The 144,179-nt window shown below is 43.5% G+C and overlaps 2 protein-coding genes and 1 pseudogene across 2 annotated transcripts; 2 read left to right on the top strand and 1 right to left on the bottom strand.

Annotated features, from left to right (window-relative positions):
• The first annotated feature begins 37,277 nt into the window (after positions 1–37,277).
• lamb3 (laminin subunit beta 3) lies at positions 37,278–91,921 on the top strand. Its single transcript, XM_068057590.1, has 22 exons — positions 37,278–37,316; positions 38,918–38,978; positions 42,399–42,562; positions 55,299–55,437; positions 59,372–59,445; positions 60,737–60,922; positions 61,213–61,276; positions 62,230–62,429; positions 63,796–63,916; positions 64,601–64,789; positions 65,731–65,927; positions 66,848–66,956; positions 69,345–69,714; positions 70,757–70,926; positions 71,815–72,023; positions 72,955–73,143; positions 73,442–73,586; positions 73,949–74,156; positions 74,652–74,793; positions 82,657–82,833; positions 85,454–85,604; positions 91,439–91,921. The coding sequence occupies exons 1-22, from the start codon at positions 37,278–37,280 to the stop codon at positions 91,576–91,578; spliced, it is 3,444 nt and encodes a 1,147-aa protein (XP_067913691.1). The 3' UTR covers positions 91,579–91,921.
• On the top strand, positions 75,740–75,851 carry LOC137384136 (U2 spliceosomal RNA; annotated as a pseudogene).
• Positions 91,922–95,115: 3,194 nt separating the features above from the next.
• LOC137384103 (calcium/calmodulin-dependent protein kinase type 1D-like) lies at positions 95,116–142,585 on the bottom strand. The gene is made up of 12 exons (XM_068057710.1): positions 142,500–142,585; positions 133,192–133,323; positions 132,986–133,060; positions 128,131–128,269; positions 121,077–121,200; positions 113,747–113,822; positions 112,328–112,440; positions 108,815–108,893; positions 104,993–105,080; positions 100,186–100,649; positions 98,007–98,137; positions 95,116–95,287 (listed from the first exon to the last, which is right to left on the bottom strand). Exons 1-11 carry the CDS (start codon positions 142,583–142,585, stop codon positions 98,047–98,049), a joined length of 1,467 nt encoding a protein of 488 aa, XP_067913811.1. The 3' UTR covers positions 95,116–95,287; positions 98,007–98,046.
• Between the last annotated feature and the right edge of the window lie 1,594 nt (positions 142,586–144,179).

Here is a 144,179-nt window from a genome sequence, read left to right as displayed (position 1 = left end):
CCTATATGCTTGTACTTTTTAGCAGAGGTCACATTATCAGTCAGGAACCTAAACTCTGCTCAGCCCTCACATCCCCTTCTTCCACACTTGGCTTGGATATATTGAGATAAGCCTATAACCCCAATGTCACCTTAGCTAAAATTGGCTAACTCTGCAGAATCTGAAGTCTCCAAATTGGGACCATTCTGACTACATGGCTCAGTATCATACAGTGTGTTGACTCAATTAGCCAGGAAACCCATTTTGCTATGCTACTTTACTTTGTAACTACAGATACATTTCTCCAATTTTTAGCCTGTTGCAATTTTGCTTAGAATTCAGGCAATTGAAAAACAAGATTGTAAACAATAAAGTTACAATTTTATTGACGTTTATAAGCATGTGCCCCAGAACGATATGCGCCTAGACTCAGAAAAGAGTAAATTACTGATATTTTCTTTCAAATCATGAAAATATTACATTTTGTAAATAAGATTACAGTTCCGCTATACAGCTGGAATCTATATTGATTGTTCTTGTTCTTCTGCAAGCTACCTCTGTGAAAATGAACCAGTGCAGCCAAGAAGGGGGAGTGGAAGGAAGGAAAGAAAGCAACTACATATGTACAGGGTATCATGTATCAACAAAGAGTAGTGGCAGTAAGAGGGGGAGGGGCTGGTGAATTGTGCAAAGACTTCTCAGAAAAAGCATTTTGAACCAATTCACCTATCGAAAATTAGGGTTAGATTCAACCAGCTTCAAGGACACAAACCCCCTCCCCCAACACACATACTCAACTCAGACAAACCTTTAGTTCTGCAGTCAGGTTATTATAAAAATTAGAGTTACCAACCCTGCCAGAATGGGGTGTGGATCTCCCAAGCACCAGATGACCTTCGCGTTTTAAATTTCCTGCAGCAGGGGGAGTCAAGGAGGCTCGAGAGTGAAGAGGACGAATGGCGGTAGAGTAGAGAGAAAGATTGGAGAATGGAAGACGGCAGAGACTGGGGATGGAGGTCAGGGAGAAAGGGTGACTAGGGAATGGGGAGAGGGAGAATGGGGGAGGGAGGGAGACTCGTGAATGAGGGTGGGAGAGTGGGAGAGTGAGAGATGGAAATAGGGTTAGGGATGAGGAAAAAGAGTGGGGATGGGGATTTGAGGGGGAGAGGGAGAATTGAAGTATGGGGAGAGAGGGAGACTGGGGAATGGAGGTCAAGGGAGAGAGAGGTACTGGGTGTCGGGGGGGTTGGGATTTGGGCAGTGTTGGGGGGTGGTGTATAAGGGGTCTAGGTTATACATGGTGATCAGCATTTTCTGCAGAGCGTGGAGCAGACGCAGCAACAACGTAGTGCGCAGGAGCAGCATCATGACAGGAGCATCCAGTAAATGGGTGAGTGAAACCTGAAGACTTTACTGTGGGTAAATATGGACAGATTGATTCCACTGGTGAACAAATGGGGACCAAAGGGGATGAAGGCCGACGATGCCAACTGAAAGAACCAAAAAGGAAGAGAGAAGGGAGGTTCTTGAACTGAGGGCTATTACACCATGAGATGCTTCAGAAGTGGCTATTGAGGTAGAGTCTAGAATATCATTTAAAAGGGACACGATAAATTTTTGAAGAGGAATATAAATGGATATGAGGAATGAAGTTATAGGAGAGAGAGCCAACATCAATGCCGCGGACTGAATGTCCTCCTTCTGTGCTTCAATTTCTATTATTCTATGAATGCTCTCCTTTATTGAGACCGAGCCCAGGGAGTGGTTGAGAAATGTTGGTGCTGAGTTCAGGATGATGTTTCCTGTATGAAGTGCCCTAGACATTGAGCTTTCTGCCCTTTGTGTGATCTCAATTTTGTTCAATGCTGGATGGTTTTTGATGTATGAAGTTCAAGTTTCAGTTCAGAGTTTTCACCTTTGCAAAGAACCGGGATCCAAACCAGAGTCCAAGGAGATGGGAAGAGACACAGGGCCTATTAAAAGTGGCATGGTCTGGGAGCCTGACTGCATATTTTGCTTTGCAGGGTGATTCTGACTGTAGTTTCAGGGTGATTGTCAGTGGGTTATAGGATTACTACTAGTTGCAGGTAAGATAACAGGGCAATACAGCTGTTACTACACAGTTACATATAGATTTTCAGTGGGTTATAGTATTACTGTTATCTAAGAGGAAATCTGAGAGTTACCAATTTTATTATTAGTTATTTGTGCAATTTCAGCTGATTACTAGTAGTTATTGGTGGAATCAGCTTCCACATCTGGTTTCCCTTCTATGAATCTCACCCCCACCTCCCTACCTTTGGTTTTCCTTCTTCCTGTCCTCAGTTTCCCTTCTTTGCCTGCCTTCTGGTTCGTGGAATTTATTGAACAACTGCTAGTGTGAAATAGCTTTTGCAGATGTCACATGATCATATGTCATGTGATTGGATGTTATGTGGTCACGCATCATATGGTTGGATGTTAGGTGATTGGCTGCCACTTGACCATGTAGTCAGATGTCACATGGTCAGAGGTCACATGGTCAAACCTCCAGGAATGCCGCCAACCAGAGTTGACAACCCTAAGCCCAAGCGAAGAGTGCAACTGACAATTAGATCAAAAAGTAGGGATCTGGACCTTGTAGCAGGCTTAAACCAAAGCTTACATAAAATATAGCCTGGATTATGCAGTCAATGGTGAAGGACTCATGCTCATCGTTTATTACACTTACAAATAGCATACAGATAGATAAACTTCTTGCGGGCTTTTGAGCAGCAATGCAAAAATTGAATTTTCAGAGCCAAAGAGGTTGTTTGGCAGTAATTAAGACTTATCATGCCATTAAAAATTCACTTAAACCTGAATGCACCTGCCCTAATTTTTAGTGGGTAACTAGTGAGTAAGTACAGTGATTTCATGCCCCTACATGGATTTCAATGCTTGAGTCTGTTGGCGAGGTATCGGTGGAGCGCAGGTTGTGGAGGAACAGGGCAAACTGGACAGCAACTTCTGCATTTCTGTGTTTAACTGCACATGTGTGGACTCTGAAAGTTGTTGCCTGATTTACTCCCTAATAAAGATGAGTGCTGTACAGCTCACCGTTCTTCTTAATGCAAAATCCTGGCAAATAATTCGGTAAACATATCTCATTGCCAGCACCTGAAACACTTTAAATTCATAGTTTGGAGAATATCAAAATTGAAAGAATAGCCTGAAATAATTGCCAGCACATCTTCTGTAAATTGTATTTATTAGATAAAGATCCATTAAAAAACTTGCTTTTAAACACAAAATGGAGATGTTTCTGTAATTGAATTGTAATGGTACAAATTATATTACCGAAACCCGATAAATCGCATTGTGGCCAACTTATTTTATTTTCATGTGTGTTTCACTGAAATCCAGGAAATGAGACTTCGCACCTAATCTCTGCATCATTGTTTACAGCAGTGAAATGTTATTCAGCGTGGCCAAGCTTGGTAAGTGTAAGCAAACCCATTCACCCCAGTTCCTGGACAGAATCCAATCTTTGAATCTCACTTGCTGTCCTCCACTTCTTGACACCTAGAATCACCAGATAACTCATGCTTCAGGAGGATCTGCTAATTGGCGGCTGCTGAGGAGGAACAAGTTAAACTTTCTGGTGGCAAAATTCGGCTCCGTAACGCTGCTGGAGCTGGCGCAACAGAAGCCAGAACCACACGCTAATGTAGGTGTGCTGTTTCTGCGCTGGAAACATGCAGGGTGGGTAGGTTGTGACATTTTACAGTCTCTAAGGGTGATTTGATGCACGGTCTGCAAATTTGGAATGGGCAGGTCCAGTTAACGCCCTCTCATAATCACTCTGAGCTGAAATTTAATGCAGAGAAGTGCAAAGTGATCCACTTCGATATGAAGAATGTGGAGAGACAATATAAAATAAAGGGTACAATTCTAAAAGGGGGTGGCGGAGCAGAGGGACCCGGATGTATACGTATATAAAACATTCAAGGTGGCAGGACAGGTTGAGAGTGCAATTAATAAAGCATACAGAATCCTAGGCTTTATTAATAGGGGCATCAAGTACAAAAACAAGGAAGTTATGTTAAACGTGTATAAAAGACTGGTTCAGCCTCAACTGGAGAATTGTGTCCAGTTCTGGGTGCCACACTTTAGGAAAGATGTGAATTCATTATTCACCACAACCATTAACACACTCTTTGCCTTTGTCCCAGGACAGCTTTGTTATTTAATCTCTCCTGCCCTCTGCCCTATCACACACCTTCCCCTTTGTTCTCTCCCCCACTCCCCTCCCCTTCACTTGCTTAAAACCTAATTCTTTCCTAACCTTTGCTAGTTCTGATGAAAGGTCACATACCTGAAACGTTAACTTTGCTTCTCTCTCAGTGGATGTTGCCAGACCTGCTGAGTATTTCCAGTACTTTTGTATTCAGGGAACACTTCTCCTACCTCCACCTCAGCCAGGAGCAATATCTGCGGTGCCCATGATTCAGCAAGGAAGTGGTCAATGAACTCTGTCAAATTCTTCAACAGGACCTACAGCCATACAGCAGGATGAGGACATTGGTGCCAGGGGGCTTCGAGGTCACCGTCGCTTTCCGCTTCTATATAAGCAGATCTTTCCAAGCTGGAGCATGCGGCATAGCCAACATTTCCCAGCTTGCCATCCATGTTTGCATCAGGGAGGTGACAGAGACCCTGTACAACAGGAGAGGGGACCTCCTAGTCTTCACTCTAACCAGCAAGAAGCAGAAGGAGATGGTATGTGGCTTTGCCAAGGTAATGGGATTCCCAATGGTTCAGAGAACCATCGACTGCAGAAGGCTCTGCAGGTGCCATATTTCGATAGACATGAACTATCACTCCATCAACATGCAGCTGATGTGTGATCATGCACAGAACATCATGTCGGTGAGTGCCCGTTATCCTGGAAGCAGTCACCACGCCTTCATCCTGAGGCAGTCAGTCCACCGTCTTTGGGCCACCACGACAAACCAAAGGATGGCTGCTTGGAGACAAGGGATACCCTTTATACACTTGGCTCATGCCTCTCCTCTGTCACTTGACCACACAAAGACAACATGCCTATAGTAAAAGCCGTGCAGCCACAAGGAACATCGTGAAGCAAACTGTTGGCATCCTGAAGCAACGGATTGCTGCCTGGAACACTCGGGGGTGGGGGGGGAGCCCACCAGTACTCACCAGAGTGGGTGTTCAAATTCGTGGTGGTCAGCTGTGAACTCCACAACCTCACTATCATGGGGGCACAGCCCTTGCCAGTCAGCAGTCAGAGGCCACCTTGGGAGGAGGAGAATGAAGAGGAGGCAGGAAGGAGGCATCCAGATCCCTTCCTTCTGGAAGGGCTGTCCATGAGCGGCTACTGAGAATCTGAATCCGGAAGACCTCATCCCACCATCACCATTGCTCTACAATTCTCCACCTTTCAATCCAACTACTAGGTACCATCACAGGTCCTGAAACAAAAGCCACCAACACAAAACCTTTCCATAACAACTTAAGCCAACAACACATCCAATAATGCGTACAAAACTGAACTATTCAACCTTATGCACCCCTATGTGCCTGTCTTGGTCAAGATAGAAAAATAAAGACTTGCATTTATATAGTACCCTTCACAACCGCAGGACATCCCAAAGTGCTTTAAGACCAATGAAGTACTTTTGAAGGGTAGTCACTGTTGAAATATAGGAGCACAGCAGCCAATTTACACACAGCACAGACCCTCAAACAGCAATTAGATAAAAGACCTGATCATCTCTTTTTTAGGTAGTGATTGAGGAATAAATATTGGCCTGGACACAAGAGAGAACACCTTGCTCTTCTGTGAATAGTGCCACGGGATCTTTTACAACCACCTGAGCAGGCAAATGGGGCTTCAGTTGAATATTTCATTGGTAAGACAGCACCTCCAACAGTGTAGCACTCCCTCAGTACTGCACTAGAATGTCAGCCTAGATTTATTGCAAAATACATTCAGCTAACAAAGCTTTAAAAATAAATAAATATAATGAATTTCAGCAAACAAAAGCTGCACTTTCTATAAAATATCAAAACATCTTGCCTTGTTGAATTGGTAAAACCTATTCTGGTTCTTTTTCATATCTGAACCAAATGGTGCTCAGCAATCACAACATAAAAGGAAATTAGGAAATTGAAATCAGCTACATAGTTTTATTGTCGTAATGTATTGTGAGTAACACTAGGGACAAGATACTACTGAATGTAAATATAACCCTCAGAGCAATAAAAGTAAATAATTTCATAAAATAATCTCAGAGTTTGTAGAAAGTTAGAACTTTCCTTAAATGAGGGATCAGCATCCTGAGATTGATTGGTTTTAATTCCATACTCTTATATGGCAGGGATCTAACTTAATCTAATATTGTTGCTATAATTTGCCTGATCCATTTAAAATAGCATTATGGCTTTTAAGTAAAAATGCAATAAAATAGGTTAAGGTTCACACTTTGTAGGAAGTGGAATTTGTTCCCCATCTCCACTGCTTCATTTCCAGTAGTAAATTTCCATTCTGTGCATTGACGTAAATAAACTCATTCACCCTCAGAAGGCAGGATGGAGAAGCTGGCAAACTGCCTCTGGCTTACTTCTTGTGATTAAATTTAAACAACAAGTAAGGGATCCCAAACCATACTGCAACAAAATCAGTTCCTTACGGAATTTGTCAGAAAATTGGAGGAAATTTTAACCTAACAAAGTGAGTGGGTTTGGGAGCGGGCGGCTGGTTAAAAGGGATGAAATTGACAACACATCAGTAAGCCAGCAACAATCCACCAACTTCTGTTTATAACAACAGCGTGTTCGACTCCATATGAGGAAACTCCTCAGGAGAGGCGAGTTGCCAATTTAAATATGTTAAATTAGCAGCTGTTTTAACAGGACTTTTTGAATTTAACTCAGTGCACGGGTTTTCCGGGCTTCCTGGAACTTGTCAGTGAAAGCAAGGCTAGAGGACAGCGAGAACTGAGGGGGCTGAACAAATGGCAGGCAAAAAAATCCGAAACGTACTCAGACCTCACACCTGTTTCCTTTCCTAAGTAAAAGGCTGAGGTTGTGCTCTCAGTGCTTTGGAAGTGATTTCCATTACTTTAGAGGCCATTTCTACTACCTTGGAGTTTAGTGTATCTGATCCACACTTTCCATCTGTCAAGTATCAGTTTAGCACGGGTGCTGCTTATGCAACTTTATCTTAGTCCTCAGATGAGGATAAAGATAAGCAGCAACAACAGGACTAGCAGGAGCAGCAGCTGCCTTCTCCTCACTGATCTGCCACTCCACAGGGCAGAGGAGATGAGCTCAGACGTGCAGCTTGCAGGAAGCGATACCTCCAACACAGGGTTTATAGGCAGAGAATCAGCTTCCTGGACATGTCCGAGCATCTGTGCTTCAGGAGGCTCAGGGTATTGTGTCAATTGGTTGCTGACATTTGCAGCCTCCTAGAAGAAGACCTGCTGCCAAGTGGACCAGGTGGGCACATATTGCCAGTGGCTGTCAATGTCACCAACAGCCTTAATTTCTTTGTCTCTGGCCCCTTCTAGGGATCAGCAGGAGACATTTGCAGCATCTCACAATCTGCTGCCCACAATGCATCCCACAGGTGGCAGATGCCATGTTTGCCAGGGCCAGGAATTAAGTGCATTTTGTGACCAATGAGGCCAGTCAGAACTAGCGGGCACTCGGTTGTGCGGCTCTGTCTGACTCCCCACAGGTCCAGAGAGTCATCGACTGCACACATGTGGCAATCACGATGCCCCCAGATCACCCCAGAATCTTCATCAACCACAAGGGTTTTCACTCCATCAATGTGCAGCTCATGTGCAACAACAAAAAGATCATCATGCAATTTGTGCAAGATTCCCAGGGAGCTGCCATGATGCTTTCGTCCTGTGCCAGTCAACCCTCCTGAACTCTTCATAGCTCAAAGTAGATTTAGCATCCGGCTCCTTGGAAAGAAGGGTCACTGAAGACTGAGCCTATGACCCCCATTAGGGGCCCAGGTAGCGATGTCCAGGAGAGATACAATCAACACCACCTGACCATAAGAGCTGTCATCGAGCAAGCAATCGGAATGCTGCTGTTGAGCTCTAGATGCCTGGCTAGATCTGTATGGAGGATGATTGTCATGTGCAGCAATGAAGACTGGAGCTCCAGGAGGAAGATGGTGCTGAACTCACTGCTTCTTCAGAAAAGGAGCAACATGAGGAACAGGAGGACGAGAAAGAACCTGATGTGGTGAGGGCACCAGTAGCAGCTGTCCGAGATGGCCTAATTTTGGCATGGTTCAGTTAGAATGAAGCAGTGCATCATCTGGCAGCCAAATTCTGAACCCACTTGGCCTCCCATCCCCCAACACACGCAGTTGCACAATCAGTAAAGCTTCCCTGTCACAGACACCCATTGTTCATTTTTAACACTTCTATTACCATTCATCACAATGAAAAGGCCACTTGCCAGGCAGAAGCAAAAATTGGGAAAAACGGCAATACGGTGCAAACAAATCATTTTAATCTGACAGAAAAATTAAACAGAAATTTAACAATCTAGCATTGTGTTAAACCATGTGTTTACCACTGTTCAACTACAAATCATCCTTTTTCTACAACTCTTACGTGATGCAACCCCTGTGGCTTCAGCAGAGCTGGAGGCAGGCTGCACATGTCCTTACTCTGACTGCTCAGATACCCTTGGCCGACATCCTCTGCGTTTTGGAGCCTGCGAGGACCCTGTTAAAGACCGTCCCACCTGCAGCAGTGCTGGGGCAGACTTCACCATTGGGACAAGAGGCAGCATGTGGGGCACTGACTGAGGGGTGGACAACAGGTGAGAAGTGAAAGTGCTTTGGACGGAGTCCCCACTTGCATGTCCACTTTCTCCATTTTCCCTCTCATGGTCCTCCCGCACTTCCTGCTAGCAATGAGCTGGAGAGCATTTTGGTGTACATCAGTGAGGCACTGAAGGACCAAGGCTAGGTTTTCATCAATCTGGTTTAAGGTGGCAGTCAGAGTGTGTAAATCATTGGTCAGGGCCAGCATGGACTTGTTTGACTGCTGCGTCTGATGCTTATTGCACGAGGCCACTTTTTCCAGTAATATGGGTATCATCTCAAAGGCCTACAACATCATGACACTCATGCTAAAGAGGACTCCTCCAGTCTCTCTCCAAGAGTGCTCACTGCAGCTGGGATGGTTCACAACACCTCACACATTTTTGCTGCTGCTCCAGAATTATCCTCTTCCTCAACTTCCGCTGAGGTTCAGCATCTGCAAACAGCTGGGCAGAGTTTGGATTGTCCTATGCCCTCGAATGGGGTCGCTCCCTCCATGACCCTGTCTCCAACTTGTGATATGTGAGACACCATGTGACAACCGAACTACCTGCCATGTCGGTCCCACTGAGGTGTGTTTATTTGAGCTGGTGGACGGTCTGCATGAGTCCTGTGATGTTGCGTCCTGAGTGAGTGACCTCCTTTGAGGAGTCTTTGTCATCCTATTGTACTACATCCTACAGGTGGGAAATGAAAGATGTGATTTAGAACTATCAAACAAAGACGGTGTTACGGTAACATTGTGCACATGATTGGCTGAATTTAATGAACCCTTTGTGGGTCCCAGCAGCAGACCCGAAGTGGGCATCATTGTCGCTCGTCACGTAAATGGCCAGCCCACCGCAATCACATGGCGGGAGGTCAATTATAATAATGGAGGTGCGGGGCCTGGCCAATCACGCGACAGGGGCAGGCTTTGAGGCACCCAATTTGTCGTCAGATGACTCCAGAGCAGATCGAAGGGGAGCTCAGCAGTGGGGTAACCCCCTGAACATGGGTCTAGTGTTCAAGAGGGTCAATGATGTCTTTCATTCTGCCAAGGTGAGTGTTCCATATCTCTCTCCTTTTTAGGGAATGCTACGCAGGAGCAAGTGGGATATAAGGAGGGAGGCACCACAAATGCGCTAGCAGAGGGGGTTAAGCATCACATCATCTTGACAGATGCATGGATGCATCTTGGCCACAGGCCACCTCCTTTCACAGCTCACCCCCATTAACTCCCCTGAGAGCAGTCGGGAACATGAGCTATATGTGATACCCGAGTAGGGGCTGAGGGGCTGCCACGAGCAGAACTCTCATATTGATCTTTCTGCAAAGTGTGACTATCCCCCTCTTTCCACTCACAGGCCAAGGGGGCCCATAACTCCAGGCAGACCTTACAGACTGGCAGAGGAATTCCTGGCATCCGGCCTCTCTCGACATCTGAGGAAGAGGCACTGGAATTAGTGGGAACCCAGGGCAGCTGCGTAATAGCGAATGGTGAGACTGGAGTCTCTGCGCAAGAAAGTGAGGATTGCCTTCAAACGACATACAGCACATTTCTGGAGATGCACATCATGTATGGTTGGCATGACGAAATCTGCACAGCCTAACATACACATGTTTGTGTTCTCTCATGTGGGTCGGTGTCAGAAGGGGGACAGCAGTCAACCTCTGAGGAGAAGCAGCAGTCAGACGATGCACCATCACATAACTCTCCTGCACCTTCCACCAACACAGATATTTTCACCTCGGTATCTCCAACAGATGGGTTTCTGCTCAACTTTAGAATCAGGGTCACAAGCTGGTGCGAGCACTACACATGCCCCCGCGCAGCTGGCTGAGACTGTGACAGCCAAGGCCTCTGACAGTTGGAGCACTGTGGGTGGCCAGGCCCATGCTGAGCCCCAGGGTGATGATTAGCCTCTAGTGTCGACAGTACAGGGCATTCTGGAATTGCAGAGAGAGGTAAGACAACATCTGGCGGAGATGTCAGAGGCAATTCTTAGCCATAAGCAGATGATGGAAGAGTCCATCCATGTCATGAGTGCTACCATGTCTCTGGCGCGCGAGCGCATGGCTTCGTCCATTGAGAGGTTGGTGTTCTCATGGAAAGCCAGAGCCTACAGATGCATGCAGATCTGCACACCATTGCCTTGGCCATGAGCTCAACACAGTAGTGGCAAGGCAAGAGAAGAACAAGGCCCCTGGAGTCTTCTACAGCTCCTCAATCTTCTCTGGTTAGCCGGAAGGTTCAAGTGAGCCGTCAAAGAGAGGAGGAGAGTCTGAGCTCCACAGTAGGGGACTCCCCTCAGAATGGTCTGAGTGTGCACAGCGGCTCCTCAGTCCCTCTGCCAGTGACGCCAGTTCCAATAGCCGGGATGCCTTAGGAGAGTCCTGCACTTATGCACGAAATCCTCATGCAGCCAGGGCCCTCCAGGCCTCAGGCAGCCAGATGATGCCCATCAAAGTCATTATAGGCTGAGGGGTAGCCTGCCTGTAGTCCAGCGGCTAGCGCAGGGGTCACACTACGTAGAAGCACTTGGAAATGTATAAAAGAAAACACCTAGCCACGCTTGGGGTTTCACAGGTGTTTGACATTTGCCATTTGTTCTATCTTATAATGGTTTTTCGTTATTGAAGTTAACTTTCATGGTGGAAAATTTTATTCTTCCATGCCTTAATTGTGAGATGCTGACTTCACTCTTACCCCACATTGCGCTGCCAGTGTAGGCACAGCCCTCCTTTGGTAAGTGTCTCCCATGGGCCACAGCGTGTGGTTAAACTGGGCACTATGCACAGAACCCAAATTGAAAGGAGACAACAGACTGAATGCATTGAGGTGAGTCTTTATTGATTTCACTCTGAGAGGTCATTATGGTGGCTGGAAGCAGGTAAGTATGAGACTATCTCTTGCCTCCTAGGCCCTTCGCTCAATTTGCCTGACCTCTGGTGCAAAGGCAAGTGGCAAGTGTTCTACCTCTTCTCTGCTGCAGTGTGAGGGTTCCTCACAGGCATGAATAACCATGTCTTCAACGGGCAGCCCTAGTCCCCGAGAATCCCCCGAGCGGGGGTCTGAAAAGCTGCAGTACCCGTTACTGTCGAAATATGTAGATGTCATGGCTGCTTCCTGGGAACCGGGCACATACCTGAAGGAAACTTGATCGCAGACCAACTGAACGTTGTTGGAATGGAAGCCCTTCCTGTTGATGAAGGCAGCTGGCTGGTCTGTTGGAGCTTCAATGGCCACATGCATGTAATCTATCACACCTTGCACCCGGAGGAATCTAGCGATAACCCTGAGTCCGATGGCCATCTAGGCTCGACTGTCAGGGCCGGTCCAGTAGCATACATAGTCCCCGGCCCTCTTGAACAGGCCATTGGTCACCTCCTTGATGAAGTGGTGGGCTGCTGCCTGGGAGACACTGTACATGTCCCCAGTGGATCGTGGAATAATTCAGACATGTAAAGGTTAAGTGACATGGTGATCATAAGAACATAGATATGTTCTGTACACAAAAAGCAGGACAAGTCCAACCCGGCCAATTACCGCCCCATCAGTCTACTCTCAATCATCAGGAAAGTGATGGAAGGTGTAAGCGACAATGCTATCAAGTGGCACATGCTTAGCAGTAACCTGCTCACTGATGCTCAGTTTGGGTTCCGCCAGGGCCGCTCAGCTCATGACCTCATTATAGCCTTGGTCCAATCATGGACAAAACAGCTGAACTCAAGAGGTGAGGTGAGAGTGACTGCCCTTGACATCAAGGCAGCATTTGACCGAGTATGGCATCAAGGAGCCCTAGAAAAACTGGAGTCAATCGGAATTGGGGAAAACTCTCCGCTGGTTGGAGTCGTACCTGGCGCAAAGGAAGATGGTTGTGGTTGTTGAAGGTCAATCATCTCAGCGCCAGGACATCACTGCAGGAGTTCCTCAGGGTAGTGTCCTAGTCCAAACCATGTTCAACTGCTGCATCAATGACCTTTCCTCCATCATAAGGTCAGAAGTGGGGATGTTTGCTGATGATTGCACAATGTTCAGCTCCATTCGTGACTCCTCAGATACTGAAGCAGTCACTGTAGAAATGCAGTAAGACCGGAACAATATCCAGGCTTGGGCTGATAAGTGGCAAGTACCATTCACACTACACAAGTGCCAGGCAATGACTATCTCAAACAAGAGAGAATCTAACCATCCCCCCTTGACATTCAGTGGCATTAAGATCACTGAATCCCCTACTATCAACATCATGGGGGTTACCTTTGACCAGAAACTGCACTGGAGTAGCCATATAAATACCTTGGCTACAAGAGCAGGTCAGAGGCTAGGAATCCTGAGGCGAGTAACTCACGTCCTGACTTCCGAAAGCCTGTCCACCATCTACAAGGCACAAGTCAGGAGTGTAATGGAATACTCACCACTTGCCTGGATGGGTGCTGCTCCAACAACACTCAAGAAGCTCGACACCATCCAGGACCAAGCAGCCCACTTGATTGGCACCCCATTCACAAACATTGACTCCCTCCACCACCGACGCACAGTGGCAGCAGTGTGTACCATCTTCTGCGAAGGTTGTTGATTCTCAAAGTTCTCCAGTCACATTTGGTGGGGTCTGGAACTCTGACTCTTACACAGACAAAGTAGGTTGATTATTATGATTGCCCAGACCAATCTTGTTAATTGAATCAGTGAGCACTTCCATTGACTCTCTATTCAACGGTCTCTCAGACTGCAAATGTGCAGCCATGTTTCAGCTGTCCAACTCTGTGGTCTTTTTTTAAACAAGTTCTGTGCAATGTCCAGCAAAAGGGCTCAAGTAGTGTTCCATCTATGAAATTAATATGTTTCCATTTGGCAGGTGTGGTTTCCATCACACTTTCTAAAACACTGGTTCGGCCTCTACTGGAGTATTTTGTCAAATTTTGGGCACCATACTTTAGGAAGGATGTGAAGGCTTTAGAAAGAGTGCAGGAACTATTTACGAGAATAGTTCCAGGGTTGAGAGACTTCACTTATGAGGATAGATTGGTGAAGCTGGGGTTGATCTCTTTAGAGAGGAGCAGATTGAGAGGAGATTTGATAGAGTCTTCAAAATCATGAGGGGTCTGGACAGAGTAGATAGGGAGAAACTGTTCCCATGGCAGAAGGGTCGAGAACCAGAGGACACAGGAACGACATCTTATATTTTTATAGTACCTTTAACATAATAAATCACCCAAAGGCACTTCACAGGAGCATTATAAAACAAAATATGACATCGAGCCATATAAGGAGGTATTAGGTCAGATGACCAAAAGCTTGGTCAAAGAGGTAGGTTTTAAGGAGTGTCTTATAGCGAGAAAGTGAGGTACAGCAGTGGAGAGGTGTTGGGAGGGAATTCCAGAGCCTAGGCTGAGGCAACTGAAGAGGCAGCCACCCATGGTGGAGCGATTAATATCAGGGTTGCACAATAGGCCAGAATTAGAGAAGTGCAGATATCTCAGAGGGTTTTGCGGCTGGAGGAAATTACAAAGATAGGGAGGGTGTGAGGCCATGGAGGGATTTGAAATCAAGGATGAGAATTTTAAAATCAAGACGTTGCTTGGCCGGGAGCTAATGTAGGTCAGCGTGCACAGGAGTGATACCGGAATGGGACTTGGTGTAAGTTAAGATATAGACAGCAGAGTTTTGGATGACTTCAAGTTTACAGAGAGTAGAATGAGGGAGACCAGCCAGGAGTGCTTTAGAATAGCAAAGTCTAATGCTAACGAAGACATGAATGAGGATTTCAGCAGCAGATGAGCTGAGGTGGGGCGAAGTCGGGCAATGTCACGGAGGTGGAAATAGGCAGTCTTAGTGATGGTGCAAATATATAGTCAGAAGCTCCTCTCCAGGTCAAATATGACAACAAATTGCAAACAGACGAGCTTAATCTTAGACTGTTGCCAGGGAGAGAGATGCAGTCAGTGGCTAAGGAACAGAGTTTGGAGCAGGGACCGAAAGTGATGGTTTCAGTCTTCCCAACATTTTATTGGAGGAAATTTCTGCTCATCCAGTACTGGATGTCAGATAAGCAGTCTGACAGTTTAGCAACAATGGAGGAATCGAGAGAGGTGGTGGTGAGGTAGAGCTGGGTGTCATCAGTGTACGTGTGAAAGCCAATGCTATGCTCCCAGCTGATGTCACCTCGGGGCAACATGCAGATAAGAAATAGGAGGGGACGAAGGATAGATCCTTGGGGGACACCAGAGGTATGGGAGGTATGGTGTGGGAGCAGGAAGAGAAGCCATTGTCGGTGATTCTCTGTCTCTGATTAGATAGATAAGAATGGAACCAGGTGAGAGCAGTCCCACCCAGCTGGATGACAGTGGACAGGCGTTGGAGGTGAGGTCAACCATGTCAAAAGCATCAGACAGGTGAAGAAGGACGAGGAGGGAAAGTTTACCTTTGTCACAGTCACATAGGATGTCATTTGTGACTTTGATAAGAGCTGTTTCAGAACTGTGGCAGAGTGAATTCTCATTTAAGATGATTGACAAAAGAGCCAGAGATGACATGAGGAACAACATTTTGATGCAGTAAGTGGTTAGGATCTGGAACGTACTGCCTGAGAGTGTGGTGGAGGCAGATTCAACTGTGGCTTTCAAAAGGGAATTGGATAGTTACCTGAAGAGAAAAATTTGCAGGGCTACGGGGAAAAGGCAGGGGAGTGAGACTAGCTGAGTAGCTCTTACAGAGAGCCGGCACGGACACGAAGGGCTGAATGGCCTCCTTCTGTGCTGTAACCATTCTATGATTCTATGACTGCAGCAGCACAGAAACATTTGGAACATTCACTTCTTTCTCCTTATAACCTCGAAGTCAGTTCCTAAAAGACACTGAGGTATATTTTCGTCTTTCCTGCCCAGATGCGAATTATGGCATGGACAATGGGCAGAAAGGACTGCATGACATATACTGAACCTGCTAGACTTTCCTTCCATTCATTTCAATGGCAGGAAGTTCCGGGGAGCTGAGTTCCATTATGCAAACCTCCCTGCCAGTTTTACCTTACTGCGTTCAGCCCAGGCAATATTTAATGTCCAAATGGTAAAAATGAAAATCTATCCGATTAATTCCATTCTAGCCAAAATAATTTGCTAATTGCCACAACATTAATATTTCTGCTGGGATTCTAATCCACATATCCACAACATCATGGGGAAATAGCTTCCAGTTTGTAATTTTGATTGGGGCTTATTGACTTTCGATCAAATAGATACTGACTCTGTGTGAATACTTTGTGAATTATAACCTTTTGCCGACTTACTCTGCCCCATAAGTAAATGTTTACTATTTACCTAGTTTGCCCTGCATGTAACGTGTTACTGACACATGTGCAACTTCTAAGTAAATTATTACCATTAACTTAATTTACAAGAGAATCAGAGTGGCAGCGGTGCCATGGAACCTGATGCTGGGATTGCCGGGCCTGATCTTCCTGGTGGCGGGGAAGCTCCGTGGCGGCCCCTCTGCCGCTCTGCGAGGATACACTGCTTTCCATATACTAATTAGATCTTTGCACTAATTTAAATGTAACCCACAGTGATCGTATCTTCAGTTCCCGATCTTCAGCGCGACGTGTGGCACTCACACACCTTCACTTTCCCGTCCAGGGAGAGTTGGCACCACCGAGGTGGGGAAGGGGTCAACTCTGCAGTATTTGTGTAGGAAGGTGGGTGGGGAAGGGGTCAACTCTGCATTTTGTTGAACTGTCTGCAGGGCTGGCAGCCTTTTAAAAATAGCGCCAGCACCTGTTCCCACATCAGGTGATGCCCCCAGCACATGATTTTGTGAGAGGGGGGAGTGGGCAGCTGCGGGCAGCAAAAGCCAACCCATGGTTCTCTATAACGTGAACGTAATAAGACTACTAAAACAGTCTGTCCTCACAATTTTCACTTTTGACATATACTGAATCCCTTGGTTTTATATAGATTAAGTGAGATAGTCAATTCCTGTAAACCCAGTGATCCTGAACCATTAGCAAAAGTGTTTACAGTTTGTGAATTGCTTGAGACTGGCGCAACTAGAACTTACAATACTTGCCCAGGGAAATTACTGACTTGGTGTTCAGTTACTGGTTGAGTTTTAGTGTCAGCAGAGCACTTAGCTGTTCTCAGTTGGGACAAGAGGCAGGGCATTATTATTGGCCTCAATGCAAACGGACTAAAAGAAGGAAAAGCTGCCTGTTTCCCACTACCAATTGTTGTTTAATAACTCCTGCTGGAAAGTGTGCATGTGTGGCTGATGTTGACAGGATCAGGCCTAACTGGGCTGCTCTATGCTGTTGACTGCTGAAACTCTCTAAGATGGACATCTTGATTGATTGCTAGGTTGGCTGCAAATGCCAACGAAGTGTGTTTTTCATATATTTTCAGGATGTGGGTGACGCAAGCAAAATTGCATTTATTGACTATTCCTAATTTCCCTGACAAGGTAGTTGTGAACCTTCCTCTTGAACTGCTGCAATTTTTCTGGTGATCTACTAGTATGGAATTCCAGGTTATTGACCCAGCGATAATGAAGGAATGGTGATATATGTTCAAATCAGGATGGCATGTGATTTGGAGGGGAACTTAGAGGTGATGATATTCCCATAATAGTGATACTCTTGTTGTTCTCAGTGGTAGAGATGGTAGGGGAGTATTCCTTCAGTAGGTGTCTTTCGACAGTTGTCCAATTTTGATTTGGGGGATTTCACATCCAAATGACACCACACACATTGCAACAATTTAATACCAAAACCATTTGCAAGACTTTCCAGTCTTCAAAGCTAAGCCCTTTTATTGAGCCTTGTGGCACTTCCCTGTGCTGTCTCTCGAGCCTGAATGTCACTCTTTGTCTTTGCAACTGGAGCTGAATCCGATACTCAATTTGGAGTCTGACCTGGGCATCATACAGGGATTTCTTCAGACTTCTATTCTACTGTTCTGTTCATGAATTTAAGTATTCTATTGGCTTTGTTGATTGCTTCTTTGCTTGGTTGTATATGTTGAGTGTCCAGTCTACTACTTCTCCGGGTCTAGGCATTGCTGGCATTTATTACCCTACCTTAACTGCCCTGAGAAGGTGGTAGTGGACTTTCTTCTTGAACCACTGTTATGGTTTGATACAATTGACTGGCTAGCTAGGCCACTTCAATGGGGAGTTAAGAGTCAACCATATTGGTGAGTGACTGGAGTCACACATAGGCCAGGCCATGTAAGGACGGCAGTGAACCAGTTGGCTTTTATGACAATCCAACAGTTTCATGGTCACTTTACTGATACCAGCTTTTCAAAAACTGAATTCAAATTTTCAAACTCACCAGGGTGGTGTTAGAACTCAGATAGCCAGGTGTTGAATGATAGAACTGGAGCCTTGCCTTTATACACTTACAAGTTTTATTTACAGAGACACATATTATGTATCATGTACCCACAACCAACAACCACACTTTTTGCCTGATCCTATATATATATGAGCAAAGGTGAGTCCCCAGTTAATGCCCACAACCTGAATACAATTAGCCCCTGATTGATATATAATTAACAGATGGGAGTTGAACTTGCATTTCCTAGATTACTAGCACAGGCCTTTGGATTACTAGTCCAGTTATAAAACCCCATACACTACTGCATGCCTAAATCATCCTAAGTTATTTCAATACCAAGTGTGGAGTGCAAATCTTGCTTATTTTTCCATGCCATTTGCAGTATTTTAATCTTGTCTGCATTAAGTTTCATCTGGTAATGCTCTGACCACTGATGTATTTGATCCAATATGTTCTATAATTTATGAGCTGCCTCCTCTGAATCCATAGACCTAGTTTGGTGCCATCTGCAAAATTAGACAATTTGCATTGATTTAGACTGTATTAGAATTAGCTTATAAAATCATTCTCGTAGCACGTCCAGAAGGATGGCTTTTATGGTCAACAAGTTTATTTGAGAAATTATTTGTATCTGCGAGACACAAGTGAAGATCCCCTTTCCCTCACTGCCACGTTGCAAAACTTACAGTTTCAGGACAGGGTCACTCAAAATAGGATACATAAACTGATGAAAGACAAGGCCCTGAACCTCTAGAAGTCAATTTAGTAAGCTTTATCTGTTTTCAACATTCAACTAAAATTAGCTTCAAACTTTGGCCTTCAATGGATGAGTTGCCAAGATAAATAGTCAACAATTTTCTCTAAAATTTTAGTAAACATTGTTGATCATCAGAATGAATATGTCACTGCTAAGGAATGGAAATTGTTAATACTTTTTTCCATCAGCCTCAGTGTCAAGTATTCGACCACGGTTGGAAAATCGGGCATTGTGTGGACCCAAGTTGCCAATATGTATTCCTGCAGACTGAGGCTTTGGCTGGAGCACAAGTCAGAGAATTACCCCGAATGTGTGTTTACTCAAACAAGGTACTTCCTATTCTGATCAAGTCCCAGTTCTGGCCCACACGCTCCCAGATAGAATGTCCGTGTTCTTAGTTGATGGTCTTAAAAGGAGAAACAACAACTTTTGTTTTAATACTAGCCAGTTTAGAAAAAATAAAGTTGGGGCAAGCTGTAGCTACCAACCCCGTCAGTGGGTGACGGATAGCGAGAACAACCTCCAGATATGGAGGCTAGCTGCAAAATAAGCAAGGCATCTCCTGACAAATAGGCAGTCATGGACTACAATGGCAGATTGTTTAGAGAGGTGGAGGTAGAGGGTAGTGCCTCTACATCATTCAAAACACCCATATACCTACCTTACAGCACCCTTTGACATAGCAAACAAGAACCTCCATTCAATACAGCCTACCACAACAAAATCCTTCAATGGTGGATTGGCTGATGACTGTGAAGGTGTATGAAAAGTTGCAGCAGGACCTTGTCCTCAATTATACAGGCTCGCCTGATAATTGAAACCAGACAAAACAGTGTGGGGCCTGCTGTGCAATAGGCCTCCCGCTCTAAAAGTCACCACGCACAGGACCCCGCCCCTCCACCCCACTTTTGAAAAAAAATCATTTGCTTATTTTGATATATGAGGATAAACGAAGCAACAGATAACACAATTTTGTAACTTGTAGTGAGGCTGGCCTCAGCTGTCAAAACCACTATAGCAATAGTTATGTTTAAATGTCTTGTTTCAGTATTAAATCTCATCTTCACTCTTATGCAGGAAGATTGAAGGATCTCCAATAATCGATGGTAAAGGATTTACAAGTTACAGCACGTGTCTCACTCTGTTTACAACACCAGAACAGTCTTATCTTTGTCAATCAGATGCCATTCTAACTTTATCCTTTGATGCTTAATCACTCTGAGCCTTCACCCTTCACCTAGTTTTCTCAATTGAAAACTATTTTGAATCATACTGGCTGCACATAAGCAACTCTTAAGCAACTTAAAGCAGTACTAACAGTTGCCAAACTCACTTTCAGTAAGTGATCAGCAAATACTATTTTTCCCTGTTTCTATTTTTTTGTGATGTGGAGAACTTACATTCCAGGAAAACAAATGATATTTTCCTTCTGTACATTGTAACTTGCTTGGAACCCTTACATGCTTCTCACATTTTTACAATTTATTCTTTAGTTTTTAATTGATCAACTTCAAAGTTAGCATCTTGTCATATTTGTAAACAGATGGTGCTCATTAATAAGTTGTATAATATCAAACTTGATCCCTAAAATAAGGAAGAGCTCACAGTTTGTGAATCAGCTGCAAGCTTATTTCATTTTTAACAATATTAGGGATAATTTTCCAACTGTGCTTGGAAACACATATCAGAAGGACTGGGTCACAATTTAAAGTCATTTAAGGCAAGATCTGGATTAGATGTTAACAACAACAACAATTTATATTTATATAGTGCCTTTAACATAATAAAATGTCCCAAGGCACTACACCAGAGCATTATAAAACAAAATATGACACCAAGCCACAAAGAGTGTTTAAAGGAGGAAAGCAAGGTAGAAAGACAGAGAGGTGAAGGGAGGGAATTCCAGAGTTTAGGGCCTAAACAACTGAAGGTGGGGCCATCAATGTTAGTTTAAGTGATAAAACTCGGGGATGCTCAAGAGGCCAGAATCAGATGAGCACAGATATCTCGGACAGTTGTGGGGCTGGAGGATATTACAGAGAAAGGGAAGGGTGAGGCCATGGAGGGATTTAAAAACAACATTGAGACTTTTAAAATCCAGACACTGCTTGACCAGGAGCCAATGTAGGTCAGCGAGCACAGGGGTGATAGGTGAACAGGATTTGGTGTGAGTTAAGACATGGGCAGCAAAGTTTTGGATGACCTCACGTTTATGGAGGGTAGTATGTGGGAGACCAGCCAGGAGTGCATTGGAATAGTCTAGAGGTAACAAAGGCATGAATGAGGGTTTCAGCAGCAGATGAGCTGAGATGGGCGAAGTCGGGTGATGTTACGGAGGTGGAAATAGGCAGTCTTAGTAATGGTGCAAATATGAGGTCGGAAGCTCATCTCTGGGTCAAATATGACACAAAGGTTGCAAACAGATTTGTTTAGTCTCGGGCTATTGCCAGGATGGTGTCAGTGGCTAGGGAATGGAGTTTGGAGCAGGGACGAAAACAATGGCTTCTGTCTTCCCAATATTTAATTGGAGGAAATTGCTGTTCATCAGTACTGGATGTCGGATAAGAAGTCTGATAGTTTAGCAACAGTGGAGGAGTCGAGTGAGGTGGTGGTGAGGTAGAGCTGGGTGTCATCAACGTACATGTGAAAACTATTGCCGTTCTTTCAGATGATGTCTAGAGGTGGTTGTTTTCCCAGAGAACAGTGGACCTTTGGAATAGGTTGTTGTCTCAGGCAGTGGACACGATTTGCTGATGTCCTTCAAATGGGAGCTGGACCCTTTTCTGGCTGGGGAGGAGATCACCTCTTTCAAAAGACAGGTACAGCAGGGAATTCAGGGCCAGAGTGATCTCCTGGACTAGTTTCAGTTGCCTAGATGAATTGGAGAGGAATTTCCCAGATTTTGTTCTGTCCAGATTGTTGTGGGTTTTTATCTGTTTCTTTGCCTCTCCCAGGAGATCACATGGTTTTGGGTGGGGTACGGAGTGTATACATTGTGATATTCAAGGTATCATTATTGTGTAGGGCAGGATGGATGAATCAAAGGGTCTCTATCAGTCTGTCATTGTTTTTAAATTTGTAAATGAAGGCCCGCAGTGCACATGACATTCCATTGTGCAAACACTTACTTTGGGAATCAAGTATATTATACGCAACAATGAGTACTACACAAAGGATAGCAGGTCAGAAAATCATTCCCATTATTTTGAAATGTCTTGAATTACCAAGAAATAGAAAGACTTTGACTGTTATTAGCTGGCCAATTGTTTGGTCAGTTAGGTCAGAGAAGAGAGCTCAACCTAGCAAAGGAATGCTTTCCCATCAAAAGCCCAGCGCTGGTCAGAACTAGAAGGCTGACCAGAAGAAAAACGCTGGCTAATGTGGAACAGTGTAGCACAGTTTATTATGTTTCTTATTTACATGGAGGGAGGTGAAGTTAAGCAAAGTGAGTAAGATTCAATTACAACTGTTAATCTGTATGTTCACTTAGTGTCTGCAAAATAAAACAGCTTTATATCATTGGTACCTGGCCTGGTCTCATTCAAGTGTTTTTCAGTCAGTTTACCGAAGTATTGGGAAGTGCACATGAGAAAATCTGTGAAAGGCACTAAGACAGAAATTAGATTTTGAGCAATTCATGCCCATTGAGAGGCCCGAGGATCGATGGAAATTTGTTCTCGGACTCATTAATTTGCTCAGGGTGAGCTACCAGCATTGATTACACCTCCAGGGCGTCTCGCCCGAGGGAAGAGTTCACTTTAGGGCCTTAGGAGGGGTTTGTAGCAGGCTGTGGGGTTGATGGGGGTGTGGGTGCAGGGGGGATTGCAACACCTGTGGAGTTAGCTGAACACTCCTGTGCCCCCGGCTCCACAGGAAGGTTTCTTTTAGAAAAAAATTTTGAAACTTACCTTCTGATGCCGGTCATGGGGGCTGCTGGAGCATCCTAAGTGGAGCAGGCCCTGAGTCTGTCTTGCTTATTACTGACTAAATTCGCTAATGGCTCCTTCAACAGGCGTTAGGTCTGTAATTGCCATATTTAGTTGAATATAAAAATAATACTTATACTTTGGGGGAAAACGGGGTGATGTGGAAGAGCAGGGGAATTTGAGGGTTCAGGTTCATGTGACATTCAAAGCAGTGGGAATAAGTCCATTAAAAAAGTTAATAGAATATTGGGTTTTATGGCAAGAGGTATAGAACATAAAAGTTGAGGTGAAATGGTGTAAATGTTTAAGACCACACTGTAGTTTTGGGCACCATACTATCAGAAAAATGTTGAGATGATAGTGAGTGTACAGTGCATATTCACCCGGATGCTGCCTGGTATGAAGAAATATAAATATGAAGAAAGACTTGAAAAATTGGAGATTAAGGAGTGATTTAATCGAGGTCTTTAAAGTTATGTAGGGATGAGATAGGTTGGATAGATACAGATTGTTTCCAGTACAAAAGTAAAATACTGAGGATGTTGGGAATCGGAAATTAGAAACAGAAAATGCTGACAATACTCAATAGGTCAGGCAGCATCTGAGACAGAAACACAGTTAACATTTTAGGTGGATGACCTTTTACCAGAACTGGAAAAAGTTAAGGATGTAACAGGTTTTAAGCAAGTACAGAGGCAGGGCAAAGGGGAAGGATAGGGAATAACAACCGGGAAGGTCTGTGATAGAGTGGAAGGCAGGAGAGATTAAATGACAAAAGGAATGAATGGAGACTGTTTCCTGTAGTCGAGGGGTCTAGAACACAGAGGCATAGTTATAAAAATAAATGTTAGAGGTTTAGGAGAAAGAGCAGAAGAAACTTTCTTATACAGAGGACTGTGAGGCTCTGGAATGTACTCCCAGAGCTAGTGATTAGAGACAGTAGGGATGAAATTGGACTATGCCTGCATGCGAAACAGGCTTGCAGCGAATAGGAGTCGATTTTTCACCGCGTCAGTTTTACTTTCCATTGACTTGGAAAATTTTGCCAAGATTTTTAATTTCAAACCAAGCAAAAGCAACAGTGAGACGAGGAAACTAGGCTTGTCTCTTTGTCAAAGACCTTCACAAGAGGACCTGGATTAAGCAGCTGATGATTAGCAAGCCCGATATGTAATATTGGACATCCACATCTAGCACTTCAAGGTGGCTGGTATATCTCAAGCCAACCAATGCAGATCCTTCCACTGTGCTGTGGAAAATCAGAGATTTGAGATGACAACCACTGAGAGGTGTTACTTAGAGTCTCCCTCATAAGATAACTATCTCCCAGGTGGCATGAAATCTGACTGGCAATGACTACCACATGTAATGTGTCAGATGCTGCTCCAGACTCTCCGCTTCCCCTGTTCGGTGCAGTATCTTTATTAAAGGGATATCACAGAGTAGATTTTCCACCTGCTGTGAACAGTAAAATTACTGTATTTGCCAGACCATAAGATGCACCAGACCACAAGATGCACCAGGACTTTAAAAGGAAATATTTAGGAAAAAATATTTCAGTGCATATCAGTATTTAATATTTACATTTACCAAGGCGGAACAAAAACAGCAGTGCAGCACAATAAAACAACACTGCAGCACAATAAAACAACACTGCAGCATGCAGTGTGTTTGCTCTTTTCTATTTTCTATTTTCACTAGCTCTTCCTCTTGCTTCTTCCATTCCTGTATCATTTTCTCGGTTGGTGGAGGACCAAAATGGCTTTCAACGGCTCCATTTCCATACCCTTTGGCATTACTTGCCACTTCCAGTTTGAATCCTACTGTATAAGCAAGCCTTTTTTGTTTTGTACCCATTGGGTTTGCACCAGATTTTACAAAAAAAACGCAACGATCTTATTGCTGTGCTTAACTCCGGAACATGTGCTAATGATCTATGTGACTGGGGGTAAACTTCAGACCATAAGGCACGTGGCAAATTTAGGTGATTTTTTTTCCCAGAGAAAAAGTGCATCTTATGTTCCGCCACACGGACTTGCTGTTGCAGATTTAGATATTAACAGTTGCTGCAATCGTCCATCTATATTTAATCCAAAGAGAAGTGCACTGTTCAGTTTGTATTGAAACCCCATTGTTCGTTATTTTACATCTTGCAGGATTTTGTACAGTCCTTGGCAGCCTGAGGTGGCATCATATTTTGGTGTCATGCCCTTAAATATCAAAATAGCTGTAGAGCAGTAGTGCAATAGGCCCTTCATTTCAGCAGATAGCAGTTGTGCAAGATTCACATGAAGACTGAAGTAAATCTCAATGGTAGCTGCATATCTAATTTTTCAGAGATGTTAATTGAAAATATTAATTGCAGTAAGGAAGTTATTGGTACCATTGCTATTCATCAAAGTAATATTATTACCAGTACCCAGTCTGACTGTTAATTTGTTTTGAAAGGACTAAAGTCAGATTGACTTTAGAATTGGTTATGATTTTTATTAACAATGCAGAATAGACTTAGTTGTGAAGCAGATTTGCTACACTTGTGCAAAATGCCGCCCTACTAACGCAGTTGCTACATAGATAGTGGCCCAAATCTTGCTGGAGTGTGACATCTTGTGGCACATGCCGTTAATTAAACTTTTCCCTGCACCCTTCAGCTTGAAAGAACCTTTGACCTGCAAGCTGCTGGAAGTGTGAGCTGATAACAGAGCAACAGGACATCTGCGGCCTTAGTGAATGACAGGACCAACTGTTCATCTCTTTAACCAATGAGATATAACAACTGAGAAAGAAACAGAGGAACAATAGAGAAGGAGGGTGAATTAGAATCAAATCAAAGAAAAATAAGAAAACAATTTAAAAGTTCAGTTTTTTTAAATCTCTAAGAAGGAGTTACTACTTGCAGGAATGAGACACAACAGTTTACATTGTTCCCTTTCTGGGCTGGAGAGATTGATTGGCATTATAGTAACAATTATCAATTGTACCTTCGCTGTTAAGTACCAGCTCTAACTTTCTGCAGTGAGTTTAATTTGATTTTAATGTTCAAGTCTAGCAAGTTCTTAAAAATAACAGGGAGGCTAAGGGCAAAATGCTGTTTGTGTGAGACAAACGGCAGAGCGACATAAATCAACCAGGAAGTTACAGCGATTTGCAAATCATGCCGTTTCTCCACTGCGCTTGAACCTGCTGAGTGATTTGCTCATTAATAATGGCATGCGTCATGGACTAGCCTTTATTTTTCCAGCAAGATTTGGGTCATTAATACAAACAATCATTTTTCTACTGCACAGTGGGGAGATATTCCCCCTCCTTCAATTGTTGGAGCACCAGTGAGTGACTACTGCATGAATAAACACGCATAAAAGCCTCAGACGTATTTACCTTACAATATGTTGTGACCCTACTGGTCAGCGCTACAAATCTTAGAGTGGATAGGTGAATCACTGGAGCGGTTACGTGAATGATATCTGAGCGGATTCTCTCTGGGGGTGGAGGGGTGTTTGGGGGGGGCAGTGGTGGGGAGGTTGTAGAGGGGGAGGGGTTGGATTGGAAGCCAAAGGAAATACAATAAATTGTTGGGGAGTTTATTAGGTGTGCAGTCACTGTTTTTGGGTGAACTTCTTGTCAATAGCAGTCCAACCTTAATCTATGCGCAACATCTGAAATGTTTGAATTTTTTTATATGCTCCGATAACCTGAACAATTAGAGCTTTGGGTGGGGTGGGGGTGGTGGTTGGAAATGGCTTTGTTATCCCTGCAATGTCACTGCTTTTAAAAAAGGGCATTAAAACCAGCTCCGATTCTGTTCTCACCCAACATCTGCATATTCACTTTGCTGTGATGGTCACTGGATAATGATCAATACCAAGACATTCAATGATTTCCCTCCTCCCTAGCCCTGGAGTACTGATCAGGGATCAAACCTGAAATCTTCCTAGTCTGTACGGCTCAGTAGCCTATCCAGCGATTCACTTACCCACTAAGCCATTAAACAACTCCATGAGATTTTTTCGATGAATATACAAAAAATGACAGACAGGAAACGACCTATTAGTCCCACACATATATGATGCCTCCCCTTCCCACCCGGAAGCCGTGTAATCTCCTGGGAGAGGTGAAAAAACAGATAAAAATCTGGACCAATTGGGGCAAAAGATTCTTGAAAATCCCTCACCAACCCTCTGAGGCATTCGAACTAGGAGACCAAACAGGCCCTGATTACTATTATGTAATACCTATCCCTAGTACGAGGTGGTCACCACCCCAGCCTGAAACAGGTCCATCTCTCGCTTGAAAGAATTCAGCAAATCGCGTTCACTGCACGAGCCAGCAGCATGTTCCTGTATTCTTTGTGAAAAGAACCACATCCTAACATCTTATCTAGTTCTACCTTTCCATAACTTGGGATTGTGACCCCTGGTCCTGTGTAATCTATGTCACTTGCTACTAACTGTCTACACAAACACAGTCTCATCCCTTCATCATTGTATAAACCCAGTTCACCTCTAAATCCACATTTTTCCGGAGTGTAGAGATTCAGCTCTTTGAGCCTATTTGTGTAATTAAGATGCTTTAAACTGGGAATTATGTTTAATTCTTTGGTTTTCATACATTATCATTAAAGTCTCTTCTTCAGATGACAAGTAATTTTCACGGCAATTCCAGTTTACCAAAATGCTCTGTAATGAGGTTCATTGTCATCCAGAATTTAATATTCAAACTGTGATCTAATTCCATTGGCCTGTGCTTGTGGGGATTCTGTTTTGCCGAGACATGTATTGTAGACTGACTGCTGCAAGAATGCTTTGGTAATGCCTGTTTCATAGGGGAATGGCTGACGAGAACACCTCATTGCAGGTTTAATACGCTAGTTGAGTCAGCAGAGAAAACAGCTGATTTTTAAAAAAAATACAGTCAAGCTTCAGTATTTGTTGTGCTTTTCACATGGGATGCAAGAGATATTGGGGAAGAAGGTGGGATGGTTTATGCCTGTTTTGGAGGGCCCTTAGAGCACTAAAATGGTGTCCACGGTGCATGTGCACACTTCTGGGGCAAATTGCACGGGCCACCCTATTGGTCAGGGTGTTAGCATGTGCGCAGTGAACAGCTGCCAAAAGTATGCAGAGCAGGCAGATCATAGGAATATAGGAAATAGGAACAGAAGTAGGCTATCTGGTCCCTCAATCCTGCTCTGCCATTCAACTAGATCATGGCTGATCTTCTACCTCAATGCCATTTTCCTATAAAATTCTAATAGGATTAGACAGGCTAGATGCAGGAAGGATGTTCCCAATGGCTGGGAAGTCCAGAACCAGGGGTCACAGTCTCAGGATACGGGGTATGCCATTTAGAATCGAGATGAGGAGAAATTTCTTCACTCAGAGGGTGGTGAACCTGTGGAATTCTCTACCGCAGAAGGCAGTGGAGGCCAAATCATCAAATATATTCAGGAAGGAGATAGATATATTTAATAAAGCCAAAGGGATCAAGGGATATGGGGAAAAAGCAGGAACAGGGTACTGAATTAGACGATCAGCCATGATCTTTTTTGAATGGCGGAGCAGGCCCAAAGGGCCAAATGGCCTACTCCTGCTCTTATTTTCTATGTTTCTATGTTTCCCACACTATCCCCATATACCTTGATATCCTTAGTCTAAAATCTATCAATCTCTGTCTTGAACATACACAATGACTGAGCCTCCACAACCCTCTGGGGTAGAGAATTCTAAAGATTCACCACCCTCTGAGTGAAGAAATTTCTCATCTCAGTCCAAAATGGCCTACCCTTTATTCTGAGTCGGTGTCCTCTGGTTCTAACCTCCAGCCAGGGGAATCACCCTTCTTGTATCAAACCTGTTGAGCCCTGTAATAATTTTGTATGCTTCAATGAGATCACCTCTCATTATTCTAAACTCTGGAGAATACAGTAACATAAAAGCAAAATACTGCAGATGCTGGAAATCTGAAATTAAAACAAGAAATGCTGGAAATACTCAGCAGGTCTGGCAGCATCTGTGGAGAGAGAAGCAGATTTAACCTTTCAGGTCAGTGACCTTTCATCAGGACTGGCAAATGTTAGAAATGTAATAGGTTTTGAGCAAATAAAATGGGGGTGGGGCAAGAGATAACAAAAGGCAAGGTGTTGATGGGACAGAGGGTCACAGAGAATAACTGACCAGAAGATCATGGAGCAAACGGTATGTTAATGGTGTGGTGAAAGACAAAGCGTTAGTGCAGAGAGGGTGTTAATTGGCAGAAAAATGAACAGGCCTGGCCCAAAGCACAAACATGAAAAAAAGCAGCGGGTGGGCACACGGTAAAAAAAAATGAACGATGAGACTAACTAAAACAAAATAAACAAATAAAAAATAAGAAATAATAAAAAAGTAAAAATATTAAAAATAAAAAGGGGGGCCCACTATGCTCTGAAATTATTGAACTCAATGTTCAGTCCGGCAGGCTGTAGTGTGCCTAATCGGTAAATGAGATGCTGTTCCTCGAGCTTACGTGATGTTCACTGGAACACTGCAGCAAGCCCAGAACAGATATGTGGGCATGAGAGCAGGGGGGTGTGTGGAAATGGCAAGCAACCAGAAGCTCGCAGTCATGCTTTCGGACTGAGTGGAGATGTTCCGCAAAGCTGTCACCCAATCTGCATTTGGTCTCCCCAATGTAGAGGAGACTACATTGTGAGCAGTGGATACAGTATACTAAATTGAAAGAAGTACAAGTAAATCGCTGCTTGACTTGAAAGGAGTGTTTGGGGCCTTGGATAGTGAGGAGAGAGGAGGTAAAAGGGCAGGTATTACATCTCCCACATGGGAAGGTGACGTGGGAAGGGGACGAGGTTTTCGGGTAATGGAGGAGTGGACCAGGGTGTCGCGGAGGCTACAATCCCTTCGGAAGGCTGACAGGGGAAAGGAGGGGAAGATGCGTTTGGTAGTGGCATCATGCTGGATATGGCGGAAATGGCGGAGGATGATCTTTTGGATGTGGAGGCTGGTGGGGTGGAAAGTGAGAACAAGGGGAACCCTGTCGTCTATCTGGGAGGGAGGGGAAGGGGTGATGGTAGAGGTGCGGGAAATGGGCCGGACACGGTTGAGGACCCTGTCAACCACAGTGGGGGAAATCCTCGGTTGAAGAAAAAGGAAGACATATCAGAAGCACTGTTGCGGAAGGTTGTCCTAGAGAATACAGGCCCAGTTTCCTCAGTCTCTCCTCATAGGCAATCCCGCCATCCCAGGAATCAGTCTGGTGAATCCTCAACACTGATTTGATGCCAAGAGAGCCATTTTGGAGCTTATGCTCCAGCTGACGCCTTCTCTTCACCCCGCACAGCTGAGCATTCAGCAGCAGGAAGGATCACTCATCAGATCCATTTATTGGGATCATCAACAACTTACAGGTTAGTTTCTGATTGATTTCTTCTGGCTGTTACTTCAATTTTACAAGAGTTAGGTGCTTTCCATAGTTGTTTCAAATTGCAAAAGTCTACAGGAAGTGATCTGGCAGGTGCTGAAGGAGTTTTTGCTGTCTTCAAGGCTTCTGTACAAACCAGTTTCTCTCAGACATGGGTGCACTAGTAGGCATTCTCTTTCAAAAGCAGTGTGACTTTGAGAATGAACAGAGGGCACGCAGAGCAGGACAAGCTACAGGGAGAGGGAGGAAGTGGAAGGGGTGAAGGGCTCTCAGCTGCAAGTTATATCCGCCCAGGGTTTTCTATTCTGCTAACTGAACCTCAGCAAGGAACAATATGTAAGACACCTCCGCTTCACTAAAGATGTCCTCACTGAAATCTGCCTCCTGCTGCAGCCACAACTGTAACTTCAGAGCAGAGCAAGCACTGCATTGACAATGGTTGTGAAGGTGACTGTGGCAATAAACTTTTATGCATCTGGCTCCTTCCAGGCTGGAGCTCGAGATATTTGCAACATGTCGCAGTTTACCATCCACTGTGGCAGAAGGGAGGTCACTGAGGCTCTCTACTTATTGACCACATCTCATTCTCTCATGCCAGAGAGAAGTAGGTGGAGCTAACACAGGGTTTCTCTAAGTTGGCAGACATCCCCATGGTGCAGGGTGCCATTGACTAAATGCACATCACTTTGGAAGTGACAGGGATTTCACTTCCTTCAAGGTCTGGCTGGTGTGCGGTCATAGGCAGAAAATCTTGAAGATCAATATCTGGGATCCTGGCATCAGTCATGATGCCGTCCTTCTGTGCCAGTCCGCAGTGTCATCCACATTTGAGCCAGCATGGAAAACCAAAGGTCGGCTACTGGGTGACAAGGGCTATCTGCTGACAGCATAGGTGATGACTCTAGTGTGCAATCCCCGCATATGTGCACAGCAAACATATAATGAAAGCCATGTTGCCACACAAAATGTGTTAGAGTAGGCCATTGTGTGCTGAAACAATGCTTTATCTGCCTGGCAGGTACTGGAGGAGCCCTACAGTAGTCTGCAAAGAGGGTGTCAAGGGTTCTGGTGGTCTGCTGCATTCTGCACAAACTCACCATCATGTGGGCACAGGAGCAGGATCATGAGAAAGAGGAGGAGGTGGAAGAGGATGAGAGGAGGTAACCTTTCTGCCCAGGCTTTACGTGAAGAGCACATCCGAGTGCGATAACTGCAACTCCAATTCCCCATTCACCAACAGTCCCACAATCCTTACCTTCCCTCTGCCACTGACCATCACATCGTCCGCTTGGCCCCCAATGCAAAAATAAAAACCACTAAAAAATAAACATTCCAAGCCAAATTTAGAAATGAAATCCTGCCATATTGCATGCAAAAGTCAACTAAACATCCCTGCGCATTCCCTCAATGCTTATGTTCTGTGTGCCTTTGCCTGTCCTAATGCTCCTAAGTGTAAGCCTTTCATTGGAAGAGACTGCAGATGGCCTTTGAGGGCAATCTCGAGCAGCTTTGGCCTGAAAGGTTGGTCTGCGGAATGCACCATCACGGCATGGACAGCAGCTGCCAGGGCTGGCTGGCTGACTGGCAACAGCAAGGCACAGGTGGAATGGGAGGGGTGGGGGGTGAGTGTTGTATTTGCAAGAGAGGATAGATTCCTGGTTTGGCCGTAACAGGGCTTAACTTTTAAGACACAGTGTTTTTGGCTTACTACCTCAGTGAGCCCTTGGTCACTGCTGTCTAATTGTAATTCAAAATGAACCGATCAGATAGGTTTTCTCAGGTTTAACCAAGAAAGATGAAAGTTTATTAGCCTTATCTCTGTACCTCAGTTAAAATTATTAAAATACGCAACGTAACCATGCTAGCATGCATATGAGATAAACACACACACGAATAGATACAGAGGGGGAGGAAGAATTAAGGCGGGGGGGTGGGGGGTAGAAGTAGGGTTGGCAATAAATGGAATTCAGTTACTGTCTTTTATCTTTGATGTAAAGTCCTTGGTTGAAGTTGCGTTCATAGAATTCTCGTTGGGGCCCAATGCACACTTTCAGACTTATTTCTCTGATACCAGAAGGCCGAGGAGAAGTTTCAATTGTCTTGTTGGCGGGCACCCGTAAAGTTCTTTAGCCTTGAGGCTTATGCTGCCACTGTGGCTTTCCTGGGACTTTGCTGGAGAGAGAGAGACAGAGAGAGAGAGAGTGCTTTCTTCTTTGAGTTCAGTTGCAGTCTCTTACCTTTCTCTGAGGCACAATTCAGTCTCCAGTCTGGCCAGCAGGTAAGTCATGTGACCATCTCTTTGTTTGAGACAGCATCTTCTGGGAGAGTTGTTGATTCTCAAAGTTCTCCAGTTACACTTGGTGGGGTGTGGAGTTCTGGCTCTTACACAGACAAAGAACATTGATTATTATGATTGCCCAGATCAATCTTGTTAATTGAATCAGTGAGCACTCACATTGTCTCTCTATTCAACTGTCTTACAGAATGCAAATGTGCAATCATGTTTTCAGATGTTCAACTCTGTGGTCTTTTTTTTAAACAGGTTATGTGCAATGTCCAGTAAAAAAGATTCAAGTAGTGTCCCATATAACAAAATTAATATGTTTCCATTTGGCAGGTGTGGTTTCCGTCACAGTGTTTTGTCATTATCAGTCTCTTCTTTTTCTTTCACTTCATGCTCCTGCCCCCTTGCACGGCTAGGTTGCAGTTCTTGGGTATCTTAAAGGAAAAAGGCACAAGAATAGGGTTTTGATGAAGGGAGGTGAGGAAAGCAAGAGGTGAAGGCTTACGTCATCTTCAGCTTGTAAATCCAAAGAGATTGTGGGATGAGGGGGTGGTGGGATGTGAGAAGCTGGGTTAGATACGAGGTTACTGTCATCTTCAATGGTTTCAAACTTTCCATTGGCCATTGCCTGAGTCTTAGCCACTCTAATGATGGCCAGCACTGTCTCCTCCATCGGGGCAAGGACATGTATCTGTGCCCTTCCCCCATTGGTTAGGTGCTGCTGTCTGTGATTGTACACCACCTTGTCCTAAAATAGAGAGGAAAGTGTGTCTGTGAGTGTGGTGCAATCTGTAATCTATCTTTGTAATCTGCTCCAACCCCACAACCTTCCATGATATCTGTACTCCTCTAATTCTGGCCTCTTGAGCATCTCGACTTTAATTGCTCCACCATCGGTGGCCACACTTTCAGTTGCGACGGGGGCCTGCTGTCGACTCAGAGGAGGAGGAGGATCAGCTGTCAAAGGATGCACCATTACATCATTCTTCTGCACATTCCACCAGCACAGATAATTTCACGTCAGTGGGTATGCATTCGGGCTTAGAGTCAGGGTCAGGAGCTGGTGAGAGCACCATACATGCGCCCGAGCAGCTGATGAAGGCTGTGACAGCCGAGGCCTCTGACAATTGGAGGACTGTGTGTGGCCAGGCCCATTCTGAGCCTCAGCCTGATGACGAGCCTCTGGTGTCGACAGCACAGGATATGCTGGAGTTGCAGAGAGAGGTAAGACAACATCTGACGGAACTGCCAGAGGCTATACGCAGCCATGAGCGGATGATGGAGGAGTCCATCCATGCCAATAGTGCTGTCATGTCTCAGACATGTGAGCGCATGGCGTCCTCCATCAAGAGTTTGGTGATCCTCCTGGAGAGCCAGATCCCACAGATATGCACAGACTGGCACACCATCGCCTTGGTCATGAGCTCAGCTCAGCAGTGGCAAAGTGACAGAAGGATAAGGCCCCTGGAGTCTTCTCTAGCTCCTCAAACTTCTCTGGTCAGCAGGGAAGTTCAAGTGAGGTGTTAAAGGGAGGAGGAGAGGCTGACTCCACATATGGGGGCTCCCCTCAGGGCGTCTGAGTGTGGACAGCGGCTCCTCAGCCCCTCCACCAGTGAGCCCAGCTCCAGCAGCTACGATGACTGAGGAGGCTCCTGCAACTGTGTAGGAACCCCTCAGCCAGCCAGGACCCTCCAGGCCTCAGGCACCCAAAGAAAATTCGCCAAAGTCAATCCAGGCCAAGGGGCAGCCTGCTCAATAGCCTGCCTCCATCTCAACTGCCAGTGCAGTGGTCACACCGCATAGAAGCACACAAAAGCCTATACAGAAGTGCACCTAGATGCACCTGGAGCTTCATGGATCTATTAATTTTGGCCTTTGTATTGTTTACTGCAACTGGTGTCATAAATAGAGTTCACATTCATTGTTGTAAAATGCTCATTCTTTCATGCCTGAATTGTGAGATGCTGCCTTCAATGGGCTGCTAGTGTAGGGACAGGCCATGCTTGGCAAGCATCTCAGATGTGCCACAGCTTATTGTGAATCGGGGCCATAGGCACGGAATCGAGATAGAAAGGAGGCGACAGGCAGAATACGGTGAGGTGAGTCTTTAGTGAGTTCACCTTGAGAGGCCATTATGGTGGCAGGAAGCGGGTATGTATGATATTGTCTCTTGCCTCCCTTGCATGTTACTCAATGGCCCTGTTCTCCGGTGCAAGGGAATCAATATCCAGTGCTGCCTGCTCAGCAGCCTCCTCCACATCCTCCTCGTTGGCTCAGGGCTGGTGATCAATCATGTCCTCTTCATGCAAGGCCTGTCCCTCTGCAGTGCTAGATTGTGTAGAGCACAGCAGACCACCACAATACATGAGACCCTCACTGCAGCATACTGCAGGGCTCCACCAGATCAATCCAGGCACCGGAATCTCATCTTCAGCAGCCCAATGGCTAGCTCAGGTGGAGTCATGGCAGATGTTTTACCCCTCCTCTGCTGCAGAGCAATGGTTTGTCACAGGCGTCTGTAGCCATATCTTCAATGGGTAGCCTTGTCCCCAAGAATCCATCCCTGAAGGCGAGTGGGGGTGTCTGAAAAGCTGTGGCACCTGGGACTGTCGAAGTATGTAGGCGTCGTGGCTGCTTTCCGGGAAGCGGGCACACATCTGAAGGAAATGCTTTCAGTGGTCACAGGCCAGTTGTACGTTGATGAAATGGAAGCCCTTCCTGTTGATGAAGGCTGCTGGCTGCTCTGTGGGAGCTTTGATGGCCACATGAATGTAGTTGATGATACCTTTCACCTAGGGGAATCCAGTGATGGCTGCGAAGCTGATGGCCCTCTCCATCTGACTGTCAGTGTCGGTCCAGTAATGCACATAGTCGCCGGCTCTCTTGAGCAGGGCATTGGTCACCTCCTTGAAGCAGCAGTGGGCCGCTGTCTAGGAGACCCCAAATATGGATCCCTGGAAAGAGCCAGATGAGTAGAAGTTGAGTGCTACGGTGATCTTCAGGGTCACGGGCATTTGGTGTCCACCGAAGCCCATGGGTCGTAATTCGTCCTGCAGCATGGTGCATAAGTCGGAGACGGCTTTCCTGGAGAGTCGCAGACTTCGCTGACACTGCTGTTTGGGCATTTGGAGGTAGCTGAGTCAAGTCCTGTACGCTGTCTGGCATGGGAATGCCCTTCTTGGTGTAGCTGGCTGCTGCCAATCTCGTCTTGGAGCTTTGCAAGAGCAGCTACATCCTGGTCCTCCCTCCCTCTGAGCCCCTGCTGTGCAACATGGGGGTCCACAAAGAACGGATATATGAGACCCGTGCCACCTGATCAGTATCTCTCCAGTGCCCACCCTTGCAGAGAGCCCAGCATCTGATACTATGCCCGCCAAACCCTTGCACCCAAGATATAGGCCACCGGACCCTTGCACCCTAGATAAAGTTCACCCAACCCTTGCACCTGATACTGTGCCCACTGTACCCTTGCACCCAAGATATAACCCACCCGACCTCGCACCCTATAATGGGCCCACTCGTGCAGAGTGCACAGCACTTCAGGCTGACAATAGACTCCACTCCACGCCTCTTCCTTTATCCACTGCCCTCCATGGTTCCTTCCCGCTGCGTCACTGAGGTCTTACCTTGGTGTCGCCACCTTTAAATGGCAGGAGATCAGAAGGCACGTGACCTCATGCGCCATTGACTAAATTTAAAACCCCGCTTTAAAATTGCGATCACTTCAATGCAAATGTATTACAACTAGCTCTTCAGCAATTTCAATTCCAGAGCCGCTGCACTGCGCGGGGCAGCATGCCACCTTGCAGCTTTCCCGCCGCTGACAAAATCCAGAACCGACATCTTGGCATTGGGTTTCCGGGCGAGTGCATCTGTCACTACTTTTCACCCGCCCCACACCTCCACCCCTACTCCTGCTGGCCAAACAAAATTCAGCCTGACAAACATGATAATGAACAAGCAAGTTTGCTTGCTGCCAACATCGTAAGGAATGGGCGTGGGTTAATCGTGCATTGCAATCCCTGTGCCTGATTTTGGGGGCTATCCAATTTCTCTTCCAGTGATTGAAGGAAATGCAATTTCAATATGTCAGAATAGATTAGATAGGTGGCTAAATGAAAGGGATATGGGCACAGAGTGGGTTCATGGGATTAGGTGTACTGATAAACACTAGCATGGATAAGCTGAGCTGAACACACCCTATCCATATTGCGATTTCAATGTAATTTTCTCCCTCTGTACTCAGTCTAAGACAAATACTTTGCTAACATGTATATAATTGATAGTATTTCAAAGACATAGGTTGTGTATTCCCCCAATTTCTTTTCTCCAATGCCCAGTTTCCATTTACTGGATTTATCCAGTTGCAAACTGATATGTTGTGATACATGGCCTGCCCTTTTAAAAGCCAGAGTATCAGATGACTGAATATACTCAATTGTTGCCTCAGGTCTTTGCAGTAACTTCCCTCAGACAAGTTGTAACACCTGTAAAATTGTCTCATTGGGGTGTAGTAGCAGGGTGGTGGTTTGTTTTTTTATGAGCAAGGAGTTATTCAACATGAACCCATCCGGGCAGATTGTCTAGACAGGCTGTTCAGAAGGCTCTCGGTGAATCATGTTCACAGATGTCGTCAACAACAAATCTTAAACATACTGAAATGGGTTCAATAGAAATCAAAACATGGATCACCATGATTTTCCTTAAAAAATAATGAAATGTTTTTTTTTAAATGTTAATGATAAGGGATCTCTTTCTGAATATGAACACATATGAAAATATTGATCGTAAACTTAATGAGGTAAATTTGGCATGATGCCTGTAATTTTCCAGTGTGCTATGCATGCATGTGAGGCCTCAGCAGCACAGCGTCTAACACCTAAAACCTATTAGAATGAGTGCTGTAGAATCAAGGGTAGATTCTAATTTCACTCTTGAAGAATGTAAGTTAGAAATTACTGAGTGACACTATCATAATGGAGGTGCAGGATCGTTTATTTTAAATTGGTTATCAGAGGCAATTAAACTGTGATAGATCAAACATCTATCTTGTTGGATCATAAGGATTTCTATATTTTTTAGGAATATGTTCTATGTCTGAAATGTATCAATTAAAAAAATTCATCTGAGACTACTTTCTCAGAGAGGATATCTGGTCTACCCAGTTGGAATTGAAGTGGGGGTTTGTCTGCTCTTTTCCTACATCTTTATTTTTAAAAAAGCTTCTTGGATCAGACACATCAGGCTGATGACTTGTTAATATATGTAAGGTTGCCACTTCAAGAGGAGATACTGTAGTTATTCCCAATTGCTGAACTATCAAAATAAGCATTGTGTTTCAAAAGCCAGCCAAGTGCACACTTGTCAGAATTAGAGTCTCCTGGTCATAGCATTTGCATCTAGATGCATTTTAAACTGAGTTATCTGTACTATCCAACATTGATCATCAGGCTGTCAACAGCCTACTCTTCAGTCTAATCTTGGTTGGCAGCTTTCATCAATTATGAACAATATTTATCTATCTCGCTTGTACTAGCATGAAAGGAAGACTCTGCGATATGTTTTTCTTATGTAAAAGTTTTCTGCAAGACCGTGTGGTCCAAGTTATGAAAGTTCTTGCAGAGTACTGGAAGATTTCTGTACTTTTATTATTTTTGTATTGTTTTACAGTATTATGAAAGGAAGCCATAAGAGAAATTTGAATTAGAATGAAAAATACTTTAAAAAATATTTAGCTTCTTTAATCACAAATTTGAAATAACACACACAAGATACAACACAATTCATGTCTCAGGTAAGAACTGTAAGATTAGTAAGACTTTGTAATTGTTTGCAGTATTGCACCAGAGGATATTCATGCCAATGGGTGTGTATATGAATAATCCTGAGACATTCCTTCATCACCTGCAAACTCACTCAAGCTAAAACACTCCCAGGATAGGGCGTCAGTTAAAAGAGAAACTCACACATCCAGAGAAAGAGACAGGACTGAGACAGGTAGGAACACCTAGCAGGAGGGGAGTTTCATGTAGAATTAAAGAGACTTTACTACTGATAATGTTTGTAATGAAACTTTCAGAATTAATGTGAAGTATTTTCTGATAAATTTCCCTATAAGTTATTGTCAGCTCACTATAATAAATCTACAGAACTGAATAAGGACTTTGATAATTTTCGGTTACATGATCTTATCAGATTGAAAAGCCACAAAAATCTGTAAAGGCTCAAGTCCATGTCATAGCTCAAAATTTTTAACTGTGAGCTTGATTTCTGATACAACTGAGTTTTGATTTCATTTACGAAAGGTAGATTATGGCACAAAAATCTTCATATGATTAAAGGTAGCTTATCAAATATCATCAGAAATATTGGACTGGATTGGATTTATGTTTATCCCCATAGGTTTTCTATTTTAAGAGGTTCCCTTCCAAGGTGAAGATGCTGCAGCTGTTCCTAAGTCTGGGTGAGTTTAAAACTCATAACATTGAACATAAAAATGGATAGATAATTAAATATATCACCGAGGTTTAATCTGTCGCTGTTCTGCTTTTCTATAGCCTATTTGTGCTTTGTTTTGAAAATGAATACGTCTCAGGAGCTAATTTATCATTGAAGTTAGTTAATGCATGCATTTTAAGATAAAAGATTTAAAACATTCCAAAAGATGGATCATGCATGCATATTATTTCTGGGCTGGTTTGGGCATGTTTTCTAATAGTAAATGATTGAGACAGCCACACACAAATCCTCATCACTATTTCTGCTGTAAATACATTTTTAGAATGATTTTTATGGTGTGTAGTGCCTGCTAACATTGTTACTAAAAGGGAAGTCGAATGAACAGTTAAATACAATTATCAGTCAGTCAACACCAATGGTATTTTTGCTGACATTATTAGATTAATGTCATTAGATTGGATATTCCTGAGAAGTAGTTGCCTTTTGAAAAAGTGGTAATTTTTGAAGGATTGATACAATCAATAGGCAAAGATAAAGGTGAGCAGTTCCATCCAAATCTATTTGTGCATGTGGCACCAACCAGTGAAGGATAAGTGCTATCATTCTGAGGTTGCATTGGTTGAAGTATGGTTAAATGTCTTAGTCCACCAATGGCTACCTTCTTTAAAACAAGCTCCAATTTGGTTTTAGGTACGTAAAGATTTTTAACCATAAGGCTGTGCAATCTGGGAATATATCATTTTAAAGCCCATTGGTAACCGTGACTATCATTATAGATGCAAAATGTGAACCATACAATGCAGAGAGGTCAGAGTTGAGGATGTTTGCTGATGTTTGCCTAGTGTTCAGTTCCATTTGCAGCTCCTCAGATAATGAAGCAGTTCATGCCCGCATGCAGCATGACCTGGACAAGATTCAGGTTTGGGCTGATAAGTGGCAGGTAACATTCATGCCACATATTCCTGCCAGGTAATGATTATCTCCAACAAAGGAAAGTCTAACCATCTCCCCTTGACATTTAATGGCATTACCATCATCGAATCCCCCATCATCAACATCCTGGGGGTCACTATTGACCAGAAACATAACTCGACTAGACACATATGTTCTGCGGCTACAAGAGCAGGCTAGAAGATGGGTATTCTGCACCAGGTGATTTGCCTGGTGAGTCTCCAAAGCCAGTCTACCATCTTCAAGGCACAAGTCAGGAGTGTGATGCAATACTCTCAATTTTCCTGGATGAATGCAACTCCAACAATACTCAAGAAACTCAACATCATCCAGAAAAAGGAAACCTGCTTGATTGGTATTCATCCACCACCTTAAACATTCACTCCTTCCACCACCAGTGGAATGTGGCTGTAGTGTGCAGAATCTACAAGATACATTACATCAACCTGCCAAGGCTTCTTTGACAGCACCTCCCAAATCCGTGACCTCTACCATCCAGAAGAACAAGGACAGCAGGCTTATGGGAACAGTACAACCTCCAAGTGCCCGTCCAAGTCACGCACCATCCTGATTTGGAAATGTATCGGCCTTCCTTCATCATTGCTGGGTCAAAATCCTGGAACTTCCTCCCTAACAGCACTGTGGGAGAACTGTCACTACATGGACTACAGGAGTTCAAGGCATCACCATCACATTCTCAAGAGCAATTAAGGATGGGCAATAAATGCTGGCCACGCTAGCAATGCCCTCATCCCATGAATGAATAAAAGAATTCAGATATTATGGATCACAAATACAAATGTGAACTTGAACATGAGAACTATGAAACTGATGCAAAGATAAAAACCTTGGCAGTAAGGCAAAAGCTAGAAGGCCAGCATTCAGCATTCTTGATGACAGGAGTAAAATCTCTCAAAAATATCTCTGTGTGACTAACACCTTCAATCATGTCATTGGGCAATTCAAGGACCATATTTACTTTTGAAAGTATCTCTAGTGAACTGTAAACCTACTGTCTTCAACTGTGTAAAAGTTTGGTTATTTTTACCACTTTTTTTGTTATTTTGCTGTTCTTCAGTCCTACCCTGAGGGAACCTGGGTTGATTGAACCTCCATTTTCTTTGTATAGCTGAGAAGATTGCTGAGGTTTAATCCAATTTAGAACCATAATTACTTTTTCTTTGTTTCATGTTGAGAAAAAAGTCACATCTCTACTTAGTGCTGCTTCTAACTGCCAAGGAAAAACTTAAGTGTAAATATTCATCGAGTTTGGAGCCTAAACCTAAAACTCAAAACCCATGGCATTGCACATGTTAGGTCACCTGGCTGTCCATTTGCCTACAGCTTTAAGAGAAAATTAGTTAGAGTTCCTAGAGAAAACATCAATTATCTGACTTTGGATTTGTTTAGTCAGGTTCCAATTACTGTTATAAAGTTTTAAAGTCCAATTACGTTTTAAAGTGTTCAATGTTCACAGATGTCTGTATAACTTCATTAATCCAAAATGAAAAACAGTCAAATCCTTATCTAATACAGGTGTAAAGTATATCTGTATACTACATGTTTCTGAGGAAAATAGTTAGCAAAACAGGAACATTTCTCTTTCTTTATAATGTATAGTGCACTAAAACTGCAATACATGCCAATGAAATGCCACAGTGTTTGCAGTCCTGGTTGAGGTAAAAAGTAATTATATTCATGACCACAAGTCAATACCCAACTTAAATTTTCACTCGATGGGCTTGTTAATACTGTGGTGTCATGAATCAATTTGTTTATTGGGAAAGTGCAAACATTTGTTTTCTAGCATCTTATTGCATTTCTTAAGATTGAGCTCATTAGTCCAAGATGGCTCTAGCTTCTTATTCAACAAACTCTTGACAAATGGGCATGTGACGGAAAATCCACTTAAGAAGGCAACCGAAAAAGCCAACAATGGTTATGTCTGTCGCCCATTTTGTTATGGCGGTTTCAGTCAGCAGCCAGTGCTCAGTTATTTGGTCAGAATCATGGTGGTTGTAAGTACGTTATAATTAACTTCAATAGGGCTGGGTTCAGGAGGTGAAAGATCAGCCTTAGTTCACATCCCAGTGACTGCCAATGAAAAATGCTTCTGTGTGGATGTAGCTTTAGGACAGGACTAGATCTGACTATGATACCCCCAACTTGGACGATGTGGAAAATAGCCACTGAGGCAAGCAACAGAGGGCAGCAAGCACTTGGGATCCCTTATTCCCCCTTGGCGAGCAACAAAAGCACTGTTCCATTGTATCACCTAAAGTGTGTAGGACTCTTTCTATAAGTATGCAGAACATGCATTGCACTGTTTTTATCCTTAAAAGCCATTTTCCATAAATAAAGGTCGGGCTAAATATTTATTTATTATTTATCCATTGATTGTTAACATTGCTTGAATATGATGTTAATTAGTGGAGTTTTTTGGTACTTTAATGGTCACTATTTATGTTTTCAGTATTTGCCAGTTACGTAACGGCACAGACAGACTGCTCACAACGAGCATGCTACCCCACACCAGGAGACCTAGTCATAGGTCGAGTGGATAAGCTACAAGCTTCATCTACATGTGGCCTCTATGCATCTAAGAGATACTGCACCCCAAAGATGCACTACGGACGGGTCAGTAATATTAATATAGTAATAATTTGTTCTTGGGTTCTTGGCTAGTAATAACTTGCACTGTGATTAATTAGTGTCAGGTTTTTAACATGCTTGTTGTCCATTAATTAGTCTGGCTAATAAGTGGCCAATTTTATCATTAAAGAATTTTTTTCAAATATATACTATTTGTATGTTTGAGAGAATTGTTTTAAATCTAAAATTAAAGCGGTTGAATATCTGGCAATACTACATCTAAAAAGCTCAAAATGTAGTTCAATATAGAAACCTCTACCATAATCTAGTAACATGATCGAAGTGGATATTATATTTCCTTTTTGTTGCCATACCTCTGCTGAAGGTGTTGACTTCTTTGCTGGAATATAATTGCACGGGCAGCAGGCATGTTCTGACACATTCACCAAGTGATCATTATTAACGTATGACTGGACATTGAATATCAGCAGGCCATTGACCTGGGATGGGCTGGGGGAGTATTAATCTCGATCCTGTCATATCCTGTCCGCATCCAACGTTCCCATGTTCATTTCCAATAAGGATTAACTGGATAGCAAAAAGGAATGGGAACCATATTCCCTTCATAACCAAAGGGTGCTCGGGCCAATTGTAGCAGCCCTGCTGTCATTCCAACTGATATCAGGCAATCCAGCGCAAACCCAGAACGTGGGCCCTTCCTGATCTATATAACTCAGTTATTCACTGATTAAACCTGCTGAGCCCGTGAGGGACTCTCGTGGGCATTTCTGACCTGCAGAATTGATCCAGTGTGTGTTACAGCACATTCTGATTGGTTGATTTAATTTGAATCACAAATACACCCTGGTGATCAGTACTTTAGAATATATTCCAGATATTGAAGGGATTATTCTCGCATTACATTTCCTGTATAATTTAAATAAAATGTATGCATTTTCCAACATTTTATCCCAATGCTTGGCAAAATTCTGATGAAAGCGAGGAAATAGAATTTGATTTAAACGGTACCACCGCAGAACATCTTCTTGAGCAATATATTGAGGTAGAAAAATGATCTGTGTAATAAAATAAAGTAAAACTTACTTAAGATATTGCTAAAGAAGTGATTTACTTCTGAAAAACACAGTTGTCTCATTCTATTAATTTCTGTGATTATATATGTATATTTTGTGGTTCCTTCACTAGCACAGAAACCATGTACATCATGCTGAATTAGGAAGTGATGAGAGTTCAGTGATATTTATCAATCTGAATTTATACTGGGTTATTATCCCACTTTGATCCCGCCTGGACTCCCCACATGTTAAGCTGGAGACGAATATTTCAGTTGGGTTTCTCTGACTTGATTATTGCCTAGCCCAGTTTTTCACTCTGTAGTATATTAAAGGAAATGGATGTAGACAGTTGGGCGTGGCTTCCTATTTAATCAGCAAAGGTGGGTCTCAGTTCTGTTTACCCAAAGGCATGATTCATTTTATAATGTGCTGACTGGCAACAGTTTAACCCATTCAGGACTGTAGTGTCATTTCTGCAATAGAACATAAACAACTACAAAATCACAATTCTTTAACGTTAACTAAGAGCATTTAATAAATATTCTGCGAGTTATAGTGTTTTCACTACAGTTATGAGGGGTATAGGTTGCTGCTCTGCAAATAAGGAGTGTTGCTGGAAAGCTTAAGGCTGTAATTCCTGTGTACATATGAACATATGAATTAAGAGCAAGAGTAGGCCACCGACCCCTTGAGCCTATTCCGCCATTCAATAAGATCATGGCTGATCTGATTGTAATCTCGACTCCACATTCCCGCCTACCACGATAACCTTTCAGCCCCTAGCTTATCAAGAATCTATCTGCCTCTGCCTTAAAAATATGTAAAGACATTGCCTTTTGAGGAAGAGAGTTCTAAAGACTCACGATGCTCTGAGAAAGAATTTCTGCTCATCTCTGTCTTAAATGGGAAACCCTTATTTTTAGTGACCCCAAGTTCTAGATTCTCCCACAAGGGGAAACATCCTTTCCACATCCACCCTGTCAAGACCCCTCAGGATCTTATATGTTTCAATCAAGTCGCCTCTTACTGTCCTAAACTCCAGTGGATACAAGCCTAGCCTGTCCAACCTTTCCTCATAAGACAACCCCCCATTCCAGGTATTAGTCTAGTAAACCTTCTCTGAACTGCTTCCAATGCATTTACATCCTTCCTTAAGTAAGGAAATCAATACTGTACACAGTACTCCAGATGTGGTCTCACCAATGTCCTGTATAACTGAAGCATAAGCTCCCTACTTTTGTATTCAATTCCCTTCGCAATAAACTATAACATTCTTTTAGCTTTCCTAATTACTTGCTGAACCTGCTTAGTAACCTTTTCGATTCATGCACTAGGACATGCAGATACCTCTGCATCTCAGTGCTCTGCAATCTCTCACCATTTAGATAATATGCTTCTTTTTTATTCTTCCTGCTAAAGTGGACAATTTCACATTTTCCCACATTATACTCCATTTGCCAGATCTTTGCCCATTCACTTAACCTATCTATATCCCTTTGTAGCCTCCTTATGTCCTCTTCACAACTTTCTTTCCTACCTATCTTTGTGTCATCAGCAAATTTAGCAACCATACTTTCAGTCCCTTCATCCAAGTCATTTATATAAATTGTAAAAAGTTGAGGCCCCAGCACTGAACCCTGTGGCACACCACTCATTACATCTTGCCAATCAGAAAATGACCCATTTATACCTACTCTCTGTTTCATGTTAGCTAGCCAATCTTCTATCCATGCCAATATGTTACTCACTACACCATGAGCTTTTATTTTCCGCAATAATCTTTGATGTGGCACTTTATCAAATGCCTTGTGGAAATCTAAGTACAGTACTTCTGCCAGTTCCCCTTTATTCATAGCACATGTTACTTCTTTAAAGAACTACAATAAATTGGTTAAACATGATTTCCCTTTCACAAAACCATGTTGACCCTGCCTGATTAACTTGAACTTTTCTCAGTGCCCTGCTATAACGTCTTTAATAATAGCTTCTAACATTTTCCCTAAGACAGATGTTAAGCTAACTGGCCTGTAGTTTCCTGCTTTCTGTCTCCCTCCCTTTTTGAATGAAGGAGTTACATTGGCTATTTTCCAATCTAATGGAACCTTCCCTGAATCAAGGGAATTTTGGAAAATTAAAACCAGCGCATCAACTGTCTCACTCGCCACTTTGTTTAGGACCCTAGGATGAATTCCATCAGGACCTGGGGACTTGTCAGCCCGCAGCTCCAACAATTTGCTTAGTACCACTTCCCTGGTGATTGTAATTTTCCTGAGTTCCTCCCCCATTTCCATTTCTTGCCATTTCTGGGATGTTACTTGTATCCTCTATAGTGATGGCCAATGCAAAATATCAGTTCAGTTCATCTGCCGTCTCCTTATTTTCCCTTATTAAATCCCCAGACTCACTTTCTATATATAGGACCAACGCTCACTTTGTTAACTCTTTTCTTTTTGAAATATCTAGAAAAACTCTTGCTATCTGTTTTTATATTTCTAGCTAGCTTTCTCTCATACTCTAATTTTTCCCTCTTTATCAATCTTTTAGACATTTTTTGCTGTTCATTATATTCTGTCAAATCTTCTGACTTGCCACCCACCTTTGCACAATTATATGCTTTTTCTTTAAGTTTGATACAACCTTTAACTTTTTTTAGTTAACCACGGATGGTGGGTCCTCCCCTTGGAATTTTTCTTTCTAATTGGAATGTATCTATTCTGTGTATTTTGACCTATCCCTTAACCAAATTTGCCAGTTCACTTTAGCTACCCCTGCTTTCATGCCCTCATAATTGCCTTTATTTAAGTTTAAGATACTAGTCTTGGACCCATTCTTCTCTCCCTCAAACTGAATGTAAAATTCAATCATATTATGATCACTGCTACCTAGGAGTGCCTTCACTATGAGGTCATCAATTAATCCCATCTCATTGCACAGTATCAGGTCTAATATAGCCTGCTCTCTGGTTGGCTCCAGAAAGTGCTGTTCTAAGAAACTATCTCAAAAACATTCTGTGAACTCCTCATCTAGGCATCCTTTGACCATCTGATTTTTCCAGTCTATATGTAGATTAAAATCCCCCATGATTATTGCTGTACATTTCTGACAAGCTTCCATTGTTTCTTCCTTTATACTTTGTCCTACCATGTGGTTACTGTTAGGGGGCCTGTACACCACTCCCATGAGTGACTTCTTGCCTTTATCATTTCTCATCTCTGCCCAAACCACTTCTACATCCTGGTTTCCTGAACTTAGGTCATTCCTCTCTAATGTGCTAATACCATCATTAATTAACAGAACTATCCCTCCACCTTTTCCTAGCTTCCTGTCCTTCCTAAATGTCACACACCCTTCAATATTCCGGTACTAATCTCTGCAGCCATGTCTCTGTAATGGCTATCAGATCATACTTATTTCTATTTGCGCTATCAGTTCATCTGTTTTGTTTCGAATGCTATGTGCATTCAGATACAGTGCCTTTAATTTTGTCCTTTTATTATTTTTATGATGACTAGCCTTGACTGCTGATTTACTCTTAGATTTGTACTCTCCCTTCCTGTCACAGTCTGTTTATCATTTCCCATATTAATCCCTTTCTCTCTTGTCTTGTTTTTGAACTTTTTGATTTACCATATTTTCCCAAATTTGATCCCTTGCTCCCACTATTTAGTTGAAAAGCCTCTCTACTTCCCTGGTTATGTGGCTCACTAGAACACTAGCCCCAGCACAGTTCAGGTGTAGACCATCCCACTGGTACAGCCCAGACTTTCCTCAGTACTGGTGCCAGTGTCCCACAAACCGGAACCCACTTCCACCACACCAGTCTTTGAGCCACGCATTCATTTCTCTAATCTTATTTGCCCTGTGCCAATTTTCATGTGGCTCAGAGATTATTACGTTCGAGGTTCTGCTTCTTAATTTGGTGCCTAGCTCCTCATACTGATTATGCAGAACCTCCTTCCTTGTCCTGCCTGTTTCATTGGTACCTCCCCTTCTCACTGTATTTTCCTCTCCAGCCCTGAGCAGATGTCCCAAACCCTGCCACCGGGCAGGCAACACAGCTGTCTGGGAAGTCTGGACTTTCACTCTTTGCTGCAGAGAACAGTGTCAATCCCCTCACTATACTGTCCCCTACTACCACTACATTCCTTTTTAATCCCCCCACTTGAATGGCTTCCTGTACCACGGTGCAATGGTCAGTTAGCTCATCCACCCTGCAGCTCCCACTCTCAACCAAACAAGCTAAAAGAACCTCAAACCTGTTGGACAATTGCAGAGGCTGAGGCTCCTGCACTCCTGCCCTCTGGGTCCCCTTACCTGCCTCAGCTGCAGCCACACTCTCCTGTCCCTGACCACTGACCAAATCAGAAGACCCTATCCTAAGGAGTGTGACCTCCTCCTAGTACAAAGTGTCCAGGTAACTTTTTCCCCTCCATGATGTGGCGCAGTATCTACAGCTCGGACAGCAGCTCAATGACCTTGAGCCAAAGCTCCTTGAGTCACAAGCACTTACTGCAGACGTGTTTACCCTGGATCACACTGGCATGCAGGAGTTCCTACATGCTGCAGCCATGACACATCACCTGTTCTGCCATCCTTAATGTGTTTTAATTAAATACATAATTTTTTTATTCCATTATTTTCCTTTTTATATATTTTATTAACCTTACCACCAGTTCCTGTACTATTTTAAACCTTAGGAATAAAATGGACATTTACCACTTACCAGATACTCACCAAACAACTAGCTTCTTCCCTAAACTCCCAGCACTCTGTTCAGGTCGCGCTGTAAATCCTCTCCTCTCTTGCTGCTTCGCTCCGAATTTCTGAGCTTTTGGTGCTTTTCAAACCCTCTCCTCTCCTGCAGCTTCTCTCCAAGTCACCAGGTTTTGGCACACTTTTTAAATCTTCTCCTCTCCCACTGCTTCTCTCCCTATGTAATATGGCCAATTTTATTTTAAGCCCTGCAGTGTGGACCTGAATCTTCTGTGAATTATTTAAATCAAACAATGTTAAAATAATATTCTGTATAACAGATGTTGTGAAAATAATTGTTAATAAGAAATAAAATGTGCTTATTAATTGACATGTATCTAGTTATTCAGCCCTGTTGAATAACTTTGCAAATGTAAATTAACTACAAAGTCTCCCACTGATTTAGATTTAGGCAACAATATGCTGTAACACATCAGTCCTGCAGAATTTATAATTGACTCCAAAAAAAGTTGAATTATACAATAATTTTAATTAAACAATGCAAATAACATGGCAAAGTGTGAATTTAGTGCTGAATTTATTGTAAATTTTTGGATAGTTTGTATGAAGTAACTTCTGAATTGAGAGGAGTTGACTATAGCGGAATAGTGTATAATCTTTTATATTTAATCGCTCGGTCAATTTGGAAAAATCCTTTTCAAGTGTCTGCTGTACAGCCAGATCAACAGTGATGGTCAGATGTCTAGAACATTTGAGGACACATAGAGGTTCACTTGAGGTAAAATTGCAACACTTGCTAAAATGTTGGCACAGGATTCAGAGCCCAGATTTGCCAATCCTCTATAAAATTAGCTTACAGCAGCAGGAAAGTGATCCTTTTGAACAGTGACTACGTGCTGTGCATTCAGAACGTTGGTGTCCTATAAAGCACAACCCGGCCAGATTGGTCACAGTGCTATCAAAGTGTCAAATTATGTAATAGTCTATGTTGGAACCTTAATAACTCAGACACTTACAAAGCAGGATATGGAAAAGAAGACAATACATATTTCAAAGCAGCAGAGTTAGAGGGAAAAAAAATGTCCATGTTCCTGCTTCTGTGTTGCATGTGATAGGTAATTAGATTTGGACAAAGCTCATTAGCAGCTGAAGACAGCTCATATCAAAGTGTGAAAGTTAATAGTTGGTTGGCATCCTTCCATCTATGAAAGATGATGGACATGCAGCAAAAAATACATTTAGGTGGGGTGTCTTCTCTTAGCGCACCTTTGCTGATGGCTGCATAGGTCAATCCTTGAGAGGCAGGTTCTGTCACAAGTGCCACACGTGAAGCTGCCAAGTGATGCTGTGAGTTGTTGTTTTTGACGTTGGCGTCTGTTGTTAAACTGCTGTAGCAACTGGTTGCCGTGGTATTGCAGACCAGTCCACAGGATATGTCGCCATTTCCCCTTTGTGCAAACTCGTGACTCCCAAGTCGACATTTAGGGCCTTCACGTCACGCTTGCAAGCATCCTTGAAGCGGAGCTTTGGGAGCCCCACTGGTCATCTGGCCCCGGCTACCTCACCGTACAGAAGGTCTTTGCGTACGCGACCATCTTCCATCCTGCGAACGTGTCCAATCTACCGAAGCCGCCTCTGCTTGATTAGTTCCAACACACTTGGGAGCTCTGTCTTTGAGAGTACTGCCACATTTGTGATTTTGTCCTGCCAGGAAATATCCATAATGTGCTGCAGACAGGGAAGATGGAAATTATTGAGCTTCTTTTCCTGATAGCTGTAAGTTGCTCATGTTTCACAGCCATACAGCAAGGTGCTGAGAATACAGGCCTTATCAACCATCAGCTTGGTCCTAAGGTTCAGCTTGGTGTTATCCCATGCATGTTTCACAAGTCGAACAAAGGTGGTAGCTGCTTTCCCAATGCATCTATTGAGCTCTGCATCAAGGGACAGATTGTCTGTCACCGTGGACCCAAGGTAGCAGAATTTGCTAACCACTTCCAGTGGGGTGTTATTTAGCGTGATCAGGAACAGAGATACAACACCTTGACCCATGACCACAGTTTTCTTGATGCTTATAGTCAAGCAGAACTAGTTACAGGCATGGGAGAGACTGGGACCAGAAACCTTATGGATTAAGACTGGCCATTATGTTTACACAGCCCTCTTGTTGACTTTGGTGTGGTTATTCAAATATAAATACGGACAGATGGAAAATCTTCCCAAGTTGTGCAGAACTATAGTGAATAAAAGAAATGCATACCTTTCCAGTACCTCTTGTTTTAGTATTGTACAGTCAGGTACCTAAAATAAGTTGATTGAAATGCAAATGATATTTGTTTTAAAATGAAAATCAATAGTGATCTGTTTTGGTGAAAATATTTTTGCTCTGAAGAAACACTGAGGGTCCAGTCATCAACAGGAAAAAAACAAATGTTGTCTCCAAGACTGCTGGCTGGGATATTGATCTCACACTTGCGAGAAATTATTGTCAAGAAAACACATAGCACCTACAATGATCTAGGGAAATGTCATAGAGGAGTCATTGAGTCGCATACAGAAGGAGGCCATTCAGCCTATCGAGTCCATGCTGGCTCTCCACAGAGCTATGCTGTCAGTCCCATTCCCTGGCTCGATCCCTGTAACCCTATAAGTCTATTTCTCTCAAGCGGTCATCCAACTTCCTCTTGAAGTCACTGATTGTCTCTGCTTCCACCACTCTTGTGTGCAGCGAGTTCCAGGTCATTATCATTTGCTGTGTAAAAATGTGCTTCCTCATATTCCCCCTGCATCTTTTTGCCCAAAACCTTCAATCTGTGTCCCCCAGTCCTTGTACCATTTGTTAATGGGAGCAGCTTTTCCTTGTCTAACTTACCTAAGCCGGTCATAATCTTGTACACTTGTATTAAATCTCCCCTTATTTTCCTAAGGAGAACAAACCCAGCTTTTCCAACCTAACCTTGTAAATAAAATCCTCCATCCCTGGAACCATTCTGGTAATGTCATCAAAGGACATTGAAACTTTATAAATATTATTGTTTCATTTTCCATGTTACCATAGCCAGCAATCACTGAGATTTGGGCCCTGATAATCTGTAGGCCTTTGCTCCCGGCTTAAATCCCTGGATTGATCCACAAATGAATCCAGGGTAAGGCAGATGTTTCCTGCTTTGAATATCATTGATGGACACCTGCACCATTATGGACACATCTTGGGAGCCTGCCATAGCAGGGAGCTGGTAATTTGACCCTCATTTGTCTTTGTAATCTCCTCCAGCCCCACAACTCTCCGGAATATCTGCGCTTGTCTAATTCTTGAGGATCCCTGATTTTAATTGCTCCACCATTGGTTGCCGTGCCTTCAGTTGCCTTGGCCCTAAGCTCTGGAATTCCCTCCCTAAACCTCTCAGCCTTTCTACCACTCTTTCTTTCTTTAAGATTCTCCTTAAAAGCTCCCTCTTTGACTAAGCTGTGCTAATATCGCCTTATTTGACTTGGTGTCTAAATTTGTTTTATAATGTTCCTGTGAAGCACCTTGGGTTCTTTTACAACATTAAAGGTGCTGTATCAGTATAAGTTATTGTTGCTGTTTGCAGTCATTTATATCTGTGCTGGCATGATGAATTGTGGTTTTGGACACCTCAAGGCCCTATGCAAAGAAACCTGGGTCACCCATTAATGTGCCACTTTTTCCTTCTGTGCCTCGGCCAGGACCCAGTCCTGAGCCTCCAAGTGAGCTTCACGCCCATTGGCCGGGATACTGGTACATCATCTTTCATCCTTTTGTTGTACCTGGGTCCACTCTCTTGGCCATTTCTCCTCTGATGCTGGGGACCATGTTTGAGGTGGGCAGGCAGGGTTTCTGTCCCAATCAGGCCCTCGCAGAAATTAGTTGCAGAGACCAAGATTCAGTGGATGTTTGGTGCTGGCTTAATTTTTAGGCCATCTACTTCAGCCCACCAAACATGTTGTAGGGAGTGCAATGGAAGACCTGCAGATTTTTGGAGCATTGAGCTTTTTATTTCTAATTATCTTTGAATAAGCACCACCAGAAGAGAACTTTCACCCATTGATTAGCACATCAGGAAATCAATGAAGGCAATGCCCGTGATTTTCCACTCATTCATATTAATCAATAGAAAAGTGGGCAGCTCGCTGATAGGAGGCATTTATAAGATCAGCCATATTGCCAAATTTTACATAGTAATACTGAGAACAGTGAGTAGGGACACTGTAGTTGTGGAGTACTTTAGGCCTCACTAAATAAAGCTACTGTCATTCCAAGATTGTGGAATTTCCCATTTTGCTACTTCCTCTGTAGCCAACTTTCTACCAAATTATAGTGACTGTAATGAAATATTAAAAGTGTTATGAAGTCTACTTATTGGATCGTCTGAGATAAATTGAACATTCAAAGCTTCCATGGTGAAGTTGCTTTGTCGAAAATGAACAAGTAGATTTCAGTGGGCGTATCACTTTAATTGGAAGCAAGTCAAATACAGTGCCAGACATAAATGGCCTTGCTACTAACATTAGAGGGCAACAGTTAAATTTTACTCAATATATTTCACCATGACTGTCTGGAAAAATCAGCTGGCTGAAATTGCTGTTTGGAATTCATGCCCATGTTGTCAGCAAAACTGAAATTCAGAAAAAGAAATAAGTAGGAAACATTTTCATTTCTGGAATTGGGGATACAGTGAATCAAATTCTTAAATTCTGTGTGGGCAAAAGATTATGCCGAGACTTATGTTGCACTTGTCAGGCCACACTTGGTGTACTGTATACAATTTTGACTGTTACACTTCAAAAGGGACAGACATGCACTGGAGAGGCTTTATGTCCCACATTTATAAGTAAACTATAGGTAAAGATTATAGAAGTTTAAACTATGCAGTTTGAAGGAAAATAGTCCTCAAGGTATACAAAGTATTAAACAGAATGGTGCAGACCCCTCACTCTCTGTGATTCCACAGGGTAGGGTGCTGTAACAATTATGGTACTGGACTATCAATACACAGATTGTGAGTTCAAATGCACCTTGTTAAATTAAATGCATGAAATTTGGTCATTTATGGGCCAGCTCTCTAACTGCACCACTTCCAGTCAAGAATGCTGCTGTACAATCAGGCAAGTAATGAGAGGTGGGAGCATCATGAGCATCCCCATCCTCAACCATGGTGGAGTCCAGCATATAAGTACAAGTAATAAGACTGAATTGTTTGTGATTGTCTTCATTCAAAATTGATAAGTGCATGATCCTCTTCAGCCTCCTCTCCAGGTCTTTACCATTATAGATGCCAGTGTCCAAACGATTTGGTTCACTCCATATGACATTAAGAAGTTATTGAGTGTGCTGGACACAGCAAAGGGTATGAGCTCTGACAACTTACTAGATGTAATGCTGAAGATCGGCACACCAAAACTAGCCATCCCCAGCCAAGATATTCTAGTGCAGCTAAGCCAACAATGGCATCTACCTGACCATGTGGAAAATTGACCAATCTAACCCAGCCAATTATTGCCTCATCAGGCTCCATGCAACCATCAGAAATGTGATGGAAGGAGCCATTAATCACCACCAGGTTCTCCTCCAAGTCACACACCATCTTGATCTCCCACTTGTGGGAACTTATTGTCAAGAAAACACACTGAATGACGAACAGTGAAAAAACTAAGGCTGGAAATTTTATTGGAGTTATTCTCACTGCACCATCATATCTTGGCAGGAATATCATAAGTATTACAATGGAATGATTCCACTGAGATCATATAGTCACTTTGCAAAAATCATGTGTGTCATAACTGTGTTTCACGGATGCAAGAAAAACATATACTGGAGCCATGGGGATATATGTAAAAATAAATAGCATGTGTATCAGGCTTGGGACCAGTAATTTGGAATAGTTGGTGATCCCACAAATCTTTACAATTATTGCAAAAGCTGTAACTTGTTGCTCAAGCATCAGAATTTTCCATAAAACCTCTTAGAAAAAATGCAGATTTCTGAGCAATACAGACCAACCCCAATAGAAATATGGGGGTGGATTTTATGCAGAAGGCAGGGCTCCCGGCGCCGGGCTGAAAAGACAGGGGGGACCCTGACTCTGCATTTTTTCTGACCCTCGGAGTGATCCTCAGGTCTTTTGGGGTCAAAGTTTAAGGAGGCAGGATCCCCGTCCCTTTAAACACTAAACAGGGAGGGGGATCCCGCCCTCAAGAGCTGCCAGCCAATCACAGGGCTGACAGCTCAAACGTATCGGCAGCGCCACCGTAAGAAGTAGGTGAGGCGGGGTCGCTGGGGCCAGTCCTGTAGGCCCTGACGAGGGGGTGTGGGGGGTGGGCGCTCAGTCCAGGGGGAGGGGGATCCTGGGGGCTCTAGTGGGATACATGAATTGCCCACAAAAGAGGGACCCCTCCCCCCAAGACAGCAGGGAGGGCGCCTCGTTTTCCAAGGCATCCTCCTCGCATGGCGCGTAAGATCCCAGCGGCAGTGGGAAGAGGCCCTTAATTGTCTGTCAATAGGCCACTTAAGGGCCTCAGTTGGACTCTCGGCGGGAAGGATGGCCAATCCCGCCCCAGGGAAGATCGGGTCCACCAATCCCGGCGTCAGGTTCTGTGGCTGCCGCTACTGCTCCGATTCTCCAGCTCCCCCTGCCACAGAACCCAACGTCAGGGTGGGAACAAAATCCAGCCCACAGAATTGGAACAGTTAACTACTTAAAACATCCAGTGCACAAACCCATCTTTGACTATTGCAGCATTTCTGTATTAAATAAATAGTCAGGTTAAAAGCACAAGAGTTGGAATCAGCCAATTCTTGTTTACTTTAGTGGACTAATGGTTCATGAATTACAGCAATTCTGTGCCAATACCACATCAGCTGAATGAGAGAAATCAATAAAGATTAAATAAAATATTTGTCTATTTTATTAACTGTGGGGAACAACAAACTACTTTATAAAAAGTGAAATAATCCACTGAAATGACTTTAATTTGTGCCTCAGGAGTTGCTGCAGTGCTGCATCTGTGACTCCAGAAATGAATACAATCCCATATATTTCACAAACAGCCATCGAATCAAGAATGTGGTTCCTTCAGGTGCATTGAGGAGCTGGTGGCAATCAGAAAATGGTAAGATTAGCATTTCACTTCATGTAGGGTGCGTAGTAAAATAAGGCACCATGTTTTCATGGAATTGTATTCCTATATTGAAAACATCCTACAAAAAAGAGTTTGTGTTGGAAGCAGTATGAGAATGAGATAGATTCAAAGTGGGTGGAGTTCCTGGAATAACCTAAGAAGCCCTGTACTGCAGCAGACAATTTATTAACTCTAGAGTAAGTGTTGTTAGTTCAGCGTTTAGATATTCATTTTAGGTTTTACTATATTGCATGAGATCCCTTTGCATCTAGCATAGATTGTGTCATTGCACTCACCTTAATGTGAAAGCATGCAGGACCCTTCACTTTGGGAATGGTGAATACCCATTAAGATTTCCCAGTCGAATGGCCTGATAGCCCTAGTAGTGGAATATAGGGCTCCTATTTTACAGATTATGATTTGGAATCCTAAAGCTTTGAACCTGCTCACACTTCTTAGTTGAGCTTCAGCAATTCTTAGGCAGACAGTGAGTTCAAGAGCCAGTGCTTCACAACATGTATAAAGAAATATATATATATATATATATATAGATACACAATAGGCTGGAAATTATTTTAGGTTAGTTTGCCGATGGAAAATGGCTGCAGGGAATGATCTGGGGAAGGAGGATCATGGATTGAGAGAAACTGGTCCTCTGACCTCACCTAAGTAATTGTGGTGAGCTGCCAGCATCTGTCATGCCTCCAGGGGCAGCTCACTCAACTGAAAAGATAAGCGAATTTCCCTGGAAAAGGGTATAACGTTCAGTGAGATAAGAATGAATCGGGGCCAAATTAACTTGGCGGAGAACTTAGTCAATATATAAATGGGTCTGCAGAAAAAAATCTTCATATATGGATATGTAGGGTGGAATCATATCAGCTGGAATTAAAATCTGGAATTAAAAGCTAATCTAATGATGGCCACGAAACCATTGTCAATTGTTGTAAAAACCCATCTGGTTCACTAATGTCCTTTAGGGAAGGAAATCTGTTGTCCTTACCTGGTCTGGCCTACATGTGTCTCCAGACCCACAGCAATGTGGTTGACTCTTACATGCCCTCTGAAATGGCCCAGCAAGCCACTCAGTTGTATCTAACTGCTACGAAGTCAATAAAAAGGATTGAAACCGGACGGACCACCCAGCATCGACCTAGGCACCGGAAACAACAATGACAAACCCAGTCCTGTCGACCCTGCAAAGTCCTCCTTAATAATATCTGGGGGCTTGTGCCAAAGTTGGGAGATCTATCCCACAGACTAGTCAAGCATCAGCCTGACATAGTCATACTCATGGAATCATACCTTACAGACAATGTCCCAGACATTGCCATCACCATCTCCATGTATGTCCTGTCCCACCGGCAGGACAGCTCCACCAGAGGTGGTGGCATAGTGGTATACAGTAGGGAGGGAGTTGCCCTGGGAGTCCTCAACATCGCCTCTGGACCCCATGAAGTCTCATGGCATCAGGTCAAACATGGACAAGGAAACCTCCTGCTCATTACCACCTACTGCCCTGCCTCAGCTGATGAGTCAGTACTCCTCCATGTTGAACAGCACTTGGAGGAAGCACTGAGGATGGCAAGGGCACAAAATGTACTCTGAGTGGGGGACTTCAATGTCCATCACCAAGAGTGGCTCGGTAGCACCACTACTGACCGAGCTGGCTGAGTCCTAAAGGACATATCTGCTAGACTGGGTATGCAGCAGGTGATGAGGGAACCAACAAGAGGGAAAAACATATTTGACCTCGTCCTCACCAATCTGCTTGCCGCAGGTGCATCTGTCCATGACTGTATTGGTAGGAGTGACCACCGCACAGTCCTTGTGGAGACGAAGTCCCGCCTTCACATTGAGGATGCCTTCATCGTGTTGTGTGGCACTACCACCGTGCTAAATGGGATAGATTTTGAACAGATATAGCAATGCAAAACTGGGCATCCATGATGCGCTGTGGGCCATCAGCAGCAGCAGAATTGTACTCAACCACAATCTGTAACCTCATGGTCCGGCATATCCCCCACTCTACCATTACCATCAAGCCAAGAGACCAACCCTGGTTCAATGAAGAGTGCAGGAGGGCATGCCAGGAGCAGCACCAGGCATACCTCAAAATGAGGTGTCAACTTGGTGAAGCTACAACACAGGACTATCTGCGTGCCAAACTGCATAAGCAGCATGCGATAGACAGAGCTAAGCGATCCCATAACCAACGGATCAGATCTAAGCTCTATGTCCTGCCACATCCAGCCGTGAATGGTGGTGGACAATTAAACAACTAACTCCAGGAGGTGGCTCCACAAATATCCCCATCCTCGATGATGGGGGAGCCCAGCACATCAGTGCGAAAGATAAGGCTGAAGCATTTGCAACAATCTTCAGCCAGAAGTGCCAAGTTGATGATTCATCTCGGCCTCCTCCTGAAGTCCCCAGCATCATAGATACCAGACTTCAGCCAATTCGATTCACTTCGTGTGATATCAAGAAACGACTGAAGGTACTGGATACTGCAAAGGCTATGGACCCTGACAATATTCCGGCAATAGTACTGAAGACCTGTGCTCCAGAACTTCCCGCGCCCCTAGCCAAGCTGTTCCAGTACAGCTACAACACTGGTATCTACCCTGCAATGTGGAAAATTGCCCAGGTATGTCCTGTACACAAAAAGCAGGACAAGTCCAACCCGGCCAATTACCGCCCCATCAGCCTACTCTCAATCATCAGTAAAGTGATGGAAGGTGTCATCAACAGTGCCATCAAGCGGTACTTGCTTAGCAATAACCTGCTCGGTGACACTCAGTTTGTGTTCCACCAGGGCCACTCAGCTCCTGACCTCATTACAGCCTTGGTTCAAACATGGACAAATGAGCTGAACTCAAGAGGTGAGGTGAGAGTGACTGCCCTTGACATCAAGGCAGCATTTGCCCGAGTATGGCATCAAGGAGCCCGAGCAAAACTGAGGTCAATGGGAATCAGAGGAAAACCCTCCGCTGTCTGGAGTCATACCTAGCGCAAAGGAAGATGGTTGTGGTTGTTGGAGGTCAATCATCTGAGCTCCAGGACATCACTGCAGGAGTTCCTCAGGGTAGTATCCGAGGCCCAACCATCTTCAGCTGCTTCATCAATGACCTTCCTTCAATCATAAGGTCAGAAGTGGGGATGTTCGCAGTCCAGGCCCACATGCAGCAAGACCTGAACAACATTCAGGCTTGGGCTGACAAGTGGCAAGTAACATTCGCACCACATAAGTGCCAGGCAATGACCATCTCCAACAAGAGAGAATCTAACCATCTCCCCTTGACATTCAACGGCATTACCATCGTTGAATCCCCCACTATCAACATCCTAGGGGCTACCATTGACCAGAAACTGAACCTGAGTAGCCATATAAATACCGTGGCTACAAGAGCAGGTCAGAGGCTAGGAATCCTGAGACGAGTAACTCACCTCCTGACTCCCCAAAGCCTGTCCACCATCTACAAGGCACAAGTCAGGAGTGTGATGGAATACTCTCAGTTGCCTAGATGGGTGCAGCTCCAACAACACTCAAGATGCTTGACACCATCCAGGATAAAGCAGCCAGCTTGATTGGTACCCCATCTACATACATTCACTCCTCCACCACCGACGCACAGTGGCAGCAGTGTGTACCATCTGCAAGATGCACTACAGCAACGCACCAAGGCTCCTTAGGCAGCACCTTCCAAACCCTTTGCCACAAGAAATGGTTGAGGCAGAGACCATAGCATTTTTATGGATAAAACTGGGCTAAGGGAACAACATAGGAATGGGGATAAGTTTTGAATTGCTCTGGGATAGAACTAGCAGAGACATGATAGGTTGAATGACTTCTGTGCTGTAATATTTAGGATATCTTATTTGATTTTGTCATCTGACTCTGTCTCTTTCTCTGCATTTACAGATCAGGATCAAGTGTCTATACAGTTAGATATGGATGGGAAATTCCAACTTAATGATATTCTTCTAAGATTCAAGGTAAGCCACGCTCTTTAATATATTGGCCATCTAGATGTTTTCTTTTCTATATTGTGTCTATTTTATCCCTGTATCTATGTTATCTTCAGCAGACGAGTAGGATGGAACAATAGCAGTCAACTCCATGGATATTGCCACAGAGGCAACCAAATAGGTAGTTCAATTGCTCAGTATGAGAAGCCATTGACTTTCTCTCCATCCGACAGATATCCTGAGCCAACACCATTGATTAGGAGAAGCTGACGTGCAAATGTCAGTAGAGTTTAGAATTCAGGAATCCCAACAGTACTCTTATTATTGCTACACTTCCAGTGAAGGCATTTCCATCTGAAACCCACAGGAAATATAATTTACAAAGTTCCCTGAAAATAACCAAATCCACGAACAGTGATGATTTTTAAAATTCTTTCATGGATGTGGGCATCACTGGCAAGGCCAGCATTTGTTGCCCATCCTATTTAGACTATTTTAAAAGGCAGTTAAGAGTCAACCACATTGCCATCGGTCTGGAGTCACATACATGTAGGCCAGACCAGGTAAGTACAGCAGATTTTCTTCCCTAAAGGACATTAGTGAACCAGATGGGTTTTTTATTTTGCAACAATCAATGATAGTTCCATGGCAGCATTACTGAGATTAGCACTTTGAATTCCAGATTTTTTTTATTATTATTTGAATTTTTTTATTAATTAATTGAATTTAAATTCTGCCAGCTACCATGGTGGGATTTAAACCCATGTCCCCAAGGCATTAGCCTGGGCCTCTGGATTGCTAGTTCAGTGACATTACCACTATGCCACCATCTCCCCAAATGTAAAACAATAGTTTCTGGATTCTGTATTTGCTGTTCAGATAATAGCAACCATAGGTTTTGACCCTTCTGAATAGTTCTAAAGGAAATATCTATTAATTTATTACCGTTGCGATGAATAGTACTTCCAATTTTGTCCTAATCCATTCTACCTGTATTATGCCTTTGCCTGTCACTGTTGGGTTATAATATGCTACAGGTCACTGCCTGTGCTGTTCCTTATTTGAAATAGGTTGATACCCTCCCACTTCATCAGTAATGACTGAATTAATGTTCCCAATTGTATCTCTTGATTTATTTAGCTAGACCACTTTTAGGTCGCATGCTTCAAGGAAAGAGTGCTGTACATAGTCATAAATTATGAGTTTGTTTATCTCCATGCAAATGTGATCCTCCTAGCATCTCTGAACTCAATTAATTTTGATTATTTTCATGAAGAGAAGGTGCTTTTAATGCTTTGTGTTTTATATTTCCCTTCAGTCTCCACGGCCAGCAGCCATGATGATAGAGCGCTCCACAGATTTTGGTCAAACCTGGAAACCATACCAGTATTTTGCTGATGACTGTGCAGCCTCCTTCCCTCAAATCCAAACAGGACAGCCACGGAGTTTTGATGATGTGCGTTGTCAAGTGCAGCCCCGGAATCGAGATTCATCTGATGAGCAGGTACAGCCACGCACAGCAATATTACTGAGGATCACAACGAAACATTAACCTATGATTCTCAGCACCACCATTCTACTTTCCTTCTATCCACACCCTCCTTTAGGGAGAGTGGGAAAACACATTGCTGATGTATAAACTGTAACACGTAAAGGAGTGAGCTGATAGCTGTATAATATCAGAAATATCAGCAATTCTATTTGCTGAATATGATGCTAAATTGCAATCTATGAAAACTAGGATTAATTAAATGAAGTATTTTGACTGTTTCTTCTTTCCATGTTTGATTCTAGGTTACATTTAACCCACTCAAGCTGGCTGATTATATCAGTGGTTCAAAGAGTGACAAGATTAACAGTAAGAGGCTTATTTGACCTAATAAATCCCAATTAATATTTATGATCTCTCAACTTTTAAATGAACTCTGAGTTTTTGAACGCCTTCGTAAATAGTTACAGTAACCAGAATAATTAGAACTTGTACACAGTGAGTTCCAATTCTTGTTTGAATTGACAGAAAAGCATTCCTAAGTTTACCTGAGGAATAGATATGCACTTCTGACTTAAGTTTTGGGTTAGAAAATTGTTTCAAGCAAACCCAGAGGCAACACATTGGAATCAAACCATTGAATCTTTATTGCTTTGTTCAATTCGTATGCTGCAGAATAGTCAATTTTCCATGACGTTACCCATGAAGAGTCTAGATAGGTATAGCCTTCAGATAAAGTGGGGTTAGAGGGCAATGGATAATTGAACCATGGCAGGCAATCTCAATTTTAAAACTCAAATGTTCTGTCGTTATTTTTATATATTAGTTTAATGATATTAATACCAGTTAAATAGCAAAACTGATGGCAATTTGGGAAGCAGGAAAGAAGAATTGTTTGGGCATAGGAATTCCTCTACACTAAAGGCTTCAGAGCTGGGAGATGCATCTCACGACTGACAGGATAGTGTAGTAGTTTAATCAGAAACACAAAATGGCAATTACCATTATAAATATGAATGTAATGAATTTATAATGGAAGAAGTTAACACAAAATGACAATAAGGAAGTAAAGTTGTGTACACCATAAGTGCATGTAGACTTATGAGCAGTTTCGTTATGTATATGGGGGCTTGTACATTCTACTTAAACGCCTCAGCCTATAACCTTGATACTTCAAAACTTGTATGAAGACTATTATTCAACTACAAATCTCATTCATTGTCATGATTTAAAATTGTTTCTTATAGTTTCAGCCCATCCAGAAGAGTCACAAGACCCTTGCTGTATTTTTAAGTAAACAAATATTGTCTCTCTATTCTTAGACATAACACCATTTACAAACCTGAGGATTAATTTTATCAAACCATACAAGCCAGCTTTATCCCATGAGCTTCGTAATGTCAACGACTTCTATGCTGTGTATGAAATGAAGGTTCAAGGCAGCTGTTTCTGTAATGGACATGCATCAAGTTGCATCTCAGAAGATAATTCTGTTTATACGCCACAAGGACCAAGAAAAATGGTAAGAATCCCGTTATCATTTCATGTCCTTATTTCAAGGTAGAAATAAGCAACAGACTGACAGCCTTTACTGGACATCTTTGCATACCTTAGTCTAAAGTACTGACCACTGCCATACCATCATGTACAGAACAATTAAGTTGGTTGTTATTCCATAATATTCCTATGGTTCATGAACTATGGAAATAGGAAGGAAATTCACAGAGATGCATTAATAATATCAAAATGAAAGTTGTATAATGGCAGAAATATGAAACCCAATGCCACCTAGAATACCATCTACTTATTGCAGCCTGTGAAAACTCGCATAAATGTTGTCCTTCACAATTTGTCAGATAGTATCAAATATAATAAATCAGTTTAATTATGCTATCGCATTTCTGAGTAGGATATTCTGTAGGATATGTGGTAAAAGTATAAACTCAGCATTATATCAATACTGAATGCAGGAATATTTAGGGTTGCAATCAGTAAATTTCTTTAACAAGCAGTTGCTAGTTTGGAGTTACCTGCACTGGCTCCCTGTCTCCCAATGTATCAAATGCAAAATCCCTGTTCTTGTGTACAAATCACTCCTCAACCTTACCCCATTGCAACTGCCTCCAGCCTTGCACCCCTCCCATGTCCTCCACATCTCCTTTTCTGGCCTTTGGTGCATCCCTCCTTCACAATCAATTCAGCTTTACTCTCTGTAACTTCTTTCCTAAAGATCTTCACCTTTTTACCTCTTTCTCCATCTTCCAACGGCATCTGAAAACTCCCTCTTCCACAAGTTTTCAATCACATCTTCTAAGGTTTACTCCAAGGCTCGGCATGCATCCCTTTCTTATCCTGTAAAGCCTCTTGGGATATTGAATGGACCATATAAATGCAAATTGTTGCTTGAGAATTGAAGATAATAGTGGATGTTCAAGTCTGCCACATGGTTTGCAGTTAGGACAGCAGTGGAGAATGACAACTGTCTAGGAAGCAAAAATTATGTCAAGATGGAATTTCCATTATCTTTAATTCTCAAAGTCAGAAATTCCTGCCAATATCTTACCTTTCTAGGGCTTTCAGAATGAATAGAGAAAGAATTACACTGACAGAAATGCAGGATTTAGACTGAGGTCCGATATGATTTTTATTCAATGAATGAGACTAACCTTAAGTCTCACAAGGCATGGTAGCACCAGTCTAATCAAAATGGTTTGGACAAACATTTCAAGAAATTGCTTATGTCTATGAGTATCAATTGTAATGCAGTTTAAGCGCTTCCATATAATTGGGAAACTTCTGTAGATGCCCCCTGCAGTTAGGTCAGAATCCTGGCCTTGTTTGCATTTTTAGATTTGTGTTGTCAGTAGTTCACTCTCCATTTCTTTTAGATTCAAGAACAATGTGTCTGTAAGCACAATACTGCAGGTAAAAATTGTGAGATGTGTGCAAGCTTCTACAATGACCAACCCTGGAAGCCAGCTGATGATTACAATACCAATCAGTGTAAAAGTGAGTAAATGCCCTATTGTCTCATGTGTCCAATCTCTCTATGGGGGCGGGGACTACATGGTTTTTAGAGAGTGGGAGGCAATGTCCTGTCTAGCCCACCCTCTCACTCTGCACCTAGTTACATGCCGAACACATTCTTCAAATTAGTTCTCTTCCTTTTTGCCAATGCATTGCTATTCCTTTATATTCCTTTATCGGGGTAATTTTATAAATTCTTACTCCTGTTGTGAAATTTCAGTCACCATGAGTGCACAATGGGAATTTGGGCACAAACACTCCTGTATTTCCAGCTATCAAAATTAATGACTGGAAAATTAATCTTTGAATTCCCAGATGCTGGGAGAATAGATTTGTAAAATGATCACTTATAAACTCGATTATGTATACAGTTAAATTATGTAGTATATTTCTATAATTGTGTTTTGGAAAAAGTCCACATAACTGGAGAAAAGTCATTCTTATTCAGATCGGACAGCAGGAAACCGTGGAAACTAAAAAAGGCAGGGTCTTAGATTGGAGTTTGAGTGTCTAAGCATGTTCTCACAGTACCTTAGTTTTCCTGGTCACGGGGATGGAAAGACAAAGATCCTGTGCATCGCTCTGTTTACTTATAGGGTGATCCATTTAGGTGATACTTAGATGCAGATTTTAGCTATAATTTGCTTTCTTTACTTCCTCCTACAGAGTGCAACTGTAACAATCACTCCCAGAAGTGCCACTTTGATCCAGAGGTGTACAGAGCCAGCGGAAGAATCAGTGGTGGAGTCTGTGAGGACTGCCAGCACAACACAATGGGACACAACTGTGAGAAATGCAAACCCTCTTTCTACCGCAGGCCACAACGAGATATCACAGCAATCGACGCCTGTTTTCGTAAGTGAATTCCACCTAGTATCAGAATCAGTGTCAGCAAAGAGATAGGGAAGAACATCCTCAACCAGTACATTGATTTAAGATATATAGGCAGGTCAAACTTTCCATTTGCTACAGTTTCCATGACACCACAAAGCCTATTTATTATCATAGTATTTAAATTGGATCACAGTGAGCGTGGCATCAAGCCCAGCACTAATTGGCACTAAATTAAGAGTCACACTTACTTGGGCCGGGGGTGGGTGGTACATTTTTGGTGTCTAGTTTATATTTTAGAAATTTCCAGCCACTCCAATCAAAGCTCAGATTTTCCAGTTCAAAAGCAATACACCTCACTGCAGTAAAGGTAAGTGGTCACAGGATTAGCTGGTATGGGAAATAGAAATGTAATGCTTGTACAGTAAAAACTAAGAACTTACTTAGAGATACAGCACTGAAACAGGCCCTTCGGCCCACCGAGTCTGTGCTGACCATCAACCACCCATTTATACTAATCCTACATTAATCCCATATTCCTACCACATCCCCACCTTCCCTCAATTCCCCTACCTATACTAGGGACAATTTACAATGGCCAATTTACCTATCAACCTGCAAGTCTTTGGCTGTGGGAGGAAACCGGAGCACCTGGAGGAAACCCACGCGGTTACAGGGAGAACTTGCAAACTCCGCACAGGTAGTATCCAGAACTGAACCCGGGTCACTAAAGCTGTGAGGCTGCGGTGCTAATCACTGCACCACTGTGCCGCCTTTCACAATCTTAAGTTCTCGCAAAGCACTTCACAGCCAATTCAATACTTTCGCAGTGTAGTTATATTTTTAATGTGAGAAATATAGCATCAACTTACTGTCCTACAAACAGCAATGCAATAATGACCCATAATTTGGGAAAACAGAATATTCTAAGATGAATACTGTAAGGATTTGTTTTTATTTTTCAGAATGCACGTGCAATGGACTGGGATCCCAACCTGACGGCCGATGTAACCAGGCCACAGGCCAGTGTAATTGTCTGCCAAATGTGATAGGTCCAAACTGCGACAGGTGCGCTGAGGGTTACTGGAACTTGAGAAGAGGAGTTGGCTGCGAGACATGCAGCTGTGATTCCAGAAACTCTTACAGCCAGCGCTGTGATAAGGTACAGTATAAGTCCCAACACACCACTAAAAGTGCTGCTAACCATTCCAAATAAAGATCTACTTAAGTTGAGCAGCAATCTGTCTCATTCCCGTTGTTAATTCATATATTTTTTTTTCCATTCGTTCATACAATGTGGGTATCGCTGCAAGTCCAGCATTTACTAAGCAATGAACTGCGCAAAAACAAAAATGAGCCATCAGGGATGATTTTCTAACATTTTCTCATTGCAAGGGCATGCAGATTTTGCTGGCGCCTTATTTTAAGGCAGGGGAAAGCAAGGCATAACCTTAAACCCAAGGTTTCATAATGTATTGCAGATTGTTTGAAATACTAATGTACGGCTAGAATTGTCACAACGTAGTGTGGGTGTAATGCTATGTAACATAATTTTACACCAATATATTTTCTTAAAACATGTTTAGATATATGCTTCACTAGATATATGATTCATACTCTGGTATAATTTGTATCCCAATTTTTACAGCATGTGTTATATGCGATATATTTTGTAATTGTAATGAAATTAAGCATCAACAGCAACTGGAATTTGCATAGCCCCTTTAACATAGTAAAACATCCTGAGCTGCTTCACAGGATCCTTACCAAATAAAATTTGACATCTTTAGATGACTTCTATAGGCTTCTGCCCTAGCAACGTAGTTTAAAATCTACAGTTTTGCTGTTGGGATTGAGAGCAGTCTCTTTATCGTGGGTGATCTTTTATGAAGTCTTGCTGCTATGTTCAGTTACTGGGTGGTTAAGTCACCACGCGCACAATGCTTACAGTATAACAAAGAACAACAGTGTCCCTTTAGGATAGCCTTCACTGAAATACCAAAAAGATACATATTTTGGGGGCTTCTTCAACTATTTGCAGTGTAACAGAATACTGATGTGTTACTATATTGTTGTGTCCAGGTCACAGGCCAATGTCCTTGCAGGACAGCCAATAGCGGAAGAACTTGTGGCAGGTCAAATATGCAAAAATGCCCAGACTACTACTACAGTTTGGGTACAGAATGCGTACGTAAGTATCCCATGACTTTAGTTATTTCATTTTACTGAAACAAATATACTTACCCTGATCGAAACATCTTAGGATCCTCCTGTCAAAGTCTCCTGACCTATCAGATCCTATTGGATTCCTGTACATTTGTGAAACAGGTCCTGCTGATTCTATTCAGTACAATGTAACAGGAAAGAATGTTATGGAGCCTTAAAGGTGAACAAAGGCGTGTTATACTGCCATGCATTGAACCAAGTACCTCAGTCTACGACATCATACCATTTCTTAAGCTGCAGAAGGTATTCTAATAAGATTGTATTAATGAAGCATAAATAAGGAATGTAGTTTCCAAGTGTGGAGAAGAACATTCTGTGAAGCTACATTGGGTTTGACTACTTGTACCACATTGTGCTTAACAAGTTGTGAGCTCTAAATAAATCCTCACTAGTTAACATATTACAGCATGTTATACATTTACTTATGGCAAAATGACTGAGAAATACATTCTGTAATGTCAATCCAGAATGATCAGAGGCTCACAGATAAACTCAGGACTCTGCTTTTATTGGCATCCATTTTTCAGCTAAATATTTAGCATCAGTGATGGGGCTATTCTCTGTTCTGGACGAGCTGCAGGAGGTATTCTTACTCTGGTTTCATTCCTGACTTATACTACAATGTGAAGCCACAGCCAAGCAATGGATGTTGACTGTGCAGTAAAACTGCTCTATTAGCAATAAAATAAATCACAAAATCTCTGGGACAGAGAGAAAAAGTGCTGGAAACACACAGCATCTATGGAGCGATCAGTCAAGTTAATGTTTCAGGTGTGAGGCTTCGTCAGAATGGAGAAAAAAAACTAAAGGTGAGCAGGATTTTAAAAGGAGCACTGCAAAGCGAAGGGGAGAAAATACATATACATGCACAAACAGGACAGGAAGTATGTGTGGAACGAACCGTGAGATGCTTAAAAGAGAAAAAGGAGATAGCTAAATGGCTGAGGTGATATTAATATGAGATAATAAACTAAATTAAATAGACAAAGAGAACTTGTGAATAACTGAGGCAAGTCTGAAATAGAAATAGGAGAGGCTGACAAAGTGAAACAGAATACAACAGCCTGGGAAGAAGCAAACAGCAGGCAGACACAGGCAGATTACTCTGCCGGGATAGTGTTCCAGTGCAGGGTTTCCATCCCATGCTAAACCCATATAACACCCCCCACCCCCATCGCTCTCCCAAAACATTGACGTACCCATCCCTCATTGCCAACATCTGCCATTAAGAAAGTGAGTCTGATAGTTAAGATCTGAAATCATAAGAATCAGTTTTGTTACATATTCTCTGACCTCAGCTGATCACTTAACCCATTCAAACTTTGCTTTTACTTTGTTATATCAGCATTCTCGCCTTCCAGTTCACTATTCTAAATCTTCCCAATTCTGACTGATCTTAAAATATATTGTGAAAATTCATCCCAGTACCTCTGGTATAATCATTTTAACCCTTGATTTTGTTCCCTTCATTGTTTCTTCCTCTCTAATAACTGCTTCTTATCCTTCATTCCCACCCCCATATTATCTGCTTCCAGCTGGTCTAGTCAGGTACAAACACCTCCAAGGCAGCTGCCACATTGGATATTTTTCTCTCATGGTTTTGTGAGGAGCTCCATCTAGTGCTCTGATTGAGAGCCGCAGTTCAATCTTGAACCCTCAGATTAACAGGAAAGATCGGTAAAATCCTATCTGTTCTGCACTCGCCAGCCCATGATATTCTGCTCCTTACCGTGAATTGGTGGGGGGCAGTAATCACGAGCTGGCAAGCACAGAAACGGAAACCCCCAGCCCATGGTATCTGCACTGGTGTTTCACTCCACTCAAATCGCCTAGTCTAATTCCACTTTCCTGCTTGCTCATGCACACCTTCTAATATTTCTCATTTTCACCCAATCCTTTAATTTTTAAATCCCCTGCTGCCTCCTTAGCAATATTGGATGGAGGACTGCAACCCAGACAATAAATGTGTCATTAAACCAATCATTTAAATGCACCCTCCACATATGGCTGGGCGTACTCACCTGCTAAGTTGTTGACAGGAATATGACCTCCAAAGCATTTCCTGATATTATTCAGCCTCTATTTTCACATCCAACAGAAAATTCTAGAAGTGATGGCGGAGGCTAAGGAGGAGTCGGGACAACTACGTGACACATTTCCCACTCTTGACCACCCCAAGTTCGACAGAAACAAAGGGGAAATCTATAAGTCTTGTTCTATTAGAAATGGAATCACATTTTTCTCCCAATTTTCTGGTCTCGCTCATGGTACAATTGTGTATTTGCATTGATGCCACAACAATATTAGTTGAATGTCCTGAATCAATTCTCTTTGAAACTTGCTCCCTCGACAGGATGTGATTGTGACCCAAGTGGGACCGAGGCTGGTGGATGTGACAAGAGTACAGGACAGTGCCTGTGTCGCGCAGGCTTTACAGGGAGGCGCTGTAATGAGTGCAAGCAAGTCCGTGGTTACTGCTCTGACTTTCCAAACTGCCAACAGTGTCACCCGTGTTTCCAGATTGTCGATAATCAAATAAGCACACTAAATATTCGACACAAAGCCCTGGTAAACATAAAGCTGCCAACTCAAGCAGGCAATCGTTACGATTCTGAGATACGTGCCCTAGATAATAAACTGCAACAAGTTCAGGCAATAATTAGCAATCCAGCCGTGACAGACAGCACAATCACAGATGTGTACAACAACTACAACCGGCTCAGGTAGGATGGTTGAAATAATCGTTCAAATGTTAATAATTTATTTTTTATCATTGTCTATTTTTGCATATTTACTCTTTTTTCATTGCAGGATTTTGGTATTCACTTTGTTGCCCTGTTCTATGCATGCCCTTTAGTGTGTATAATCCTCCAACAGACAGAGGCAGGTAACTCACTCTCATTAGTTTGAGTCAGAAGGCCATGGGTTCAAGCCCCACTCTGACTTGAGCTCATAATCTAGGCTGACACTTCAGTGCAGTGCTGAGGGAGTGCTGCACTGTCGGAGGTGCTGTTTTTTGGATGAGATGTTAAACTGAGGCCCTGTCTACACTCTCAAGTAGATGTAAAAGATCCCACATTGCAATTTAAAGAGAAAGTGTTTTCCTACATTACAACAGTGATTGCATTTCAAAAGTACTTCATTGACTCTGAAATGCTTTGTGATGTCTTCTGGTGCTATATAAATGCACGTTATTTATTTTTAATATTGATGTCACATTAATGCACAGTATAAATAAAATAGCAGATATAGGGGTGGTAAGATACACAAAAATAATTAACCTGCTCTGGAGTTATCCCCAGGGGTCACGTCATAAACTATTTCCACGGCAGAAACATATGCAATGGTTTCACTGACATTTGAAGTTGTTTTTAAGATTATACAGTTACAGGTCAGGTGTGCAGTTCCACATTTCTCACTGTGACTTGGTTTAAGTGCAGCTGAAAGGCATCAAGCTGAGTCAGGCATCTGAATCTAGACTGATCACTCATTGTGAAATCTGAATTAAGAAAGAAACCTCTGACTGGAGCATAAGGCTGAAACATCAAGCTTTGATCTATAAAATTATCAGTCAGATCTATGCCAATATGTTCAGTATCTAACTGTTGCTGTATGAGAGGTGAGATTGGAGCAAAAATACAAATGTGAGAATTCCAAAACCTGTAAGGGTTCTGTAGAATCCATGTTTCACTACTTCCTGACTGTTGGTGTTGCACTAAATTCAGGACTTTATTCCTCAGCTTGTTTGTTTATTTTTGGGAACAGAGTGGAGGCTGAGCAGATCAACCCTGACACCAATATTGTGGATCAAAGTTATCGCCTGCACAGTGAAATGGATGTCTTGAACAGTAATGTTAAAAACATCAACAGTCAATTACAGAGCACGAAGGAGAAAATAGATCATTTCATCAGTGAAGGATCACAAGGGACACAAGGTATGACACCCTCGAACCCATAGTACTGTTATGCTAGTGTTCTATTTTAGTAAACCATCAGTTTGTGTTGTTTTTCAACATTCATTGTCTGAGTGCAGCAGGTTTTTAAACTAAAGTTTCATTTAATGATGATGTACCTTTAATTGTTAAGACCACTGTGTGGAACAGACCAGGAAGGTTTAGATTGATCCAGAGTTTTGTGCTGGGTTCACTAATCTCAGTCAAGCATTGTTGGCTAAGAAGGTAAAAATAAATCAACTAGGTTTTCCACTACAGGACACTCTCTATCTAGTCGCTCCTGTGAGAAGGTGTATGTGCGCGGATAAGTGAGCACAGCATTGGGCTTGGGCTGTGGTGTCATCTTGACAGTAGGCTGTTTGGCAAGCTTCAGAGAAGCTGTAGAATAACACTGAAGCCTGAGGTTGCACCTTTGGAAAGATAGGGAGATTATTGGAAAGGAACATTGTTTAAAGATCTAGTGGCACTGGATATTGTCATGCTTGCATGACGTGCCAATGAATCGGAGAAGGTTTTCAGCCTGACATTGGGAGCTAGCATGACATGTCAGTGCATCGGGAGGAGGCTTTCACTTGTGAGGTGAGAGAAAATTAGAGGAATGTCTTCCTGCGTCACTGTCTCTCACACAGCTCCTGGACTAGATTTGAGTAATATTGGCAGATACCTGGGAATATGCTACTTGTCCAGACTTCCTGCAGGGTATTGTGGATAGGAAACCTAAGACCATCAGAGAAAGCAGCTTACAGAATGAGGGACATCAGTATTAATAATTGTACAAAATCTGAACACGTTCATTTTTCTTCTGAACACTGATGCTTTGACACACAAAGTACTCAGATCAGGGTTACTGATGATTTATATTTCCTCCAGGTACATTCAACAACATTCTTTCATCATATCAACGGTCTAGAAAAGCAAAAGACCGGGTTGTCGGCGTGGAACCCACCATTATTAAATCTAGAGAAGCTCGGTTAACTGCAAGCCAGCTTATTAAACATGCAAACACAGATACCAGGAATAAATTGGACAAGCTGAAGGATGGCCTCAAGTCTCCCAATATAAATCCTCTCATCAACAAAGTAAGGGACCATTTAAACAGTACAGCATGTGAATTTGTACAAAAAGCATTTGATAGTGGGCAGAATATGCAGCCATGGTAATAATGGGGTTGTATTGGGATTGCCTGTTTCATTCAAATATTGACTTATGACCTCTCCGAAGAACAGTTGTTATAAGTGAATTAACACAACTATATTAGTCTAAAAAAAAGTTGACATATTAAGCCGTGTCACACCATTGACAGGGCGCAGGCTTTGTGAGCATTCCTTTTCTCAGGTGAGTTAACAGATCCTTGAACACTTACAATACAACTGTCACAACTGACAGAACACAATGTGTTTAAGTACATTCCTGTTACAAAGTTCACTCCATTTTGCATCTCAGCTAAATAGCAACATCACAAAAGTATTTCTCCTTGTCATTTACTGTCTTCATCCTTGATTACATTGACTTGCTATTGGGTGTCTTATTCTTCACAAGGGCTCCAATTTTCCATAGCACAGTGATGCACTGTACAAGTATTTGTATATTTCTTGAATTTCAAAGTGAGTCAAGATGATCTCCCAAGTTTCATTTCCACCCACATGAAGGGCAAGTCCTTAGATCTGTTATAGTGTAAACATGACTTTGTTATATGGCCCCAGAAATTTTTATGTAACCTCAACCAGTTTCAGTACTGAAATAGTATCCTATTAAACGGGAACATTAGTACTTTGCTGAACTTTGCCTCCGGTCACTGAACCTCATGGAGGTTCGCACTTAAGTTCTGCATAATTTGCAACAGCTCAAATTCTGCAGCTGGACTGTAGATGCATTCACCTAGGAGCTGTGAAAATCTGGTAGACTTTCTTCTTAGGACTTTTCGAAGCCTGTTTTTAATTTTGTTAACATGCTTTTTTTGTTGAAGATTTATCACTCTCTTCAACTAATGCCATTACGATCTTTCTCCAGGTCTGTGGTGGCTCTCGGAAGGAACCTTGCACTGCAGAAAGATGCCAAGGTGACCTTTGTCCTGAAACCTGTGAAGGTGTCAACTGCCAGGGGACTCTTCAGCTGGCTAAGAAAGCTATTGAAGATGCTGAGAGAGGAAGCATTTCTATACCAGATGTCTCCAACAGAATTGCACAGCTCGCCAAAAGGGTAAGAGCATTCTCTAAATGATCTAATAATAATATAGTGCATAGCACAGGTATACTATTCCCTTCTTATATGCAGGTTTACATATTGTCATAGTTTTTCCCTGCAAGCTGTTTGTGGTAGAATTGCAATAATAGCAATTTTACTTTCAACAACTGAATCTTGCCAACAACTATAAGTAATTGAATATCACCATTATTATTTGGCTATTTTTAACTGAGAAGGTTTTATCATTGATACCAAACTGTGAAAGCTTCAGTAGTGGAGAATGGGCTGTAATCTAACCCGTGCTTAATTCCAGCTTCAAAGTACAGACGTAATGGCGCAACGAATGAAAAGCAACACCTTGCGTTTGACAAATCAAGTTGTCTCAGCCAAAGATCAGATGCAAAAAAACATTGCAGACATCAAGACCCTCATCGCCACACTCAAAGATTTCCTGACGTGTATGTGATCAACTGTTTCAAGTCTTGGTTTAATCTATTTTAATTAATTTGCCTTATTGTCACGAGTGAAAAACATAGCGCAGATTTCTGTCTAAAGCTGACATACACAGTGTGTGTGCAGTGCAGTTCTGTAAGCATCCTCTACTTTATACCCTTTCCTGTCTCCATGAACTGATTATGACATTGTAAAGGGACTGATAGTAAAAGATAGTTAGGGGGAAACAAAAATTGTACCTTTGACATTGCCCAAGGTGATTCCAAATCATGAAGCTTTAATAATGGTGATGGATTGGGTTGCTATCATTTTACTTTCCAGGTGCTTTAATAACATTACCTATTTACATATTACGTAATTTTTACAGCAACCCAGGCAGATCCAGATGAAATTCAGAGAATTAGTGAGAATGTTCTCTCACTCAAACTTCCCACTGATGCTATTACAATCAGAAATAGGATCACCAGTTTACGCAACATTGCAGCCAGACTTCCTGACGTCAGCGAAATATTAGCTAATACACAGGATGATGTTGCCAAGGCTAAAGTGCTTCTTGAAGATGCAAACAAAGCCAGGTACCAAGTGAATCTCATTATAGATATTATCAGGCTTGGGAGAGAGAGGCAATCCTATCATGCTTCACCACTGTAATCTATAACCAATTGATGCATTCCTGCATGGATGTCGTTTTAAATGTTTCAATTATTTGGAGCAACATTTATTTAAAGTGAGAATATATATTTATGTACGATAATCTTAGAGTTGCACTGTATCTTGGGGCATTGCACTGGTCCTAGCTAACAAATCATCTAAAATAAGATAGGATATGATTGTAAAAGGACACCTAAAGTTAAGCTTATTGTGAAATATCCTCTTCCTTCCCTCAGTATTATGGGAACTATACTTGCATATTGAAATTTAAAAGAAGCCCTTCAATCCTGAAAGGGATCGACAATCTTTCTAAGCCTTAAAGAGTTTCTCTATCTAATAGTCATTGTCCTTGATATATGATTGAAGGTACATTCAAACTAAGATGACCTCATTCTTCTTTCTTTGCCGTTGTGATCCAGGGACCGAGCTAGCAGAGTGAAGGATAACATCAGTGAGGTGCGTGATGCTCTGACTGATGCCAATGAGGCACTGAAGAATGTGAACAATATGATTGAAGATGCCACAGAGGCTATTGACACTACACAGGAACAAACTATAGAGGTAAGTGGAACACTTTATAATTTTGAACCTCCTTCAACCATAACGAAAATTACAATAATGTTTCTACACTATGTCCTCCAAAAATGTTGAATTGGAATTTGCCTTTACCGAAAACAGAAATATTTTAATTTTTGAGTGCTTCCTTTTTCTTCTTTTGTTCTTTGCTCCCCATGGACAAAGGTTCCTCCTACACTGAGAGCGCCAATTGTCTGAATTTCAAATGTCTCTATATTTTCCCTCAATACTCCTCCATACTCAGCCAGCAGAAGCCAAAATTAAACTGAGCAGGCCATATAATATCATTTTTCCTTCCTTACCCTCCAGTGATGGAGGACCTTTCTTTTGTAACTTCCCAGTGTAGCTAACAAAAAAACACTCAGTCAACTGCAGCAGATGGAGTCGATTCGAATGGATTGGTTTTGGAATTTGAGCCCCAAATGATTCTGATCACAAACCAAGCACTCGACCATTTACGTAGCTCAGCAACTGTACATGAGTATATAGTTTGAAAAAAAAAGTGAACAGTGACATCACAGGAAAGCTGTTAGGTGATTGGTTGGTGATTAACTGCTGTTAGGGAGTATGTGTAAATAATTGGGTTAGTAAACTACCTTAGGATGCATGTGTAAATAGCTACAAATTGGAAAAAAAACTTAAAATTAAAATTTATGTAACGACCTTATAATTAATTAAGGCACCCAAGCAGAAAAGAAAAGCTGGTGAGTCTACTGTTCTGTTTTACTTTAAAGCTGTAAGGTTTATTACTGAGGTTATTACTACTATTGGTAACATTTTAGTATTGGTAGGGTATATTAATAGTGGTAAGATAGATTAGTTCTTGTAATCTGTAACGGGACAAATAACTCACTCAGTGTGGAAGTAATAAATTAGACAGGCTTTGGGGTGACAGTGAGAAATCACTGAAACAGATGCTTAAACATTTGAAATAGTTCTCATTCGGCCTTTTGGCTAAGATCAAGTGTAGTATCTGTTCTTATCAGTGCTTATTTGATTGAGAAGAGACCATGATCATTGCCTTTTGATCCTGGGGAAGCTTTGAGTAAAATGGCTATAACCAATTTTCGAGCTTCGGGCCAGGGAGTGCGCAACACCGTTCGGGTGGTCGTGAAGGACAAGGAAGGAGATGCACCGGTCGATCGCACCTTTTTCATCAAGAAAATTCTCTTCGATTGCTGCGGATTTCAAGCGACGGACGTCTTCTGCCTGCAGGATTTCCCCAGCAGTGGATACTTCGACGTGACGTTCCGGAACGTGGCGGGATGCATCAAGTTCCTGAAGGCGTTCAAGGAGAAAGGGGACCGGGCGCCACTGTCGATCCTCACAGCGGAGCCGCTCTTCACGCTTCCGTCACAACGGGACCGGGTGGTGACCATTCACCTCTACAACCCCCATGTTCCGGTGGTGGATGTACTCACCTTTCTCGCCAGGTACGTCGAGGTGGCCGGCAGCAGCACTGATGTCAAGGACCCCTTTGGGATCTGGACCAGCAAGCGGCAGGTCAAGGTGACCTTGAAGGTAGATCCCAGTGGAGCCATCATCCACCCTCCCTCCAGCTTCGCTATCGGGGGAAGTCGAGGCTTCTTGGTCTACGCTGGGCAGCCCAGAGTTTGTCGCACCTGTGGCAAATCTGGTCACATGGCAGCCAACTGCAGCACGGTTGTTTGCAAGAACTGCAAGGAGGAAGGCCATCAGACCAAGGACTGTAAGCAGACTAAGTGTTGCAACTTGTGCGGTGCGGCAGGCCATCTCTACAAGACCTGCCCCAAACGTTGTCTCAGCTATGCTCAGGCGGCAAGGTCCAAGGAATGGCCGGGCGAAGGTTCGACGAAGGCGTCCGCTGTTCGAAAGGAGACCAGCAACCTTCTCCGCAGTGAGGAACTTCAACCTGAGAAGGAAGGGGAGGCGGCTGAAACCAACGACCCAGCACCTACCCAGCGCCCGGAAACCCCTCCTCCACAGACAGAATCAATGGAGGAGGAGGCAGCAGATGGACAAACAGGTCAGTGGCAAGTGGTCCAGAGGAAAACCACAAAGAAAAAACATCCCAAAGCCACCACCCAAACCAGTGGCAAGAGGAGGCTCTCTTCTGAATCAGACTGCAACAACTCCTCTTCACTGGACGGGGAAATGCTGGAACGACAGCCCCTTCAAAAGAGGCGGCAGAACTCCGAGATGGATGATAAAGCATCCCAGCCCCCGGGCACTGGAAGCTGTGATGGGCCCGGCGTGCCCCAACCCCAATTCCCCACACGTAACGACGTGGCCAACGCATCTCAGCTCCGGGACACCGGGAGCAAAGACACGTCTGGCGCACCTGAGCTCCGGGAGACCGGGAGCTGTGATGTTTTCGAGGAGGAACAGATGGAAGCAGCTGAGGACAACCCAATCCTCTCTGCCTACAAGACCCCCCCGATGTCACCCGAGCGGCACAAACCCTGCATGAAAAATCAGGAGGGGTTTCTGAGCCCAACCAACGTGAAACTGCTTGCGCATACGATGGGTATGCAGGAACATCCCGAAGGGGAAGGACTGGGACTAGCGAGGACAAATGGTATGGGAAGCAACAACTAATTTTTAGTAAAAAATGGGTGTAAGAATTGCTTCCATTAATGTGCGTAGCATTAAATCGACTACGCGATGTGTTTCAACCTTGGATTACCTTGCCAAGGTCAAAGCTGACCTACTGTTTCTGCAGGAGTGTGGAATACCACACCTCAGCACCTACAGGCAGTGGTCGCGATGGTGGTCCCACGGGCCATCGATCTGGTCGGGGGGTAATGACTGCCGTTCCTCCGGCCTGGGTATTCTGCTGCGGGGAGGTAACTTCACCATCTCCGAAGTTAAGGAGGTGGTGGGCGGCCGCCTCCTCGTAGCAGACGTGATGTACAACAACGCTCCGCTCCGGTTGATCAACGTGTACGCCCCGGTACAACGCAGCGAGCGGCTGACCGTCTTCCAGCAGCTCCCACTGCTGCTGGCGACGTCCAGGCCGGTCATCCTAGGCGGTGACTTCAACTGCATCATCGATGCGGCTGGACGATCCGGCAGTGACGACAGCAAACTGGACGCTACGTCCAGATTCCTCATAGAAACAGTTAAGGATGCCAAACTGCACGACGTCTTCAGCAAACCTGCAGACGGAGCGCAGCGCAGATACACATGGTCAAGATCGGATGGGTCTGCCCGTTCCAGGATTGACTTCCTGTTTGTTTCCCGTGCTGTCACGGTCGGATCCACCGACGTCAAGCCGGTGTTCTTCTCCGACCACTGCCTCTTACTGGCCGACTGTCACTTACAGGACAACCAGCGGGTTGGCAGAGGGACGTGGAAGCTCAATGCGACACTGCTGACCCCAGAGAACGTTGAGGAACTCAAAAGGGATTACAATGGTTGGAGGACCGTGAAACCCCTCTTTGAGTCTCCAGTTCACTGGTGGGAAGCGATTAAGGAGAACATCAAGAGGTTCTTCATCCACAAAGGTGTTCAGAAGGCGAGAGAGAGACAGAGGGAACTGTCCCGACTCCAGAAAATTATGCAAAATCTACTCCGGTTGCAGTCAATGGGGGTCGAGGTCAAGGAGGACCTCCAAGAGGTGAAGAGCCAGCAGGCCTCGCTCTTTGCCAAGGAGGCCTCCAAGATCATCTTCCGGTCCAGAGTCCGCTCCATCGAGCAGGATGAGACGTGCTCGCGTTACTTCTTCCAAAAGGTACACAGAGAGAGCTCTGTTATCAGCAGCCTGAAGGAAGAAGATGGCTTGGTAACGTCTTCGCAGTCCGACATACTAAGGATCAGCAAATCCTTTTATGCTGGGCTGTATGACGCGAAGCCCACAGACAGCAGAGCCTCCCAGTCCTTCCTGTCATCTATCACAGAGGTCTTAGATGACAGCAGGAGGGAGGGACTGGACAAGCCGCTAACTCTGGACGAGCTGACAAAGGCCGTCGAGTCTTTCGAGGCGAGTAAAACTCCCAGGAGCGACGGCTTACCGGTCGAGTTGTACTCGGCCCTGTGGGACTGGGTCGGCCCGGACCTGCTGGAAGTATACGAGAGTATGCTCCTGGCCGGTAGCATGTCAGAATCCATGAGAAAAGGCATCATCACCCTCATTTACAAGCAGAAGGGGGAGAGGGTAGAAATCAGAAATTGGCGGCCCATCTCACTGCTTAATGTTGATTACAAGATTCTGTCCAAAGTCATAGCCAGTCGAGTCAAGTCTGCTCTGGAGCTGGTGATTCACCCCGATCAGACCTGTACTGTACCCGGCAGGAAGATCTCTGATAGCCTCGCGCTACTCAGGGATACGATCGCCTACGTACGGGACAGGAGGGTGGACACCTGCCTCATCAGCCTGGACCAGGAGAAGGCTTTTGACAGGATATCGCACACCTACATGATGGACGTGCTTTCCAAAATGGGGTTTGGGGAGGGAATCTGCAATTGGATCCAACTGCTCTACACAAACATCAGTAGCGCAGTCTCAATCAACGGGTGGGAATCTGAAAGTTTCCCGATCAAATCTGGAGTCAGACAGGGCTGTCCTCTGTCCCCGGTCTTGTTTGTTTGCTGTATTGAACCCTTTGCTGAGTCTATTAGGAAGGATGCGAGCATAAGAGGGGTGACAATCCCAGGCAGCGGAGGCACTCAGGTCAAAACCTCCCTGTACATGGATGACGTCGCCGTCTTCTGCTCGGATCCGCTGTCCGTGCGCAGACTGATGAGCATCTGCGACCAGTTCGAACTGGCCTCGGGAGCCAAAGTTAACCAAGGCAAGAGCGAGGCCATGTTCTTTGGGAACTGGGCTGACCGATCCTTTGTCCCCTTCACCGTCAGGTCAGATTACCTGAAGGTGCTGGGGATATGGTTCGGAAGTGCCGGGGCGTGCACCAAAACATGGGAGGAGCGAGTAGCCAAGGTACGACAAAAGTTGGGCATGTGGGGGCAGCGATCTCTCTCCATTGTGGGTAAGAACCTGGTCATCAGGTGCGAGGCGCTCACGTTGTTGCTCTACGTGGCGCAGGTCTGGCCCATACCCCACTCCTGCACCGTGGCAGTCACCCGAGCCATTTTCCGCTTCGTCTGGGGATCTAAAATGGACCGGGTCCGGAGGGACACGATGTTCAAATCTCTGGACATGGGCGGGAAAAATGTACCCAACGTGGCCCTCATCCTGATGACCACCTTCGTGTGCGGCTGCATCAAGCTATGTGTAGATCCCCAGTACGCAAACTCCAAGTGTCACTACGTGCTGAGGTTCTATCTGTCCCCGGTGTTGCGAAGGATGGGCCTGGTCACATTGCCGCGGAACGCTCCGTGCAGTTGGGACGTGCCGTACCACCTATCCTTCGTGGAGCAGTTTCTGCGGAAAAACACCTTTGACTACCGGTCCATCAGGCAGTGGTCTGCACGGAATGTCCTCAAGGCCCTACGGGAAAAGGAAACGGTGGATCCTGTCGGATGGTTCCCCGAGCAGACCGCCAAAGTCATTTGGCAGAATGCCTCATCACCAGAACTTTCAAACAAGCACCAAGACGTAGCTTGGCTGGTGGTGAGAAGGGCCCTCCCCGTCAGATCCTTCATGCACACCCGAAGTCTCGCCCCCTCCGCACAGTGCCCCCGCGTTGGCTGTGGTGGGGAAGAGACGGTCGCCCACCTCCTCCTGGAATGTGCCTTTGCAAAGCAGGTGTGGAAAGAGATGCAGTGGTTTTTGTCAAGGTTCATCCCAAGCAGCTCTGTAACACAGGAGTCTGTGCTCTACGGGCTGTTCCCAGGGACGCACACCGAGACAAACATCAACTGCTGCTGGAGGACGATAAATTCGGTGAAAGACGCCCTTTGGTCTGCCCGAAACTTGCTGGTCTTCCAGCGCAAAGAGTTGTCCACCACCGAATGTTGCAGACTGGCACATTCCAAGGTCCAGGACTACGTGCTGAGGGACGCACTAAAGCTTGGGGCAGCCGCAGCAAAGGCTCAATGGGGAAAGACCACAGTGTAAGGTTCCCCCACCAAGCTAGACTGAGGGGCTGGATCCATGGGAAACCCCTCGAACTGTATCGTTAATATTCTGAATTGCTGTAAATGTAAAACTGTAATTGACATGACAATTGAGAAACGGAAGGGTTGGGAAGAAACTCATGACAGTATTGAAGGAAACTGATCTCCCTTGCAATGTTTGTATTTTTTGGTGCTGTTTGGAAACTGTTTGGCAATGTAATTTTTACAGATTTTTATGAATAAAGTATATTTTGGAAATAAAAAAAAAAATTTGTTCTTGTAAGTGAATATCGCAGGGAAGCAGGTAGGTGATTGACTGGGTGAGATTTTGACGCCACAACCAGCGCAAGGGGGGAGAGAGTGGCGTGGCACAGGGAGCTAGTCGGTGAGTATCTGGTGGGTATTTTCTTACTTTCTTATTTTCTTATTTCTGATGATTTTTATTTTTTCTCTAACATTTAAGTCAATCTACTAAGCAGAAGCTGAAATACCAGTAGTTAGTAGGTGGCTACACTGTTTGTTCAATTTATTTTTAACCATTTTTAATGTTTATTTAACTTCTTTATTTAACATTAAATGTTTATTTAATGTGGTCACCACATTACAGAAAGGACATATTTGCTATGGAGAGAGTACAGAGGAGATTTACAAGAATATGGCCAGGGCTTGTAAAATTGCAGCCATGAGGAAAGATTGGATAGGCTGGGGTTGTTTTCCTTAGGAGGAGGCTGAGGGGTGACCTAATTGAGATGTACAAAATTATGAGTGGCCTAGATAGAGTAGACAGGAAGGACCTATTTCCCCTAGCGGAGATGTCAATTACGAGGGGCACAGATTTAAGGTGATTGGTAGAAGGATTAGAGGGAACATGAGGAAAAACTTTTCTGCCCAGAGGGTGGTGAGTGTCTGGAATTCACTGCCAGGAATTGTGGTGGAGGCAGAAACCCTTACCTCTTTAAAAGGTACCTGGACCTGCACCTGAATTGCTGTAACCTGAAAGGCTACGGACCAGGTGCTGGAAGGCGGGATTAGATTGGGCAGCTAGTCTTTTCAGCTGGCACAGACATGTTGGGCTGAATGGCCTCTTTCTGTGCCGTAACTTTTCTATGGTTTACTATGGTTCTATTTTTGTATCTTTATTTTGTTGGCATCTATTTGTGAGGGAACGCACATCATTATTGAAAAATAATGGGCGATACAGTGGCGCAGTGGTTAGCACAGCAGCCTCACCTCTCCAGGGACCTGGGTTCGATTCTGGGTACTGCCTGCGCTGAGTTTGTAAGTTCTCCCTGTGACTGTGTGGGTTTTCGCCGGGTGCTCCAGTTTCCTCCCACAGCCAAAGACTTGCAGGTTAATAGGTAAATTGGCCATTATAAATTGCCCCTAGTGTAGGTAGGTGGTAGGGAATATGGGATTGCAGGGTTAGTATAAATGGGTGGTTGTTGGTCGGCACAGACCCGGTGGGCTGAAGGGCCTGTTTCAGTGCTGTATCTCTAAATAAATAAAACAACTCATTAGTTCTGAAATGCCAACAGTCTTATTCATTTAGCTGTAAACTGATGTTTGGAATATTACTAAGCAAATTCTGAAAATGATACATCTAAGATTTGTTTTCTGTATATTACAGTAAAGGAATACGGGACTGTTTTAGATTAGAGATAATCATTCTCTTTTCCCTTCCATGCATAATTTGCAAATATACATTGCCAGTGCATTACGAAAAATGCATAGGTTGCTATTACAGCTGATTTGTATTCCATATACGGTACCCAAAGAGCAGTGAATTCTAAGATTGACTGTGTTTCCATTTTTGGATTTTGATGCTGACATGTTCATATATCTATCTTTCAGATCGAGGACAAACTCAGTCACACAGAAACTAATTTGCAGGATATAACAGATCGTCTAAGGGATCTCACTAATAATATCAACACCCTGCAGAAGCAAAACACTCTTAACCGGCAGAAGGCCACAACATTAGAAGCCAGTGCTCTCAATTCACGAAGCATGGGTGAAGGGGCTGAGCAGGTAGACAATCATAAAATTAAATAGGAAAAAACATTTTAATGGGGTTTCAACATTTATTTTATTTCACATATTGTTAAATATGTATTTAATTCTACAATAGTTAGGTTAATAGATACTTAGTTTTTTTACCTCTCATCTGTACTTGACCCAGGATTGCACAGTATTAATACTGATTGCAAACTGGTAAATGTCATTTTCAAACAGCCTCTTGTTGGCTTTAATTTCATATTTCAACAACTTGGCTGTATCCTATATTATTGTTTACATGAACGTCGGAGGATTTTCTAATGTTTATCAGAATGAGCTTTAGTTTTATGTCACCTGAACAAGTGTTGCTTATGTTGATTGCAGTTCATCCTTGTACCTTTTTTTGATGTGATGTAGCTGAGAACAGGCTTCCTCTGACAAAAAAAAGTCTTGGCAACTTACTTTCCTTGCACTATACAGGATATGCATACAAGGCTTCAAATAATACAGCGATAAGAATGTAAGAAAGATGAACAGGAGTAGGCCATTCATTCTTTCTAGCCTGCTGCACCATTCAATAAATCAGTGCTGATCTACTACCTCAACTCCACTTTCCCACACTATCCCTAAATCTCTTTATTCCTTTCGTATCCAAAAATCTATTGATCGCTGTGTTGAATATACTGAACAACTCAGCACCCACAACCCTCTGGGATAGAGAATTCCAAAGATTCACAACCTTCTAAGTGCAGAGATTTCTCCTGTTTTCAATCCAAAATGGCCTACTTCTTATTCTGAAACAGTGCCTTCCTAGTACTAGACTTCCCAGCATCTACCCCAGGGTTGTCCAACATACGGCCCATGGGCCAGAATCCAGCCCGCCAAATGGTTCCATCCGGCCCATGGATGTAAACTGTTCCCGGGGCAGTTCCTCATCCTCACCGTGACTGGAGATTGGAAATTTCCCATTGTCATCTTCTTACGGAATGGCCTTTTTAAAAATATTGCGCAGTCAGTTTCAAGCCGACAGCTGCTGACTGCGGGGAACAGCCATTTTCCAACAGGCTTGGGGTTTTCTGGCGGGTTCTCGTTTTTTTTTAAGGTGGTCATCAAACTTCCTCTTGATGTCATGGATCGCCTCTGCTTCCACCACCCTTGTGGGCAGCGAGTTCCAGATCATTACCACCTGCTGTGTAAAAAAGTGCTTCCTCATATTCCCCCTGCGTCTTTTGCACAAAACTTTCAATCTGTGTCCCCCATTCCTAGAGGGGAGGGGGGGCGGTGTGCGGGGGTTGGGGGGTGTGGTTAGAGAGAATGAGAAACACACACACACAGCGCAGGGAGAGGGGGGAGAGAGATCAAGGTCTCTCCTGAAAGATGGACATCTATCCACAATACTCTGCATCACTACATCAAGTGTGCGGGCAGAGATTGACTACTAATGTAAGCAAAAACAGTGCCAAGTATGTCCCTAAATCAGTTTTTAATATAGTGATGAGAAATTAAGTCAATAAATTAGTCTTCTCATTTAAAGCTTCTTCATAAAAATGCACATTTGTTGTTGTTTTTATTAGTAAGATAAATTTTTAATGCCTTTATCTTTTGAAATTTGCCCATCGGCCCTCTGGGTCGAGCAAAAATCAAAATGCGGACCTCCACCTGAAAAGGTTGGACAACCCTGATCTACCCTGTCAAGCCCCTTTCAGAATTTCATATGTTTTAGGAGATCAAATCTCATTCTTCTAAACTTTTTGGAATATAGACCTAGTCTACACAACCTTTCCTTATAGGACAATCTCTTCATTCCAGAAATCTGTTTATTGAATCTTGTTGCACTCTCTCTAAGGCAAATATATCCTTCCTTAGGTAAAGAGACCAAAATTGTACACAGTACTCCAGGTGTGGTCTCACCAAAGCCATATATAGTTGCAGTAAGACTTCGTTACTCTTACACTCCAATCCCTATGTAATAAAGGCTAACATATCATTTGCTTTCCGAATTGTTTTTACCTGCATGTTAACTTTCTGTGAATCGTGTACAAGGACATCCAGGTCCCTCTGAGTACCAACATTTTTCAACCTCTTTTAAAAATATTCTGCTTTTCTATTTTTCCTACCAAAGTGGTTAACTTCACATTTCTCCGCATTATCTTCTATCATTTTGTCCACTCACTTAACCATCAATATCTCTTTGCAACTTCCTTGCTTCCACTTCACAGCTTGCTTCCCCACTAGTTTTGTATCGTCAGCAAATTTGGATACATTATACTCGGTTGGGATTCATTGGAGATTTTAACTCACCCAAAATCCTTCTCTTACACAGAGTTAAAATCGGCCCCCGTAGACTCCACCAGAATATAATGTCAAATAGCTTCAAAAGGTACATTTGATTTCTGAAACTCTTCAGAAATCTCGTGATTACAAAAATGATGATAAACCCTATGAAAACTACCATGCTAAAAATCAAATTGTTGCCCATCAGTCTTTGCTTCAACAGGTGATTTTTTTTTAAAGCTACACAGTCTTTAATAAACTTAGATATAGAGAGGGAAATAGCAAAAATTGCACTGTTGGATTGATTAGCCCAAGTATGAAATGAATTACTAAAGCTCAAGGTGGAATGTCTTGAATTGAATTTTTTCTTTTTGTTCAGGATCTGAAACAACTTATTTTCCTGTACGAGCAACTTCGAAATAAGGTTCCGGAATCACTCCCAAATGACCTGTTAGATCGAGTAAATCGGGTTAAATTTGAGGCCGATTATTATTTTAAAGAGGTTCAACAGAGGATGCAGGAAATTAGAAGTAAGTTATTGAAAATCATTGATTATTAAGTCAGTGATTATCTATTTTGTAAAAAGACCAGTTGGTATTTTGCAGCATAATGGACGAAGGTTTTTGTGCTGCTGAGAATTTAATTGCAGTTGTTACGACCAGGTGAGAAAGGTGTCTAGGGGTCTCTTTCAGCCTTCACGTAGCCCTATTGTAACAGGGTTTAATTTTTAAACACACTGTGTTTTGAGCTCCCCCTTGGTGAATCCTTGTTCACCACTTTCCAGTTATAAGGCAAAGAAATCAGCACAAACAGGTTTTATCAGGTTTAAAGAAGAAAAGTGAAATTTATTAAAACTTAAACTTAAACTCTAATTTGGTTAACACCTTTGGATACACGCTGCGTCCCATGCTAGAAGCACATGCAAATAGAGACAGAAAAGAGCAGAAGAACAGATAAAGTAGAGAGGTTTGAGACAATATCAGAAGAGTTTCTTGTTACTGTGCTTCAAGCTCACTGTAGTCCTTTTGTAGGTAGTCTTGCTTTTTGCTGGGGCCCAATATTCTTCTTAAACCTTGTTTACGAGACCTTGTAGGACACTTTTCTTCAGTTCTGTGAGAAAAAGATGAGAGCAGACAGGAGATAGATGTTCTCAGTCCAGTAGAAAAGAGCTTTCTGAGTTCCAAAACTCTGTGGCAAGTTCAAATTCAAAAAACTCCAACAGTCAGTTAGTCATGTGACTAAACTGGTCTGACCACATCTGTTTGTGTATTCGGCCAGTTTAGCAGTTAATCTGGACTGCTAGCCTCGCCACCTTCAACGTCTGGTAATCAAAAGTCCATTGTGGATTAAATTGGAGCAGGGAGTGGCCCCTTTGTCCGTTCCAAGTACTGTCTGTTACTATGCAAATGTCTTTCCAGTCAGGGGCTTGGCAACCCCTTGTAATAGACCTTATTTTCTTCCCAGCAGCAATTTTAAGTTTTAATGTTCACGTGGCGAAATAATGTGTGCCTCATTCTTGGCAGGTGGGGGTCTGCATGACACAGTTTAGAAAAAGCTCATTGGGAACATCAAAAATGGTAGTGGAAGCCCACAAACATTATTATACAAAATATTGGGCTGGATTTTATAAGTCGGTGGCAAGCTTCAAAATGGCAGTCTGCCCAGGTGGATCGCACGTCGTGGAGCCACCTCAATATTGAATGTGGTGGCTCATTTAAATGGCTGGGGAGGATCGCACGAAGCCTTGCCACCGCCAGCAATATCGGGACAGGCCTTTCTGGCGTTGAGACCCTTGGCAGGTCTCTGCCAGAGGCATTTTCCAGCCCCCCCCCCCCCCCCACCGCATCTCCCCCCACAACACCCAATGTCGGGGGCTGTAAAATTCAGCACATTGTACTGAAATTGCATTTATTGCACTGACTCAATGGAGCTGAGTTTAGTCTTTGCAATAAGCCTTGGGAAGAAGCAAAGATGCAAAGTGCTTGAAATTGGGCAGAGATCAGTGCCCATTTTATATACCATTCAAGCCTGCAGTGGTAGTTGAGGTTGATAGCAGAAGCTCCTGCCTGATAAAATCTGGAACCTCATTTAAATATGGAAATGGGACAAAGCGTTCTACACATTTGGGCATGCAGGATGTCCAGTGCAAATAACACGGTGGAAATTGGGCATGCAGGGTCAGTAAGGACAAAAGGCAGCCAGCAGGGTAGGGTAATAAAAAGGGATTTTTTAAAAATGTATTTTGTTCTGCTATCACTTAGGTTTTTCCTGCCAATTATTCTAATAGTTTTGGTCCCACACCATTATTGGCACCAATGGGGTTTTCAATGGGAATGCATTATCTGATATTTTTGGAAGAATAAGGCGACTGATAATCATCGGCTGCACAAGGGGTTCTCTGTCTCTAACTGCCAGTAGCTGTATACCCACATCTGCAGACAGGGATTAACCTACCTCACTTTGGCAGATGATTAGTACTTGAGAAGGCTCCTATTTCCCAAGGATGCTGGGACAGCAGACGTCATGACATGACTTGAATGTGTGACTGTCTCACGAAAATTAATGTTGTTTGCTTCCTCATAAGCAGCCAAATCACAGCATATCATTTAATCAGTAGTACTGCATGAAGTGAAGCACGACAAACTGGTCAGCCATCAGCATAACCTGATTGGCTGCACCTTCTAAGATGTCACCAGTCATACCTGCAGGCTCTGGCATAACTACATGGCAATCACTTTGTGAATCATTTTCAAAGGATCTAGTCATCAGCCAATCAGATGCACTGCTGTCGTATACCAAGGATACCAGCAGACACCATGCAGCGTAGGTCTATCCCATCCTGTGACAGAAATTGTCAGCTGTGGCTTCAAACTGTATCAACAACAGTGGGTTGGGTGCTAGATTTCTCTACCATTTGCCCACAAGTGCATAATGCACCTTGGGTTCCCTTTCCCTTCATTTTTACTTGCCACTTCTTACTCCCCTGTCCAGTTTTGTCAAAGGCTGCTAATAGGTTGAGAGGCCTTTTGAGCTTTTCAAAAGCCATTCAGAAGTTTCGTCATCATATTGGGCTGAATTTTATTATCCTGCTGCTGCAAGTGGTAGCGGGTGCGTAAAATGGTGGCAGTCCCGCCTGTGAGGTCAGTGGCTGTGCTGCTGCGATTAGCCATTAGCCGCGGGCAGCTAGTTAGCCATCACGTAGTGGGGGCGCAGTGAAGATGCTGTTCAAGGCATTATATGATGTTGGAGCAGGTACTGGTGCCATATTTAAAAAGCTGCCAGCCCTGCATATACCATCTCTATCCTCCTTGGACCTTCGGCATACTTCAAAAGCGAAAGTAAACCTGTCTAGGCAAAGAAGTGTGTAAATTGTGGTTCTGCAGGATACCTGCAGTAGCTCTATAGTATGGATTAATGTTGGTTGACAACTTTTCAATAAGCCATCATTACCATACCAACACCAGATAAACTACACTGTAAAGCTCCCCCACCCCACAAAAACAACAAAACAAACATTCTCGGAGTTCCCCACCTTCATGCACAATCCCTTTGCAGAGTTTCCCCTCCACATTCACACTCAATCCACTTGCAGTGTTCCAACACTCCCCATCTTCATACAGAATGCACTTGCAGAGTTCCCCGACCACCATGACAAACAATCCCCTTGCAGAGTCAGCATAGCGGCAATGTCCGCTGCAAACCCCACTCCCCCTGCATAATTCGGTGAAATTGCCTTCTCTCTTGAGGCACAGCGGACTCTTACTTTGGTGGTCCCAGCTTTTGAAAGACGCGAAACTGAAGGCACATGAGTGCCGCATGTCAAACACAAAATTAGGAATGCCTCATTGAATTGCGGTGAATGACATTCAAAAGTATGTAAAACATTTAAATGATGATGCTGATGTGTCAGTATATCGCCGCCTCCGACAAAATCTGAATCGGTTCCATGGCAGATGGCTCCGCAGGGATTCTCTGGCCCCTCCCACCTATGATCCTGCCTTCAACAGGAGATAAAATCCAGACCATTATGACAGTCCCCTTTGACTATCCCCTTTCTTTAAATGTTGCTCACACAGATTGGATATGTTAGCATACAGGCCATATTACTGTACTGGTAACGCAGAGACCTAGGGCTAAATGTTCTTGGCTCATTGGAAACAGGCCGGGAGGAGAGAGGGCTGTCAACATGGCACCAGAAGGCATTGGGAGAGGAGCTTGACGTCTTTCCATTGCCATGGCATATTGCCAGTGGCAGTAATGTTAGCAGCACAACCGGTCACTGGGCAGACCACTGCCTGCCCTCCTGAGCATTTTGCACGACTCAGGAGGGCCCGCTGCCATGTTGGGAAACTACCAAGTAAACCCTGAAATGCCTACCTGCTTGTTTCCAGTGGGTGGCCTCCTTTATGGGCATTCCAAGGCCTGAGAGGGGCCCCTGGCAGCACTGGTTGCCTTTATGGCAACAGCGCTGCCGGTGCACCATGACCCCAGCCACCTCACCCCCCCCACGATTGCCAGGACCTTCCTCCCTGCCCCAGCATCCTCGCCAAAACCTATCCACTCTTTGAGGGCGCCTCGCCACTGAGGCATCCTCTCCACGGAGCTGCAGCCTCAGCCGAGGCCATCACAGCTGCTGAACTGCCAGCCTGTGATTGTGCTGGCAGTTTTAGGAGGCAGACTGCTGTCTTCAATTGGACGGCAGCTCCGGCAGCGGCCTGTTAATTGACCGCCACCAGCAATATCCCATCCCAGGGTTCTGCTGCCTGCCAAAGCCCTTGTCCCAAGTGGCAGGACTTCAAAATATTCAGCCCTTGGACTAATCTAGAGAATGTGAGTTCCAATCACCATGGGACAGGATTTTATATCGACAACGGGAGACCCAGCAATGGGCTGGAAGGTGGGTGGGTCAGCCCTGTCTGGGCCCTATATCATATCCCCGTCCGAATTCATTGGTGGGCAGGCAATTAACCCTTAATGTGCCACTTAAGTGACTTAATTGGCTTCGCAGCAGACTTCCCATTTGCCACAGTGCCCGCCACGGACAAAATGGCATGGGGGCAGGCATGTCGCCCGACACCATCCCAAGCCATTTTCTGTACTCCGCCCACCTCCCACCCCCTATCTCCAAGGGCAGGGTAAAATTCAGCCCCATATTTCAGCTTTTTATTGAATCTGGAAAAGAAAAATCCTGACATCAGTGAAAGTGACCATGAAGCTGTCAGGTTAATTAATGTCCTTAAGGGAAGGAAACCTATTGTTCTTACTTGTTTTGGCCTATATGTGACTCCGGTCTCACACCATTGTAGTTGACTCTTAACTGCCCTCTGGTAGGCAACCAATGTTAGCCTTGCTGGCGACACCTGCATCCCAAAATGAATTAAAAAAAGCTTGAGACTGATCCAACAAAACTCATTAAAAATTAGGCACCCTGACACAGTGCTTAATTCCAATGGATATAACTATCTCAAAAAGATTTATCACAAATTCAAAAGGAAGACTGTGCAGAGCAGCTAACAGTGGTACTCTTCATCTTCTTCTTTGGCCTCCTTGTCTCGGGAGACAATGGGTAAGCACCTAGAGGTGGTCAGTGATTTGTGAAGCAATGCCTGGAGTGGCTATAAAGGCCAATTCTAGAGTGACAGACTCTTCCACATGCGCTGTAGATAAAATTGGTTGTCGGGGCTGTTACACAGTTGGCTCTTTCCTTGCACTTCTGTCTTTATTCTGCCAACTGCTAAGTCTCTTCGACTCGCCTCTCTTTAGCTCTGCCTTTATGGCTGTCTGCCAGCTCTGGCGATCACTGGCAACTGACTCCCATGACTTGTGGTCAATGTCACAGGACTTCATGTCACGTTTGCAAACGTCTTTAAAGCGGAGACATGGACGGCCGGTACTAGTCATTCACTTAAAGGGAATGTTTACAAAAATAGGAGTTTAGTTTAGTTTAGATTAGTTTAGAGATACAGCACTGAAACAGGCCCTTCGGCCCACCGAGTCTGTGCCGACCATCAACCACCCATTTATACTAATCCTACACTAATTCCATATTCCTACCATATCCCCATCTGTCCCTATATTTCCCTACCACCTACCTATACTAGGGGCAATTGCTAATGGCCAATTTACCTATCAACCTGCAAGTCTTTTGGCATGTGGGAGGAAACTGGAGCACCCGGAGGAAACCCACGCAGACACAGGGAGAACTTGCAAACTCCACACAGGCAGTACCCAGAATTGAACCCGGGTCGCTGGAGCTGTGAAGCTGTGGTGCTAACCACTGCGCATATTTGTAGTTAATAATATACCATATCAGGGACTGAGTTCAAAATATTACCCTGACATTTTGAATCTGTTCTTACTTTAGCAATTGAACAAAATCTTGCAATGGGAAATGAGCAACTGGTGAAGAAATTTGCTCAACTGGAAGATTATCAGAATCAAGTGACAAAGATCAAGCAATACATTGAAGCTCAAGCACGTTTCTATGACCAGTGCAGACCATAACTGTTCTCGGACATTGTGTGAGATTTAGAGAAGTTATTTCCTTTATGGTTACCTTTATTTTTGAAGATCAACACTATATTCAGATTGGGCCTTTAAATATGAGATGCAAGAGGGCTGCCGGAAAACAACTTTGTCCTCATTAAATATGAATAAGAACTACTCTGTTGAATATTTTTATTTTCGTTTGCACATTTCCATCTTTTCATTACAAGAACTCCAATTTTAGTGAATAAAAATCTTAGGTTTACCAGGCTATAAAATGAGAACCTTTTATTTTCAATGTTAAATATTTCAGAAACTGTCTAAAACACAATATTATAATGAGTTGTTGGAATTCAATAAATGATATTTTATCATTTTCAGTATACAATCTGGGACTCTTGGAATTATTTGTAAAAATCACTGAAATGAGTGACTAACAGCATTATTAAGCTTTATAACCCAGTATTGTTCCTATAGACAACAAGGGTTTATTTGGAGAACTGGAACAGTTTTCAACTGCTGGCTCCCTGCTTCTCACCTGGGCAGTAGCAGAGGAACATTTGGTGGGTCCTTGTGCACCCATTTGCCTGAATCAATTTCCAGACATGCCTTCAAATCAGCCCCAGCACTGCCCCCAAAGCAGGCGAGAGTCCTACACCTGTTGGTGCACCATGATTGCAATTTCCATGGAGAAATAGGTGGAGGATGCTATTCCCAGCTTTCTGGATATTCAGAGGCATAACTGGTAATCTTTGAGGGAAGTCTCTCTGAAAAGTTAAGTTTAAAAAATAAATGCTACGGGGCCAAAAGCAGCACCTCCAGGGTAAATAACAATCTTCTGACCCACAGGCAGTCCATTGCCATCAAACCCCCAGCATCTGCTCCCTCCCCAGTTAGGCCTTATCTGCTGACTGGTTGCGTGCTACAGCTGGCAGCTGCAATGAAGCACCTATTTGGCAGCGTCGCTCAACAGAAAAATATTAATGAGGCTCAAACCTGAAAATAGTTCAACTCTCCGAACCACCATATTGGACAAACACCATGGGTGCACCCCTGATATTTCACCCAAGTGGAAAATGTCCCCCATTGTGCGTCATTTTGGGCGTCCCACCTTTAAAATGGCACTAATGCATTGCGAGGGCTCAGAAGAATAAGAATGTTTTGTGTTCTGATGACTCTTAGTAATGAGGAGGGACTCATAAACCTGAACTCATTCTCATTGGGGACAAGAAAATTGAAGAGAGACACAATCCAGGTCTTTAAAATCCTGAGAGGCATAAATAACGTTGCATAAATAAGCTATATATGACACACTGAGAACAGAGAGGACGCAGATTTAAAATTCACAAATCGCAGAAGACTTGCTTAAACAAAAATTACATGTGGCCCTTAAATGGAAAAAACATTCATTTTACAGACTTTAATCTTCAGATCTACAGAAATATTTCTCAGTACAAGTTACAGCTTTAAGAGACAATTAAATCCATCACTTCAAACTGAATGGCTTCATCCTGCAAAACAGACTTGAGAATCCTACCAACCATTACCAGCTTAGTTATTACAAGCATTGTTTGCCAAGGCAATCAAAGCAAATTCACTTCCATTGAGATCAAGGGAAATAAAATGGTACACTTTCTCTAACGGGCAGCTGATCCACAATGTTCGTTTTATTTCCAAGCAGGAAGTTCACACTTTACTCCAAAGTGTTTTGCTCCCAGTTCAATCCAATTCTAATGCAAATTAGATTTGGTGCCTTTACACAGCAGTTCAACCTTTCATTTAAAATAAAGTCTTGAAAGGGAACGATGAATAACAAAAATGATTTAATTTTACAAAATGTTCATATTAATCTGAGTGTCTCTATAATTCCACTAGTTTATTAACCAGATAAATGATTGGAGTTTGAGTGCCTATGGAGATTAACTGTCTATAATGCAAGACATCCTAAAATGGCAATCAGCTGAAGAATCTGGGCCCAGTTCTTAAAATGCACAAGGGCAACGTGGGGTTGCATCATTTCAAAGATATGTATGAATCTTCAAACTGATACCACTGCATGCCTCATTTATATTGTGGCAGTTTGCAAATCAGATATTTGAGTGCACATTTTCACCTCCACAGAGAATTGAATTTGAATGCGCCAGCATGTTGACTTTGGGTGTTTTTTATCTTTGTATTCTGCTGAAATTCTCACTGGATCAATGGTGATTCATACTGTGGCATGTATAGTTATTTTTGTTTACCGCAAAGACCTTGGTGTAAATCATATATGTGTATCAGAGCGGTTTGATTCTGTGACACCACTTAAAGCAACATGTACTCTAGCCCAATCTGCTTTCTCATTAAACAATCAGCACAAAATCAAGGCAGACCTGCAACAAAATGTAAAATTAGGAGGCGTAAGAAAACATCTCTGGTTAGGAAACAACAGCTCCCAAAAGACAGCATGTTGCAAACTAATCTTTTGTTTACAAATCAGGCCTCATATCTCGAAGACTATTTCAGTTTCCGCTTCCAAAACTCAATGAATAAATATAATCACTGATTTCACAAGTGAGAGAACATAGGAACGTTACATTCTGTGTCCCACAAAAAATGACCACATGCTGCAAACAAGAAATATTAGCTTTCTTTCAAGTTTAACTTTTAAAGTGATCTCACTTTATATAAAGAACCAAGCCATGATGACACAGTATTAAGGAAGTTTGAATATAGTTCTTAATTTTACCTCATTTACATATATCAAATACAAGTCTGATGGGCCTGTTCTGTGAATTTCCCTGTTAAGTTCTGCTTTTATGGAAGCTCTCACAGTTGCACTAAGTTCTGCTTGCTGTTCAGTTGCCTCTAAAATTGACATTCATTCATCTTACAGAGAGCCTGTGATATATTTATACTGGTGGGCCTGATCTAACTGTTGGACACACAAGTAATGTAGCTGCAAATACAAAGACCACAGCCCACAAATTTTATAACTATTATGTTACATGATCATACAATACAATTTAAGTACAATAAAAGTCTACAGAAATGTCAGCATTTCATCATATTTTCAATTCTTTACAACTTTGGTATGATGACTCCTTTCTGTGGAAGTAGTGTGGTGCCCAACACAGTTGTGAATACTTGCAGTCCGGCAAGTGAGAAATGCTAAGTTTCTCTGATACCTCACGAGTTGGGACAGCAAAGCTACTGTAAGACAACTTTTTTGGGTACTGATCGAACCATATCTCCCACTGAATCTCACTGCTCACGCTTTTCACTTCGAGCGAATGCCACATTATTAATTATTTTAAAAATGCAAGCTAGGCATGTTGTTTTCCACATAATTGTCCTTTCTTTGCTGTTGAAGGAATAGCGTTGTGTAGATCCAAAACTATACTGCTATTGTACTGGCATTACTCAATAAAATACATTTATCACCATAAATTAAACAGAACTTGAATATTAGAGGAAAATTTACATTAAATCTCATCTTGGCTATACTCAGCCTAGTCCAGTTCAATCTTGTGCACTCATTTAATGCAATGTCCCATTCCAATAGCTTTCTTTTATTTGTTCTGGACCTACTATTCAGCAGTGTCCACAATGGCCACAAGGTGCACCCTCATAGCATCATTGCACATCTCCTTTCTCACTACCATGAAATATCTTCTCTTATGGTAATGTGCTGCAATTATTTTCTCTCCATGAAAACCAGATATTATTGAGAAGCCACTTGTTCCACCTAGTGTAAAGAATAATGCTTGTTAAAAAAAACTCCAAATATTTAGCACATCATATAAGATTGGATATTAGGAGCAATTTTGCATTTTCTGATGCTAGGTCCTCAACTAACAGTGCCCCCACCCATATATAAATGATGCCAGTATAAATTGTGTGTATTATAAACTTAGTAGGAAAATATAACATAATGCTAGCAAAACATATTAAAGCAATTAGTTTAACTATTTTGCATCAAAAAAGCTGCTCTATTTAATAACATTTTCACTTAACTTCAGAACAGCCTTTGTGAAATGCCATTAGTTCTTAGCTTAGGGTAAATTACTCTATACCTATCTGTAGTTGTATTACTTATTTGTAGCAGTAAGAATTATGAAAAGGTTATACCACTGATTCTTCGGGACAGGATTTACTCCCATTTGGAAACAAACAAACTTATTAGCGAGAGACAGCATGGTTTTGTGAAGGGGAGGTCCTGTCTTACTAATTTGATTGAGTTTTTTGAGGAAGTGACGAAGATGATTGATGAGGGAAGGGCGGTGGATGTTGTCTACATGGACTTTAGTAAAGCCTTTGACAAGGTTCCGCATGGCAGACTGGTGCAAAAGGTGAAATCACACGGGATCAGAGGTGAGCTGGCAAGATGGATACAGAACTGGCTCAGTCACAGAAGACAGAGGGTAACAGTGGATGGGTGTTTTTCTGAATGGAGGTATGTGACTAGTGGTGTTCCCAGGGATCAGTGCTGGGACCTTTGTTGTTTGTAGTATGTATAAATGGTTTGGAGGAAAATGTAGCTGGTCTGATTAGTAAGTTTGCAGATGACACAAAGGTTGGTGGAGTTGTGGATAATGATGAGGATTGTCAAAGGATACAGCAGGATATAGATCGGTTGGAGACTTGGGCAGAGAAATGGCAGATGGAGTTTAATCCGAACAAATGTGAGGTAATGCATTTTGGAAGGTCTAATGCAGGTGGGAGGTATACAGTAAATGGCAGAACCCTTAGGAGTATTGACAGGCAGAGAGATCTGGGCGTACAGATCCACAGGTCACTGAAAGTGGCAACGCAGGTGGATAAGGTAGCCAAGAAGGCATACGGCATGCTTGCCTTCATCGGTCGGGGCATAGAGTATAAAAATTGGCAAGTCATGTTGCAGCTGTACAGAACTTTAGTTAGGCCACACTTAGAATATTGTGTGCAATTCTGGTCGCCACACTACCAGAAGGACGTGGAGGCTTTGGAGAGGGTACAGAGGAGGTTTACCAGGATGTTGCCTGGTCTGGAGGGCATTAGCTATGAGGAGAGGTTGGAAAAACTCGGATTGTTTTCACTGGAATGATGGAGCTGGAGGGGCGACATGATAGAGGTTTACAAAGTTATGAGCGGCATGGACAGAGTGGATAGTCAGAAGCTTTTTCCCAGGGTGGAAGAGTCAGTTACTAGGGGACATAGGTTTAAGGTGCAAGGGGCAAAGTTTAGAGGGGATGTGCGAGGCAAGTTCTTTACACAGAAGGTGGTGAGTGCCTGGAACTTGCTGCCAGGGGAGGTGGTGGAAGCAGATACGATAGCGACGTTTAAGAGACATCTTGACAAATATATGAATAGGAAGGGAATAGATGGATATGGGCCCCGGAAGTGCAGAAGGTGTTAGTTTAGGCAGGCATCAAGATCGGCGCAGGCTTGGAGGGCCGAATGGCCTGTTCCTGTGCTGTACTGTTCTTTGTTCTTTGATATATAAATGTAACTCTCTCTCCTAGAGAGATGAAAAAGGGAGTTAAGGTGAAAAAAATAGCCAACTGGTTGATAATAGAATGGTTGAATTGCCAGCATATAATTCCATGCACTACTGTTTTTTTTTGAATAGACCTTAAAAATATGGTCAACTTACAGGTGTGGTCAATAAATTGTTATACTGCACACTTTTCATTACACAAATCATGGATATCTTTATATCCACAAAATATAATGCATGATTAATATTGTTAACATAAAGCAGTTAACATTTTGTTTTCATTCAAGGCATTGCTTTATTTTACGAAGGTAAAGTATTGCAACAAGCATGACAATAACACATCCTCTAATAGAAGATGGTAAGGGGTTGAATCTTGGTGGGGTTCTCCTGTTTGTTAGGCAGAAGATCCGCAGAAACAACATGAATCCTGATGGAAATTCAACTCCATAGGTCATCAGGAGTTAGTAATGAATATGGCGTAAGGCTGATAGTCAAGTGACCTTAGGAAGGTGGTAAATGAAATAAATCCTAAGAAAAAGAGGTTGGATTGCTCCCTCAGATCATGACATTTTTTTCTCTTATTCTTTGCTCCCACCTTCCTCTTTATTGAGGAAGAAAGATCCCCCTGCATTGATACGTCTGTGCTTGGTTTCAATATCATTGCATAGCTGGTCTTCCACGCAGTGCATTTGAACAGTGTTGGCGCACCCTGTTCCTCCCTCTGTAAGATTCTCCAACAGCCCGAGACAAGATGAATAAATTTGATAAAGTCTCCCTTATAGGAAACATGAATGAGAATATCAGACAAGATTGACATTCAAACTCAAGCCGACTACATGAGAGTCAAATGCCCTAAGCACTCTAGGTACTGTCCTTGCCCCTTCACTCTCTGAGTTAAAATGTACTTCATTTATTTTTCCTGACTTCACGATTGAAACAGTTGTGATTTCCCTTGTTTACATACCACAGCACAACGTTAACCACTTACAGATGCATGAAGACAGCCTAACGCATTCCAATGACATGCTTTACATAATCAAGCATACACCAGTCTTTATGGCAGTACCCCGTTTAATGTTATGCCATTTCTTTGGGATTGTAGTTGGACATGAGGTTGATCTGTCAAGAAAATCAAAATGTACACTTATTTTAAAAGGAAAACCATTATTCAACATTTTAGTCAGTCATCCTTCACATTCCATCATTAATGTTCAATTGGGATACTTCTAGGAAAAACAAGAAAAGCAGATCCCAAGTAATTTGAGTGCTTCTGCAATTAGTCTGTGCTAAAGCATTGCTGTACCACTGCATAATGATAGTTTTAATAGTCCTTTGAAAACTGTATTGGAATTTTTTTTGGTGAGGAAAACATCTAAGGACCAGGAGAAATCAGTGAACTTGTGATCAAATCAAATGTGTCCAATGAGTGTTGACATTCTAACCTGATTAAAGATGTCCAAACTGGAAACCTTCGAATATATCAACCAGCTGGTACTGTTTGATATTCTGCCACTAAATGTCACATGCACATTTAGTAGATGCAAAGTCTTCTTTGGCCTCCTTGTCTCGAGAGACAATGGGTAAGCGCCTGGAGGTGGTCAGTGGTGTGTGGAGCAGCGCCTGGAGTGGCTATAAAGGCCAATTCTAGAGTGACAGGCTCTTCCACAGGTGCTGCAGAAAAATTTGTTTGTCGGGGCTGTTACACAGTTGGCTCTCCCCTTGCGCTTCTGTCTTTTTTCCTGCCAACTGCTAAGTCTCTTCGACTCGCACACTTTAGCCCCGCCTTTATGGCTGCCCGCCAGCTCTGGCGAACGCTGGCAACTGACTCCCACGACTTGTGATCAATGTCACAGGACTTCATGTTGCGTTTGCAGACGTCTTTAAAGTGGAGACATGGACGGCCGGTAGTATGCTGACAATATTAAGGTTTAGCATCATTACTTACTCCACTTTACCTCTTCAATCCAAATACGAATCATAAAAATTTTGTCATGTGAACTTGAGTGGAGACCTAGTGAACTGATCCATTAGTTCCTTGTTGTCATCCATGAGTTCATGCAAATCTATTCGATAACAAAGAAATGGCCGTTGACTATAGTAAGTTAGCTGCCAATCTGCCTACTTCTTGTTTTTATGTAACATTTTATTTTCGCCAGTGGGCAGACTAATTGGTCTTTTGGTCATTATGTCTCTAGGATAATCTGGACTCACCTCCTGAAAATCTTTACAATTATTAACTATTGAATTATAACATTAAGTTACTAGCAGATCTTTTGAGCTTATGATTAGTCAGACATATGTTTTATCAACAAAGTGTGATGGAAAATTATTTACAGGGAGTAAGCATTACACTTCCAAAAAGTGCATGCTTTACACAAGACTAAAATATTATATACCTAGTAGTGTATGCATTTCTTAAATGTCTGTGTAACATTTATAACATTTTGGATGTAATTATTTTGTGTGTTCGGCAGGGTGAGGTGAATGGCAAAGAATGCATCTGGAACTTGGCATCAGCATCAAATACTCCTGATAAAATATAGTATGGATAGATCCACAGTAAAGTTCCCTCTACTCTGTTCTGAAATGGAACAAGACACTCCCAAACTGCACCATTGCAGCATGTTTGTTTTCTTGTGTTCCCCGTAATTTTTTCTATATTAAGTACCTAAAGATATTTGTTAAAAGATCCAGTTTCAATATATTTTTCTATGATTTTGGAGAGGAAGCGTAGTGAGCAAATGAATAATTGTTGTATTCATTCAGGGTCCAAAATCCTGTTATTTTCCTACCATTTTATCATTGAGTCACGTACTTACTACAAACAAGAGAGCAATTGGATGACTCAGTCCCAGGCTTCTGCTGGTGGCAATCATCAGCTGATCACTAGAACATGTTAGATAACACCTGGAAGAATCTCCCTCTCATTTATCTTCCTCACTGTGGAGGGGATTGGTTTTTGTGGGTAGGGGCACTGAGCAGAGCCCAGAAACTTCCTCAGGAAAGACAGCTACAACCAGCAAATTAGCAAAGTAAAGGGTGGAGACTATGCCTCAGACTGGTACCCCATTATTACACACGCTTCTGTATTCTAATAATAAAATCAATGGCCTTAAAAGAAGCCCTTGTACATTTTGAATGATAAGTTTGAAACATGCAGTACATACTGGTCTTGAGCACTGACTTTACTTGGTTGAAGAGTTTTAATTGCGGCAGTAGAAACTTCTGCCTGCATCCCTTTCTCAGTAGTCCCAATGTGCGAGTTGCCATTTACAGCACAGCTAGCAGCCATGTCTTGTTTCGATGGTCCATCACTTTGTTTCACATCCGACGCCACACAAACCAATGCGCTCTCGCCCGTCCTTTGGTGGGGAGGTTCCTTTGCAACATAGTTTGATGCAGTGCTCTGATTGACAACTTTGTTTGTCGCCAATGGTGCAGGCCCATTGGTTGAAAGATTTGTAGCTGAATGTTGCCTGAATCCCTCTTGCGGCAGATTCTTAGAAATCTGTAAACATGACCGTTTGGAGTCACGCTGGAGGCAATTGCAACTGCTTGTCCGTAATATTTGGTCTGAAGTTAACTGCAACTTCTTCAGGTGGTTCACGACTAATGCAACGTTGATTGCTTTCTGTGAGAAGGAAGAGATTGGATAAGTCACAAACATACAGAAATTGAGACTGGATGAGGTATGCCTAAGAAAAAACAAAGTAGGCTGGTAACATGATGGTCACCAGTGGTTCAATGATAACATATAGTACAATAACAGAATTCCACCAATCTTTTCATCGAACTTTGTTTTTCACTTCCAGCTGATTTTACCAGGTACATTAATGTCCTCTCGTGGCACATTAATACCAGAACTAAGCAGTTCAATGCATCACTCCCACAAGACTGCAGGAGTACTTTTTTTGAATGGAAGACAAGCAATATATAATCAAATCTGAAAAATAATCTTTATCTGCAATGCTTTTTGACTGAAAGATAGCAACTGTGCGTATTCAAAGTTATAATGAGGGAGCTTTGAATTCCCTTCCTAACAGCACTTTGGGTGTACCTACCCCACAAGGACTGCTGCGGTTCAAGAAGGCAGCTCATCACCACCTTCTCAAGGGCAATTAGGGATGGGCAATAAATGCTGGCCTGGCCAGCGATGCCCACACCCCATGAATGAATAAAAAAAATAACTTTTTTTAAAAATTGCATTTATATTGCACTTTACAATGGAGTGAAACGGGGTTTCCTAGCCCCCACTCTGTTTGGCATCTTCTTCTCCATGCTCCTGACCTTCACCTTCCTTGCAGATATGGAAGGAGTCCAATTGCACATTAGGTCAGACAGCAAGCTCCACAATCTAACAAGGCTGAAAGCGAAGACAAAAACACATTACGTACTGATGAGAGAACTCCTCTACGCTGATGATGCTGTGCTGATCACTCACACAGAAACTCAGCTACAAAGACTCATGGACTGTCTCTCCCATGCCTGTAACTTGTTCTCCTTGACCATAAGCGTCAAGAAAACCGTGGTCATGGGACAAGGTGTTGCATCTCTGCTCCGACTACACTAAATAACATCCCACTGGAAGTGGTTAGCAAATTCTTCTACCTAGAGTCCGCGGTGACAGCCAATCTGTCCCTTGATGCAGAGCTCGATACATACAGGGGGAAAGCAGCTCCCACCTTTGGCCGACTTGTGAAACACGCTTGAGATAACACCAAGCTGACCCTTAGGAACAAGCTGATGGTTTATAAGGCCTGTGCAGTCAGCACCTCGCTATATGGCTGTGAAACATGGGTGACTTACAGCTACCAGGAAAAGAAGCTCAATAATTTCCATCTTCGCTGTCTGCAACGCATTATGGCAGGAAAAAAATCACAAATGTGGCAGTCCTCTCAAAGGCAGAACTCCCAAGTTTTTGGCACTAATCATACAAAGGTGGCTTCGGTGGATCGAACACATCTGCAGGATGGAAGACGGTCGCATAACCAAGGACCTTCTGTATGGTTTGGTAGCCGGGGTCAGACGACCCAAAGCTCCGCTTCAAGGATGCTTGACAAGAAGGCCCTAAATGTCGACTATCACACTTGGGAGTCAATAGCTGGTGAAAGATGGAAATGACACCACATCCTGTGGACTGGCATGCACTACCATGATGACCAGTTGCTACAGCAGCTTGGCAACACACGCCAATGTCAAAAACAACAACCCACTGTGTCACTTGGCAGCTTCATGTACAGCACTTGTGGCAGAAGAGGCCTCTCAAGAATTGGCCTTCACAGCCATCAACAAAGGCGCACTAAGAGAAGACACCCCACCTAAATGGATTGTTTGCTGTGTGCCCACCATCATTCGTAGCTGGAAGGATGCCAATCCCTCCATGATGTCCCAGAAAAAACATCTCCAAGCACTTCATAAATACAAGTAACTTTTATGTGTTATGACTGTTACTCTGTAAGCAAAAATGTCACACATCCCACACAAAAATTTTTCCAAAAATATGAGATGAATGTTGAAAGAGTCAAACAGTTAAAAAATTAAAAAGTCAGAAAATTAGGCTAAACTAGAGGCCTTCTACCTGTCCCAAACCCGACGGGACCCGACGACATGTGTCGGGTTCGGGTCGGGTCGGGCCCATCCACAGGGTACGACTTTCGGGCCCGGGTCGTGTCGGGCTGAGTCCAGGTCGGGTCGGGCCAGACACACACGGTAAGTGTTCTGCTGGTAAGTATTGAAATTAAAAAAGTTACCTGAGCTGGGAGTCCAGGACAAAACTGAGTCTGCGCACTGAGCAGGTGATGTCACTATGACGTCATCATGCATGTGCTGCGGCATCGTGGAGCTTCCCAGTCGGAAGGTAAGTAAAGGGATGGTTGGCTCAGGTTGGCTCGGGTTGGGTTCGGGTCGGCTTGGGCTCAGGGCAAAATCGGAGGGACTCGGGCCGGTGGGGCTTGGGTCCACTGTGGTTTGGTTAGGTTCAGGTTGGGTTCTTTTTTCCCGACCTGAGCAGGCCTCTAGGATAAACTGCCTGGGAATTATCAGAGGCTGGAAATTCTGCAGTGAGTAACTCCCCTCCTGACTCCCCAAAGCCTGACCATCACCTAAAAGGCACAAGTCAGGAGTCTAATGGAGTACTCTCCATTTTCCTGGATGGATGCAGCTTCAGCAACACTCAGGAAGCTCACCATCCAGGATAAAGGAACCTGCTTGATCGGTACCCCATCCGCCACCCTAAACATTCACTCCCTCCACCACTGATGCACAGTGGCAGCAGTGTGTACCATATACCAAGACGCATTGAAGCAACTCAATGTGGCTCCTTTGACAGCACCTTCAAAACCTATGACCTCTACCACCTAGAAGGACAAGGGCAGCAGACGTGTGGGAACACCACCATCTGCAAGTTCCCATCCAAGCCACACACCATCCTGACTTGGAAATCTATCGCCGTTCCTTCACTGTCGCTGGATCAAAATCCTGGAGCTTCCTCCCTGACAACACTGTGGGTGTACCCGCACCAGATGGACTGCAGCGGTTCAAGAAGGCAGCTCATCACCACCTTCTCAAGGGCAATTAGGGATGGGCAACAAATGCTGGGCTTACCAGCGATGCCCACAAACGAAATTGCCAACAATAAAGGGAGCAAGAAAAACCATCAACTTTCCTAGTTCCCATTTGCCAATGCAACAGCTTGCATTTATATAGCACCTTCAAATTAGTCAAACATCCCAAAGCACTTCACAGGAGTACAAATAAAAATTGATACTGAGCCAAAGAAGGAGATATTAGGACAGGTGACCAAATGTTTGGTTAAAGAGGTAGGTGTTAAGGAGTGTCATAAAGGTAAAGAGGCAAAGAGGTTCAGGGAGGAAATTCCAGAACTCAGGGCACAGTGAGTTAAAGGCATGGTCACCAATCGTAGGGCAAATGAAGTGGGGGTTGGGGGGGGGGGTGCAAAAGTCATTGAAATCTATAGCCAGGAATTTTCTCAGAGCTGCTTCCATTCTTCTGCTGTAACATCACCGGAAGTCCAATGGAACACCAAATTCCATGCATGAATGGGGGTTTTGCGGGCAAATTTATGGCATTGGATTGGAAGCAGCTCTGAGGAAATTCCTAATGGATACAAACTCTCTTGCATAATACTACAGAGTGATTGGAATAAAGATCATCACTCAAAGAAGTAGCCGAATAATAAATGCTTTATCACCAGTGGTGATTACTTCTAAATTGATTACAGCACTTAAAACGATACTGAATTGATAGGAATGTAAATTGGTATGGTGAGAAAGCAAGAAAAACGGACTGTGTAAAACCAGCTGACAAAAGTGGCCTAAAATTTCAGTGCAGGTGAGAAGAAGCCAGAAAGCTCATCCTGTGCTAAAATTTCCATGTTTCTAAATACAACTGTGGATTTGCCTTGCTGGCATCCCAAGTTTCCTTAAGTGCAATATAGGGGGTGAATTTCCTTGGATCTCCTCGCATTTTGTGACTTTGGCAGAAATTCCATTTCCAGTCATAAACAGATCTTCCTCTGAAGTTACGGTGTCAGAGTTGGAGAGCTTTGGGAAATTCATCCTCGTAGTCTTGATTTTAAATTACCATTATTTTTGAAAGAAATTAAAACATACATTTTCCATTTCCAATTGTTTCCTCACCAATAATTTTTGATGTCAATATACAGGCTGCGCCCTTTCCACAACCTTTGCATGCTACGTTTAAACAGTAATTATAGTAAAGCAGGATCTGAGTCACATGATCCATTTGGAAGGCCCTGCTTGTGCACAGATCACATCATTACATAACAAAATACTGATTCTAATATTATCTGAATTGCATATAAAGGTTGAAAGAATATAACAGCTATAAAATGTGTGCATAATACATGCAATAGTTTTGTATGATAAATATCAGCAATCCCAATACACTGGCAGGTTTAGCAACAGTTTTGAAACACATTCCAGATGGACTCACCCTCCAAGTCCTTTTTGCAAAGTTCTTTGTAATCTGAACACTGACAGAATGATAGATATCACGTTGTGTAGCAGTGTTCTCTGCAATCCTGTCGAGAGTCAAAGAGGAAGAGAAGCTCAACAGCTGGGTGAGTTGCGAGATCACAGCACAGAGAGTTACCAATATGAGCAAGAATCACCCAGTCTTTTTAATCAATATTTCTCTCACACATACGTTTTATGATTAAAGATTTTTTGGGCTGTGCTATTTGCAGAATTGGTGTCACCTTTTGCAACATCTGCTACTAATTTGGCTTGTGGGTGAAGGGTGGTATCAGTGTTTGCACAAATTGTCATTCACAAGCTCACTGCAAATACCTCTCCTTCCTTTAGTTTCTCAGTTCAACTTATTTCTATTTTGTGGAGTAACACTGTATTGTCTAGGTCAGGGTCAACAACCTTAGTCATAAGAAGAGCCATTTTTAAAAATGTAGTCAAAAGTACCCTTTCTTAAGAGCTGCAACGTTATTACTCAAATGCCAAAAATAATCTAAACAAGAAACACATTTCCACAATACAGGAACATAGGAAATAGGAGCAGGAGTAGGCCATTTGGCCCCTCGGCTGATCTTCGATCTCAACACCACAAACAAGTTAATTGAATGATACCTTCTCACAAATACAATGTTGATTAAAGTTTTAAAAAATTAAACAAGCCATTTAATTACCATCAAAATAAGCAAGGGGATGGAAGGTTATTGAGGGTAGGTGGAAATGTGGAGTAATCAGCTCAGCCATGAACTTATTGAATGGTGGAGTAGGCTTGAAGGGCCGAATGGCCTACTCCTGCTCCTAATTCGTATGTTCGTTGTTCATATGTTCAATCGATTAGGGTTGGGAGCCACACGAGTCCTTAATGAGCAGCGTGTGGCTCTGCAGCCGCAGGTTGCAAACCCCTGGTCTAGGTCATTGCTAAAACACCACAAACCTCATCAGGTGCAGTATTTACCACCCATACCTCAGGACCTCTGCAACAAGTTTCATCAAAAATAAAGTAAGTCGAACCAATCTGACTGCGTTATCAGGAGAAGGCACTAAGTGGAGATCATGAGGTGTCCTACCTTCGCTCTTTCTCATTCTCTGCACAGCACATCTTATTCCTAGTGATTTCACCCAACACCTCAATTCTCACTCCTCTGACTTGGTCACACTCCTGTCTTCCCTCAATGTCATAATTCATATACAGGCACAATGTTTCATAGATATGTTCGACTTAAATGCTAGATCACATCTATGAAATACAAATTTTTGTGCAGCTTCAGGAAATCCACACTAAGTGCAGTTGGTGCAAGCCATACATTTCTAATTAGGATCAATAAAGGAATCACTGCCCCCCATCACAGACCGAATTCTTAATATATCCTACATAAATACTCCGTATTACCATTTTTACATGAATGGGAAAGCCCATAATTCACGTAGTATGACAGTATTGCTCGGTGTGACCATTGCACAATGCTTGTGGAGAAGAAGTCCCGTCTTCACACTGAGGATACCCTCCATCGTGTTGTGTGGCACTGTGCTAAATGGGATAGATTCAGAACAGATCTAGCAACTCAACACTGGGCATCCATGAGACACTGTGGGCCATCAGCAGCAACAGAATTATATTCAACCACAATCTGTAACCTTACAGCCCGGCATATCCCTCACTCTACCATTACCATCAAGCCAGGGGATCAACCCGGGTTCAATGAGGTGTAGGTGAGCATGTCAGGAGCAGCACCAGGCATACCTAAAAATGAGGTACCAACCTGGTGAAGCTACAACACAGGACTACAGGCATGCTAAACAACAGAAGTAGCATAGTGATAGACAGAGCTAAGCAATCCCACAACCAAAGGATCAGACCAAAGCTCTGCAGTCCTGCCACATCCAATCATGAATGGCAGTGGACAATTAAACAAATAACCAGAGGAGGAGGCTCAAGAAACATCCCCATCCTCAATGATGGGGGAGCCCAGCAGTTCGGTGCAAAAGACAAGGCTGAAGCATTTGCAACCAATTTCAGCCAGAAGTGGTGAATGGATGATCCATCTCAGCCTCCTCCTGAGGTTCCCAGCATCACAGATGCCAGTCTTCAGCTAATTCTGTTCACTCCACATGATATCAAGAAATGACTGAAGGTTCTGGATACAGCAAAGGCTATGGGCCCTGACAACATCCTGCCTGTAGTACTGAAGACTTGTGCTCCAGAACTAGTTGCACCCCTAGCCAAGCTGTTCCAATACAGCTACAACACTGGCATCCACTCGACCATGTGGAAAATTGCCTGGGTATGTCCTGTTCACAAAAAGCAGCTAATTACCTCTCCAGCAGTCTACTCTCAATCAGCAGCAAAGTGATGGAAAGTGTCGTCGATAGTGCTATCAAGCAGCATTTAATCAGCAATAACCTGCTCACCGATGCTCATTTTGGGTTCCGCCAGGGCTTCTTGGCTCCAGACGTCAATACAGCCTTGGTCCAAACATGAGCAAAAGAGCTAAGTTCCAGAGGTGAGGTTAGACTGACTGCCCTTGACATCAAGTTAACATTTGACTGAGTATTGCATTAAGGAGCCCGAGCAAAATTGATGTCAATGGGCATCAGGGCGAAAACTCTCCACTGGTTGGAGTCATACCTAGCACAAAGAAAGATGGTTGTGATTGTTGCAGGCCAATCATCTCTGTCCTGAGCATCACTGCAGGAGTTCCTCAGGGTAGTATCCTAGGCCCAACCATCTTCAGCTGCTTCATAAATGATCTTCCCTCCAACATGAAGTCAGAAGTGAGGATGTTCATTGATGATTGCACTATGTTCAGCACCATTCACGACTCCTCAGATACTGAAGCAGTCCAGGCCCACATGCAACAAGACCTGAACAACATTCAGGCTTGGGCTGACAAGTGGCAAGTAACATTCGCACCACACAAGTGCCAGGCAATGACCATCTTTAACAAGAGAGAATCTAACCATCTTCCCTTTATATTCAATGGCATTACCATTGCTGAATCCCCCACCAGAAACTTAACTGGACCAGCCATTTAAATATTGTGGCTTCAAGAGCAGGTCAGAGGCCAGGAATTCAGCAGCGGGTAACTCATCTCCTGACTCCCCAAAGCCTGTCCACCATCTACATGGCACAAGTCAGGAGTGTGATGGAATACTCTCCAGTTGCCTGGATGAGTGCAGCTCCAACAAAACTCAAGAAGCTTGACATCATCCAGGACAAAGCAGCCCACTTGATCGACATCCCATCCACCACATTAAGCATTCACTCCCTCCACCAATGATGCACAGTAGCAGCAGTGTGTACCATCTACAAGATGCACTACAGCAACTTGCCAAGCCTCCTATGACAGCACTTTCCAACCCCCCAACCTCTACCACCTAGAAGGGCAAGGGCAGCAGATACTTGGGAACACCACCATCTGCAGGTTACTTTTCAAGTCACATACTATCCTGACTTGGAACTATATCACCATTCCCTCACTGTCGCTGGGTCAAAAACCAGAAACTCCCTCCCCAACAGCATTGTGGGTATACCTACACCAGAAATACTTCAGCAGTTCAAGAAGGTGGCTCACCACCACCTTCTCAAGGGCAATTTGGCATGGGTAACAAATGCTGCCAGCGACACTTACATCCCTTTCTAATAAATGAAGGCCTTTATTTATGCTCCACAATTACAATATGTGACATTAATTTTACTTTTTTCTCTTCCCTAACACAGTTCTTAGTCTCACTCTACTTTGGTGAAATTAGAACAGTTTGCACAGATTAAAGCCATCAACTAATAGTTTACCAGGGGTGTCGCAGAGCCTGCTCACAAGTGAAGCGCTTTGTTGGATCCTTCTCCAGCAAGTGCCTGATAAAAGCTTTCGCTGTTTAAGAAAACGAGGCAAGAGAAATAAAAAAACAACACAGTTTGTAAGAAGAGAGAATCATTTTGTACACTTTTCAGATTTTCCAGTGCAATGATAAAGGTTATTGACAGCGTCTTGCTGCATTTCAATGCAATCTGCTGATGTGTTGGGAAAGTCGCTCCAAGAAACAGCTCAATTCCAAAGAAAGACAGACCACTTTCTAACACATTAACACACTCCAGAAACCTTATCATAAGTGCTTTGACTTACATTACAACAGAAGTGACTGCCACAAGGTGTATGGAAACGAGCAGACCCTGGAAATTCCTATGTATCTTCCTCCAGAGGCCCCCAACAGATGCATCACTTTTTAAAAAAATAAAAGCGTGCACTGCAGTGTAGATCACATTGAGGTAATTCCAGACCAAAATGGTTAAATGGGTAAATAAATGTCCTGATTAAAATATAAGTTATTTTTTAGCAGGTGAAATTTTATTCACATTTATTCTGAGAGAACAGAAATTTCATACTTACTGTAAAAAAAAATCCAAATTTTCACTTCCTTTAATGAGATTTGAACCCCTTTAAATTTGTTTGGATGTTTTTCAGTATATTTCAGTTTATTGTTCTATCAGCAACTAGCAGTATTACTGGGTAATTCAGTGCAGTGACTTAGAAAGTGTGTAAAACACACCACACTGATCCATTGTAGGACAGCGATACATTCATTTTACTTACACTGTGCAAGTAATATTTAAAATAATCTCCCTCAGGAAAACCATACTAAAAAGGGCTTTCACTTTTCCAGTTATGTGGGGCTGGATTTTGCAGTCAGCGTGCTCACCCCTGACCTCAAAGAGTGCCACTCATAAAGACCGAGCAATCTCTGTGGGGTAGATTTTTTCTTTTATAATGGCAATTTAAATCTGGCGGCAAGTGAAAAGGATCTCCAGGCATCCAGCAGCAGTGATGTCAGCAAGCAGGGTAAGCTGCCAATCACACTAAAGTAGTCTCCCAGACAGGGAATCAGGAAGTTAAAAGTACTGATTATCCTTCACTTTTAATTTACAACTTCAGATAGCAAAATAAATGATTATGATTGGATTAAGATTGATGCTAAAATATCATAAACAATTTTTTTTTAAATTCTATTAAAAAATGTGGAATTCTTTTTATTATAAAGTACATATTTGACATTCCACAAACATAAAATTCCCTTTTCAGGGTTAGTGAGGGTATCTAGCAGTAATTATGAACTTTTAGGACACTGTTAAAAACCCCTAGTTACACCTCACTCAACAAGGTATAATTTTTTCAAGGGTTTTAACAGCGAGACTAACAGCGTAAAAGTGAAAGTTTTCATCAATTCACTGATTGCTTAGGGATTGCAGTCTGTGGGGATCTCAACAGCAGATCCTCTGGAGAAACATACAACCACTGACAGCAGCTTCTGGATTTCTGCATTATTATGTACATGTGCGGATTCCTGCAGTTGCTGTCAGTTTCAGTGGAGTAATGACAGTGAACGTTGACAGTTTCACTGTCATTACCACTGCAAAATCCCGGCCAATAAATCTTGATTCACCCATGTCTGTCCATTCTGCTCTCAGAGGGTGGGACCATTTCCGGTCCAGACCCTGCACTTGATGGCAATGCACCTGTCGGCACAAACTTCTGGGAGGCAGCCTCCTAATTGGCTGCCTGTGGGTTCATCATCCATTTAAGAATGATGGTCAGATTGCCAAGGCTGCTGGCCCAATTAGAGACCATACAGCCTTGGAGTATGGCAGCCCCATTGTCTGAAGTTGGCGCTGCCCATGCAAGATGGGGACTGCAAGGGCACTTCCATTTTGAGGCATCCTCTGAAGAGGTTTGAAGTTTTGAAAAAATAAACTCTGGCCACAGTTGCTTGGCCATCCCTATGGAGGGGAACACCCCCTGGCCCCTCCCACAAGATGGCCAGTGCCCACATGTGTGGCCTGCTGCTCAATGCCGATCTGGTGGGGGTGGCTATCTATAGGAGGCCTCGCAGGCCCTCCTCCCTCCCCCCCCCCCCCCCCCCCAACACTGGCCAGCTGCCGGCTAGCTGCCTCCAAGCACCTGCTAGGCTTTGACCTCAGTGGGGGGCCCATCTATTGCTGGGAAGATCCCGGCAGCAACCCCAATTGGCCCACAAATGAGCAGTTAATTATTCAAATTGGCTATTTACTGCTGCGGGGCAAGGAGCCATTGCCAGTGATGATGCACCTCTGACATGATTGCCCGGAGACGGGAATGTGTCGGACCTCTAACCTGATGTCCCGATATGTGAACTTCCTCCCAGTTCCACCTTCAAATCCATCTTGCGGGACTAGAAGATTCTGCCCAGAGTTTTTGTCATGTCCAAAAGTCATGATATACAATAAAGGTTACACTGCTTTTACACTCAAATATTTTCTCGAATGTAAGGTGGTTAAATTCCCAAATTATTTGGAAATCAGAAATACTTTTGGTGGGTCATTGCATTCTTCTGGTGCTTTGATCATATAGCATGTATGCAGTCTGAAGAATTTTGAACAGCACACACAGACTATTATAACCATTTTTATATTGTTTTATAGCAGCAGCTCTCAGAGTGTAAGTCTCATGCTTTTGAGGGCAACATTAAGATAAATTTACTGGTTATTTTGAGATTGGTGCCCAGTAGACCCGTTTTCTGCAGCATCTTCCCAACTGCAGGCAGCCAGCCTCCTGTGGCCCAGTAAACATGCTGCTTTGGAGGCAGGGATGTCCCATTGCAGGTGCTATCATGATGTCAGAACTTTGCACATGCCAACTGGCCCATCTGCCATGACCCTACTCGAATTAATGGGCCCCAGAGGGCAGCGTGTTAACAGGAAGACCAGCTGACTATCATAAGAACATAAGAAACTGGAGCAGGAGTAGGCCATGTGGCCCCTTGAGCCTACTCTGTCATTCAATAAGATCATGGCTGATTTTCTACCTCAACTCCACTTTCACTATATTCCTTGATTCCCTTCATGTCTAAAAATCTATCAATCTCAGTCTTGAACTTGTTCATTGACTGAGCATCCATAGCCCTCCAGCATATTGACTGGGAAATGTGGGTGAGTAGTGTAGTTCACTCTCCAAAGCACCAGGTGGCAGTAACAAAGCAGTTTAACAATACCAAGGTAAAACTCTCATAGGGACAGCTGAGTATAGTCAATGGAAGGTGTTAAGCACTGTAAAGGCCCCCAACATACAAATGTAATTTAATGAAATTATTTTTCAAATAAAGGTTTAAATCCTGAAACTATGGTACTGACAGAATAAACCTTAAGACACTGTGGATAATTTGCAAATCTGATCTTTACAGTCTCATTCAAAATAACCTTCACTGATGGGATAGGAGATCAGAGTCATTCAATGTATTAAGATACATACACCATTTACTTCTATTGTTCACACACCTTGCTCAGAAATATTATCCCAGAATGGAGAGTCAAACTCGTAGTCAGCCTTTAAAATTTGAGCAAACAGTTTAGATTCAGTCTCTTCATAGAAAGGAGGGTAACCACATAACCTGCGAAAATATAACAAAATTGTTAGTCTCAATCCTCAGGGCTGTTGCCTGTGCCAGAAGCATGGTCATGGTAGGCACATGATATATTGGGAAATGAGCTGTTTAATGGTTCAAAATCCAGATGAGTAATTAGAACCAAGTGGCATCTTGGTGAGGGGTGGGAGCCTTCCTTTCCTGAGGCCCCATGGCCCACAGAGGGGCACGCTGGTGGCGATGGATGCCCCGTGGCCCCACCACCACCGCTGGAGGGTTCACCCCTCCAATTGCAGGAGCCTGCCTGCTCGGCGTAGTACATCACCACCTTTTCTGCCGGCCCTTTGGGGGCACCTCAATACGGAGGCGCCCTCTTTTTCCGCTTGCAGCCTCAGCGGCAGCCTCCACTATCAGTGGCACTGCCGAGGTGGCAGGACTGCCGATCCTCTGATTGGGCCGGAAGCTCGGAGAGGCAGGCTACTGTCATTAATTGGATGGCGGTTCCAGCAGCGACCTCTTAATTGGCTACCACTGATAAAATTGTCGCCGCAGTCCTGCCTTTCACTGTTGTGGGCTCAGGACCCGCATTTGATCCCAATATTGGGACCCTTGGCATTCCTGTAAAATTCTGTGCATCATTTTAGGAATAGCTTTCAAATAAAATGTAGGTTATCCAGTGGCGACATAGTACCATTACCACCATTGTAAGAAAGATCATTGATATGTTGGTAACCAGATAAGAGGCTGGATTTTGAAATCTCACAGTAAATGTCTCAATTTATATTATATTCAGCACATAATTGTTGAGTAAATCATCTGTCCTGTATATCAAACAGGTTTGGTTTAGTTTAAGAAAGGTGTCAGACTTAAGAGAAAATTCAGAATGTAATGACTTGGCAATTAATACTCTTAGGCTGGAATTTTATGCCCCCCCCACCCCCCAACAAAGAGCGAGTTGGTGTGGGTAGGGGGGGGGGGCATAAAATGGAGTGGGAGGCTTGTGGGGGGGGGGGGACCCTTCCCGATGCTCCCGCCTCCACCGCAATTCCATGTGGGGCGGTGGCAGCAAAAACTGGCCCATCCGCCCCAGGCCAATCAAGGCCCAAGGCCCATAAGTGGCCAATTAACGGCCACTTAAGAGCCTCCGCCCACCACCATAGGGATTTTACCCATGGCTGGTCGGGCGGCCCAGGCCTGAGAAAAGCGGCCTGACAAAAGCAGGTGGCTTTCTGACAGCCTGGGGTAGGCGGGGGGTGGGGGGGTGCTGATAATGCACAGTGTTGTTTCCTAAGAGCATCAGGTCAAAATTCTTTACATATATTCAGATACTCACAGGATATATGCAATTACTCCAATGGACCAGCAGTCAACTGCTTTGTCATATGGTTTCTGGTGAAGAACTTCAGGGGCTTGGGGAGAGATAAAATGTGTTAGTTCCTTTGAAGACTAGACAGCAGTTGTTTTCTACTGAAACAAATAGAATGAATATATTTCTTATTAATGACTACAGTCTTTGTTATCTTTGTTATAGGTATGTTTGACCAATTGTTACTACAGAATTCATTAGTTAGCAATAAGAAACTTTGCTTTTCTCCAATGTACAAATTTTAAAGAGTCAGTGAGGACATTAGTACCTCATTTTAAAAAGCAGTTGCACAGAATTTTTAATTATCTTTAAGCTTTTTTAATTTGTTTCCATGTTACTGCTAATTTGAATGTGACATCTGAAAGGTGATAGATACACACTGGACTCAAGTTACACAGATATTACACAAAAAGTATGCAGATCTCTCATATCGTTGCTCATAATAAGTCTGAGGTTACAATGTTTTATAACGATAGGGCTGTTAAAGTATAACAGGGAAAGTGTTATAAGAGGTGACTGTGACACTTAAAGAAATAGTGTTCTACATGCAAAACTCTAACACATTAAGAAACAGACTTTTGTGCATTGCGAATCTTGATTATGCCACTTGGAGACCTATGAGCACTTACTGAATCTGAGTCTGAGGGATTCATTAGCACAAGCATTGCTATTATTTAAAAGGCCTGTGCTAATTCATCTACCCCGCCATCGGATTCTGTGACTCCTCAAGGTCTGTTCTCCCTAATCATGTTATTGATATTATTTAAGTAAAAGTATAAATAAAAATAAAACAAAATGATATTTCAGTGAATCATGGTTTTGTAAAGAGTGAATATTTATTGGATATCATGACGAGGGATGTTTGGAAATTGGAACATTTTTCAACCGGTATTAGCTTCAAATGCTGCATGGGTAGGTGTACTGCAGGTCAGATGCAGATTAAAATTCTCTCCATTTTACTCAAGTAATGTAATCTAACTGCCATCTGGGGAGCACCTCCCCCTGCACACATGTCTGAGTAGACTACTAATCTGTGCTGAATTATGAACAGTGGCAATTTACTAACAACTGGATTAAGACTAAACAAACTCATCTGCTTTGGATCTAAAACCACTTTTATATTGGTGAGTTAGATTCCAGGATGCCAGCTCTCACCATTTACACTGGTAAATCTTGCTTTCTTATCCCAGGAGCAGAATTATAGACCCAGCTTTGTGTGTTGTGTCACCTATTCCAAGCAATGTTCGATTGTGTTTGGATTTTTTCTCTCTAACATAGGTGGAATTGCACAAAAGGTAACAGAGAAATTTATCATGATGTTAGGCAGGTCTTATTTTGCTGTTGGTTTTATTTTAATACAAAGTTGACACTGGAAGGTAATGTGGATTTGCACAGCTTTGACTCACCAATGTGCTTTCTGTTGGATTATAATCGCTTTTTACCATTCACCACTTTTTCTCTCTATGTTGCTTGTTTGAACCCCTTACCACTACTCGTAGGTGCCTCATACATAATTGCTACAGTTGTCAATCAGCTCAGTTGCCAGCAGGTGACGCCGCTTTTTAAAAAATTCATTTACGAGGATGTGGGCGTCGCTGGCTAGGCCAGCATTTATTGCCCATCCCTAATTGCCCTTGAGAAAGTTGTGGTGATTTGCCTTCTTGAACCACTGCAGTCCATGTGGGGTAGGGACACCCACAGTGTTGTTTGGAAGGGAGTTCCAGGATTTTGACCCAGCAACAGTGAAGGAAAGGCAATATAGTTCCAAGTCAGGATGGCGTGTGGCTTAGAGGGGAACTTGCAGTTGATGGTGTTCCCATGCATCTGCTGCCTTTGTCCTTCTAAGTGGTAGAGGTTGTGGGTTTGGAAGGTACTGTCTAAGGAGCCTTGGTGCGTTCCTGCAGTGCATCTTGCAGATGGTACACACTGTTGCCTCTGTGTGTTGGTGGTGGAGTGAATGCTTGTGGATGGGGCGCCAATCAAGTGGGCTGCTTGGTCCTGGATGGTGTCGAGCTTCTTGAGTGTTGTTGGAGCTGCACCCATCCAGGAAAGTGGAGAGTATTCCATCACAGTCCTGACTTGTGCCTTGTAAATGGAGGATAGGCTTTGGGGAGTCAGGAGGTGAGTTACCCGCCACAGGATTCCTAGCCTCTGACCAGCTCTTGTAGCCACGGTATTTATAAGGCTACTCCAGTTTAGTTTCTGGTCAATGGTAACCCCTAGGATGTTGATAGTACAGGCTTCAGCGATGGTAATGCCGTTGAATGTCAAGGGGAGATGGTTAGATTCTCTCTTGTTGGAGATGGTCATTGCCTGGCACTTGTGTGGCGCAAATGTTACTTGTCACTTATCAGCCCAAGCCTGGATATTGTCCAGATCTTGCTGCATTTCTACATAGACTGCTTTAGTATCTGAGGATTTGCGAATGGTGTTGAACATTGTGCAATCATCAGCGAACATCCCCACTTCTGACCTTATGGTTGAAGGAAGGATATTGATGAAGCAGCTGAAGATGGTTGGGCCTAGGACACTACCCTGAAGAACTCTTGCAGTGATGTCCTGGAACTGCGATGATTGACCTCCAACAACCACAATCATCTAACTTTGCGCTCGGTAGGACTCCAACCAGCGGAGAGTTTTCCCCCGATTCCGATTGACTTCAGCTTTGCTAGGGCTCCTTGTTGACATACTCGGTCAAATGCTGCCTTGATGTTAAGGGCAGTCACTCTCACCTCACCTCTTGAGTTCAGGTCTATTGTCCATGTTTGAACCAAGGTCAGGAGCTGAGTGGCCCTGGCAGAACCCAAACTGAGCGTCACTGAGCAGGTTATTGCTGTGCATGTGCCACTTGATAGCACTGTCGAAAACACCTTCCATCACTTTACTGATGATTGAGAGCAGATTGATGGGGCGGTAATTGGCCAGGTTGGACTTGTCCTGCTTTTGTTTGGACATACCTGGGCAACTTTCCACATTGCTGGGTAGATGCCAGTGTTGTAGCTGTACTGGAACAGCTTGGCTAGGGGCACGGCAAGTTCTGGAGCACAGCTCTTCAGTATTATTTCTGGAAAATTGTCAGGGCCCATAGCCTTTGCAATATCCAGTGCCTTCAGTCGTTTCTTGCTATCACGCAGAGTGAATTGAATTGGCTGAGGTCTGGCATCTGTGATGCTGGGGACTTCAGGAGGAGGCCGAGATGGGTCATCCACTCGGTACTTCTGGATGAACATTGTTGCAAATTCTTCAGCCCTATCTTTTGCGCTGATGTGCTGGGCTCGCCCATCATTGAGGATGAGGATATTTGTAGAGTTACCTCCTCGAATTGGTTGTTTAATTGTCCACCATCATTCATGGCTGGGCGTGGCAAGACTGCAGATCTTAGATCTGATCTGTTGGTTATGGGATCGCTTAGCTCTGTCTATCACATGCTGCTTACACAGTTTGGCACGCAAGTAGTCCTGGGTTGTAGCTTCACCAGGTTGGCACCTCATTTTGAGGTATGCCTGGTGCTGCTCCTGGCATGCCCTCCTGCACTCTTCATTGAACCAAGGTTGATCTCCCATCTTGATGGTAATGGTAGAGTGGGGGCTATGCCAGGCCATGAGGTTACAGATTGTGTTTTGAGTACAATTCTGCTGCTGCTGATGGCCTTCGGTGCCTCATGGATGCCCAGTTTTGCATTGCTTGATCTGTTCAAAATCTATCCCATTTAGCATGGTGGTAGTGCCATATACACAATGGAGGGTATCCTCAATGTGAAGGCGGGACATCGTCTTCACAATGTGTGGTGGTCACTCCTGCCAATGCTGTCATGGACAGATGCATTTGCGGCAGGCAGATTGGTGAGGACAAGGTCAAGTATGTTTTTCCCTCACCACCTGCCGCATACCCAACTTAGCACCTATGTCCTTGGTCAGCTCAGTCAGTAGTGGTGCTACCAAGCCACTCTTGGTGATGGACATTGAAGTCCCCCACCCAGAGTACATTCTGCAACCTTGCCACCCTCAGTGCTTCCTCCAAGTGGTGTTCAACATGGAGCAGTACTGACTCATCAGCTGAGGGAGGGAAGAAGGTGGTAATCAACAGAAGGTTTCTTTGCCCATGTTTGTCCTGATGCCATGAGACTTCATAGGGTCCGGAGTTGATGTTGAGGACTCCCAGGGCAACTCCGTCCCTACTGTTTACCACTGTGCTGCCACCTCTGGTGGATCTGTCCTGCCGGTGAGACAGGACATACCCAGGGATGGTGATGGCGGCGCTTGGGACATTGTCTGTAAGGTATGATTCCGTGACTATGACAGGCTGTTGCTTGAACAGTCTGTGGGGCAGCTCTCCCAACTTTGGCACAAGCCCCCACCAGATGTTAGTAAGGAGGACTTTGCAGGGTTGGGTTTGCTGTTGTCATTGCCGGTGCCTAGGTCAATGCCAGGTGGTCCGTCCGGTTTCATCCTTTATTGACTTTGTAGCAGTTAGATACAACTGAGTGGCTTGCCAGGCCATTTCAGAGTCAACCATATTGTTGTGGGTGTGGAGTCACATGTAGGCCAGTCCAGGTAAGAACAGCAGATTTCCTTTCCTAAAGGATGTTAGTGAACCAGATGGGTTTTTACAACAATTGACAATGGTTTCATGGACATCAATAGACCAGATTTTTTATTAATTGAATTCAAATTCCACCTTCTGCTGTGGTGAAATTCGAATCCATGCCCCCAGAGCAATACCCTGGGTCTCTGGGTTACTAGTCCAGCGACAATACCACTATGCCACAGCCTCCCCGCAGGACCGTTTGCACCGGTTCAACTAATCAGAGAACGGGAGTTACACTACAGGCAATTTGAATGCATGGGAAAGAACCATAGCTCAGAAACAGTAGAGCCACATGTCAGTTGTAAGGCACTGTCAACTACCTCTGAATAAATACTGCCTGGGCCATACATTAGTATCATGTAAACATTTGCCTAAATAACAAGAACTATACTTCAAAAACAACTCATTGATTGTAAAGCACCTTGAAATGTCCTCAGGACTGATGAAACACTACATTAAAGCTAGTTTATTCTTCTTAAAGATGACCCAATTCTTGAGATAAAATTGGTAACAGAAGACTAAAGAGATCGTTTAAAGTTTCTAAATTTATTAAATGTTAATTGTGTATCAATTGTTTGATTATTTGCAGGGTGTTAACTGGGGTCTTACTTGAGCACTTATAAGCAGACACTTACTGAGACTGGTGAGGGTTTTGAGTGAGGAGCGACATGTTTGTAATCCTTTTACTCTGTACAATAAATGTGAAACTGAGTAAAGATTATCCTCCACAACAAGCTTTCTGGAATTTAACATGGTAGCAGAGGATGGTTGCCTAAAGCTGAAGGTTGGAAACTAGGATTTTATTTTTTTTACATAGAAATCTAAAATCTGATGAGCTATTGTGGAAAATATGGCAGAAAGCAAGTGTAAATTGCCAGGGTATGACTACCTTCTGATGTTTGCGGAATCTGAACCATATGATCAGTGCAGCTGGTTTCATAATATTTCTGATGGGTGAAAATGGGAAACGTCCTTTAACTTGGGAGGCTAAGTAAATAAAACGGGTTGTTAAAAGCACTTGAGCTGTGGAAACACTGGGTCTTGTGGAGGCAGTGGATATGTCAAATTTGTCAAACATTTAGGGTGAAATTCTGAACAAGGGATAAACTGAAGATAGGATATCCATTGAATATTATGTGGATAATTGTTCTTTGTGGGACAATGTACACTCTACAAAAAGTGTGAGTGAGAAAAGACTGGATTGAAACAAATGCTGGAGAAAAAGGAAATCTCCAAACTTAAATGGGTAGATGCAAGTCATCAGCTATCTGATTGTTTCACAAAAAGAAATGCCAGCGCAAAGAAATTGTTAGGGGTGCTACAGGAGGGACATCTCACAATGTAATACTTGGTACCCGATATGGAATTTATTTTGAAATATTGTGCTGAATTTTATCAGCGCGCTGTTCTCCGACATGGAAGTGCTGCCGCAGAGCCCCTGCAATATTACATGTGGGGGCTCATTTAAATGGAGAGGGCGGAGCAACAGCCCCAGATGACTTAGAGGGGGGTGCCACCACGTCCCCGGCAAAGGCATCTGGCACCACCCGTGTAGGCGCCGGTGCCATTTTTAAAGGGCTTCAAGTTTTTCAGGATATATTAACATATTTAGAGGTGCCGGTGTGAGTAACAAATTTAATTCTGTTTTAACATTGAATCCCCTCTTCCCCCTCCAACCCCCTACACTGTGTCCTAAACACATAAATTGACATATCCCCCCATAAATACACTTTGGGAAATTTGGAACTCCCAACCCCCAACCTGAAATTCGTTATCTTTGACCCTCAACCCCTTCCCACCATCCCCACAACAAGTTGGAACAGTTTTCCCTGCCCCCCAGCCCCCGCATCCTGATAATTTTATTCTTCCCCCCTCCCCACCAGTGTCTCGCCTCGGAACTCCAACGCACTGAGGCCTCGCCGCTGCTGCTAGTATCTGGCGAGGCTTTCTTGGCGTTGTGGGTCGAGGCAGGCCACTCCTGCTAGCATTTTATGGGCCTCCCCGTCACCACCCATGACATCAAGGGGCTAATAAAACTCAGCCCCTTGTTTGAGCATTATAAACGAAAGAGGGGAATCTGTTAATTGTTTATCAATTGTTTGATTATATGCAGGTGGAGGGTGTTAATTGGAGCTTTACTTGAGCACTTGAGAATGGCGGAGGGTTTGAGTGAGAAGGTACATGTTTGTAATCATTTTATGCAGTGGTTAGCACCGCAGCCTCACAGCTCCAGGGACCCAGGTTCAATTCTGGGTACTGCCTGTGTGGAGTTTGCAAGTTCTCCCTGTGTCTGCGTGGGTTTTCCCCGGGTGCTCCGGTTTCCTCCCACAGCCAAAGACTTGCAGGTGATAGGTTAATTGGCCATTGTAAATTGCCCCTAGTGTAGGTAGGTGATAGGGAATAAGGGATTACTGTAGGGTTAGTATAAATGGGTGGTTGTTGGTCGGCACAGACTCGGTGGGCCGAAGGGCCTGTTTCAGTGCTGTATCTCTAAATAAATAAATCTGAAACTGAGTAAAGATAGGCTTCAGGATTATCCTTGCATAACAAGCTTTCTGGAGTTTAACATTAAAGATTGGTGTGTGATGAATCTCAGAGTCAGCAATGAAATGTTCTTATGTTGTTAAGTATCAAAACAGCCTAAACACAGTCAGTAATGTTTTACTGTCCATTCATACATCGATTCAATTCATAAAACATCCAGACCTACCCACGTAGCCAGGTGTACCACATGCTGTGGACATCACACCCTTATCCAGCATCTTAGAAAGTCCAAAGTCACTGATCATAATCTTGGAGTTTTCGTCAGAGCTGTAGTATAGCAGGTTTTCAGGCTATGAGTGAAATTGTAACATTAGTATTTATTTAACCTTCTTGTTCGAAATACTTAGAGTATCTTCAATCCTCCCTGCTTTAGATCACTGGTGAGGCTACATTTGGAACATCGTAGTATTTGTTAGGCATTATTGGGTATTTTCAGAGGGACATTGATGCACTGGAGAAGGTTTAGAGAAGAAGAATAAGGAACATCCCATATCTTTAGATTTTATGAGGACAGGTTCGTAGAGCTATACTTGTTTTCACTGGAGAAAAACAAATTGAAAGGGGACATGAACCAGATTATTTTATCGATTTGTTTTCAATGCAACTTCTATGCCTGGCAAGGTAAGGGATGTTGAAGAATGCTGAAGAATAGAACACTTCCCATTTCAGGCACCCAGTATCAGTATCAAGCACTCTCTGGCCAGGTGTAGAGGAGTTACATGTACAATAAAATTCCCTCTTTTTTGCCCCATCAATGTCCCTCAGCAACTAATCTCAGAATAAATAACCCCTAACTTTCTGACATTTTTCCCATTGCCCACACTGGCCATCTCTGGCTGCAATTGTTGGTTTAGGGACCATGACCCATGGCCACCAGAATCCAGATTGAGAATATCCAGGAAATACTCACTAGGTCAACCAGCATCTGTGGAAAGAGAAACAGAGTTAACGCTTCAGGTCGATGACCTTTCATCAGTTCAGACAACAGTTTTGAAATGTTAACTCTGTTTCCCTCTCCACAGATGCTACCTGACTGAGTATTTCTAGCATTTTCTGTTTTTATTTCAGATTTGCAGCATCTGCAGTATTTTGCTTTTGTGTTGAGAATGTCCAGATCTACTTCCCATAGAAATGGCATGGACTTTGATATCTGACAAATTGGTCCCCATGATTCAGGTCTTTAAAATGCTCAGCAGCATGTTGATGTAGATGCAAGAAGGCTATTTGGACTTCAGGTGAAAGTGATTGCCCTTGACATCAAGGCAGCATTTGACCGAGTATGGCATCAAGCAGCCCTAGCAAAACTGGAGTCAGTGGGAATCAGGGGGAAAACTCTCTGCTAGTTGAAGTCATACCTAGCACAAAGGTAGATGGTTGTGGTTGTTGGAGGTCAATCATCTCAGTCTCAGGAAATTACTGCAGGACTTCCTCAGGACAGTGTCCTAGGCCCAATCATCTTCAGCTGCTTCATCAATGACCTTCCCTCCATCATAAGGTCAGAAGTGGGGATGTGCAATCATCAGCGAACAATGTTCAGTACCATTCGCAAATGCTCAGAAACTAAAGCAACCCATGTCCATATGCAGCAAGACCTGGACAACATCCAGCCTTGGGTTGATAAGTGACAAGTAACATTTGCACCACACAAGTGCCAGGCAATGACCATCTCCAACAAGAGAGAATCTAACCATCCCCCATTGATGTTCAATGGAATTACCATCACTGAATCCCCCACTATCAACATCCTGGGGATCACCATTGACCAGAAACTGAACTGGACCAGCCACAAAATGCTGTGGCTACAAGAGCAGATCAAAGGCTGGGAATTCTGCGGCAAGTAAATCACCTCCTGACTCCCCAATGCCTGTCCACCATCAACAAGGCACAAGTCAGGAGTGTGATGGAATACTCTCCACTTGCCTGGATGGGTTCAGCTCCAATAACACTCAAGAAGCTCAATACCATCCAGGACAAAGCAGCCCGCTTGATTGGCACCCCATCCACCATCTTCAACATTCACTCCCTTCACAATCGATGCACATTGGCAGCAGTGTGTACCATCTGCAAGATGCGCTGCAGCAATGCACCAAGGCTCCTTAGACAGCACCTTCCAAACCCTCGACCTCTACCACCTAGAAGGACATGGGCAGCAGATGCATGGGAACACCACCACCTGCAAGTTCCCCTCCAAGCCACACACTATCCTGACTTGGAACAATATTGCCTTTCCTACACTGTCACTGGGTCAAAATCCTGGAATTCTCTTCCTAACAGCACTGTTAGTGTACCTATACCCAAGGACTGCAGGGGTTCAAGAAGGCAGCTCACCACCACCTTCTCAAGGGCAATTAGGGATGGACAATAAATGCAGGCCTAGTCAGTGATGCCCACATCCCACAAATGAATAAAAAGCAATATTTATTTGAATACAGCACTGGAGTACATTGGTTTAAAATTAGCAATCCTTCAATGATAATATAGATTAGAAGAAATTACTATTTGCAGCACCATTTCCCCCTTTTAAGCTACTGTTTGGACTGACTGGAGCTCTGTTCCTGCTTTTCAGTATGTTCACCCAAAGACAATGCTTATGCGAGAAGAGTGCATTGCCATGGTGACAAATTGGTTTGGCCAGGCATGTATAGGGTGTGAAACAAAAACAAGAAATGCTGGATTCACTCAGCAGGTCTGGCAGCATCTGTGGAAAGAGAAGCAGAGTTAACGTTTCGGGTCAGTGACCCTTCTTCGGAACTGACAAATATTAGAAAAGTCACAGATTATAAACAAGTGAGGTGGGGGTTGGGCAAGAGATAACAAAGGAGAAGGTGCAGATTGGACCAGGCCACATAGCTGACCAAAAGGTCACGGAGCAAAGGCAAACAATATGTTAATGGTGTTTTGAAAGACAAAGCATTAGTACAGATTAGGTGTGAATATACTGAATATAGAACATCAGCAAGTGCAAACCTGAAGAAAAACAACCTGAAAAAAACAGTGGGTAAGCAAACTGAACAAACTAAGATGAAATGAAATAAATGCAAAAAATTTAAAAAGGAATGCAAAAAAAAGGAAGAAAAAATAACTAAAAATGACTAAAAATGAAAGTAAAGTGGGGGGCTGTCATGCTCTGAAATACAACGTTCCTCGGACTGCTACTCTCGCCGCATCCTGAGATCTACACTCAGTGCTATGCGCCGCCATATGCACACACTGGACCTCTCTCTCCAGCAGCACCGTCTCACCTTATCTCAAATCTGTTCTACTCCGCAGTTTCATCTCATCTTACGTCTCATCCGACGCATTAACAAAAAACTTTTTTTCTTCCTTTCAGGTGTTAAGGAACGCAAGCTCCAGCAGCTGATGGGGACTAATGCCCCACCAGATCCTCCTTCCGCTTCACTTCCCTCTGACCCCACCCCTTCTGATCTGACCCCTTGCCGTGTATTCACTATACCCTCTGACCTCCCCCTCTCTGATGCTGAGCGTTCTGTACTCAGCAAAGGACTCAGTTTTATCCCCTTACGCCCCCACCTCAATGAATTTCGCGCTCGGCATGACGTTGAGCTCTTCTTCCGTCGCCTCCGCCTCCGGGCTCACTTCTTTGACCAGGAGTCCTCCCCCCGACCAGCAGACCCATTCACCCGCCTCCAGCATTCTCCCTCTACCTGGACCCCTCACCCTGGCCTCTTACCCGCTCTTGATCTCTTCATTGAAAACTGTCGGCGAGACATTGGTCGTCTCAATTTCTCTGCCCCCCTCACTCACTCTAACCTGTCCCCCTCTGAACTTGAGGCACTCCGTTCTCTCAGGTCTAACCCCGACATGGTCATCAAACCTGCAGACAAGGGTGGTGCTGTTGTTGTATGGCGTACCGACCTCTACCTTGCAGAAGCTCAACGCCAACTCACAGACACCTCTTCCTACCTCCCTCTGGACCATGACCCCACCACCGAACATCAAGCCACCGTCCAAAGGACTGTCACTGACCTCATCTCCTCTGGAGATCTTCCCTCTACAGCTTCCAACCTCATAGTCCCGCAACCCCGGACAGCCCGCTTCTACCTCCTTCCCAAAATCCACAAACGGGACTGTCCCGGCAGACCCATTGTGTCAGCCTGCTCCTGCCCAACTGAACTTATTTCTTCCTATCTAGACTCTATCTTTTCTCCGCTGGTCCAGTCTCTTCCCACCTACATCCGTGACTCTTCTGACGCCCTACGTCATTTTGACAATTTCCAGTTTCCTGGTCCCAGCCGCCTCCTCTTCACTATGGACGTCCAATCGCTCTACACCTCCATCCCCCACCAGGATGGTTTGAGGGCTCTCTGCTTCTTCCTGGAACAGAGGCCCAACCAGTCCCCATCCACCACCACCCTCCTCCGCCTGGCTGAACTTGTTCTCACATTGAACAACTTCTCCTTCAACTCCACGCACTTCCTTCAAGTAAAAGGTGTCGCTATGGGTACCTGCATGGGTCCTAGTTATGCCTGTTTTTTTGTGGGATATGTCGAGCATTCTTTGTTCCAGTCCTACTCAGGCCCCCTCCCCCAACTCTTTTTCCGGTACATTGATGACTGTATCGGTGCCGTTTCCTGCTCCCGCCCCGAACTAGAAAACTTTATCAACTTTGCTTCCAATTTCCACCCTTCTCTCACCTTTACAGGGTCCATCTCTGACACTTCCCTTCCCTTCCTCGACTTCTCTGTCTCCATCTCTGGGGATAGGTTGTCTACCAATATCCATTATAAGCCCACTGACTCCCACAGCTACCTCGACTACACTTCTTCACACCCTACCTCCTGTAAGGACTCCATTCCATTCTCCCAGTTTCTCCGTCTCCGACGCATCTGCTCTGATGATGCTACCTTCCATGACGGTGCTTCTGATATGACCTCCTTTTTCCTCAACCGAGGATTTCCCCCCACTGTGGTTGACAGGGCCCTCAACCGTGTCCGACCCATTCCCCGCACCTCTACCCTCACCCCTTCCCCTCCCTCCCAGAACCGTGACAGGGTTCCCCTTGTCCTCACTTTTCATCCCACCAGCCTCCATATCCAAAGGATCATCCTCCGCCATTTTCGCCACCTCCAGCGTGATGCCACTACCAGTCGCATCTTCCCCTCCCTTCCCCTGTCAGCATTCCGAAGGGATCGTTCCCTCCGCGACACCCTGGTCCACTCCTCCATTACCCCCACCACCTCGTCCCCGTCCCAGGGCACCTTCCCTTGCAATCGCAGGAGGTGTAATACCTGCCCATTTACCTCCTCTCTCCTCAGTATCCCAGGCCCCAAACACTCCTTTCAGGTGAAGCAGCGATTTACTTGTACTTCTTTCAAAGTAGTATACTGTATTTGCTGCTCACAGTGTGGTCTCCTCTACATTGGGGAGACCAAGCGCAGACTGGGTGACCGCTTTGCGGACCATCTCCGCTCAGTCCGCAAGCAGGACCCTGAGCTTCCGGTTGCTTGCCATTTCAACACTCCCCCCTGCTCTCATGCTCACATCTCTGTCCTGGGATTGCTGCAGTGTTCCAGTGAACATCAACGCAAGCTCGAGGAACAGCATCTCATCTACCGATTAGGCACACTACAGCCTGCCGGACTGAACATTGAGTTCAATAATTTCAGAGCATGACAGCCCCCCACTTTACTTTCATTTTTAGTCATTTTTAGTTATTTTTTCTTCCTTTTTTTTGCATTCCTTTTTACATTTTTTGCATTTATTTCATTTCATCTTAGTTTGTTCAGTTTGCTTACCCACTGTTTTTTTCAGGTTGTTTTTCTTCAGGTTTGCACTTGCTGATGTTCTATATTCAGTATATTCACACCTAATCTGTACTAATGCTTTGTCTTTCAAAACACCATTAACATATTGTTTGCCTTTGCTCCGTGACCTTTTGGTCAGCTATGTGGCCTGGTCCAATCTGCACCTTCTCCTTTGTTATCTCTTGCCCAACCCCCACCTCACTTGTTTATAATCTGTGACTTTTCTAATATTTGTCAGTTCCGAAGAAGGGTCACTGACCCGAAACGTTAACTCTGCTTCTCTTTCCACAGATGCTGCCAGACCTGCTGAGTGAATCCAGCATTTCTTGTTTTTGTTTCAGATTTCCAGCATCCGCAGTATTTTGCTTTTATTATGTATAGGGTGTGTCTGACCTGTCAAAATGATCATCAGCCAGCATTGGGCATAACTACTCTTCATATGAAAATATTTTGATTGCAGAATTTATCAAGAATATTTGCACCATTACAAAGAATGGCAAAAATCTATTCAAAATCGGTCAGTTGGATTAATGATAACTTGAACCAGGGTGTCAATCAGGGCATGTGAAATATCCAGTTACTGGCAGATTGTTATTGTCATGCCTTTGTGTTTATAGCTTGTTGCAATTATTTAAGTAGATTTCCTGCATCTCACAGACTGACTTTCAAAGTATTTTTATCACTAAGGTTTCTGAAGAATTCATGTATCAGCAGTTTGGTTTTGGATTTACCATGCAGTGAGGGGACAGAATGCAATTCTGTGGGTATATACACATCCTGCAAAGACTGTGGCGGTGAAATAGTGAGATGGTCTTCACCGATAGGGTGAAGTGGGCTCACAGCCAATCAACAGCATGCACTACACCATACTTGAGCTCCTTTCATGTTCATGGTGAAGGCCAGTATAATTCCCTCTATTTTATTGATTCCATTATGAATTAAACTGTTATTTCTCTCTCTCTGAAAAGCATTTATTTTATCCCAAGCTCTGCAATGAAGGCTCTGACATGAAATTTTCAAAGAATCTCATTTGAATGGTTATTTGATCAAGCCTTCAAGAACTGTCTCCAGACTGCTGTATTTGAATAGATTTAATGCTTATAGTGCTGCCTCTGCTTCTACATTATTAAACCTACATGATAGTTTAGTCTGTTACAAAACTTTATGATCTGGTTGATATTATCTGTCTTCTGAAGGGATGTGAAATATACTGAAACTCCTATCTGAGTGCAGCATAAAGGTTCATTGTCCACCCAAGGGCAGGTTATTCCACATTACTTTGTGCATAAAGCTACATTTGTTTCATAGGGAGCAAAGGCATAGAAGTTGAAGTATGCGGTATACATAATGTTTTGCCTTTAATGTATGTGAACAAAATTATTCTGGTAAAGTTCGAACATTATTGGTTCATGGTTGCTTTTGCAAGTATTCTTGCCATCAAAATCATGTCAATACCTTTAAATCTCGGTGTACAACTCCATTGTCATGAAGATATTTTACAGCATCGAGAATCTGCCGAATCAGAATGCTGGCATCTTTCTCTGTGTAAACTCCACGCTCTAGAATCCTGTCAAAAAGTTCTCCTCCCAACATGCTGCAAATAAATGTGAACATGCATGTTTCATCTGGAATGGAATGCAATGAAATGCACGCTCACAATGAGCGTGCATGCACTCAACAGTACTTAAAACATTGTTTTATACCTGGGCAGGATGCGTCACAGAATCCTTTAACATGGTGAAAGTTTTCAATCTGCAGCGTGTACATTCCTGCAGAAATCATTGATGTAACAACGTGTGCAGTGATGAAAATGCTGAAAATATGCATCACTCACACGATTCTCCAGTGGCAAAGAACATCCTTGTTTGTGGCGTACCGACCTCTACCTTGCAGAGGCTCAGCGCCAACTCTCAGACACTTCTTCCTACTTCCCCCTGGACTATGACCCCACCACCGAACATCAAGCGACTGTCCACAGGACTGTCACTGACCTCATCTCCTCCAGAGCTCTTCCCTCTACAGCTTCCAACCTCATAGTCCCGCAACCCCGGACAGCTCACTTCTACCTCCTTCCTAAAATCCACAAACAGGACTGTCCCGGCAGACCCATTGGTTCAGCCTGTTCCTGCCCCACTGAACGTATTTCTTCCTTTCTTGACTCTATCTTTTCTCCGCTGGTCCAGTCTCTTCCCACCTACATCTGTGACTCTTCTGACGCCCTACGTCATTTTGACAATTTCCACTTTCCTGGCCCCAACCGCCTCCTCTTCACTATGGACGTCCAATCTCTCTACACCTCCATCCCCTACCAGGATGGTTTGGGGACTCTCCTCTTCTTCCTTGAGCAGAGACCCAACCAGTCCCCATGCACCGCCACCCTTCTCCGCCTGGCTGAACTTGTTCTCACATTGAACAACTTCTCCTTCAACTCCACTCACTTCCTTCAAGTAAAAGGTGCTGCTATGGGTCCTAGTTATGCCTGTCTTTTTGTGGGATATGGTCGAACATTCCTTGTTCCAGTCCTACTCAGGCCCCATCCCCCAACTCTTTTTCTGGTACATTGATGACTGTATTGGTGCCGTTTCCTGCTCCCACCCAGAACTGGCAAACTTTATCAACTTTGCTTCTAATTTCCACCCTTCTCTCACCTTTACATGGTCCATCTCCGAAACTTCCCTTCCCTTCCTCGACTTCTCTGTCTCCATCTCTGGGGATAGACTGCCTACTAATATTCATTATAAGCCCACCAACTCCCACAGCTACCTCGACTACACTTCTGCACACCCTGCCTCCTGTAAGGAATCCATTACATTCTCCCAGTTTCTCCGCCACGATGCATCTGCTCTGATGATGCAACCTTCCGTGACAGTGCTTCTGGTATGTCTTTCTTTTTCCTCAACCGAGGATTCCCCCCCACTGTGGTTGACAGGGCCCTCAACCGTGTCCGGCCCAGTTCCCGCACCTCTACCCTCACCCCTTCCCCTCACTCCCAGAACCACAACAGGGTTCCCATTGTCCTCACTTTCCATCCCATCAGCCTCCATATCCAAAGGATCATCCTCTGCCATTTCCGCCATCTCCAGCATGATGCCACTACCAAAGGCATCCTCCCCTCCCCTCCCCTGTCAGTATTCCAAAGGGATCGTTCCCTCCGTGACATCCTGGTCCACTCCTCCATTACCCCCATCACCTCACCCCTTCCCATGGCACCTTTCCCTGCAATTGCAGGAGGTGCAATACCTGCCCATTTATCTTCTCTCTCCTCACTATTCAACACCCCAAACACTCCTTTCAGGTGAAGCAGCGATTTACTTGTACGTCTTTTAATGTAGTGTACTGTATTCGCTGCTCACAATGTGGTCTCATCTACACTGGGGAGACCAAATGCAGATTGGGTGACCGCTTTGCGGAACACCTCCGCTCAGTCCGAAAACATGACCCCGAGCTTCCGGTTTCTGGCCATTTCAACACACTCCCCCTGTCTCATGCTCACATCTCTGTCCTGGGATTGCTGCAGTGTTCCATTGAACATCAACGCAAGCTTGAGGAACAGCATTTCATTTACCGATTAGGCACACTATAGCCTGCGGGACTGAACATTGAGTTCAATAATTTCAGAGCATGACGGGCCCCCCATTTTACTTTTATTTTTAGTTATTTTTTCTTTTTTCTTTTTTGTGTTTATTTTAGTTTGTTCAGTTTGTTTCTACTGGGCCTACCCATTGTTTTTTCTCATGTTTGTGCTTATGGCTGTTCAGTTTCAGTCCATTAACACCCTATCTGTACTAATGCTTTGCATTTCAGCACACCATTAACATATTGTTTGCCTGTGCTCCATGACTCTTCTGGTCAGCTATTGTTCTATCAACACCTTCTCCTTTGTTATCTCTTTACTTTACTTGCTTAAAATCTTTTACATTTTTTATATCTGCCAGTTCTGAAGAAGAGTCACTGACCTGAAACGTTAACTCTGTTTCTCTCTCCACAGATGCTGCCAGACCTGCTGAGTATTTCCAGCATTTCTTGTTTTTATTTCAGATTTCCAGCATTTGCAGTATTTTGCTTTTATCCTTGATTGTGACCTTCCTTCCCCATACAATCAGCAACTCTATTATAATTGTTGCTTTTCTAATGAAGCCTAGAGTGCTGTGTTCTATAAGATCTATCTGTTTGAGAACTATGATATTAAGACAATTTTATGACGCCACAAAGACAACTGCCAGTAATTTGCAAAATGGGATTCTCCCGATTTCCAGCAATAACTTCTGTAGAAAACTCAGAGAAACAACTTAAATGAACATTTATGCAATTTCTCTGGCGTTTCTGTGATATTCCAACAAAGTTACGAAGGGAAACTGGAAATCCCCTTGGAAATTCTAACCCAATATTCATTGGCCTGCATTGGAGAATCCAGTATAGTCATTGCCATTCATAGTGATCTGGCAGATATAAAGGAAAGAAAGAACTGAATTCATATCGCACCTTTTACAACCTCAGGATGTCCCAAAAAGCTTTACAACCAATTAAGTATTTTTAAAAAGTGTTGTCGCTGTGATAATGTAAGAAACACGGCAGCCAATTTGCACACAGCAAGCTCCCACAAACAGCAATGTGGTAACAATCAGAAAATCTCTTTTTGGCGATATTGGTTGGGAGGTAAATATTGGTCAGGACCCTCGGGAGAACTCCCCTGCACTACTACTTTTACATCCACCGAAGAGAACTGACAGGACCTTGAATTAACGCCTCATCTGAAAGACAGCATCTCCAACAGCGCAGTGCTCCCTTAGTACTACATTGGAATGTCAGCCTAAATTTTGTGCTCCACTTTCTGAGTCAAAGGCAAGAGTGCTACCCACAGTACCATGGCTGACACACCCTCAAAACCCAATTCCCAAAAGCCTCAATACACTGCAAGCTTTACATTTGTTATCAGTTGTACTGTTCGGTACAAGTCTGTTGTACTAATCAGTTTTTGCTGGGCTGCCCATTGTGCTTTCCACATAAAAAAAAATTCATAGGCTAATCTCCCCATTAAAATCAGCTGCACCTGGAGTATTGTGTGCAGTTCTGGTCACCGCATTATAGGAAGGATGTGGAAGCTTTGGAAAGGGTGCAGAGGAGATTTACTAGGATGTTGCTTGGTATGGAGGGAAGGTCTTACGAGGAAAGGCTGAGGGACTTGAGGTTGTTTTCGTTGGAGAGAAGGAGGAGGAGAGGTGACTTAATAGAGACATATAAGATAATCAGAGGGTTAGATAGGGTGGATAGTGAGAGTCTTTTTCCTCGGATGGTGATGGCAAACATGAGGGGACATAGCTTTAGGTTGAGGGGTGATAGATATAGGACAGATGTTAGAGGTAGTTTCTTTACTCAGAGAGTAGTAGGGGCGTGGAACGCCCTGCCTGCAACAGTAGTAGACTCGCCAACTTTAAGGGCATTTAAGTGGTCATTGGATAGACATATGGATGAAAATGGAATAGTGTAGGTCAGATGGTTTCACAGGTCGGCACAACATCGAGGGCCGAAGGGCCTGTACTGCGCTGTAATGTTCTAAAAAAAAACAAAAAAACGTCAAAGAGGCACTACAAAGAGTGGCAACTGTTAATCTGCCGGGTAAGGTGGAGGCAATAGAGATCATTTTTCAACATTGTGTTGGGTGCCTTACCTATCAGGAATGCATTGTGGTATATGTGCACATGCAATGCATGATTTAAATACAAAAACCATGTGTTGCACATTCTCAAATTTTTGATCTGCAATTGCAGCTTGCCGGGCTCCCATCTGGAAACATAAAATCGAATGTTATCCCTGTTGTCCACACAAGCCGACCCAGTTAATCCTCTGGGGAAAAGTCTTAACAAAGGTTCTCCCTGTTCCTCCAATTCTGTTTTTTGTGCATGCTGGTTTTCATCACCACCATTGGCAGCCATGCCTTTTGCTGCCTAGCCCCAAGGGCTGTAATTCCCTCCATAAACCTCTCTACCTCTCTGCCTCTCTCTCCTCTTTTAACACACTCCTTAAAACTTACCTGTTTGACCATGCTTTTGGTCATCTAATATCTCCTTTAGTGGCTCAATGTCAGATTTTGTTACCTAACGCTGTTGTGCAATGCCTTGGAATGTTTCACCATGCTGAAGACACTTATATAAATTCAAATTATTTTGGGCGTTTCCCACAGCAAAGTATAGATCTCACATTTGCATCCATATTTTTCATCACTAACACAGCATAATTCTTGAAATAATGCAATGTATAAATCATGGAAAGAAGTTCATATAATGTAAAGTGGTTCTGAAAGCCTACTCACAGCTGCATGACGAGGTAGAAGTGAGTGGGACTCTCATAGATGTCATCTAGGGCTATGACGTTTTCATGATTTAGCCTGAAATCCAAAGTAATAAGTAAAAACATTGCAATAATTCTGCAATTGCTCCAGTGCATTCATTCAGGTGATGCAGGTTAGCAAATGGATTTTCACCTACACACAAGTAGAATAAACATAATGTTACTCACTTTCTCCAAACTGCAATTTCATTTTCTAATGCAATGTTATTTGCATTTTTGCTGTTTTTCTGAATACACTTCAAAGCTACCATTTTGTCAGTTGCCTTCTCTTTTGCCAAATATACTTCTGAAAAGGCTCCTCTGTAACAATAAAAGAAGCATTTATATTACATTTGTGGTAACAGTGTGGTTAATAGTATTTCTATTATTCAGCAGAATGCTATTTGCATTATTTGTACCACTGTAGAGCCTGGGACTGTTTTCTGTACTTTGCTCACTCAGTAATAAGCACATTTTGACACTTCATTTGTTGACTTTCTAGAGCTATATCTTTCTCCATTCACTCATTTTAATTAACAGGTAGATGTGTTTAAACAGTGGAGTAATGCAAGTAGAAAGTGCAAATGGACTATGAAGTGATTTTTTGTCTTCACTGAATGCACAGTAATATGGGAGAATATTGCCAGTCCATTATACACCATTTTCGTTTCATTGATAGGAACGTAGGAGCAGGAGTAGTCCATTCAGCCCTTCCAGCCTGCTCCACCATTCTAGATCATGGTTGATCATCTACCTCAACACCATATAGGAACATAAAGGGTTGAAAGTCAGGAGCGTTCTATAAAGGGCGGATGGTCTGCTCTGCCAGACTGAAATTTACCCCAATTTATCCATGTTTAGTGCAGCTTTTCAGCGTCTCCTATGGGTTTGGAGAAATTAGCTAAAAGAACAAAAAACCTTGTTCAAAACCAAAGTAAATTTGTGATGAATTATGGAATAATGATCAAGAAATTTGTACTAAACTCAAGGGTAGCCCTGAGCTTAACCAGTGGGAAGCATCATCACAGCAGACATACTGGAAGATAAATGACAGATTATATAATGAAGAAGAGACAGAACAACATATTGTCTTTCTCATTGCTGATGACTTACTCAAACAATATTATTGTGATTAAAAAAGCAGCTTTGGTTGATGTCCAAATACAAAGTTCCCCTAACTGTCGGAGGTCCAGGATACATTTTCTGCAAATTTTAATTGCTTTCAAAATTATTAATAGCGTGTCTCCTTCCCGTACACTGTCTATGAAAGATAACTTGAATAGGCGGGCAAGTTATTATTTAGAAAGTCCCATCAAGTAACACCATTAATTCAACCAATTGTCCACAAGTTTAATTCGTTGATCATTCTCACTCTGTTGCTCTTGAACTCTTTTCAACAATTCATATGAATCATAAATTCATTTTATAACAGTTCATCTCCAATGGCATTGCTCATGAAAAGTAAACAAAATGTAGTGCGTCATTGCTTAAAAAAAATCTCTAAGACCTGGTTTGCTAAGCTAACAATTATGAGTGTTGCTACAAGTTTCCTCAAAAAATAATGTTTGTATTCTGAGTTACTTTGGTGAGCTCAATCGGACATTTATACCGATTTTACATATACCGGCATTTTACATTCAGAGTTGGCGGCCCACATGCGCGGGCTTTACTCCGCAGAGCCACCGCGATATTGAATGCAGCGGCTCATTTACATGGCCAGGGCGGACCGAACCCCACCCCCCCCTCCCCCCCGATGGCATGGAGGGAGCAGGAAGTTTATCCCCGGCAACGGCGTCAGGCACCATTGCACAGGCTTGGACGCCATTTTTAAAGGACTTCAAACCCTTCAATTTTGTTTAGATATTTAAAGTTATTGGCCTTTTACATCCTATTGAAAAAACTAACATGTTTCTCTCCCCTCTCTCACATCCCCCAATGACCATACACTTCATTCCTTGCCCTCCCCCCCCAACAAAAAAATACTTACTTTGTGTACCTGACCCCCCACCCCCGCCCCCAAATTTTATAAACTTTTCAATTCAACCCCTTCCCACCATCCCCTAGACCAATCGGATTGCTTTGCCCCCACTCCCCCCACCACCCCACCCCCCACACTGAAATACTTACCTGCTCCCCTCTCCCCACCAGTGTCTTGCATCGGATCTCCCGATGGAGATCCAAAGGTGTGAGAGTGCCAGCCACCGGCATGAATATCGCACTGGGACTGATGGCGGGAGTGGGTAGGTATTTGGTTTAATACTTTAGTATATATTAACATATTTAAATTTTGAGCCCACCACCAAGCAGCGGTAGGGGGCTACCACGAGGCCTCGCTGCCGCCGGCAATAAGGGGCTGGGCCTTCCCAGTGTCGAGGCCCGTGGCGATCCTCTCCTGGAGGCATTTTCCACTGCCCCCCCCCAGCCACAACCCCTGACGTCGGGGGTCAGTAAAATTCGCCCCACCATGACAGAAGGTGTAGCTCAGCTGTAGGACCATGAAAAAAGGAGACATGATCAAGACACCACCCTGGTGGCCCTTGGTATATGGAGGCAGAGATAAAAGGCTTACTCTAGTCTCACTCCGAGGTAGTCATTGTGTACGTGATGAGGCTATTAATATATATGATTGATATTATATCCATTTAAAAGTAAATTCAGCTATAATTACTGCAGCACAAATATTATAATTTATACAGACATTGCAGACTAGGATATCAAGGAACAGCTGAGCACACTGGATACAACAAAGGTTATGGGCCCTGACAACATCCCAGCTGCAGTGCTGAAGACCTGTGCTCCAGAACTAGCCACACCTCTAGCCAGGCTGTTCCAGAACAGCTACAACACAGGCATCTACCAGACAAAGTGGAAAATTGTGCAGGTATGTCCTGTCTACAAAAAGCAGGGCAAATCCAATCCAGCCAATAAACACCCCATTGCATCATTAATTAAAGGGTGGCTATTATTTAGAAGAAAGTCAATATGAGTACAAAACAGGATTGCTTTATTTGTATTTATCTGTAGATCCTGCCGGGAATCATGTCTCTGGTATCTGATATGGGTGCAGCAGCCCCAGTACAGTGCATGCCTTGCAATGGTGTACTGCTCCTGTATAACATATGACATGTGGAATCCATACCAGCATGCATAGTAAATTGCTCAAACAGGTCAGAGTTGGGGGAGAGAGGAAATACCGAGTGGAGTACCTCAGGGCTCAGTGTTGGGACCACTACTTTTCTAACTTACATCAATGACCTGGATCTGGAAACTTAATCCTAGGGCGGCAAATTTTCAGATGAAATCAAACTACAAACAGCAGTGGAATCTGAGGAGGCAGCTTAGAAACTACAGAATGAGTTGGACAAAGTATACAAGTGGGCAGAACAATGGGAGGTGATATTTATTGCAGACAAGTGTAAAATGCAAAGGAATGAAAAAATCAATGGCAGACATGCCCCATGAATGGTGCTGAAGTAGCTAAGGATGAAGTACAGAGAGACCTAGGAGTCTTGGTAAACACAATGCTAAATATATTCAAATAATTCAGAGCAGCATTCAACAAAGTCATAGGATGTTGAACAATATAGTGAAAAAGATAGAGTATATATTGGAGCAGGCAATGATGACAGTGGTTGGTGCTCTGGTCAGGCTGCATCCTGAATATTACATTCACTCCCTCCACCACCGACGCACAATGGCAGCAGTGTGTACCATATACAAGATGCACTGCAGCAACTCACTACACCTCCATTGACAGCACCTTCCAAACCCATGACCTCTTTCACCTAGAAGGACAAGTGCAGCAGACACATGGGAACACCACCAGCAATTTCCCCTCCAAGTCACGTACTACCCTGACTTGGAAATATATTGCTATTCCTTCACTGCTGCTGGATCAAAATTCTAGAACTCCCTCCCTAACAGCACTGTGGGTGTATCCGCACCAGATGGACTGCAGCGGTTCAAGAAGGCAGCTCACCACCACCTTCTCAAGGGCAATTAGGGATGGGCAACAATTATATTAATGAATATATATGAACACAAATTCTAACACTAGATGTGATTCCACGATTGTTCTGTAAGTGCTATCCAATCACGAGTGTATTAAGAATTATACCAACAACCAATTTAAGATTATTAGTCAGACTCACAATGTGCTTCACTTACACTTGCCAGAAGCTACATATATTCATAATACAGGGACCTAACCTCTGCAGGCAAAAGGAACATGTCCAGGCGTTGTGCCTTTTTTGAATTAAAGAAAAGCATGGAGGACAATAGTTCCCTGGTGCATTCTCCATGGTGACAACAACTCAACCAGAGTTCACTTGCCAACCAATCAGCACCCATTTTTCATGCAGTATAAATTGTTGCTCCCTTTGAAATTTGGCATTCTTGTGTCTGTCCTGTTGAGTGCAAGACAAAAAGTATGTAATATTGTTAAGGGCATAAACTAATGTTAGCCTAGAATATTATTTTATAATGAAGTGCTGGTGTAGAATGAAGGGACACTGATTTAAAGTAGTAAAAAGGTAATTTCAGAGCTGATATCAGGAACTACTTCTTCACAGGAACAGTGATTAACACATGGAATACATTTCCAGAAAGAGTGGGGGAAGTGGAAACCAAAAAATTATTTAAATAAGCATTGCATGTTATTATGGGGGATGAGAGCAATAGGATCTTTCCAGATGGATAAATTAAGATGGGCCAAATGGTCTTCCTCAGTTGTAATTATCTTGTGATCACCTTCACACAAAGAGTACCTAATCGGAAAGCATGGCCCAGAGCTTCCGGTTCCTTGCCATTTTAATTCACCACCTTGTTCTCATGCCCACATTTTTATCCTCGGCCTGCTACAGTGTTCCACTGCAGCTCAATGCAAGTTTGAGGAACAGCACCTCATCTTCCGATTAGGCACTCTACAGCCTTCTGGACTCAATATTGAGTTCAATAATTTCAGACCATGAGCTCTATTATTTTTTATTTAGTTTTTTTTAGTATATTTTCTTTTTTTAATTATTTATTTTTTAACTATGTGCTAGTCTTAAACTTGTTTTTCTGTTCTTGCTTTTGGACAGAGCTGTTCATTATTCTGCCATTAGCACCATCTCTGGACTCATGCTTTGTTTTTTACTACAGCTATTTAGCACTCCCTTAGCCTCTTATTCCATGACATCTCTGTCATTTAATCTCCCCTGCCCTCCATCCTATCACAGACCTTCTCCTCTGTTCTTCTTCCCCCTTCCCCCTTTCACTTGCTCAAAGACATTTCTAACTTTTGCCAGTTCTGATCAAAGGTCATAGATGTGAAATGCTAACTCTATTTCTCTCTACACAGATGCTGCCAGAGTTTCACTCATGTTAATTCCTCTTTGGTCCACTGGTGAAATGCCACTCAACCCACTCATTGAATGACTAAAAAACTATTGCTTTTCACCATATATGGGTACATTCTCACCACATCCCAAACTTCCTGCAATAGCAACGTGGATACACAAGCTGTGGGGAATGACCCAGGCAAAAGTTCTTGCAGACACGGTTCCCCTTTACACACTATTCTCAATACTCCATCTTGCTAAAATATACCTAGTACTGTGGCCTGTCTGATAATGATCCTTATACCTGGCAGCTCACAGCAATATACAACTATATCCTACAGCCCACATTGAATGATTGCCCTCTTCAACACCGTGCTGCAGAGTGACCCTAATCAACGGTCAACATCTCCCAACCTGCACATCTTCTCTATAATCTATTTGCTATAAAATCTTGAGTGCATCACATCTATCTTTATCTTATGAATTACTGTTTTTACACAAAACTGATAAATAAATCAGACAAAAGATTGAAGAAGTCCTTCTGTCACAGGATTAAATGAAACCATCCGACTGCCTGATAAACAGCAGATTCCAGTTCAAGGACAAGTGTAGAGAGGGCACTGTGCAGAGTGATCATAAGCCTGCAATCTAATTAAGAGTTTCAGATTAATTCCAAAAAAAACACTTGTATAGTTTTACAGCAGCTAGTCGAAACTTGAGATTAGATTGTAGCCTACTCATTACGGCTGATGGATATAATTTCAAGAAAACATTCAAACCAGCGTTCTTTTTAAATCCTGATTAGTTTTTTTGTCATTGCACAACAGCCAGGGATGATGTCAGCTACCTGTTAGTTGCAGATCTTGGATTAACAGTGACATTAAACAGGAGGATAAATGGCTACTGACATCTTTAATACAGGCTTATCAGGAAATAATCTGCAGTCAATTGCCATAAATTCCCTGTTCTCTCTACACAGGTAATAGTGAGATTTGAAGATGTACTATTATAGTAATAGCACCTGAAGAATGGTTAAGACTTTTAAATTTGATGCACCAAGAAGAGAAGGCTGGGAGCTGGGATTTTGCATTAACCTTCGCTCACTTGCGCAACACTGGGGTGATGCTACACAGATAGAGCTGATCTTAGGGGATTGATGACACCTGACAGGTGGCAAGGCTGTGAGCAGGGCCAGACCACACAGCAGGCCATGTGCCTGACATGTAACAGTCTACACCAGATAGCACCAGACAGAAATGTGCAATTGTAGTGTAAACAGGGCTTGCTGAACATGCATGGATGAATTTGTGTACGAATCAAATCCGTAAAATCTAAACAATTGTAAACTTATCAATTCATCATTTAAAGGTGTAAAGAGTTGAAAAGCGCATTTTAAAAGCAATAAAAATGAATTTGCTATTTGAAGGAGTAGTATATCCTTCACAGGATTGGGGGGTTAACAGTAAAATGCCATTATATTATCTACATAACAACAAATTATCATCTAAATGAAATTCAAGAGAGCCCTGCACTGCAATTTATAATCTATTTACTAATGAGTCTGAGATTGGGGAGCTCCAGTTGAGAATGCCTGCCTCCTACAGTCTGACTGCATTTTTAAGCACTTGTAGATACTAGGACACAGGTGATAAGCTGAAGCTGCCTCTGGTGACTGCCACTGTACTTGAGCTGTAGCCAGCATGGAGTCACTGGAGTAGCTGGACTGAAGCTGTACTATCCTAAATAAAGCAGAAAATGCGAGAAACACTCAGCAGGTCAGGCAACTTCTGTAGAGAGAGAGAAAAACAGAGTTAACAGACTGAGTTTTATCAGCGTGCTGCACTCCGTGGCGGTGCACTGTGATGTCGGCGGCCTTCCAACACGGTAGTGCCGCTGCACAGAACCCATGATATTAAGCGCAGGGGCTCGTGGAAATGGAGGGGGCGGAGCGGCCACCCCCGATGACATAGGGAGGGCGGCTGTCACGTCCCCAGCAATGGCATCCAGCGTCACCACGCAGGTGCCGGCGCCATTTTTAAAGGGCTTCAGGAGTAATTTCAATATTTAACGGTGCCTGTGTGATTAAAAAGTCAATAAAAGTTTAATTTAACATTGAATCCCCTCTCCCAATGCCCCCGCCCCCACTGAGTCCTCAATATATAAATTGACCTATCCCCGCAAAAAAAAACACTTCTTGAAATTCTGAACGTTCCCCCCGCCCTCAAACTTCAGTATCTTTGACCCTCAACACTTTTCCACCATCCCCACAACCAATAGGAATAGTTTTCCCCGCTCCCCCTCACCTCGCCCTGATAATTTTATTCCTCCCACCAGTGTCTCACCTCGGAACTCCAACGGGGTTCCAAAAGTGTGCGAGTTGTAGCCGGTTGGCCGTAAAATCGGCATGGGACAGCCGGCAGCGGCAGGTAAGTTCATTTGCATGTTAATTGATCTAATTGCAATATTTTACTGAAGGCCCCGCCACCAAGCAGCCAGGGTGGGGGGAGGGGGGGTGGAGGGCCACACCGAGGCCTCACTTCCGACACTAATACCCAGTGGGGCCTTCTCAGCATTGTGGGTCATGGTGGGACGCTCCCAATAGCATTTTATGGGCCTCCCTGCCACGTCCCATGGCATCAAGAGGCTGGTAAAATTCAGCCCAACATTTCAGGTAATGACCTTCCATCAAAGTTTTAATAAAAGGTCATCGACCTGGAACGTTAATCCTGTTTCTCTTTCGACAGTTGCTGCTTGACCTTCTGTTGGTTTCCATTTTTGTTTCAGATTAGGGCACCATCCTAAACATGTTTCAAAATGCTTAAATTAGTCATTTTATTTATACGCTTAATATATTTTTAAAACTAAAGTGCATTAGGAATTACTATCACAAGAATTTTGTTTTTAGAGATACAGCACTGAAACAGGCCCTTCGGCCCACCGAGTCTGTGCCGACCATCAACCACCCATTTATCCTAATCCTATGCTCATTCCATATTCCTACCACATCCCCACCTGACCCTATATTTCCCTACCATCTACCTATACTAGGGGCAATTTATAATGGCCAATTTACCTAACAACCTGCAAGTCTTTGGCGTGTGGGAGGTAACCGGAGCACCCGGAGGAAACCCACGCAGACACAGGGAGAACTTGCAAACTCCACACAGGCAGTACCCAGAATTGAACCCGGGTCGCTGGAGCTGTGAAGCTGCAGTGCTAACCACTGTGCCGCCCATCATTTTTGAGAAAATCAATAAGGATTTAATGGGGTTATATGGCTTTTGATAAGATGTTTGGCAAGATGAAAATCCCATTGGGGCAAATACAGGGCATTCAAATCAGCATCACTCATGGAGCCTATCATTACATTGAGAAGGAAAGACATTTTTGAAGAAATTGCATCTAATGGTAAAATTACAACTGATTGAAAGCATCTTGTGAGACTGAGCGTTTCTTCAAAAGCCCCTCTTCTTGGAAATGCTTTCGCTGGAGAACTGAACCTCCATTTAGCAACTATGCAGCTTTCAGACGTCTAGTGTGTGGTGTAGACAATGCTGTCGCCTGAAAAATTTCCAACCCACATCAAAGTAGAACCTCTTCTTTGAATTAACCCTGAGAAATACCACATGTACCATCTACAAGATACATTGCAGCAATGCACCAAGACTCCTTAGACAGCACCTCCAAACCCGCAACCTCTACCAACTAGAAGGACAAGGGCAGCAAATACATGGGAACATCACCACCTGCAAGTTCCCCTCCAAGTCACACACCATCCTGACTTGGAACGATATTGCCGTTCCTTCACTGTTGCTGGGTCAAAATCCTGGAACTCCCTTCCTAACAGCACTGTGTGTATACCTACCCCAAAGGGACTGCAGCGATTCAATAAATGCTGGCCTGGCCAGCGTCGCCCACATCCCATGAATGAATATTTAAAAAAAATTCTCATCTCTGCTCTGAGTCCCACAGCTGGAATCACCCTGCTGGGGATCCCAGTTGCGGCGAGTTCACTCCAGTGAGTTTAGGGTCTCAGCTTAAGTGAGTGACTGTCTCTCATATTTTACAGTCCCATCCGCTGTTGCTGACTTTTTGTAAAATTCACACGATCTCCTCCCCTTTAATCCATCAAATGTACATTTTGATGCATTTTTAGTTTTAAATGAATCTACTTACGATCCCAGGAGATCTATTAACTGGAAATTGTCCGTGATGTTCATCGTTTGTTTCTTCCAGCAAATACACTCCTCCTTACGGCCCATAGTTTCTGGAAATTCTCAAACTGGACACTTCTAGGGAAAAAAAATGGAAACAAAATTAACTAACATAAAAAGCACCAAGCTGGTTAAAGCTCCATGTGATATGAAACATATAAATAATACAAAACACTTGTCTGGCTGAATAGCTGATTCTGAAGATTTAACATGAAAATACAAGCATTAAAATGATTTTCTAATATCTATATAGCAATTAACACCAATTTCCGAAGGAAGCAGATTTCAGTCTTAGCTCCTGTCTCAATTCCAGGAGACACCGGAATAAAAATGAACCGGAATGTCAAGTGCCAGGATAAATAAATACCAACACCAACTGAACTCTGTCAGCTCAGGCAGACCTGTGGCGGAATAGGAGAGCCAGGCTCCTTACTCACACACACACACTGTCTGCTGTGATTCCTCGCCCCGAATCCACCTCCTTCTGCCTCGCTTCCAAGCATTAGCTCCAAACAGATTACAAACAAATCTGAGCCACTAAATCACAGATCAGCACCTTAAAGGGGAAGGTTAGGAACAAGGAAAGCAGACAAAATGAGGAGAGGAGGACCAATCCTGAGCTCCAATAGGAGGCCTGGGTGGGGAGGATGGGAAAGTTCCATAGATCCATAAACATCAAAATGCTCACTCCAACTAAACATTGGTTAGTTAGATCCCCAAGAGATTGCCAACAGGTGTTAAAAGATCCCGGCGTCTTTTATCTCTGCTTTTATTCTGACGCCAGGATTGTTGGGCCCGATCTTCCCAGTGACAGGGAAGCTGTGTGGCTGCTGCTCTGCGACGGAACCCGACTTAACATATTTAAATAACACATTTTCATGAATTCAAATGTAAGCCGCAGCGATCTGACCTTCAGTTCCCGATCCTCAGTGTGACAGGTGGCACTCATGTGCCTTCACTTTCCCGTCCAGGGAAAGCTGGCACCATTGAGGTGGGGAAGGGGCGATCTCTGCGTTACGATGTACTGTTTGCAGGGCAGGCAGCCTTTTTAAAATGGTGCCAGTGCCTGCTCCTTCAACAGGGGACACCATAAGCCACATTGCCGAGGCCGCCCCCGTTACGTGACTTGGCGGGGGGGTGGGGGGGGGGGGGGGCAGGGGTAACGACCGTCGTGAATATGTAAAATGGCTGCCTGGCACGTAATCGAAGTGGCACGGGTCCAGCGGGGGACAGCCGCTATGTTCCACGCCCGCCTCCACTTCCGGCGGTGAGAATACAAAATTCAGCCCAGTGAGGGGGAAGAGAGACCGGGGTTACATTACAGGTTCAGTGTTCATTCAAAGCTAATGGAATTGTTCAGGTAAAAGGTGAGTAATGCTTGGAAGCTGTTCAAATTAGCCCATTCTGTGGCCGTCCAAGTCAGACGTCACCCACATACTGAGCTCTTTTCCTGAGAGATCCCTTCCTGGTGACATCACTACCATTCACACTGCATCAGCTAAAACTGTTTAATGGATTGCTATTGTAACTGCTTCCCTTGGCGAATGAATATATAGCCCATTCAGAACGGACCCAATACCTTGCATTTACAAATTAAGTTTTGGTGTGAAACAGCTTCATTTCACAGCAATGTTGCAGTTTG

Source organism: Heterodontus francisci, chromosome 25, assembly GCF_036365525.1.
Source record: "Heterodontus francisci isolate sHetFra1 chromosome 25, sHetFra1.hap1, whole genome shotgun sequence".
Taxonomy (NCBI): domain Eukaryota; kingdom Metazoa; phylum Chordata; class Chondrichthyes; order Heterodontiformes; family Heterodontidae; genus Heterodontus; species Heterodontus francisci.
Note: the sequence above shows the minus strand (reverse complement) of the source record. Positions and strands in the feature narration are given on the sequence as shown.

Bases quoted from the DNA above. Each gene is read 5' to 3' on its own strand.
- lamb3 (XM_068057590.1), top strand. From the start codon at position 37,278: ATGAACACATATGAAAATATTGATCGTAAACTTAATGAG. The intron at 42,563-55,298 runs GTCAGTAATATT...AAATGACTTTAA, and splicing joins CAAAGATGCACTACGGACGG to TTTGTGCCTCAGGAGTTGCT. The intron at 55,438-59,371 runs GTAAGATTAGCA...CTGCATTTACAG, and splicing joins CTGGTGGCAATCAGAAAATG to ATCAGGATCAAGTGTCTATA.
- LOC137384103 (XM_068057710.1), bottom strand. From the start codon at position 142,585: ATGGGCCGTAAGGAGGAGTGTATTTGCTGGAAGAAACAAACGATGAAC. The intron at 108,894-112,327 runs GTGTGTGAACAA...TTTCTTAAACAG, and splicing joins GGATAATATTTCTGAGCAAG to CGAAAGCTTTTATCAGGCAC. The intron at 98,138-100,185 runs GTATGTACTGCA...TTTTCTTGACAG, and splicing joins AAAGTCAGTGCTCAAGACCA to ATCAACCTCATGTCCAACTA.